Source organism: Gopherus flavomarginatus, chromosome 6 (genome assembly GCF_025201925.1).
Source record: "Gopherus flavomarginatus isolate rGopFla2 chromosome 6, rGopFla2.mat.asm, whole genome shotgun sequence".
In the NCBI taxonomy this organism is placed as follows: Eukaryota; Metazoa; Chordata; order Testudines; family Testudinidae; genus Gopherus; species Gopherus flavomarginatus.
The window spans coordinates 110,879,621-110,991,236 of record NC_066622.1 but is presented as its reverse complement, the minus strand read 5'-3'; the positions used below and the strand labels follow the sequence as shown (position 1 = coordinate 110,991,236).

Genomic DNA, 111,616 nt, shown 5'->3' with positions numbered 1-111,616 from the left:
GGAGGCATCTGTTCACATTCTGGTTTGTTTCACTGCTAGTTTAAAATGGTTCTGTCCTGTATGAGGACCAGTATGTGCATTTTGAATGACAGAAGCTATGTCCTGCTATCCATGGGGACTTGCAGATGTCATAGTAAAGGGTCAACAGCTTCCTTTGCACTCATTATCAGAGTGAGTGTGGCCTGGTGGCTTGGGGTGTACTATGATGTACTCAGAGTTCTTCCAGATTTTCACCTGCATAATTAGACCTTAAATCAACTGTGGAAAACATACTGAGCCTGCTGACCTACTGCTTTATTCCAGTTTGATACTGATGAATTTCATTGAAATTAATACAGTTACAGTGGCATAAAACTGAAGTAACACATTGATGGATCAAGCCCAGTGTGTATTCTGAATTTGGAAAGTATAACATCTAGTTTACAGGGAGGAAACCAATAAATGGTAAATTTGTTTATGCTTCTCTCTGAATGTACAGATGAAATGTACTGTACTGTCTGGGTAATATGGGAGAAGGGAATTTCATAACATTTTAAATGTATTCTTGATATAATTTTCCTTCATTATTATCACATTTGATTTCTAAAAGGCTCCTGAGCAACAACTGAGACTTACTTACCATATTACACATCCCTGAAAACCTCATAAAAATGTAATTACCTCTTGAGCTTAAAAGCTTCTGAGTTTGGTTTGAAAGAATTCTAGGTGGCAGATGTACTTTTCTCTGTAACAAATGGAATGGAAAGTAATTTAAGGAAAAAAGATGACTACAGATATATAGATGAATTAGAAACATTTCAGAAATTATACTTCATCGAGTGGTCACATTTTTCTTCAGAGAAGCTGTGAATTTACACGGTAAAAGTAAAAATGCAGATCTTTGGAAAAAGGCATTGCTTTCTTGATTATCCTAATTTAAACTGCTTTGGTGAACTGAAGCTGTCAAAAAGATGCTTAGAAATTACACAATTATATATATAAAGCACTTTACAAACACAAATTAGTTTTCATGACACCCTTGCTAAGTAGGCAATTATTATTATTGATTATCCTCATTTTAGGAATCAGAAAACTGAAACAGAAAGGTTAAGGGCCTACTTCTGGAAAGTGCTGAGCCCTCTCCCCAAAAAAAAAGATTGATGGGAGGGCCTCATTAATGTCAACGTAACTGAGAGGGGCAGTACTCAGCTCCACACTGGAGGCATTCAGCACCTTTTCCATCAAAGCCAGTATTAGAGCTTACACATTGCATGTATTACAACAATTAGCCCTTTCCTCTTTTTCAGCAGGAAATGAATTGGTTCTTCTGAAGCATAAATCCCCACATATATAATCTAAGGAGAACAACAGATTGTCAACATGTGCAGCATACGCTTTCAGTTCCATACAGGTACTTTTCTGTATCCAGCAAACGGGGAAATTGTTCGTGTAGAAGAAGGAATAGGATGCGTATATAGGAATTCTATTCTGTATAGGTTCAGATACTACAGTGATGAACACGGTGTAAGAACAACTTTCTTTGGGCCTCACTACTAAGGAAACTGTGGACTCTTTCTGATATAACAATTTTTGATTTACTTTCAGAGGCCCCAATTCACCAAAGCATTTCAGCATATGCTTAAGTTTAAGCAATTGACTTCAACGTGAATATTCACATGCTTCAAGTAAAACATGCACTTAAGTTCTTTGCTGAACTGGGGCAAGAATTTTTATGTTGAAAAGCAGGATTACTTGATGTGTTTGGGTGAAAAATCAATAACTTTTGTATTTTAAACCCGAATACTAAAATATGTTAAATCAATAGACTTGCTAGTGGAATTTGTGTAATTACTTATGCACAACACAAGCTTGGCTTCTGTGTGTGTATGATAACTACACTGTAAATCTTGATAATAAATTTGGTAGTCACTTTGCTTTGATTTGATTCAAGCATAAAACTAGGTTAAACAGAAACAGAATAGGGTGCAGATGAGGAGAGTTGATCAAGAAACAATGAGTGGTCAAATGCAAAATGTGTATGAGTGTGGGGAGCATGAAAGCCAATTCCTCTATAATTCAAGTCGTTTATTTAATAGTTTCCAACACTTCCACAATCAATCAGTTTTGATTTTATCTCTTGCTCTTAAGAGGAACCTGGGTAGAATACGTTGTATTTCAATTGTACAATGTACATCAGATGTAAATCAATATTTCCGTTCAGCTAGACCTTCCTCATGTAGTTATGGAAACAAGAAGCACACTGAATGACTTTGAAATGGAAGGCAGGTTTGTTTCATTACTTAGGGCTAAATCCTTTTTCTTTTTTTCCATCTAAGAAAATCTTTAGCTTGATCATAATTTAAAAACACAGTTTTATCATCATATTTAGTCAGTCTAAGACTTATTGAAAAGATAAACAAAAAACAAAACCATAGTGACTAAAGGTCTGCCTGAAGGGCTCAAAATCTTTTTTCTGTGTATCTGAGTGGCCTTATCTTCTTCTGGAAAAATACAAATTCTTATCTTGTAACAGAAGGCTACTTTAAATTCTCATACAAAAGTAATAATCTGTTCACGCCCGAATAAATCTCAAATCCACAACAACAATTCTAGCAGAAACAGTATGGCAAGATACTGGAGTATTTGATAAAGTCTTAACTGGAACATGAAAAAATATTTATGTGGTTCAAATGCATCTGGAGAATCTAACAGAATATAAGCGTTTTCCAAAATTTTCAACCCCATTTCTATTATCAAAAATTTCAATATTGCAGTGTTATTTTTATCACTATTATAATTCAGGATGTCATGACATTTTCCATAGCCTCAATTTTTCTATGTACAAAGATAGAATTAATCAGGATTGCAATGAAAGATTCCATAATTTAATTCTATGATTGTAACTAAAATCTTACACTCTGTTGAAAAATGTGGATTTACTGTTTAATATTAATAGCTTAAAAGCGGGGAAAATTAATTGCAGCTCAAATGTATCAAACCTTCTGCAAAATCCTGTAAGGTCAAATGCACTGGACCTTGAGTCTGCATAGATATTCACTGACTTCAGTGGGTTTCTGCCTGTGCACATAAGCTTGCAGGTTTATATTTAAGAGTTTGTGCTGAATTCACACTGCAGAAAAAATACTTTCTAAAGAAACTGCAAAATGGAAAAGCTGCAATTCTGCTGTATCTGCAGCTGAGCAGAAAGGGGCTTTGGAGAACTGAGATAATATAATAAAATTAATAATAATAATAATACCAGCTAGCTCTTATATAGTACTTTTCATCAGTAGATCTCAAAGTGCTTAAAACACCATGTTCGCTTATAGAGATGAAATTTTCTTCTATTTAATACATTAGTTCTATTGCTATGGACATCACTGCTTTATACCACTATTGTCCAACTGGTGGCAGTATACTATCTTCCTCTGTTCTGCAAACTCCTGTTCTCTCATTACAGCAGATCACTGCTTTGGGCAAACACATTTTAACCCTTTGTTACCCCTACTCACTGTAGTATCACTGCTTGTGACATGATATGTGCAATACTTGGTGAGGATAACACCAATGCCTACCATTGCCATAAACACCAGTGCCAAGACTATTAAGAAAATACTAGAGTTCTCCTTCCATCCTTTGTCTGACTTGTCTATTTAGATTACAAACTCTTTGTGGCAGGGACAATCTCTTACTACGTGTTTATACAGTGCCTAGCACAATGGAGACTTGATCTGATACAAATGTATAATAATAATAATAGTGTAGCAAATATAAGGAGTGAGTGGGTAGTGGGGAGTATCATAATTAGGGCTGATAACTTCACTTACTGAAAATAAAGGCTATTTCCTCAGCCTGCAAGCAAAACACATTCACCAGTAATCTGGTTGATAAAGAAGAATCACTAGACATTGCAGTCATTGAGAAAATCTGAGCACCATATAAATGGATTACAGAATATGTCTCTGATGCCTTTGTTAAAAAACAACAACAAAGGTTGGTGTGTGTGCAGCAGCAGGACAGAGGAACTGGGGATATTGCTACTATTATGAATTCATCCAATGGCTGTGTGCTGATGTGTTTTTAAGATCAGGCTGTTTATAACTTGATTCCTCTTATCTGCAGTACTTGCTGCAAAGAGATTATAGTCAATTTAATTTTCAGGTGATTGCTTACTTTCAGTCTTTAAGTTCATATGTTCACCTATCTATAAGTAGGCATATTCCTTTTGAGTTGCATTTGCATTCGTCCATATGTAATTGGCTTCCTCTACTCCCACAGTCTAGCTCCCTCTATTCTCCCTCCATCTCAAAGTTATGTTATCTTTGAAACGCTGATTGAATAGTATGCTGGTAGTTCATAAAAATGAAAGAGTCCAAGATTTTTGTGTTTGTAACGGCTCTGAGGAAACTGGGTTTCAAATATATATATAGTGTACATATATATAAATATAGTAAAAACTGCTTCATTAAAACCTTATTCAGCTTTAACTGAAATTGTTGCAATTAACCTTTCCCCCCACAGTAACGAAAAGACAGTTTAAAGCTCTAGGGAAAGTGAATTCTGTGGTTTAGATTTTGGTTGATATTCTTGCAAACGTAACTACTAATTATAGGAGCTCCACCACATAGTTAATCTTATTAAGAGGAAACTTCTTTTCTTGAAGGCACTTCTAAGACATTTAAAATTGGGTTCTCTCACAGTGTGTGCTTCCATGAGTTTAGACAGAAAATGAAACATGTTTATTTATACTTATTTATTTTGAACAGGGCTTGAGGCAAAGATAACTTTTTCTGAGGCTCTGTGTAACATACTTATATAAACAGGATACGATACATCAGATATCCAGGATCCCATGCACTCCATTTTCTGCAGCTATGGAAATCATGTCAAAATCCATGCTTAGCCACAGAATTGTGCTCCAGAATGCAAGATTTAATTTAAAAAATTAAGACCATTTCAGCAAGGCGCTAAGCATGAGTGAGTTGTCCTTCTGACATCAATACTACTCATCAGCTTAAAGTTATGTACATGCTGAAGTACATTGCTGAATCAGTGTCTGAAGTTTCTAGCCAGTGTGATTGTGAAGACCTTTCAAATGTGAACTGAGACCTGGTCTACACTACAATTTTAGGTCAAATTTAGCAGCATTACCTAGATTTAACCCTGCACCCATCCACAGGATGAAGCCCTTTTTTTTCCGACTTAAAGGACTCTTTAAATCAATTTCTTTACTCCACCTCCAACGAGGCAATTAGCACTGAAATCAGCCTTGCTTGGTTGAATTTGAGGTAGTGTGGACACAATTCGATGGTATTGGCCTCCAGGAGCTATCCCAGAGTGCTCCATTGTGACCGCTCTGGACAGCACTCTCAACTCAGATGCACTGGCCAGGTAGACAGGAAAAGGCCCATGAACTTTTGAATTTCATTTCCTGTTTGGCCAGCGTGGTGAGCTGATCAGCACAGGTGACCATGCAGAGCTCATCAGCAGAGGTGACCATGGAGTCCCAGAATTGCAAAAGAGCTCCAGCATGGACCGAACAGGAAGTACGGGATCTGATCACTGTATGAGGAGACAAATCCGTGCTAGCTGAACTCCATTCCAGTAAATGAAATGCCAAAACATTTGAAAAAGTCTCCAAGGGCATGAAGGACAGAGGCTATAACAGGGACACGTGGCAGTGCCAAGTGAAAATTAAGGAGCAAAGGCAAGCCTACCAAAAAAACAGAGAGGCAAATGGCAACTTCAGGTCACAACTCCAAACATGCTGCTTCTATGATGAGCTGCATGATATTCTAGGGGGTGCAGCCACCAGTATCCCAACCCTGTGCTTTGACTCCATCAATGGAATAGGACGCAACATGGAAGCAGGTTCTGGGGACGAGGAAGATAGCTCACAGCAAGGAAGCAGAGAAACCAATTTCCCCCACAGCCAGGATCTGTTTCTCACCCTGGACCTGGAGCCAGTAACCCCTGAACCCACCCAAGGCTCCCTGCCAGATCTGCCAGGTGGAGAAGGGACCTCTGGTGAATGTACCTTTGTAAATATTAGATATGGTTTAAAAGCAAGCATGTTTAATGATTAATTTGCCCTGGCATTTGTGGCCAGTACAGCTACTGGAAAAGTCTGTTAATGTGTCCGGGGATGGAGTGGAAATCTTCCAGGGAATCTCCATAAAGCTCTCCTGGATGTACTCCCAAAGCCTTAGCAAAAGGTTTCTGGGGAGGGCAGCCTTATTCCGTCCTCCAAGGTAGGACACTTTACCATGCCAGGCCAGCAGCACGTAGTCTGGAATCATGGCAGAACAAAGCATTAAAGCGTATGGTCCAGGGGTTTGCTGGCATTCAAACAACATCCGTTCTTTTTCTCTCTGTGTTATCCTCAGGAGAGTGATATCATTCATGGTCACTTGGTTGAAATAGGGTGGTTTTATTAAGGGAACATTCAGAGATGCCTGTTCCTGCTAGGCTGTTTGCCTATGGCTGAACAGAAATGTTCCCGGCTGCGGAGGGGTGAAGCCATCAAAATGTGACCTTGTAATGAAAGCACATGTGCTATGTAATGTTAACAGCAAGGTTTACCATGAAAGAGTGTACCCATTGTTCTCTAAAATGTGTCTTTTTAACTACCATGCTCCCTTTTTTTTTCCTCCACCAGCTGCATATGTTTCTCCTTCCTAGAGGCTAGTGAAGATTAGAAGGTGAAAAAAATGCACTCAGGATTAAATGTTCTCTGAGCGCATGCTGTCCTCCCACACTGACAGACCACAGCAGAATTTGTGGAGGCAAACAATGTCAGAGTGTGGGAAAGTACAATGTGAATGCGAGGAGAGGTGGCGGGTTGAAGAGAGTAAGTGGCAGGCTGAAGATGATAGGTGGCATCAGCTTGCTTACAGAAGGCAGGAGTCAATGCTCAGGCTGCTGGAGCATCAAACTCATATGCTCCAGCGTATGGTTGAGCTGCAGGAAAGGCAGCAGGAGCACAGACCACCGCTACAACCCCTGTGTAACCAACCGCCCTCCTCCCCAAGTTCCATAGCCTCCTCACCCAGACGCCCAAGAATGTGACGCCCAAGAAAGTTCCATAGCCTCCTCACCCAGACACCCAAGAATCCACCCCCAGAGGACTGCCCAAGCAACAGAAGGTTGGCATTCAATAAATTTTAAAGATTTTAAGTTTTAAAGTGAAGTGTGGCCTTGTCCTTCCCTTCTCCCCCACCCCTCCCGGGCTACCTTAGCAGTTATCCCCCTATTTGTGTGATAAATTAATGAAGAATGCATGAATGTGAAGCAATAATGACTTTGTTGCCTCTGCAAGTGGTAATTGAAGGGGGGAGCGGAGGGTGGTTATCTTATAGGGAAGCAGAGTGAACCAAGCGAGTGGGTTCATCAAGGAGAAACAAACAGAACTTTCACACTGTAGCCTGACCAGTTATGAAACTGGTTTTCAAAGCTTCTCTGATGCACAGTGCACCTTTCTGTGCTCTTCTAACCACCCTGGTGTTTGGCTGTGTGTAATCAGTGGCCTGGCGATTTGCCTCAATCTCCCAACCCCACCATAAACGTCTCCCCCTTACTCTCACAGATATTGTGGAGTGCACAGCAAAAAGTAATAACAATGGGAATATTGGTTTTGCTGAGGTCTATCCGAGTCAGTAAACTGCACCAGTGTGCTTTTAAACATCCAAATGCACATTCTACCACCATTCTGCACTTGCTCAGCCTATAGTTGAACAGCTCCCGATTACTGTCCAGGCTGCCTGTGTACAGCTTCATGAGCCATGGAATTAAACAGTAGGCTGGATCCCCAAGGATAACAATATGTATTTCAACATCCCGAATGGCTATTTTCTGGTCTGGGAAGAAAGTCCCTTCTTGCAGCTTTTGAAACAGACCAGAGTTCCTGAAGATGAGAGCGTTATGTACCTTTCCCTGCCATCCCACGCTGATGTTGGTGAAATGTCCCTTGTGATCCACCAGTGCTTGCAGCACCATCGAAAAGTACGCCTTTCAGTTTATGTACTCGCTGGCTTGGTGCTCCAGTGCTGAGATAGGGATATGGGTTCTGTCTATCGCCCCACCAGAGTTAGAGAATCTCATTGCAGCAAAGCCATCCACTATGGCCTGCATATTTCCAAGAGTCATTACCCTTGATATCAGCAGCTCTTTGATTGTGTTGGCTACTTGGATCACAGCAGCCCCCACAGTATATTTGCCCACTACAAACTGATGCCCAACTGACCAGTAGCTGTCTGGCATTGCAAGCTTCCAGAAGGTTATTGCCACTCGCTTGTCAACTGTGAGGGCTGCTCTCATCTTGGTATTCTGGCACTTCAGGGCAGGGGAAAGCAAGTCACAAAGTTCCATGAAAGTGCCCTTACACATGCAAAAGTTTCGCAGCCACTGGGAATCGTCCCAGACCTGCAACCATATGCGTTCCCACCAGTTTGTGCTTGTTTCCTGGGCCCAGAATCGGCGTTCCATAGCATGAACCTGCCCCATTAACACCATGATGTGCATATTGCCGGGGCCTGTACTTTGCGAGAAGTCTATGTCCATGTCTATGTCCTCATCACTCTCATCACTGTGCTGTCATTGCCGCCTCACTTGGTTTCGCTTTGGCAGGTTCTGGTTGTGCATATACTGCAGGATAACACATGTGGTGTTTACAGTGCTTATAACTGCTGCAGTGATCTGAGCGGGCTCCATGTTCCCAGTGCTATGGCGTCTGTGCTGAAAAAAGGCGCGACACGATTGTCTGCTGTTGCTCTGATGCAGGGAGAGGCAACTGATGACATGGCTTACAGGGAATTAAAATCAACAAAAAGGGTGGCTTTGATTTCACGGAGGGAGGGAGTGGGGAGCAAATGAATACAAAATAAATCGGGTCTATTTCTTGTTTTGATCCTCTCCATCTATCTTTTACATCTTAGGGTACGTCTACACTACAGGATTATTCCGATTTTACATAAACCGGTTTTGTAAAACAGATTGTATAAAGTCGAGTGCACGCAGCTACACAAAGCACAATAATTCGGCGGTGTGCATCCATATACCGAGGCTAGTGTCAATTTCTGGAGTGTTGCACTGTGGGTAGCTATCCCGTAGCTATCCCATAGTTCCCGCAGTCTCTCCCATCCATTGGAATTCTGGGTTGAGATCCCAATGCATGATGATGCAAAAACAGTGTTGCGGGTGATTCTGGGTAAATGTCGTCACTCATTCCTTCCTCCGTGAAAGCAACGGCAGACAATCATTTCGCGCCCTTTTTCCCTGGATTTCCCTGGCAGACGCCATAGCATGGCAACCATGGAGCCCGTTTTGCCTTTTGTCACTGTCACCGTATGTGTACTGGATGCTGCTGACAGAGGCGGAACTGCAGCGCTACACAGCAGCATTCATTTGTCTTTGCAAGGTAGTAGAGATGGTTACCATCCCTACTGTACCGTCTGCCATGTCATTGTAAATTGGCGATGAGATGACAGTTATCAGTCATTCTGTACCGTCTGCTGTTGTCATGGGTGCTCCTGGCTGGCCTTCGCTGAGGTCGGCCGGGGGCGCAAAGACAAAAATGGGAATGACTCCCTGGGTCATTCCCTCCTTTATGTTTTATCTAAAAATGGAGTCAGTCCTGCCTAGAATATGGGGCAAGTGTACCAGAGAACCAGAGAGCACAGCCGCTCCGTGTCAGATCCCGCAGAAATGATGAGCTGCATGCCATTCTAGGGAGTGCCCCTGCAACAACCCCACCCGTTGCTTCTCTCCTCCCCCAACCCTCCTGGGCTACCATTGCAGTGTCCCTCCATTTGTGTGATGAAGTAATAAAGAATGCAGGAATAAGAAACAATGACATTTTAGTAAGATTAAATGAGTGGGAGGCAGCCTCCAGCTGCTATGATAGTCCAGGCAGGACATTAAACGGTGGCGAGGGAGAGGAGCCCAGCCTCCCGCTGCTATGATAGTCCAGACAGTACAGAATCTTTTCTTTATACATGAAGGGGGGGGGGGGTGATGGAGCTCAGCCCCAGTTGCTATGATGAAGACAGTTACCAGCCGTTCTGTACCATCTATTAGAAATGATCAGGAGTCATTCCTATTTTTACGCAGGCGCCCCCGGCCGACCTCACCGGGGCCAGCCAGGAGCACTCACAGGATGATGAGGACAGCTATCAGTCATTTTGTACTGTACCAGCTGCCACCGGGGAGAGGAGGGGAGAGGATGCTGCTGTTCAGTGCCGCAGCACCGCGTCTACCAGCAGCATGCAGTAGACATACGGTGACGTTGAAAAAAGTCAAGAAACGATTTTTTTCCCTTTTCTTTCACGGAGGGGGGGTGTAAATTGATGAGATATACCCTGAACCACGCTAGACAATGTGTTTGACCCTACAGGCACTGGGAGCTCAGCCAAGAATGCAAATGCTTTTTGGAGACTGCGGGGACTGTGGGATAGCTGGATTCCTCAGTACCTCCTCCCTCCCTCCATGAGCGTCCATTTGATTCTTTGGCTTTCTGTTACGCTTGTCACGCAGCACTGTGTTGAGTCCGTGCTGTGGCCTCTGTCTATCATAGCCAGGAAATTTTTTCAAATACTTTGTCATTTCATCTTCTGTAACTGAGCTGTGATAGAACAGATTTGTCTCCCCATACAGCAATCAGATCCAGTATCTCTCGTACGGTCCATGCTGGAGCTCTTTTTGGATTTGAGACTGCATAGCCACCCGTGCTGATCAGAGCTCCATGCTGGGCAAACAGGAAATGAAATTCAAAAGTTTGCAGGGTTTTTCTTGTCTACCTGGCCAGTGCATCCGAGTTCAGATTGCTTTCCAGAGCGGTCACAATGGTGCACTGAGGGATACCGCGCGGAGGCCAATACCTTTGATTTGCGGCCACACTAACCCTAATCCGACATGACAATACCAATTTCAGCACTACTCCTCTCGTCAGGGAGGAGTACAGAAACTGGTTTAAAGAGCCCTTTATATCGATATAAAGGGCCTCGTTATGTGGACGGGTGCAGGGTTAAATCGGTTTAACGCTGCTAAATTCGGTTTAAACATGTAGTGTAGACCAGGCCTTAGGCTGGCAGCAGATGGTTCAGTGCGACTGCTAGCCATCGTCATCTCCTGGGTGCTCGGCAGAAGATGCCACATTATGATTGCTAGCTATTGTCACCTCCTAGCCGCTCGCCAGAAGACGGTGAAGTACGACTGCTAGCCGTTGTCATCTCCTGGGTGCTCAGCAGAAGATGGGAATGACCTGGCTGAGTCACTCTCATGTCTGCCCAGGTGCCCTGACTGACCTCACTGAGGTCGACTAAAAGAGCACCCAGGAGTACAACGATGACTGATACCAGTCGTAAAGCACCATCTGCTGCCAAAAGGCAATGAGCTGCTGCTGTGTAGCAATGCAGTTCCACATCTGCCAACACCCAGGAGACGTATGGTGATGGTGAGCTGAGCGGGCTCCATGTGTGCCATGGCATGGCATCTGCACAGGTAACCCATGAAAAAAAGGCGTGGAATGATTGTCTGCTGTTGCTTTCACAGAGGGAGGGTGGGGAGGCCTGACGACATGTACTCAGAATCACCCGTGACACTGTTTTTGCCCCATCAGGCATTAGGATCTCAACCCAGAATTCTAATGGGTGGCAGAGACTGCAGGAATGGTGGGATAGCTACCCACAGTGCAATGCTCCAGAAGTTGACGCTAGCCTCAGTACTGTGGACACAGTTCGCCAACTTAATGCACTTTAGAGCATTTTGTGTGGGGACACACACAATCGACTGTATAAAAACGATTTCTAAAAAAAATGACTTCTATAAATTTGACCTTATTTCATAGTGTAGCTGTGTCTACACTGTGGCATAGATGCTTTTTTCACACCATTGACCAACATAGCTATGCCAATATAACTTTCAAGTGTAGACAAATGGTGCACCGGATCCCTGAAGACATTCTTGTTTCAGTTTAAGAGTGGCTCATTTCTGAGTATAATATATTCATAATTGACCTAAACTAAAAAAGTAAGATTGGTTTCAACAGATACAAGAGAAATTAGTAAATTTAACTAAATTTATGATTTTGCACTGATTAAACTGATGCAACTTTCTCATGCACCTTGACTGCTCATCATAACTACAATTATAATACAAAATATTAATTACTCTGTTACAAATAACAAAAAAAACCTTAGAATCATCAACACAGTAAAAATATGTACATATAAAAAAATGTTGGAGCAGCCTATAATTAACTTCCCAAACCTGACTTGAGAACAATTATTGCTATCCATTAAATTACTTTTTTGAAGAAAAACAACCGCCCCCTGCACTGCTAGGTATCTCCCCCCTCAAAGCAAACACCACATCATCCATATCCATTCTCTGACATTACTTGCTGTCTAAAGTGTCTGTGAGCTTGCTCCACAACCTCAGTTGCCCCACAGAGTAGGGCTTTTCCAGGTGGGACCAACTTAACTGGTTTATCAAACCCATGGCCTGGGAACCAGATCAAAGAGTGATTTCACAAAGGCTTCATTTTTTCCACCTTAGGCAACCATCTTATTTATTACATATTACATATGCTTCACATCAGCATAGTTATTTTCTGCTTACACTAGCTAAACAGGGCTCTTTACAGAGCTCAGCTGTTGCTGCTTTTGACAGTCGTGAGGCTAGCCTTTCGCCTCTGGAGCAGATTATGCTGCCTTCACAGCCATCCCAGATGTGATAATAGATAATGTACTCCCAAAGTGTACATAAATTAAGGCTATAATTCCATCTTGGGCTAAAAAACTTGAGTTTCAGATTTGTGCTGTATTGTTTCACTAGAAAATCTTGAGGAAAATATAGCCTTATAATCCACTGTAAGTGGAATATTATTCCCTGCATTTCACAGCTGCATTATTGGAAATTTGCCAATAATTTACCAGCTAGCCTTCAATACATATTTTTAAATGTATTTTTTAAAATTACACCTCTACCCTGATATAACGCCACCTGATATAACACGAATTCGGATATGATGCGGTAAAGGAGCACTCTGGGGTGGGGGGGTGTGGCTGCATGCTCAAGCAGATCAAATCAAGTTTGATATAATGCGGTTTCACCTAGAATGCGATAAAAAATTTTGGCTCCCTAGGACAGTGTTATATTGAGGTGGAGGGAAGGAGACAATAGTTCTGTACTCAGCATTTGTTTCAATGAGGCAAAGTTTGAACTCTTCAGATATCCAAGTTATTTTGTAAACAGTTCAGCACACATTTGAACAGCACTATAACTAACAACACCTCCAGAATAAATAGTTTAATGCACAGGTGATTCACAACAATTTAACTTGTTAAAAACTTTTCTTTGCTTTAAATTGCAATAGCTGTACAATGTGTTGGTAAATGCAATAATCTAGTCAGTCTCCATTATTGGGTTCATTTTTATAATATCATCCCTACAGGACTTGTCTTTGAGTTTGATAAAATACAGTGTTGGTGCTGCTTCAATAATGTGTGAACAGTAGCCATATAAATATCACACTATAAATTCCACATATTCAAGAGACCAGACTTTGTATGATCAGACTGTCATTACACAACTGACAAAATCTTAACTGTTCTATAAGTTTTCAACTGATCACTAAGTTTAAATGACTCTTGCATTCTGAGATTCTTTTTAAATAATAATTTATTAAATCAACCTTTCAAATATTTCATCATGCTGAGTCACCAGTTGAGAAGACCAAAATAATGCAACTAGGCTGCATATGAGCCAGAAGTGTCATATCATGGCTCTGACTACTTCCATTAATTCAAGTTTTAACACTTTTCTACACTAAATATAATAACTAAATTAGAGTTCTCTCCTTAGTCTCTTATTTTAAAAATAAATTGTTGACAAAACTAGGGAAAAGAGGTTAAATTAGTAATGCTATCGTAGGCTAATCTAATGGGCGTCTAAAATTTAGGGTAACACCAGCAGCCATACAGAAAATGTCGCAAATAGGTTGATTTGGAAACTATTACTATGATAACAGTGGAGCTATCCCAGATGATTTGTAGACCACACACTCAGGATCTCATTTTTGGTTTCAGGTGTGAAAGTTTGTGAAATGTTCACAATCAAATTAAAAATGTGATTATTATTAAAAAAGTATTAAATTTTCAGATCCCAAAAATGAGCACAGTGAAATGCAGGAAACACAAACAGTTTTTCACAGATTCAGTTGAAAGAAGAGATATGGGAAGAGAGTAAGAATGGCTGATGATGGTCAAATAATCACTTACTTCAGTCTGCAACCAGGATTCACTTTTGCTCCCAGAGCAGTTCTGTTTCATTGAATCACTTTCCAGACAGTGATAGATATAGTTGGGTTCTAGAATTCTTGAGGGGGAATACAGTGCACCGACACCAAACTACATGAATTAAAGTCTTGTATGGTATTATAACTGTCATTTTGAAGTCCTAGGCCTGGGTTATACCGAAGGACAAGAAAATGTTCCATTCTTCCCTCTTAGATTCTGCAAAACTCATATCCAAAGAAATGTCCCAGAGACCACCTCTCACTTTGCTTCAGAATTCCATAGACTTTTTTAATCTGGCTGCGTTGGCTTGGAAACAGATTCAACATTTCTTATTGTGAATAGTTTTCTATTTAAATTTCAGATAAAATCAATTAAATTTGGACATTATTTCACTTTCTGGTAGCAGGTCTATATCAGGAGTAGCAAATGCAATGTCTTCTGAGTGAATTTCATCCAGTTTCAGTGATGGAGGTTCTTGAAAATATCCAGTCCATAACTTGTGAGATCCAAGAGTAAAAGTCTAATAGAATGTTGAGATCATTATTAATTAGATTTGGAGGGCAATCATCATTCAAACAATTGATTGTCTATAACCTTGTTCAAGAAATATTGACAGCTTACCATTTACAACCTGTTCTAGCATTCCCTTTTAATGAAAATGTTATTCAAAAGGTTGTGGCAAAGTAAATTGGGTGTATCTAGTCTTTGGCCCTCTTACATCTCTCCTTTTAAGCCTGCATGTTATAGAGATTCTACTAGTCTCACGGATCAATGAGCAACTTTTAGTGAGAAAAAAGGGCAAATGTCAATTCTCATTCTTTCAGATGCTTCAGCAGCTTTTGTTACCATTGACCTTAAGGTGCTGTTTACTTCCCTGTGGACACTGGTAGGCACAGACAGAATCATGGTTAAGTGACTCTTTTCTTTCCCCTTTATGAATCCAGGAGAAGGGTAATTTTGGGAGGCTGCACTGGGGTATCTTAACCCTGCTTTGATAAAGCAGGGGTTAACCAATCACTTTGGGCCTAGGGACCCACACCCCCTCACTCCTGCTGCACATACTTTGGGTGGAGGGAACAAATAAAAGGGAACTGGTCTGTTCAGTTGGAGACTGGCTGAAGAGGAGGACAGATGTGTGCTGCAGGCTCCTACTGAGGAATTGTCAGTGCTCCAGACTGCTGAGGAGGGGACGCTGGACTACACGATGGCAGGTCTATTGGTTATGGGGGTTGACAGGGATGCCAAGCCACTGCCTGTGGAGGACAGACCTCAGGAGGGCTCAAGAGTAGGAAGTGACCCAGGGAATGCATTGGAAGCCAACACTTGAATCCTTAATAAGGAGATTTCCAGCTTCACAGAGCCCTGCGTTCGAACCCAGAGGAGTAGGGTGGGCCCAAGTTCCCTACTCCCATCCTGCACTTTCCACTAGACATTACTACCTGGGATCATTGCTGGTGACTGTTTGTTTGCTCTGCCCTGCCCAGAGGGTCTTAGCCCCAGACTGCTAATTCTCAGACACTGTCAGGAAGCTAGGGATATAGACTTTGTTTGCTTCATCCCACCCAGAGGGCTGGAGCCAGTTGTAGTACTACCCAGTGAGAAAGGGTGGCGTTGAAGACTTTTTGCCACAAGATCTGATGATCCTGCAAGAAGAGGAGACTCAGAGGGAGTGTCTGTTACGAGGTCATGACACCAAAGAGGCAAACCCCCTTTACACGCAGCGCCCCATGGCAGAAGCCCACTCCAAGCTCTCTCTCTCTCTTGAATGTGGCAAAACAGAGTTCTAGTCTTTCACTCCTCTTGTGCAGAAGTTAGGAGGCAGACTTCTGGGAATGCAGTTAGGCCATTTCCTCCTCTGTGCAATCAGTATACTGCTTACCCTCAGCTCTGCCAGTATTCCTTATTTTGATCAGACAGAAATGGTGCAATATATTGGATTTCCTGGTACCTGACTTGGGTATGGACTTGTATGAGAATGAGTTGGAGCAAACTGAACCTAGACAGGAAGGAAATTATCATCCAGAGGTACAAGTAAGTATAATATCTACTGTTAGTGAGATTTATCTACCTAAGAATAATGAAATTCAGCAATGGGGATTCTTGCAGATCTTGGTCTTGTGGATTAGCAGCACTAGTCAGGAGTGCTTTTTCCCATTTGTGTCTGCCTAGTAGTAGTTTGTTGTCTTTCTTATCAGATTCATGTATCATCAAAATAATCTATGTATTTTTAACTCCATGTTGAATGACTACAGTGCGCTGTACTTGGGGCTACAGTTTAGGACCACTAGTGGAACTTTAGGCACCTCCAGAGTTAGGCGGCAGCTGAGCATGGGGTTTGAGGATCTCAGCGGTGCCTAAATTTTGGATTTAGACACTTAAAGCGAGAGTTAGGCCCCTAAATCCTTTTGTGGTTCTGGGAATGTTTTTATTTCTTCATATTCACTGTATAATTTAGCTTTATCAGTATTATATAATTTTAAAATCATAGATGACTTTCACTACTGTCATGGTATAATTCCCCACTCTGAACCTTAGCATCCAAAAGATGGGGTACCAGCATGAATTCCTCTAAGCTCATTTACCAGCTTAGTACTTGTAGCGCTGCCACCAACCAGGAATTCCAGTGCCTGATACACTCTGGTCCCCCCAAAGCCTTGCCCGGGGACCCCCAAGACCCAGTCCCTCTGGATCTTAACACAAGAAAAGTAAACCCTTTCCCTCACCGTTGCCTCTCCCAGGCTTCCCCTCCCTGGGTTACCCTGGAAGATTACTGTGATTCAAACTCATTGAATCTTAAAACAGAGAGGTAAATTCACCTTCCCCCCTTCCTTCTCTCTCCCCCCCTAGACTCTCCCTGAGAGAGAAAGTAATCCTAACACAGAGATAAATTAACCTTTCTCTCCCCCTTCCCTCCTTTTTCCCCACCAATTCCCTGGTGGATCCAGACCCAGTCCCCTGGGGTCTCACCAGAATACAAAAAACAATCAGGTTCTTAAACAAGAAAAACTTTTAATTAAAGAAGGAAAAACAGTAAAAGTTATCTTTGTAAATTTAAGATGGAATATGTTACAGGGTCTTTCAGCTATAGACACTGGGAATACCCTCCCAGCCTAAGTATACAAGTACAAATTAAAATCCTTTCAGCAAAATACAAATTTGAACTCCTTCCAGCCAAATACACATTTGCAAATAAAGAAAACAAACATAAGCCTAACTCGCCTTATCTACCTAGTACTTACTATTCTGGACATATAAGAGACTGTATCAGAGAGATTGGAGAGAAACCTGGTTGTACGTCTGGTCCCTCTGAGCCCCCAGAGTGAACAACAACCAAAAACTAACAGCACACACGAAAACTTCCCTCCTTCAAGATTTGAAAGTATCCTGTCCCCTGATTGGTCCTCTGGTCAGGTGACAGCCAGGCTCACTGAACTTGTTAACCCTTTACAGTTAAAAGAGACATGAAGTACTCCTGTTCTATTAACCCTTAACTGTCCGTTTATGATAACTACATATATTTTTTCTTTATGGAAAAAGTCCTCCAAGATAAATTATTATTTTTAAACCTATTTCTGGTTTTTAGACTGCACTAGCTAACATTTTGTTTCTGGGTGTAATTCAAGGTTTTGATTTTAAGTCATAAAACCCTATATCATTTGGATTGTGGCTACCTTAGAAATCATCCCTTACTATGTACTCTCAGAGCAGCTGAATTCAGCTTGGACACTCTGGCAAGGGTTGCCAATTTTGGTTGGATGTATTCCTGGAGGTTCATTATGTGACATAATCTTTAATTAAAGATTAATCTTTAATTCCTGGAGATCCATGACAATCCTGGGGGGTTGGCAGCCGTAACTCTCGCTAGCATCCCCTAGATTTGAACTAGGGTAAGGTTGAGCTCATATCCCTTTTGATTCAGCAAAACAGGAATTTTCTGACCTTCAAGGCACTAGGTGTTCACTCAGGTCCTTCCTGAGTAACTCATGTGAGTAGAATATGTGTTTTTGTAATCTAGACTATTATAGTCCATATTAGCACATTTAGGAACCTCATGCATCAGGGTTTAAACCAATCTCTAACTATTGAAATTAGAGGAGATTTAATGGAGGAGGAGGTGGCAAATTATCCCCCAACTGCTTAATGAAATGCTTCCTCTGAAGCATCTAGTGCTGCCCACTTAACAGAAACAGGATGGACCTGATCCATTATAGCAATTACTATGTTCCTATGTCTGGGGAGTTTGCTTTTTACACTGATTTTGTTTATTTTTCTTATTGTATAATGTTTTAACTTTGTATTGCCTTCATAGAATCATAGGGTTGGAAGGGACCTCAGGAGCAGGACCAAAGCATTGACCAATCCCCAGACAGTTTTTTGCCCCAGATCCCTAACTGGTCCCCTCAAGGACTGAACTCACAACCCTGGGTTTAGCAGGCCAATGCTCAAACCACAGAGATTATTGATGGCTGCATAATTTATAAATAAAAAATAAAAATAGCTTTATAAACAAAATTGCAAATCTTAGTTAGCAATGCACTGGAAGTGTCAGGGAGAATACAATGCATAGGTTAGTGGAAACTGAAGTAGAGAAAAAGAACCGGATATAAAATATAATATAGGATAAAAGAATAGTTTTTGGTGAAAGTAACTATACCCTCATAATGTCCATAAATTGAGGGAGCAATTCCATTTTGGGGCTCTGGAAACATGAAATAATAATTCTAGCTTTTTTTTTTTTTTTAGTATTACACTTACACTACCACCTCTTGCTGGAAGTAGAGCCTTATAAACTGTTGGGGCACATTAATCTTAAAGTAACAATGGTATAAAATGCCAGCACTTTATATCCCAGGCATTGCTCATTTACCAGGCTAGAATACTTTGTTGAGTTCATTAAAATAGACACTGAGGAGAATTCATTCTAGTTCCATCAGTTATTATAAGATCTCAAATCAATGTGGTATTCCAGATCACTGTAGATGTCGATTTGCATTAACTTTTACTGGGAGATTTTTGTAAATTGTGTAAATCTATAATCCAAACCTTTATGCTGCCTTTGGCATTTTTATTTTGAGGATTATTTTTTTCCTTCAAATTTAATATATCTGATATCTCTATTCTTTTGAGTCAAAGCAACTTTAGATGTTTTCTTGAGGAAAATTAAATATGGTTTCAGCATAATTACTAATTTTTAACACAGTCCATTGGCAATTCAAAACTCTTTTGCCTTAGGACTAATATGTTTAATACAATCTTCCAGTTATGACACTACACATTTAGGGCCCAATGCTGCTCCCATTGTAGTCAATGGGAGATTTGCCATTGACTTTAATGGGAACATAAGCAGGCACTTATACAATAAACCGAAGTGCATGTGGATTAAACTGCAACTATATGACAGTAATTTAATGTTTGGTCTGTCACAGCCTGAATAAATCACGGATATTCAAGGTAGGGACAGAAAATTCCACCTGACATTGTACCCTTATTACATTCTTTTATACCCAGTAGCTGCATAATCTAGAATTTTCAAGTTGCTGTGTAGGGATTTAGATACATGCCTTGTATCCTTATGACTGCATCAGCCTTCTGGAATTAAATTTAGTTATACCAGTGGCAAGGATATGAAAATGATAATTTCATGAAGACAAGTTGTCATAAACAGATAGCTAAGGGTTAATGTCTCTTTCACCTGTAAAGGGTTAACAAACAGTGACCTGCAACACCTGACCAGAGGACCAATCAGGAGACAAGATATTTTCAAATCTCGTGTGGAGGGAAGCCTTTGTTTGTGGGTTTTGGGTTTGGCTTTGTTCTGGGTCCTGGACGGGACTAGAGGTGCAACCAGGTTTCTGACAATCTCCCTGCTACAGTCTCTTATCTATTCAGAATTGTGAGTAAGAAAAAAGGTGGTTATAGTCTTTTAATTTGTTTTTCTTATTTGCATATGTGTACTTGCTGGAAGTAGCTTAAATTGTGTTTCTGCTGGAGAAAGCTTCTTTCTATTGTCTATAAGCTAGAAAAACCCTGTATATTTACCATCTTGATTACAGAGATAGTTTTTATGTTTTTCCTTCTTTATTAAAGTTTTCCTCTTTTATTTAGAATCTAATTGATTTTTTTTGGTTATCTTTTGTAAGACTCCAGGGAAGGGAGTCTGTAGTCAGCAGGGAATTGGTTGGAGAAAGGAAAGAGACGAGGGAAGAAAAACCTGCTCTCGGCGTTTATCTGTGTATCTCTCTCCGGGGAAGAAGGGAGGGGAAGTGGTGATTCAAGGATTTGAATCACGGTGGTCTTCTAATGTAACCAAGGAGGAAGAGAGGAGGGGGGAAGGGAAATGGCTTATTCCCCTTTGTTGTGAGACTCAAGGAATCTGGGTCTTCGGGTCCCCAGGGAAGGTTTTGGGGGGACCAGAGGGTATCAGGCCCTAGAAATTCCTGATTGGTGGCAGCGCTACAGAATCTAAGCTGGTAATTAAGCTTAGAGGACTTTATGCTAGTACCCATATCCTGGATGCTAAGGTCCAGATCTGGGAATTATACTATGACACAAGTCATAGCTGAGATGCCTCCATCACTCTATTTCCCCAACCCCGGGGTGGATATGTGCCAGGCTTGTTCCTGCTATGACAAGTTACAGCAGTCTCATGGCGGCTTTGTGTTGCAATGATTGCTTATCTGCCAAAGAGCAATTCAGGCAGCTGGGGATCACCAGACATATCCATCTTGCCCAGCCACACCTCCCACAGTGATTGCAGAGAGGGAATGGCACAAGAGTGGTTCTGTCCCTAGTAAACACCTGTGCAGGGAGGACACTCCTGGGGAGAGGTAAGGCAGTCTAGCTTTTTACCAGCAGAGTAGTACAAAGCTAATGTAACAAATCAAAGGATCTAGGTTAAAGAGTTATTTCTGCATACTCATTCAACTCTTGGTCTCCCCTCCGTCTACCACCAAGAAGAAAGCCAATTAGTACAAAATTATCATACTGTTGCTTTAAAAAAATTGTTTCTGGTGTAAGGAGAGATTTTTTTCTCGGAATGTTCTGAATGACCTACCACCTTAACAGAGGCTTGCAGGAAAACCTTGGAAGGGATTTAAAAACATCATAAAATTCACTTCTCCCAATTGACATTATTAAGGTAGTATCAGGACACTTTGGTTTGCATAAAACAGTAATTAGTTTTAATATTAAGGCTCTAATTAAGTAGAAATTAATGTTAGTTTACATTTGTAGAAAATCCAACATGGAGGATCAAAATGGTGGAAACAGGGATGATAGTCTAAATGTAGGTAGTGGACAGTTCTAGCAAACAAGATGGCATCAGGCTGAGGTGTTTAGGAAGGTCTAGAATCCAAGATGGCATCATGGGGAAGAGCTTAGCTATCTAAAATAGGATGATGTAAGAGGCGAGGATCTAGACAGGAAGAGGAAATATGCTGATACCTGGAAGCTGATTGGCTGAGACAGGTTAATAAATTATGTTAATAAACTGACTTTGAGAAAACAACAAGGATATAAGGCTGGCAACGAGCAGACTTAAGGGTTGGGGCTTTGGGGCTTGTGAAGATCAAAAGCTCAAGAAGTAAACAGAAGAGCTGCAGCTAAAACAACTGCGGCAGCATCCTAAGAAGATTCTGAAAAGGGCTGCAGCAGAGCTCTAAAGGTCACCATAGCAGTAGCTTCTATAGTAACCAAGCAACTACCTACAGGCAGCAATGCCACTACCATAGCTTCTGAGTTAACAGCAGCAGCTACAGTTCAGCACACCAGCTTTATCTTCAGCTTGTGTAACATCTTATTGACATAACAGACGGCCCATCAGACGTAACAGAGGGAATTTAAGAAGAAGAAGTGTAAGCCTCATTTATCTATTACTAAGGAATGATTGAGTCTGTCTGTCAATAAAGCTGGATGGCTGTGTTTGAGTGAGATCTACCCCACCCCATTCTGCAACTAGCTGATCAGTAATATTAAATTGTAACATAATGTAATTACATTGCCATTATTGTTTCCTCTAGATGTGATATAGGAATATTTCATATAATTTGTGTCTTCTATTTTGCAACACCACTTTATTATATAATACTTAAATGTAATTCTGTTGTGTTTTATTAAATCCTATATCGCTTTTCTTGCTTTATTAAACTTGCTGTAACTTTTATTTCTATTAAATAAATAATTCTTTTGTTTTCAAAGAATTTCTGCTTGTGTGTTCATCCTTGAGCAGAAGGCTGTATCCAGGGATCCTTTCAGAGGTTAGCAAAACTAGCCTGCTCTGAGGAGCCCTTTGTGGGTTGGAGACAAAACCCCTGGTAACACCCTGGCAATTGCTTTAGGCCAGGCCACAATCTTGTTACTTTTTAGTTAAATTAGAAGTGCTATTGTAGACTAATTCTAATTGGCATCTAAAGTTTTAGGGTAACACTGGAAGGAAAATGTCCAGCCTCTGGGATTTTGATCTATGTCCAAATGCCTGAAAAAGATGAATTCAAGACCAACAGACATTGCAATCATCTCTGATATTTGCTAAATAAAGTACTGCTCTTGGAAGAACTGCAGAGTTTTAAGGTAATATTCTTGCATTATAGGCTGTTCACAATTTATATATTTTAAAAGTCAGGCATTTATAAATAAAATTTAACATTTAAAATTCATATTTTAAATGACTTTTAAATGCTAAATAATCTCAAGTAATGACTCTCCATGCCTAATTACAAGTGGAAGCATAACAAATACTCATTAGAAGCAGACGTTTTTTCCATTTTTCATAAGGGACTTTTAAAAATTAAACACAGCAAATCACAGCACCTTAGATCTACACAGCTGTGAGACAGACATTGTAAATATAATAAATAAGTTGTCTTCCATGTATATATTGTTTCATTTTAAACAACTTTAAAATGTCCTTTATGCATGAATAATAAACAATAATGAGCCATATGTAAGCTGTACAGCTTTAATTTAATAATAAATATGAAAATAGAAAATGCTACATAATATGTATGGTATCCTGGCCAAATATGTGAGTCATATTTACTTTTATAATCTCTTTAATATATTTTACAAACACTTAGGACTGCACTAATACTAGATTTTCTTTGTAGCTGTTTGTTTTGTGTTTTCCATTTTCCATGGTTTTGTTTAAAATTTGGTGGTGTTTTATTGAGTAGAACTAAAAAGAAAGAAAAAGAAACACTTTGGGCCCACTTGGCTTGAGGAGATTACAAAGGTTCTCGAAACCAAAACTTGTACAAAGGCTCAGCCTACAATTGGGACCACAAGACTGCCTCTACATGGAAGAATGGATGGAAGCAGAACTTTCTAGCCAAGTTTGACCAAGCTTGCCTCATATACGTTATTGTGGCAGATCTGGAGCTATCAAGTCTATAAATTTGACCATACAATACCAGAAAAGGGAGCTGATATACCAATTCTTCATTCAATCTGAAACTCAGGTGGGGTCTGTGGAGTCATATCTAACAGCCATAAAAATGTCTGGTTTAACAAAAAGGTGATATGTTAATTTTCCACATTGGAAAAATTAAATCCACAGATATGGGGGTACCTATAATTTGTTCAGAGCCAGTCTAAGTTCCTTATCTGCTCTCCAAACGAATGTTCTGAAAATAACTTTGATGAATTGAAATAGGGTGATCCCTCTTCAGCTAAATATAGTTTTTAATAAAACTGTTGAGAAATTATTAATAGCTGTGGTGTATATATATAATTTACTGTTGAGAAATTATTAATAGCTGTGGTATATATATAATTTACTGCTATTATTGTGAGTAGCAGCAATCTTATTTGTTAGCCTTTGCTTAAGTCTATATGCCAGCAGTTTGCCAGCTCTCTCACCAGATCCCCAGTAGTTTTGCTTCAAACAGAATAAAGCAAACTCAGCTTTTTGGAGCAGAAGTTTGTTGATTTCATATCTTAGATAGATGAGGGTTCTGCATTTCTCTGGAGTAGGGACTGAAGCATAATCTGTATCCAAGATCTTAATTTCCTTTTCAAGGATATCAATTTTATGTTCTCTTCATTTCTTTTTAAAGGGGGCATAACAGATTATATGGCCTCTGATGAAGGCTTTAAAGGCTTCCCGGAACGTGGCAGCTGATGAAGCAGTAGGGGCATTTGTTTTTTAAAAAATGTTCTAAGTGCTACTGAACAGAGTTAACAAATGTATTAAAACAGAAGAGAGGTATTTAATCTCCACATTTTAGCTGGGGGTGCTACTCGGGAAGTCAAAAAGACATAGGTATTGGAGTATAGTCATATATAACAACAGCACCAATGCCACAATCAGTGACAGAATTGATCAACTCTTGTGACAATAAGAAATAGTCCAATCTTGAATATGTTGAATGAGCTGCACAACCACACAACAAAAAAACCCCCCTATTGTCTCTGGCCAAAGCGTTACCCAATCTCCATGCATCTTGTAACACAAAGTCAACCATGAATATATGAAGTACCTGACAAGTATTAGTGTTTTTATATGGAGATGGAGAAGACTTATCAAGGACTGGGTGTATAGTTTCATTAAAATCTCCAGCTATAACAACAGGATAGTAGCCCATGTCATTTATACTCAGGAAAAAAAAAAAAACTATGAAAAAAATTAGGATAATCCTTGGCCTGTAGAGATTGGCAAAGATGATTGCAGAATTGCCAACTTCAGCCATAAGGATAGTAAATCTGCCCTCACTGTCAGACCTTGTGTTCAGAATATTAACATTCAACTTTTTATGTATTTATAAAGCAACACCCTTTGCTTTAGAATTAAAACAACTAGGTAGGCCTCTCAATTTCTAATGTCTAGTAAGTTTACAATTTTCATATTCTGTCAATTGTGTCTCCTGCAGCATGGAAATGTCAACATTCTCTTTTTTTAAGCGCTGAGTATATATATATTTTCTTTGAATGGGGTTCGTAAAACTGTTTATAATTCAGGAGACACATTTAATTATCAGAGTTGTCATTGTTAAAATATACCAGATAAGAGATAAAGTTGCTTTGTGAATAAGAGGCTAGTGATTTCATTCAATGAATGTTACCCAGGCCATGTATGATCCAGATAAAGAAACCATCTGGTGTGCTGCATCCTGAGGGACAAGGGAAGAGATGTGACAAGAAGGTAGTATTAATCCTCAGGATCTTTGAGCCAGTTTTTTAAAAGTGTATGTTAATCATTTTCCACTTACATAATTTTTGAGATAGTTGCTGAAGAATGTAGTCCTCGAGTCACTGAATATTGTAATAATTCTTTAAATGCAACTAGCCATGCAGTCTATCCTAAGTATAAGTATGTGGATTTTTCATGGATGAACATTCACATTTGAATGTAAACCTTGTTAGGTATTGGAACACTGACTCATCCTCTACTTCTCATGTAATTTATAGTCATAATCAGAAAGATATACTCGTTCTTCCAAATTCTAAAAATACACTATATTTTTTAAAGTGTTTTTTCCTTGTTCCATTCTATTTACTTAGACACTGGACTGCATAGTGAAGTACATTTTAATTAATAATTTAAAATGAATACTATTTAATAAATAAATTTTAAAATTCCTTAACTGTTATTAATAATTACATTATTAAAACTGAATGACTTTTAACTTTATATTTCAGCTGTTATTACAGTTTTTACTTTTTGCCTTTCATTCAGCTTAGCCATGAAAATATACAACAGGGGCAGCAACCTTTCAGAAGTGCTGTGCTGAGTCTTCATTTATTCACTCTAATTTAAGGGTTCACGTGCCAGTAATACATTTTAATGTTTTTAGAAGGCCTCTTTCTATAAGTCTATAATATATAACTAACCTATTGTTGTATGTAAAATAAATAAGGTTTTTAAAATGTTTAAGAAACGTAATTTAAAATTAAATTAAAATACAGAGCCCCCCCGGACCTGGGCCAGGACCCAGGTAGTGTGAGTGCCACTGAAAATCAGCTCGCGTGCCGCCTTCGGCACACGTGCCATAGGTTGCCTACCCCTGATATACAAGTCTCATTTTCAGACGCTTAGTCAGTAGCACATTTCTGCAAGATTTGGATTATAAATACTCAAGTAAATATTTAAATCCATCTCAAAATCTTTGCAGTAATTAAAAAAAAAGATTAAATATATATTATTCATATTAGGTTATATAAAATAAAACAAACAACTACAGTTTAGCCTACAATATGTGAAATTTCCTTTTAAATATTTTATATATTACTATATTGAGTATATTTTAATTGGTAACACACAAATAGCCTTAGAGACTAAAACAGCATATCCACCCTGCCCAGCTCAAAAGAATGTCCATTTACTCACAGCTGAAGATTCACCATGTTTTCCATCAGTCTCAATTTGCCAGCTACTAAAAGTTGTATTCTAGGACAGACATATAGCACTAGTAGTAATCAGCACTGCAGATGTTGTGATATAGACTTTAAAGGTAGTTATTTGTGAAAAAAGTCTTCTCAGAATCAAATTATCCAAGATGGCTTTGAGTGCACTATAAATACTTGAGAAATCTTATGCCTCAAGATATCCTTACACTTCAAGTCATTTCTATTCAGCAAAAAAAAAAAAACTATGTAAACTGATCTTTACAGCAACACATCCACATTTATAGATTCTGTGAAACTACGGTCAGATGAGAGCCATACATTTTTATTTTCCAAGTGCAATAGCTGTTTTGAGTACTAAGCGCATTAGCATCTCTTGACAGCAGGAGCAGCAGAAGTTAAGAACCAACCAATGTGAACTTGAGGTTTAAGTTATATGAGAGGAAAGAGTCAATAGAGCCCATGGTAGTAAATTGGGGACTGAGAAGTCTGGCTTTTTTGATTATTACAAAATTTCATGAGTGATAAAATGAGAAATCCCCCACAGAAGTATTTCTCTTGCTGAAATCAGAAGATGGTTCCTTTTATTTTGAGATAAAATAACAAATTTACTAGAATATTTGTACAAAAGCAAATAAAGAATTCAGAGCCCTCAAGCATAATATATAACTAGTTTTAAATGTGACTTCCTACAAGGGAAGTATTCTGTAACTGTGGAATATATTAATTTTTTTGACATTTTTCCACTTTTATTGGCTGGAAACTGGACAGAAATTTATGGGATGATTTATTCCCCTTCTAATTTAAAATAGTAATTTGATTAATTGCCTTTAACACTGATATTATTAGCATTAATTTCCATTCATGAAAAAACATATCACTTGCATGATAAGAATCAGACATTATATGAAACCTGTTGAAAGTATCATGATTAACTTATCCAGGTACTCTGAGGGTATGTCTACACTATGAAATTAGGTCAAATTAATAGAAGTTGAGTTTTTAGAAATCAATTTGATACAGTCTGTTGTGTGTGTCCCCACTATACACATTAAGTCGGCGGTGTGTGTCCATAGTACCGAGGCTGGCGTAGACTTTCAGAGCGTTGCACTGTGGTAGCTATCCCACAGTTCCCGCAGCCTCCGCCACCCACTGGAATTCTGAGTTGAGCTCCCAATGCCTGATGGTGCAAAAACATTGTTGCAGGTGGTTCTGGGTACATGTCATCAGGCACCACTCCCGGCCCCCATAAAAGCAATGGCAAAAAATCATTTCTCGTCTTTTTTCCTGAGTTACCTGTGCAGATGACATACCACGGCAAGCATGGAGCCCGCTCAGCTCACTGTCAGCTGCCTTTCCCCAGCCCTGCTTCACCTAGGTACCCTGTGTCTAGCTCCCTGCAGCCAGGCCCTTCTCCTTCTACAGCCAAAAGGAGACTCCCTGGGCTTCTGGCCCACTGCCTCTTATAAGGGCCAGCTGGGCCTGATTGGGACCTGGCCCAGCTGCGGCTGCTTCCCCAATCAGCCCAGATTTTAGAGCTTCAGCTTTTAAGCCCTCCCAGGCCACTTTTTAAACCCCTCAAGGCAGGAGCGGGTAACCACCCTGCTACAATAGCAATGGAGGATCAAGTACTCAGAATGGCCCTCGGGTTGTATCCAAACTTTGCAGGCTGCAAATAGTCACAAGGACTTGAAACTGCAGCAGAGGATCAGCATGGTGCAGGCATACCCCAGCAACATACCATTTCCTTGGCTGTATCTCTTTTAACTTGCTACACTGTGAGCAAGGAAAATAAGTGGTAGTTCCTACATCAGCTTCAAATCACCGGAGGATCCCTTTTACACTGTAGTCATTCTCCCTGAGCTGACTAAGGTGACTTTAGTGCCAGATTCCACATCTGATACAGCACAAAACAGTCATGGAGCACTATAGAATCTGATACAGTACATTTAATCCTTGTTTTATAACAAATGTTCTATATGAAAGATTCTCTTTTGCTAGACATTGTTTGAACCAATCCCATCATTTTTTGTCAGCCTGGGGAGGGATTCATCTGATTTTCCCATCCTACAAATTGTTCCACAGATGGTTGAAGCTTTGAACTAGCAATTGACCCTGCCAGTAGCCTCATCAACCACAAAACAATGATTTGAAAGGAAGCATGGGCCTTAGCACCAATTATTCTGTCACTAGCAGAAAATTACTAGGAACATATGGGTCAATAAATTTCCAGTGTCCATCTACATTTTGTATTTCTATAGATTGTGATAAAGGGTTTTTTTCAGCTGAAATATGAATACTAAACATCTATTTTGAAATTATATATAATGCTTATTCATTATCAGGAAATATATAGCAAAGTTGTTGTATAATTATGCTTAAACTGTATAGCCACAAACATATGTTTATAAATTAAAATAAATCTCCTGGATTTAGATTAAGGATAAAAATGAGATTAAACATATGGGAGTAGACAAGAATGTGTCCTAAGAAGCCAGAATAAATAATAACTATGTAGTATCTTACTCCACAAGAAGTCCCATTGACTTAGTTAGACACAACTGAAAATGAATGTGTACTGCAATCAAGCCCAATATCAATAAAATTAAATATACCTTGTTCTAGACAGATTCTGGTCCTACAAAATAATCTCAATGGGAACCGAGGGCACCTTGTAGAGTTGACATGTCTGTGACTTGGAACACAGATGTTAATGGAGAATTTGACCCTATGTGCGCTGCAAGCCCAAATCACAATAAAAATGAATAGCGTTAGAGAGAGGAAGAACTTTTATTTACATTAATCTGTTTTATTGGCAAACTTAATAGCTTAATGTACACTGAGTTTAATTCTAATATTGTTTATTTTATCTGCATGGCTCTGATTGACACTGGCATATTCATTATTGTAAAGATGTCATTTCAGGAAATTCTAATTCAGGCTGACCAAAGGCTACTATCATTCAGTATTGCTATAGTGATATAGGTGCTATAGCTGCCCAAGATGGCTAGTGGCGTTCTGTTATTTTCTTTGTTGGGCTTGTCTTGTAGTAGGTGACTTCTCAGTACCCTTCTGACTCTGTCAATCTGTTTCTTTGTCTCTTCCATTGTCTACAGCCAAGCTCTAAGATACAACCGCATTTGCTCCGATCCCTCAGACAGAGACAAACACCTACAGAATCTCTATCAAGCATTCTTAAAACTGCAATGCTCACCTGGTGAAGTGAAGAAACAGATTGACAGAGCCAGAAGGGTACCGAGAAATCACCTACTACAAGACAGGCCCAACAAAGAATGTAACAGAATGCCACTAGTCGTCACCTACAGCCCCCAGCTAAAACCTTTCCAGTGCATCACCAAGGATCTACAGCCTATCCTGAAGAATAATCCCTCACTCTCACAGACCTTGGGAGTCAGGCCAGTCCTCGCCTACAGACAGCCCCCCCAACCTGAAGCAAATACTCACCAGCAACTACACACCACACAACAAAAACACCAACCCAGGAACCAAACCTGCTACAAACCCCGGTGCCAACTCTGTCCACATATATATATTCAAGGGACACCATCATAGGAACTAACCACATCAGCCACACTATCCAGGGATCATTCACCTGCATATCCACCAATGTGATATATGCCATCATGTGCCAGCAATGTCCCTCTGCCATGTACATTGGCCAAACCGGATAGTCTCTATGCAAAAGAATAAAGGGATACAAATCTGACATCAGGACTCATAACATTCAAAAACCAGTAGGAGAACACTTCAGTCTCTCTGGTCACTCAGTAACAGACCTAAAAGTGGCATTTCTTCAAAAATAAACAAACAAACAAAAAAACCTTCAAAAACAGACTCCAACATGAAACTACAGAACTGGAATTAATTTGCAAACTGGATACCATCAGATTAGGCCTGAATAAAGACTGGGAATGGTTGGGTCATTACGAAACCTAAGCTTAATTTCCCCAATACTAATTTCCCCCTACTGTTACTCACACCTTGTCAACTGTCTGTAAAGGGCCACTCTCTTACCTCTTCAAAAGTTATTTTTCCTTCCTTGCTATCCTGCTGTTAATTGATTTATCTCGTTAGACTTACTTCACACTTGGTAAAGCAACCCCCATCCTTTCAAGTATTTATACCTGCTTCTGTATTTTTCACTTCGTGCATTTGATGAACTGGGTTCTAAGCCCACGAAAACTTATGCCCAAATAAATGTGTTAGTCTCTAAGGTGCCAAAAAGACTCCTTGTTGTTTTTGCTGATACAGACTAACACGACTACCCCCCTGAAACGAATAATAATAAACACTTTAGAAAATCTTGGCCAGATTCTTTTTCACACTAAATTGCTGTGTGACTTACAGTCAGAGGGAAACCAGAAACATTGACAGACCCAGGTAATATGAAATCTCTACAACAATAATCCTTGAAACGAAGTAGGACCTTCAGTGTTTCCCATTAGGTTTCCAAAATCCTACAATAATCTCAGAATAGAAAAGAGAAAAAATGAGCAAACTAACACATTGGTGCTGGCAGCACGCTGGTAATGGTATAATCTCTTAAACTGTTTTCTTAATCTGAACTTTATAAAACACCACATGGGACTGAAATATGTTGTCTCCCTCAGTGGCAGCTGTTCTGTGGTGAAAACAACCAAGGGTTTTGAGTATGTCAGTGTGTTTTAAGGCTTCCTTTCTGCTTGTTTGATGAATGAAAAATAAATGCAGTACATGGAACAGAGCTAGAGAGAGTGTGTCCCAATTATGAAGATAGGAAGGGTACCTCAGTGCAGGCATAGCTCAGCGTATAATCAGATCAAGCTTCAACATTTGCAGTATATGTATAATTTTACATTTCTTTCATTTAAAAACAGCTTTAGGCAATAACAGTCAATAACAGAAAAGCCAGGGGGCAACAAAATCTGCTCCAGTTTTGCTGTTGAGAGCTCTGGAAGTGGGAGCTGTTCTTTCCCTCCTACTTTTAACTTTAATCACTATTGCTGTTGTTGTTCTGTAGCTGGAGAAAAAAAACAAGGAGTCCTGCAGCACCTTAAAGACTAACAGATTTATTTGGGTATAAGCTTTCGGGGGTAAAAACCTCACTTCTTCAGATGCATGGAGTGAAAGTTACAGATGCAGGCATTATACAATGACACATGAAGAGAAGGGAGTACCTCACAAGTGGAGAACCAGTGTTGACAGGGCCAATTCGATCAGGGTGGATGTAGTGCACTCCTAATATTAGATGAGGAGGTGTCAATTCCAGGAGAGTCAAAGCTACTTTTTTAATAAGCCAGCCACTCCCAGTCCCTATTCAAGCCCAAATTAATGGTGTTAAATGTGCAAATGAATTTTAGTTCTGCTGTTTCTCTTTGAAGTCTGTTTCTGAAGTTTTTTTGTTCAAGAATAGTTACTTTTAAATCTGTTATAGAATGTCCAGGGAGATTGAAATATGCAACTACTGGCTTTTGTACGTTACCGTTCCTGATGTTCAATTTGTGTCCATTTATTCTTTTATGTAGGGACTGTCCAGTTTGGCCAATGCACATGGCAAAAGGGCATTGCTAGCACATGATGGCATATAACACATTAGTAGATGTGCAGGTGAATGAGCCCTTGATGGTGTGGCTTATGTGGTTAGGTTCTCTGATGGTATTGTTAGAGTAGATATGGGGAAAGAGTAGACAACGAGGTTTGCTACAGGAATTGGTTCCTGGGTTGGTGTTTCTGGGGTGTGGTGTGTAGTTGCTGGTGAGTATTTGCTTCAGGTTGGGGGGTTGTCTGTAAGCAAGGACTGGCCTGCCTCCCAAGGTCTGTGAGAGTGCGGGATCGTTTTCCAGGATAACTTGTATATCGTTGATAATGCACTGGAGAGGTTTTAGCTGGGGGCTGTAGGTGACGGCTAGTGGTCTGTTACTTTCTTTGTTGGGCCTGTCTTGTAGTAGGTGATTTCTGGGTATCCATTTCGCTCTGTCAATCTGTTTCCTCACTTCCATGCATCTGAAGAAATAAAGTTTTTTACCCATGAAAGTTGTTTTTGTGGATACAGACTAACATGGCTACCCCCGATACTTGTAGCTGGAGAGTTCTTCATGGTATGCACAGTCAGAATCACCCTCATTATCAGAATTTCCTATCGGTAACAACACTGGCAATAACTACCTATCATTTTTTCTACCATAATAAAACATGCTTCCATCTACTCCCTGGGCCACATGTACCAAAATCTAGTGGGTGACAAGGAGCCTCTCAGAATTTGCTTACCTGAACTGTTGTCATCATCTTGGCCCACCAGTAGCAATTTCTGAGAGCTGAGAATGAACAGTGAGGATTTTCTTTCTCACCTTATCTTGTCATCTTGGTTCAAAGGCACTAAATTCTGAGAGGTCAGAATGAGCCCTGTCAAAATATGCTTCCCTAACCTTTCCTTATCCCCTGGACCAACTATAGCACATTCTGATAGATGGTGGAGATCCTGTCAGAAATTGTTTCCCCCATCTTTCCTTAGCCCCAGACAGTTTCTGATAGCTGACTTTAAACCCTGTCAGAAATTGCTTATGCTTTTCTGTCCTTAATCCTGGTCCAGTGGATGAAATTTCTGATGGAAAAAAGAAAAACTCCAGAAACGGTTCCCTGATTTGACTTTTCTTGTTCTGTAGCAAGCAGTGCTCACAGGCAGCAAGCAGTACGCCAATATGTTTGTAAGGGTTATAGAAACATTTTTTTTTGTATTGGCAAAACAACCTTTTCCCCTAATTTAATTCTCAGAAACATTTGAATGATTTTAACTGAAATTTTCCAGAAAACTGTAGCCTGAGGCAGAGAGCATGCATGGAAAGTTTCAGCCCAAGTGGCCCTGGCTTGAAAAAATAGAGCATGACTGAAAATAGGGGCTCTAAACAGAAAACGTTAGGCAAACAATTTTAGGGCCTGCTACTGTTCCCCTCCTATGGTAATACAAGCTTTTGAAATGTATTCCTCTTTGGAAGAAATTCTTTGTGCTTTTCGTGTGAGCAGAACATAATTTCCCTGAAAGCCATGATAAAGGTTACAGCATTGTTGTAGCTGTGTTGGTCCCAGGATATTAGAGACAAAGTGGGTGAGGTAACATCTTTTGGTGGCCCAACTTCTGTTGGTGAAAGAGGCAAGCTTTGGAGTGAAGAAGAGCTCTGTGTCTCTTTCACCAGTAGAAGTTGGGCCAATAAAAGATATTACCTCATTATAAAGTTCAAACAGACATTTATTAATTCAAACTAAAGGAACATTTCTGAAGAAAAATATTCCCACCCCCACCCCCCCAACCTAGATTTCATGGACCACACAGGGTACATGTGGCTAAAGCCATGAACAAGGAATGGTCACTTTGCTCAGATTAACTGAACTCTTATTGATGGCTCTAGCTGTGCATAGATGTGGGACACACACAGAGTGTAAAAGGGGCTGTTGGTCAGGGACGGACTTTGTGCTCAATTGCAGAAACGCCCCCTCCTCCGCCCCCATTCTTCTGCCAGTACTTTCAACTGGACAATTAGGACTCCCCCCAGTCCCAACCCCCGTCCCTGCCACCGGCAGGGAACACCTTTAATCACCACAAGCATGTCTCCGAGTGCTTAGCTGGGCTCAGGGCATAGTGGCAAGTCAATGAATCAAGTCTCCCTCCGGCTGCGGGCAGCAGCTTCACTGGATCACTTCGGCGTTCTCAGAAGGAGGAAGGGAGGACAATCCGACGGGGAGGAGAATCTAGGACTGCAACTTTATCCCGAGCCCGGACTTCCCTTCTCCAGCCATTCACACTGCTCCTCTCCTGTCTCCAACAAATCCAGGCTCCCTCCAAATCCCCCGACTATTCCTGCAGTAGAGATGGGTCGCAGCAGATGGAAGCTGTGTACTCAGACCATGAGCCCCCGCCCCCTCTCCCATGCCTTTCCCGTAGCCATCTCCATCTCCTTCTCTCTCCAAACACGCTCAGTAACGCGCTCGTGAGTCAGGCTCTCCCACACACTAACCCGATGCACTACTCCAGCAAAGAAGAGCATCCATAATCCCTGATCTGATCCTAGGGCTGCAAAGCCGGATTAGAGGTGACCAGCAGGCAGCATTATCTTCTCACCTTCCAACACAAAGGAAGAACTATGTGCAAAATCTTTTTCATATAGGTAAGTTTGGAGCCTTTCTATAAAGGCACAACTTTATTTCCAGAAGCTTTAGAAGATACTCAAGTACCTGGATCCAGAAGTGCCCTGGCTCCTTATCTTTTTCAGATAAATTAAACATGGTTAATATTTCTATTTACTCATCTTTTACGTTAGTTTTTTCCCTGGGGTATTATTATTTATGAAGATATGAAAAAGTCAAATTAGAGGAAGCTCTTTTTAAAAAGTAAAATTTGCTTATGAAAACTGAACTGATAGCATACAGGACACTGCTCCAAGAAAGATATTTAGAAAGCCAACCTCCTATCCCCCCAAAATCTGTCATTTTGAAAATTTACTTTAAACATACATATGTAAATTATCTGTGACTTTGAAAAATATATAATATAATTGGTTAAAATATGCAGCATTCAGTGAGAATATTGGAAGGTATTTATTAAAAGAACTGTTGCACTTTTAGACACTGGAAACTTATGGAAGAAAATGTAAATATCCATATTTTTATTTCACTAGCAATCCTTTTCTGCTTATGCACAGTATATATGTCATTTATTCCTATTTTAAAAGTCAACTCTAACTTTGTATACAAGTTGCTGAGGCTGCCTTTTCCATCATTACAGAACTGTAGCCAATTCTAATGAATCTCCCAAAATGTAAAGATCACAGTCACATTGTTATAAAACTTAAAATACTAAAATCCTGGAACATGCTACCACACTGATCTGAATTAAAGCAAACTAATGTGATCTATAATAATGAAAAAGATGAAATATTCATTTTACTGCATAAAAACAACATGCACTTTCATAGCTCTGTGTTGCAGTCCTCACTCAGACAAAACTCCCAATGATTTTATTAAGAGCTCAATTCTGCATTCCTTAATAATGTGAGTAGCCATTTTGGCTTCAATTGGACTGACTAGTCATGTCAGCTGGAAATGTAAAACTGAGCCCCCGTGCAAAGGTTCTATCTAAACTTTCTTTTTCAGAATGTTCAAGTTTCTATGTCTGAATATATTCAGGAATATGTCTTCAAGAATTGTATCTCAATATGACTTGCTTAAAGTACACTAATGTATATTACTGACTTCTTGGATGCTATACATTACGTGCATTTGTATCTGTAAATTTGTTCAGGATGCAAGAACTGATTTTACAATGAAAGTGACTCTGAGCTCTTTTATTATAGAACCAGTTTATGAACCCTGATTTCACACTTTTTTTAAATGTAAAAGCCTTTGCATTGCTTACAAGGAGCTATTTTATGCTAATTTTTCTGGCTAAAACATAAATTTTAAGAGACCTGTCACTGAGTATGGACTCAGGCAAAACTCTCACTGAAGTGAATAGAAATTTTGGTTGAGCCAGGAATGTAGGCTGGATGCTCAATAAGTTAATTTTGGACAGACAGGAAGTTATTTATTAACACTAAAGTTCCAAGCAGAGTCATGCTTTTGCTGTGCAGACTTAAACTATTGTTTCTCATATATGCTAACTGAAAGAATCTATTGATCCATTTCACAATTAATGATAGATGAAATGATACAAAATCTTTAAAATTCGAAGTAAAATAATTTCTGCCTAAATTAACAAAACAGTTTTATGCTGTGACTCTGGGAAGCACACACCAGAGTACACAACCCAGTGGGAAGAAAGACAGAGGTGACTTTAAACCTTCTCTGCTCGGTATGGACTTTTGGTCAGTTGGTGGGGGTGGGGGGGACTGGTGTGGTCCCTGGCATAAATTATAGCAGCCATGGGGGAGCTCTAATATCTAGCAGCCTCTCAAAACTCATTATGAAGCATGGAGCAGCCTAGAATTTCTATAGCACTGCAGTAAAATAAATAAATACCCTTTATGCCCTGTCTCCATCACTAGCGAGGGCAGCATTGAACTGATTAAACCGACCCTACATTGCTTCTGCAGTAGGGGAATTCTCCCCAGCCACATGCAGTGTCTTTATGGCCCATATATGCTGCTGACTGGCATATGTACTGGCATGTGGAGGAAGACTCTTTCCCCAGGATTATGAACTATACTTCTGTTAATTTCCATGGGAAACAATGGTTGACGCTTGCACCCGAAAGGCATGCTTTTGCTTGTAATAGCAAATCTAATAATTACCCTCTTGTCAGCCTGAACCAGCAAACATTCTGATCATTTTTGCAGGTTGGCCTTTCAACCATTTATTATTTATTATTAATTATTTCTTGTTTGATAGTGCTCAGATGCCCCAGTCAGGATTTTGGCTCTATTGTACTATGTGCTGTAGAAGCATTGAAAGCCACAGTCAACGGCCCAAAGAGATTTCCATCTAAAGGCCAATCCTGCAGTTTGTAAGGGTGGACCCTTCCACCAGCACAGAAGTCAAATAGTGGTCCAACTGTACGGATAGCAGAACTGGGTCTTAAAGAACAACAGGCAGGATGGAGGTTAGGGATATAATTAAAATATGTAAAATATCTATTTATGCCAGTGTGGAAGTATGCATTAAATACATATTTAAATACACTATATTTAAAAACAAACAAAAATAACTAAAAGAAAATCAACTAAATATAAGTGATCCAACCAACCCTTAATGAAATGGATAATTACCAGTAGGCATAATGGGGAAAATGGATCTTGAGGACTATGATTCTATATATTGGACTTTTGGGTGAATAATTAATGTGAATCTATTATGTGAATAACAATCTACCACTGCAGATTATTAGAAAGCAGTTCATTGTGAACTTTTGACATTCACATGTGGAGTTATTCTGAAAGGACCTGTGTCATCTGACATTTTTCTGTCCCTAATTTCATAAGAGTAACTCTTTTTGGGTTTCCATCTCAAGTACTCATGATTACAAATGTGAAATTCACTTTCCATGAATGTCCTAAAATATTTGATTGAAATTTGCTGTTCCAGCAAACATTCTGCCGGTAAACTTATTTCCTGAACTATTCCTGGAAGGTAAACACAAAAGGTGTCTGAATCCATTTAAAATTAAAAATGAATATTTGAGAAAAATATGTACCGTATTCAGCCAGCTCTGATTCTGAATTAAATTTAATGTGTCACCTTCACCTTTATTGATTTTTGGAAGAAGAAAAAAAAAAGAACAATGGAGTGTACAAGGGAAAAATATACAGGGCCAAAATCTATTTTTAGTGTATGCCTATACTGCAATCACATGGTGTCAAGAAGACATAGCTAGATTAAAATTTGGGTATCTCTGGTCTCGGAGAAGTGAAGTTGCAGCACATGCACTCCAACATATAAGTCCCTGGAACTCTCAGAAATTACTTGCAGGGGCTACCTCACACTGAAGCATGTGTTGCTGTGGCTAGTTTAAAACTGGTTAGTTTAAAGTCAGGCATAGGCAACTGCTATTGATTTCCATGGAAGTTGCCTGTGGGCAGAATTTAGCGCACACTATTTAGAATATGACAACACTGAATTACTCCATTTCGCTATTTACAACAATTCTCTCCCTCCCATTATCATGGAAATGAACTGTATACATGCACATAATACAATACAAGTAAGGAGGTTGGAATCCCATGTATTACTTCCTAGAAATATCATCTCTAAGGCTTGTATCCAGAAGATAAATCATTGCATTGGCCAATCAGTTACGGAATATATTAGAGTATTGCAACCTGTCAACTTGCTATGGACCAAATGTGTTGGCTTTGTTTTTACACTTTCAGATAAAGACTCAAAATAGAAAAGCATAATAACAAATACAGGAGAAAATATCCCACAGTATGGGGTAAGATTAATTAATTTTACATATTTTAGGTGTCTCACCTGTTGTGCAGAGAAACAATGTTTTTTAAAAGATATCAGTCAACAATGAAAGGTCAGACTGCCAAGAACAAAAATTGCAAGAGTTTCAAAGACTTCTTATTAAAAACTTATAAAGAGAAACCAGCAAAAACTGAATAGAAAATTCAAAGGTCATTGTGAAATTTCACATTGATAGGCCACCCAATTTTAGAGAAAAAACAGGAATACATCCATCATTTAAAGTCCATTTTATAACACAACCCTAAATATGGTATCACTACCAGGCAACACCATAAAATCTATTTATGTGTATTAAGTTGGAACATTACATATAAGTGCTAAGAATGTGGTATAGGTGTGTGTATATATATATATATATAACTGTGTCCTTAAAATCACCAATTGCATTGAATAAATAAGTATCTGCAGTTAAATACCTCAGTATTTGTAGTATTCAAGGTATTTCCTATGATGTACCCATATATTTTACCTCTACATATGGAGGTCAACATAGTCCCTACATGGGACTTAAGTGGTGCATGGCCCCTTGTGCTGATTTTCCACACTGGGATGAATTTTACCCATAGTGAAGAATATAGGCTGGGCCCAGCGCATCCATGATTCACCAGGTTGCTGAAGAATTCAGGAATCTTGCCACACAGTACATGAGGCCTTCAGTACAGGGCGCTACTAGCAAATACTGCGATAACCTTATCTCACATAAAAATTGCAAGCTTTTAAACACTTTTTGAATGTCCATCTGTGCATTATCATGGGAGAGATGCTGTGAGCTTTAGTTTAACTACATAATGTTTTCTATCCTGATGCCCTGGTTATAGTTGCTCATAACTCTGAAATTTTCATTTTTCAGAATGAAATTTTCCAAGCTTGGAGTCTGTCCAAAGATGAACTTTTTTGCAAAGATTGAGCAGAAATAATTCAGTCATTTTTGCATATAGTGGGAATGGAAAAGAATATACGTTTCTGATTATAAAAACCTCTAGTTATCTGTTTTGAACACTCCTACAGTTGGGATTAGAAATTTGAAAATTAACAAGGAAACAACTGTATTTATGTCTTCAACTGTTTTGGCAAACTTGTTTTTGTTCTGACACTGTGATGATCGCACGGTGCTTATTTTTGCAAACACACAAAGCATGTATTTTAAGAAGGTGAGATAGATATTCATATGTGGCTAATTTAGTGCTCAAGAGAGTACGGATGTGCACTTAGACAGAAGCAGACTCCACTGGGTACTAGGCTTGATCCCTGCAGACCTTTTGAGATAGAAAGGGGTTAGGAAGAGCTACTGTGCACTTTGGAAAATTTCTAGAAAGATGCCATGCCAGAACTTCATCTTAGCTGCATAGTTGGGGAAGAAGTGAAGACTGTATTATAATACATAAGGTTTGTTTGGGTGCAACCTTAATATTGGCATTCCTGCCTTTTGATTTCTTAATCAAGCAGCCTAAATATTTCCTTAACTTAGCTTGGTTGCGTGGCTTTATATTAATATTTAGGGGGTTTTTAAGCTAGCCTAAAAGACTTATATAGCTCTTAACTTTTCTGTTTATTTTAGATATCCTTTAAAGACTATAGACTTTAACATATTAGACTAAATAGTCTCTTGGTGACTTTTGTATATCATGAATGTTAGTTCTGATTATGAACAGAGTGCTTGAATTTGACATGGCTCTGCTTCAGGCTGCAAAGTGTTTGAAACTAAAGAGGCAGTGTTGAGGGGATTGTGGAGTTACGTAATATGAAAGATTTATGAAAAGCAGCTTTTTTTCATTTCCAGGGAGTGAAATGAAATTTCTTCCACAATATGAATAGTCTTGGGCACTAGTATCAACAAATTTTGAAATCCTGTTGGCCCTTTAGGCTTATGTTTTTTAAACATTATGCCAGGCCTGCACAACTCGTAAAGCGGCGAGGGCCACATTACACCAAGAAAACAGCTGAGGGCCGAAACCCCCCAGCCCAGCGGAAACACCCCCCCCCCCGCAGCCCAGCGGAAACACTCCACCCCAGCACCGCCCAGCCCTGCAGAAACAAACCCTCCTTTCCCAGTGCCACCCCACCAAAACAGCTGTGGGCCAAAAAGGAAGGTTGGGGGTGGGGAGGTGATACTTAATTTTAAATCAACCAGGGGCTCCCAGCAGAAGAGCTGGCTGGGAGCCCTCAGGGTCAAATTAAAGGGCCCAGGGCTCCGGCGGCTGTGGGAACCCAGAGCGTTGTGAGGCTGGGGCAGGGATTTAAAGGGCCCAGAGCTCCTGCTGCTGAGGGGAGCCCAAGCCCTTTAAATCCCAGCCCCAGCGCATCCACTGGAGTCACCGCCGGGATTCAAAGGGCTCTGGGCTGCCCATGGCGGCGGGGAGCCCTGAGCCCTTTAAATCTCAGCCATGGCCGAGAATCTGTGCGGGCAGCTCAGAGCCCTTTGAATCCTGGCTGCGGCTGGGATTCAAAGGGCTCTGGGCTCCCCACAGCTGCGGGGAGCCCTGAGCCCTTTGAATCCCGGCTATGGCTGAAATTTAAAGGGCTCTGGGCTGCCCACGGCTGTGGGCAGCCCAGAGCCTTTGAATCCCATCTGCAACTGGCAGGGCCGGCTTTAGGAAGTGCGAGGCCCAATTCGAACATTTTTGGCGGGGCCCCGGTAGGGATAACTGAAAAAAAAACCCAACACGTGTAAAAAAAAAAAAAGCCTTTCATTTCTTAGCAACCGGTTCCCTATAAAAAGTTCTGCCATAGTGTGTATTTTTTGTACCAGTAGGGTTACCATACGTCCGTATTTTCCTCCTGGATGGCGATTTAAGATCCAAAAAGCCTGACATGTCCGGGAAAGTCCAGATGTATGTTAACCCTACCTAAAGTTCTTTTTTAAAAAGATGTGTCTGAACTAGAAATGAGCTCCGCCACTCCCTAAGGATGTGCTAGGGTGCACGTGTGGGTCCCAGCTGCTCCCTGCTCACATCATTGAAGCAAGTGTGCAGGGTTACATCCCTGGGAACTACAGGGAACCAGTGCACATGGGGCTGGCTGGAGGTGGGGGGAGGTGGCTGGAGGTAGGGTCTGGCTGCAGGCTGGGCAAGGGCTGTGGGGCAGGCTGGAGACGGCATGTGGGATGGGCTGGCTGGCTTCAGGCAGGGCCACGGGGGGTGTGGCATGGGTTGGCAGGGCTGGAGACAAAGGAGTGCAGGACTGGCTGGCTTCAGGCAGGGGGGTGCGGCAGGGGTTGGCTGGAGACAAGGAAGGGGGTGCAGGGCTGGCTGGAGACGGGTTGGTGCAGGGCTGAAGGCAAGGCAGGGAGTGAGGGGCTGGCAGGAAACGGGCTGGCTGTGGGCAGCGGGTGCAGGGCTGGCTGCAGACAGGAACTGGTGCAGGCAGGGCAGGAGGTGCAGCAGGGGTTGGCTGCGGGCAACTGGTGCAGGTACAGGGGGTACAGCCCATCCTGTATGGAGAGTGCCCCCTCCTCCTGCCTCCCCCACCAGGGTAGGAGTAGCAGCCCGTGGCTCAGGAGCTATTTAAAGGACCAGGGCAGCAAAGGTATCTGGAGACCCTCCCCCACCGCCCCCGCTACCCCAGTGCTCTGGGGGCTATTTAAAGAGCCTGCGGCTCCCCTGTTTCTACCACCCCAGCCTGTAAATAGCCAAGGGAGCCCTGGGGAAGTGGTGTGGCTTCAGCACTATTTAAGGACCGGGGCAGCAGAGGCAGTCCCCAGAGCCCCCTGCTATCCCAGGGCTCTGGGGGTATTTAAAGGGCCCAGGGCTCCCCTTCTTCTACTGCCCCAGCCCTTTAAATAGCCACGGGAACCCTGGGGAAGTGGTGGGGCTCCGGTGGCTATTTAAAGGGCCGAGGCAGTAGAAGCGACTGGAACCCTGGACTTTTTAAATAGCCCCCAGAGCCCCAGAGCCCTACCCCAGGGCTCCAGCAGTGGTGCTCTGGTGGCAATTTAAAGGGCCTGGGAGCCAAAGGCTTTTAAATTGCCCCCTGGGGAGGCTAGGCCACCCCGCTACAGCGCACTGGCTTTTGTCGGTACACCGTACAGGGGCTTGGGCATGTGGCCCTCTTAGGGGTGGGCTGACTCAGGGGAATTGGATGAATTGGCCTAAAGCCGACCCTGGCGGCTGAGATTCAAAGGGCTCTGGGCTCTCTGCGGCTGCGGGCAGCCCAGAGCCCTTTGAATCCTGGCTGCGGCTGAGATTTAAAGAGCTCTGAGCTCCCCACCATTGCGAGGAGCCCAGAGCCGTTTGAATCGCGGTCGCGGCTGGGGTTTAAAGGACTCTGGGCTCCCCACCGCTGCGGGCAGCTCAGAGCCTTTTGAATCCCGGCTGCAGCTGAGATTTAAAGAGCTCTGAGCTCCCCGCCACTACAGGCAGCTCAGAGCCTTTTGAATCCCGGCCGCGGCTGGGATTTAAAGAGGTCTGAGCTCCCCGCCGCAGCGGGCAGCCCAGAGCCCTATGAATCCCGGCCGCGGCTGAGATTTAAATGGCTCTGGGCTCCTCACCGCTGCGGGCAGCCCAGAGCCTTTTGGATCCCGGCCGCGGCTGAGATTTAAAGGGCTCTGAGCTCCCCGCCACTGCGAGCAGCCCAGAGCCCTTTGAATCGGGGCCGCGGCTGAGATTTAAAGGACTCTGGGCTCCCCGCGGCTGCGGGCAGCTCAGAGCCTTTTGAATCCCCTGCGGGCTGCACAGTGAGCCTCTGCGGCCGCATGCAGCCCGTGGGCCGTATGTTGTGCAGGCCTGCACCAGTGTATCTTGTGTAGATGTGATGTAACATGTAGGGTGTTTTGGGCGGAAAATGGATCTCATTTTTATCTGTTATTCATCATAGCTGAAAGTTTATGCACCAGCAGCTGCTATACTTGTCTGTCAGATGTTATACTACAGAGGTTTGGTGTGCAATACCAGGCATAATCTACCACCCTTGTTTAATTGTTAAAAAAAAAACCTAGCAAATTAATATACAAAAAAAACTTTGCTGTGAAGAAGTTATGGTTGCTAGATACACAACATACCTGACATAATCCCATAAAATCAAGGGCATGAAAAGTTAAGCCACCTACCAGTAGATATCCTCTTCTCCTCCATCCATAGGCACACCACCTAACTGTACAATACACTGCAGATGGCACACCTTGACCTTTCTTCTGGCCCCTAAGTGTCCAGCCTTCCATCACTACCTTTAACAAATCAAACCCTCCTATCCTACCACACCAAATAGCCACAATTAATTTTATTGGGAGAAGTTAGTTTGGTAAATGGTTGTGTGTACAACAGCAGGTTAAGGGGAGCGGAAATAAGGTTGAGATGTCTGGTCTGTGCAATATGGCAGTTGTGATAATGTTAAGGATTATCTGTAGGTAGATGAGCAGAGCATAATGCGGTTTAACCTTTCATTGCCCTGCTTTTGTGAGGTTGTGTTAGGTAAGCTATGCTTATGGCAACCCTAAGTCTGCATCACAGCAAAGCTTTTTAAATATCTAGAATATTTTTGAGGAAAACAGTAGTAAAATATTTACCAGCTGCATAAAAAGGTTTCTACAATTGTGACAGGAAGATGTCTTATGAGAAGAGCATAAAAATATGTATATATAAAAGTAATTTTAAAATAAATTCAAATAGAAAATTTGTAAAATTTGATTGGCGCTTTCGGCAATGTCATACATGCAATGTTAGATTTTTTTTAAATAGAAAAGTGCATCTGAGTGTATGTAGTAATCAGTTGCTTGATTTTGTAAACTAATGCCAGATATTTTAAAGAACAGAACTTACTCAGCTAATGGTATTAGTCTAATTCCTAAAAAATATCACTACCATTGGCACCTTGTTGGCAGTCTCAGTAGAGAGGGTAAACATCAGCTACTTTCTCTGGACTTCGGAGTACTAGTATTTAGCTCTTAAATAGCACTTTCTTGTGTGCCCCAGCAGCCTTTGCATGGCGCATGTCTTTTACAGACAAGAATCACAAATGCTGCCAGTGCTTAGAAGTCGCCTGAGTGACATGCCGAGAACTAACCTGTCAGCCAAATGAAGGAATAAGCTGCGACTCATAACAGAATGCAGACGTGTTTTGGTCCACTTTCATCAATCGCTTGTATTCAGAGACTGAATCAGTCAATCAGACTTGGAGTATAGCTGCCTGCCAGAGTTTCTCCTTTCTTCTCCCCTATTTGCCCCACTCAAAAAAAAAAAATCCTCACAGTGGCAAGAGGATTTGCTGGTTTTCATTCCAGCCCTTCCTATCTGCAGTGTTAGCTGGACTGAGTTCATGGAAAATACATTTAATTATCTGCCCTCCATTTCCCCCCTTTCATCTTCCTTCTGGATCCTAGGGGTTCACAAACAAGTGAAGGAACTGGGGAGGTTGCAGGGAGTCACGTTAGAAGGTAGCTATTTAATTATATTGCATAATTATGTAAAAATGAGTGAAATATACATCAGTGAGTATGGGTTGCATAGAGGTCTAATTTTGTGCAGCTTCATGTGAGACCTTTCTTGATAATGAGCAAAAGTCACTGATTTTTCCCTTCAGGGTCTCCTTGTGCAGTAGCAGTAAGTATAGAGGAGTCAGGAAGCTATCTTTCACACAACTCAGAAGCAAGGGCAACCAGAGGCAGCCCAGGATTCTAGAGAAGCCATTGGGGAGGTTAATGAAGGGAAGCAGGAGCTGCTGGGAGGGGGCTTAGTATGGGAATAGGGATTGGGCAGGAAGGCTGAGAGACTGGAGGATTGTTGGTGGAGGAGTGGAATCCCGGGGATTGCAGGGTTGCTGGAAATATGAGGGAATCTGTTGCAGCCTTCCTTATTCTGCCCCACAGTTCATTAGCCTCCCCACTCCTGACCCTGTTTTTGTCCCCTGCATTCTGCTACTCCTTCACCCTGCCCCCCACCCCCACATTTTTACTACCAGGTGCTGCTGCTGGCACTACTTCCTCCTCCCTGGGTCTGATACCAGCTGCGGGGGAGAGTGAGGAGAGACAGAGATCACTTGATAGCAAAAAACCTGATTCCAGAGCACATCCCATCATCTGGGAAGAGGGACTGCTAATGCCTAGTTGAATGCATGAGATAGCAGCTGAGATACAGACAGGTGCGATAGGACTTGTGACAGTGTGACTGTCACACATAATATCTGATGCTTGGCATCCCTTTGCGCTGTACATTGGGGATTGGGCAGCACAGAAAGGGGTGAAAGCTGGAGAGGAACCCATGCATCTTACTGTACATAGGGCTTCACAAAATGTGGAGCTAGTCATGCTTCCTTGGCTTCTTGGCTGAATTTCTAGCTAATCAAGCCTACTTAGAAAATCTGGATGCAGGAGTCAAATAAATGCAATTGTAATTTTCATAGTAATGCAAGCTCAGTTTATGCCATATACAGAACAGTGAATGTAGTACCCTGTGGGTAACATCACTTGTAGTTTCAGAGATTATTATAATAGCCACTGAAATTGTGGCATATTGATCGCTATTATATGATAGGGATACTGACTTTTGCCTGCTAATTTGCAGTCCCCTTCATGCTCTCACTGGAATTTCTTGTAGGCCTCCAATACAGCTGGTCAAGCCATTTGTAGCAGTGTGGGGGATTTCACCCTCTGATTTCTCTGCATTACCACTTGCTTCTAGAAAAATTCAGAAATGCTGCAACCATCTCCTCCAGTTCTCTGCCTGGTTCCCTTTTATACTCAGGAGTTTGGGAGTTTATCTTACTCCATTTCTGTGAAAGATTCAGTTTTCTTCTGATACCATATAATAAATCAGGAGTGCTGGTAAGATATTGGACTTTATTTCCTGGCCCCTGTCACATGGCAGAGATCAGACTCTATTGACTCCTGTGGAAACCATTACAGAAACCACAATTTACAACTATCTTATGAAATCTTTAAAAACACTGAGACAGGCAAATACAGGAACAATACACCAGCCCAGACTTTAACTCCAGTAGAACTGAAATGGTCAGTCATGTAACGGATATGTTAAATATTTTACAAAGCTCATAGAAAGAGAATTTCCATCAGAATCTGTGAGCAAACTATTAACAAGATTCTGCCGAAGGCATTTTAAATACTATGGCTGGAGTGAAATCTACACTTAAGAGGGAAATCCTCCTATTAGTGTGCAGCACCTGGCAAAGAAGTGCAGGAAGAAGGGAGATGCACATGTGCAGTGGCCATCCTGCTGGCACAGGGTGAAATGGCTCAGGAGAAGCCCCTTACATTAACTTAAAAAAAAAAGAAGAAGCCGTGTGTTGTTCTGGCTAACACACGCTACCGAAAGCCACTTACATTCTGAATGGCTAGCCAATACTATTCCCCACCTGGCAGACTATAGCCCTTTCCAGGTATGGTGCACCAGCCTATTAGTAGCCAGTCCTCGTCACTAGTGCTTAGGACAGAATTATGGCTGGCTGCTTTGTGGGGGGTATGGTATGCTGCCTTCTCCCACTAACACACCTGCCTAGCACAAGGCAGAATTTAACCCTAAATTTTTGCACAGAAAACATGATGAGCTAAATGAGCTCCACGATGGGTGTGACACTTCCCAGGAGTACTCAGGGTTGTGAGGCACCTTGCTATCACTGGCTCTTAGTGTGAGAAATTACCAGACCTGCAGTTCCTAAAGGAACAGTGCTCTGCAGCTTACTAGTTATACCTTAGAACACAGCTCCACTTATTCTTAATACATACATATAATATAAAATTCTAAGTGCTAACTAACTGTTTGTTTCCAGTATTTCTGTTTGCTCTCATATGAATCTCCATTCTTTGTTAAATAAATTTATACTTGATTTCTCCATAAAAAATCAAGTATACATTTATTTAACAAAGAATAGAGATTCATATGAGAGCAAACAGAAATACTGGAAACAAACAGTTACATATAAAATAAAATTCTAATGTGCATTCTAGAGCCTAAACACACATCACAAGATGCTCTCTTGCCTAGTAAGGTACTGCAGCCCTTCCTAGAGAACTTTTTAACCAGGGTGGCTGAGACTCTTCTTTCATGGCATCAAGTCTGATGGTAATTTGTCTCCCTCAGTGAAGGATGCCAAAGCATCTTTCTGAACCCCAAGATATACCAGACCAGTCCTTTGTTCTTCATCTCTAAAACAGGGCCCTACCCCACCTGTTTTACTTCTTAATTTTCCTTCTGAAGTCCCCACAATCTCTTCATTAGAATTTGATTCAGTTTGTAAACAGATCCCCATTGTAAGATACACAATACACAATGGTCAGCCAGGGATATAAATGTATCCCATCTCCTGTATGCTGTAACTTCACTGAAGGCATGCTACCTCTGGATGACCTGCCTTTAACTACGAGGCCCTAGGAACATACATTTCCAATATATACATTTCTCTTTACATATTATATGCACATACATTTCACAAACATTATGGTGATCAGTCTGACACAAGCTTTCAGCAGAAACCATACATAACCCTCTTTAGAGAATTAGAATGTTAATACTAGATCCAGGAGATCCCTGTAATGATTACATATCCCTGTACCCTCTGCCAGTTGACATCAAGAGATCCTTTGGTCACAATAAGTTTAAATTATCTTTTCAACCCTAAAGGTCTATGTTAGAAATTCAGTAATATCTGTAGGTAAAGATGATTGCTTTAGAAAAGATCAGCAACTGATTCAAATGCTAATGGACATGATCCAAGGACAGAAATACAGTCACAGAAATGTCTGCAAACTCCCTTATTCCATTTGCATGTTTCCTAAAACATGTTCACAAGCCCATAGCAACAACACAAAGGCTACATTTAAAAGAAGGCTTGTGAGCCTGTTATAAAGACAATAAACAATTTCCTGGGAACGAAAGATCAAAATAAAAATAAGGGAGGCATTACTTTCATATATAAGGAAAGTGTGTTCAAAGGATGAACCATGGAGAATCAGAAAGCATTCATCCAAAAGAAGACTGAAAAATTTCACCACAACACTGATACTGTGACTTGAAGTAAGAGTGAAACTGAATCAAAGTTCAGAGGGAAATGTTCTGATAACACCATCTGCTCATTTGCACTAAGCCAGATTCCCCTAACACAGGTCATCATAGTGTCTTATTCACATTTTTCCATTGTGGACAATGTGTGGAAGTACATAATTTATCTAGACATCAATATCTCCTACCATATTCAATGACTAAAGTTAATGAATTCTTGAATTGTTTTAAAGGAGATGCTGAAATAGTTTTCCCTTTTCATTGGAGACAGTAATAACCATTACCTTTACTCCTGTCACTTCACTGCTTCTTTAATATGGTAAATGAAGTAACATACCTTTCAGATTCTGGTATTTCAACAAATAACAATACAATCATACTTCTTTAATCACACACACACACACACACACACACACACACACACACACACACACACACACACACACACTTACGATAAAATAAGCTGCTAGTAGTTCACACTCTGCTCAGTTGAAGAATGGGGAAAAACCTGTGCAAAGCCTGAACAAATTCTTTGTTATTACTAAATTTTCCATGAACCTGCAAAATGCAAGAGGCTGTGCTCTTGCAAAATACATGCTGAAAGCTGAAAATCTGGTCAGATATGATATTTTGTTAATAGAATTTAACATGGATTCTGTATTAAAACTCTTTTACCCATCCACATCCAAGATAAAACATTTGTTCAGAATTTTAGTTAATATTTCTCTGGTACATATTTTCTTAATATTTTAAAGCATGTATGCAAAACTATTTCTATCAGGGACTTGATGATCAATGGTTAATTTCAGATCTGTTGTGTGGTTTTGCACAAAATCATTTTGAATGATATACTCTATCTTAAAGTCAGGAAATGGATTATAGATCTTATAAACTGTTTTAAAATTATCATTATGGTTGTGAATCAATCTGACAAAAGCAAGAAAATTCCATATTTAAACTAAAACACCTGCCCTTAACCAGACACATTTTGATGAATGTGAATGTTTTTTTTTTTCAGTTCAAGGATTATTTATAGCTAGACATAGAAAAATAGTTTCATTTTTTTCAACAGCCTTCTAAACTTTTGTCCATTAACAAAAATGTTGCTAGGGATGTGTAACAAATATAGCTACAGCATATATAGCATGAGTTTTATTCTTAGATGGCAATGGGTCCTAAAACTGCTACGTGAGAAAAATACAGTCAAAAGAAATTACAGATTAGTCACCTGTGGGTTGTGGGCATGAGTGTGAGTGTGTGTGTGGTGATACTATAGGCTAAAACTGTCTTGAACTTTTTGTTGTTTATAATTTACCAAAAGTATGCAGTTTTTTAAAAGTATAATGCCACTTTTTCAAAAACTAATAAAATTTAAATGTTAAAACATTAAAAACACAGATCTCCATGCTGATGACTCACGGAACTACCTCTCTATTTCAGACCTGTTTTCCTCTGTCCAAATTACAATCTCAGCCTGTTTCTCTGACATGTTCTTGTGGATGTGTAGCCATCAACTCAAACTAAACATGGGTGAAACAGAGCTCCTAAGTCCTTCCTCACCAAGCCCTCCCAGCTACTTCCTTTCTTGATGACTGTGGACAACACCATTATTTTACCTGCCACTCAGGCCCGTAATCTGGGTGTCATCTTTGACTCAGATCTCTCTCTCTCAGGCATCGCATCCAGGCATATCTCATTATAACATCTCTAAGATACAACCTCTCTTATCCATCCACACAGCTAAAATGCTCATCCAAGCTTTCATCACCTCTTGTCTTGATAAAGGCAACATCCTTTTCTCTGGCCTTGACAAATGCAGTCTTGCCCCACTTATATGCATTCAGAATGCTGCTGCAAATTTTCCTAGCCCATCTGGTGATATTATCCCCCTCTTTGAATCCCTCTCCTAGCTCCCCGTTCTCTATTACATCAAACGTAAGATACTTTTATTCACTTTCAGTTCCCTTTATGGTCAGTCCCACCCTATTTTCCCTATCAAGCTATTGGTGCTCACTTCCGATCACCCCATGATGCCAGCCTCCTGCATTCTTTCTCCATTGCTCCCCACATGCTTCCCAGGAGTATCTGCAAAGCTACCTCATTATCCAACTTCAAATCCCACCTCAAAACTCTTCTTTGCCATGAGACACACAAAGTTAGGCTGCTGGTGTACAGTGACAACAGCCTATCATACTGACCAATATTGTCTCACTATTTCCTTGTACTCTTCTGTAGTCCAATGGGGCAGAGACTGTCATTTCGTTCTGTATTTTTACAGTACCTAGCACAGTGGGGTCCTGGTCCATGACTAGGACTCCTAGGTGCTACAGTAATACAAATAAAATAAATAAATAAACAAACAACAATTAGTCCTCAAAAAGGACACAGCTTGAATTCACTAGAGAGCGAATCTATTACTGAGTTAAATCAAATACTGCTGTCCTTTCAAAACTGTAATTAAAAACAATGTGGGTCTTTTTACTTATTTTAGATATTTTCTAATAAATGTGGCAACACTTGTTCAGGATAAATTAGCATGGCTTTACTGTATACCATTGCCATATAAAAAGCTTCATGTGATTTGAAGTTTGATCTACTATAGCCTTTTTTAGAATAACTATTTATCATTATACTTTACTATTAAACCTTTCCCATGTTTGCTTTTAGGAAATACAAGAACTCTTGAAGCCACCTCTGACAATGTACACTCTTTTCAGGTGTTCCAAAGCCCTGTTTCTATTGAAGTTTTTCAGGTAAGAAAGCTAAGCTGTTGTTATCCCTTCAATATGTGTGCATAATATAGTTGAGTATCATCAAACCGATTCTAGTTAGAACATTATTTTTGCCCAAGTAACAAACATACCTGAGGGTCTGCAAGGAAAAAGTTTAAAGGAACACATGTACCCGCTGAATCTGGCCTCACTATTACAGAAATAAGCCTTCTTCAGCTAAAAGCAGAAATATAGAGCTGAACTCACCCCGGGCGTAACTTCATTGTTTTCAGTGATCCATAATATTTTATACTAAATATACTGTTGATCAGTCAAACTTGTCCAGAAATAAAGTGGACATGAACTTTGCCAAGTAATATTATTTGATTACTATTATTATTTATGGAGAGCAAACACTGTGCTAGGTGCTATACGAATATGAAATATATATGGCCACATGGTCCCTGCCTGAAGCATATTACAGTTTATTTCAGACAGAGCAGCTCAGCCACACATAATACAACAGGTGATAGTACAAACTTAAGGTACGATTAGAAGTACTGGGTGCAGGCGGGTCTAGGCCTGTCCATGACTAAAGGCCATCCCACTCAACTAAGGGAGCACTAAGTGCAGGTTCCATTTTATTACAGGAAACAAAGGAGAACACAGGCACAGGAGTGAGGACAAAAGAGTCAGTGGACATTGCCCAGAGGAACTCTGCCTGGAGTTTTGAGTGGAGAAGGGACCAAAAATAGCTCCCAGAGTTGCAGAGCACCCCCTCAAGTTTCCTCCTCCTGGTGTGATGGGTGACCATCTTGGCCAGTGCCAGGAAGAGAGATTGAGGAGGTACCGTGACCTTAGGGGACCATGGATGGGGTGTGCACAGATCATCTTGATCTGATCATCACTGAAAGGCTTTAGGGAAGGGAAGGGAAGGAGTGGTTTGAAAACATTTCTTTCTGGGTTAGAATATGTTTGTGAAATCCAGTTCTCTCTGTAACTCCCTTAACTAATGGGCCAAATTCTGACCTTTTAAACATGAATGTAGTTCTGCTGAAATCAATAGGGTTGCAGGGATGTAACTTTTTAAAAACAAAGACAAAAAGCACACTTTAAAGAACAAAATAATTTTGAAGAGGTCTGTGACAGGTTACCCCCCCCTTTGGGGTGCCACCTGATGTACTTAGCTCACCTGGGTTTCCTTACCTGTCTTGCTAAGCCACGCCCTCAAACCACCTCTAGCACACACACAGGTAGGGACACATCCAGCTGCAGAAAGACACAGTAAATAAACAAAAACTGCAAACTGAGCTTAACACACTAGATAGGTAGGATATAAATTAGCAAATTCCCACTTTGAATGATAAACGGGCTGGCAGACTCTTAAGGCACAAGTTGCTTTGGCTTTCCCAGGTTTTCATGCCACAGGCTAAAGATCCTTCTAGCCTGGGACCATCACTTCCCACTCTTCAGTCCTGCGTCAAACAGTTCCCATTATGCAGTGCTATATCTGAGAGGTGTTTATTGTACACAATTCCTGTGGTAATCCTTGTGCTTGTGGGCATTTCCTCAATAAGCCATTAACATTGTTTGGCCTTTTTACTGTTGTACCTGAAAGGCTGCTTGTGGGTTCTTTTTAACCTCACAACATGTTTCAGTAACACATACATAGCCAAACTTCATAACGTCACATTCGACAACAACATGTACAATTCAACAAGATGTTAATGTCTAACAGATCAAGACCTTTGGAATGATACCTCACAAGACATACTTTGTACAAAACATATCCTAATTACATAACAGTGGTAAATATTGGGGGCTCAGGGTGTCACAAAGTCTATGCAACATATCTTTCCCTTATGAAAAGATAAAATAGGAGGGAAAAGTTTACATATGTTGTGACAAGATGTCTAGACCCCACACTGATGAGGAAGGGGCAGAGATGCATGGGTGGAAGGCCTAGCCCCACCCCTCTGGCCCTATCAATCATGCATTATAGGGAGGAGGCCTTTAAAAGGAAGGAAACCGCAGCCAGTCATGGGAGTATGCATGCACCAACCACCACTAGGGTTGCTCTAAGCAGCAGACTGCAGGAGCAAGTTGTGAAGGGCACTCCTAGGCAAGGGACCTTCACCCTGGCCCTGAGGAGAGTACAGCAGGCTCCCAGTCCCAGCTAACACAGGCAGGTTGAGTCTGACCCAGCCACAGCATTAAACCCATTATGCTGGGACTGGATTCTTGACAGCACTAGACTTGCCACTCCCATATCCCCCTTTTGCTGAAACTCCAGGGAGAGAATATCCCTGAAGGCATGACAATTTGTGAATTTCATTTTTATCACCCAGCCAGAGAACCATAAGGAGGCCCCAAAAGGGAAGAACTGCCCCCACTCTTCACACAGTAGGAAAGTGGGGCTGATGTTGCTACCACCAGTGGAGATAATTGGGTGTGATCAGGCTCCCCCCATCCCCTGGGGGAGGAACCACCAAGGACTCTGTTACATACATTTCTCCAAACTATTTAAAATAAATGAATTGTTACTTAAGATTTCCTGACCTGTTTGGAAACCTGCCCTTTGTTAATCTTCCAAAACCCTGTCTGCCTCCTTAGCAGAAACGTGTGTGGCAACAGTCACTTTCAACTCACTTTAATTTATAAAAAATAAATTTGGAGTGTTGAGAAAATCCCAATTTATCTTTGATAATATAAATTTGGTTTAAAGTAGCCAAAAGGGCTACAGATTGCTGCTGAAATAGGAGTTTAGCAATCTGGTAGAAAAGGAGAGTTTAAAACTCTCAGGTTTTCTCCTTCAGCCCTTCACACATACAGCTCCCCCAAACACATCCCTGTCGGTATCACATCTCACTTTTCCTTTTGGAGGGAATCAAGTAGAGGAAGAGTGAAGGAGATGTTGTCTATAGGAAGGAATCCAGTTAGTCCTTTCTGGGACAGAGGAATCCACGGGGAATGACCTGGACTGTGGGTAAGGCCCGAGCGGGTGGGTGGTCAGGGGGCTTTGGGGACTGTTTCTGGGGCCAGCAAGCATAGTCAGCAGGCCACTAAGTGAACCTCACTGTACAGAATCTTGATTATTTTGGAGTCAGTTGCATGGAAAATTTTACCCATACTGTTTAATTGCTTAATTATGCCTACTATTTTATTATCAAATATTTTATCTGAGATTAATATGTTGTGGAGCTTAATCAAAAACTCCTTTCTATTTGCCTTTTTGTTTCATAATACCATGAATTTATGGATGAGATCTCTCTAAGAAATTGCAAGATGAACTGATTATCCTGATAGACTCCTACTCTTACGCTCTTTTGCAAATGGATAGGGTATAAATCTGAGAATAAATTGGCCATTGAGTTTATTCTGTTGATTGTTGGCTCAAAGTATCTTACAATAAATAGATCTGGCTTCTGAGAGGATAGACTAGCAACAACCTCTTCATCCTACCATGTATATTCTCTGAATTGTGTTTTCTTCACTTATTTACTTGCAAATGTTGGACCTGGATAACTGGTGAAGAGTTATTTTCAATATATCCTATTTCAATATCTACAAATGACATTTCTCATTTCATTTCTGGGACTTGGCATTATTTTATATTACAGTCACAACACAAAGCATAGCTTACTCACATTGAAATCAATGGACAACCTGTATAGCCAGTTTCAAGGAAGCAATTTTTTGTAAAGAAAAATCAAATAAAACATTGAATAAAAGTATTCAGTACCAAAGTTATAGGCGTATAGTGGAGTATTTGTAACCATTAACTTTAGAAGTAATACAGGGTCAATAGAATATGCAGCAAAATGACAAAATCCATTGACATTTTACCTTACAGTTCTTCATGTTAAATTTAATTATTGTATAATTTTCCAATGGAATAAAATATATAGAAAATGGTTTAAAGTATGTATCATGTATGTAGGAATCAGATTAGATAGATATACTGGGCCTGATCATGTGGGTTTTGTTCAGGAAATATCCCATCGATTTCAATGAGAGTTTTATAAGATTAAGAAAGGATTGTTGGATTGGGTTTTCAGGGATTGATCCTGAGAGTTCCATCCACCTTCTGTGAAATGTTAACAGCCTTCACCTGGATTTGAGGGCATTTACCATATTTCATCATTGGGTTTTTAATAAGGAAAGAATTAAATTCTTGATAGACTGAAGTGACTATCAGAGAGTTTCATTTCAATTGCTGATGTATTTCAAAGTATTATTGTTTTGCTGTGTAGAAGCCGCTGTAGTTTGTTAAATATAGAATGTGTTAAAACATGCATTATACACCTGACAGACCAGAACAAATAGGCATTCCAGTCTATTGGATAAATACATATTCATAATTTTTCTAAAACACATTCTCTAGACAGTAGCCTGGGACAGCTGTTTCAAAGTAATTTTGTATTAGGATGAGTGCTAATGCATTTTCGATAAATTCCATAAGAAAATTTAGGAACAAAACTTACTTTAGGAGTGTAGATGTGTTTAAAAATTAAGTACCAAGGCAAAAGAAGCTCTGGTACATACATGGCAGAGATGCGTAAGGGAAAAGGAAAAGTTCTTGGCTTTTTTCAATTCCCTTTGTTACAACTGTACAAAATACCCTATTGCAGTAGTTATCCCTGCTCCTTTTGAGGTAGGGTAAAGAAGGGAGTACACAGCATCCCAATTACAGAATAGGACTACTTGGTATGCTCAGATTTTTGGTCCCAAAGGTAACATGATACTTAAGCAAGGAGTCTAATTTTAAACTCATAAGTTGGACGGTTAGCTAAATGCTTAAATATCTTGCTGAATCAGGGTCTTATTTAACTTGTGTTTTGGAAACTCAAGAGTTAGTGCTACTCTGCTTATGGAAGAGGTGTAATGTACCCTTCTTCAGCCACCTGAATACAATGGGCTGTCCTAATGCCCAAATGATTATGAGGTCTTGTGGACAGAATGTGACCCTTAGTTATAATTTAATCAAGAACAAGAGGAATGAGGCTGCACATTAGACGCTCATTACATAAATCCAGAATTATCTTGGAATAGCATGGAGTGGGTGATAATTAAAGTGATTGAAAGAAATTGTTTCCAAACACCAATTACTTAATGGACATACCCACCATGCAACAGCTTATGTAAATTATAACAAAGTTGACACTCCAGACCAATGGAATACAAGCTATAATCATATATTGATCAGAAAAACAATGTTGTGTGATGTGATGAAAAAGAATGTTGTCTGGCAATTTTCCCTGTGTTTTTTAGAACGACATGAAATATATTCATCCACAGTCCATTAAAACTATGTGGTTAAATTCATGCAACTCACTGACTGTTTAGCTGTAATTATGTGTTACTGGGTGAGAGACAGAAGAACTGCAGCAAGTATGGCCTCCATGTAACAGATTAAAAGGTGATACTTACCCAGCAATTAATTATACCTACATTTCATTAATATTTAAAATATATACTTGATTTAAAGGTTCTTTCTTCTTTAGAAGATCATAAATCTTATAGTGAACAGATTAATTGTGGCCAAGTATTGTTAAAAGAGCATACTTAAAAGAAAATTGAGTAAATCAATGAAATACCTCCACCTAATAAATCAATTTCCAGAGACAGGAGAATTCATATAGTCTATGTGATTCTAGAAGAAAGAACTTTACAACTGACAATGAAATACAGCTACCTCCCAGCAAAGATTATGAGAGGAAACACACTTGCCCAGTGTCACACAGTAGCAGAGGGGGGAATAAAACAATCCTGATTTCCAGTCCTGTATCCTATCCACAGAACTCCTACCTCCATCTCTACATAAACCTCTACTATTAGGTCACTGGAATAATCTTGTTATACCACTAGTTTTATTTGTTTTACTTTCCTATATTGTACTCATAGCAAGTTTGTGTACATAGGAGATGTCCACAGTAATTCTACTTGATTTACCCAACATGTTTATTTCTCTCTTTTAAAATGTGGTGCAGTAAAAGCAGGATTTTGAGAGATTTAATGTATAAAAATATTCCTTTTTTTTTAAACTGTCTTTTTTTCCCTGGGGACTTTAAGTGGATTTCACTGTATAAAAACAAGCATTATTATAAATGAGGAAACAAAAAACAAACAAACCAGAAGAGATATATGGTACCGTATGTTTTACACATTCAATGCTAGGGAAATCTGAGTTGTTTCCACAAGCTGTTCAGTTATTAGAACAGTTAAAAAAATATTTAAGGCTAAAAATGGTAGTTTCTGCAAATTAGGGATTGAAGAAGCTTCATGAAATCTGACATTCTTTAGGATACTATTTTTCTATAGATGTGTGCTTCATGAAATACAAAAGCACAGACATTTCACTTTATGTAAATCTAATGGCAAGCAGTCGTTTGTGGCCCTGACACATGTACCAGTTTCAGGAAACTCAATTTTGTCTCTATAAAACTCTTCCTCCATGTTCTTCTTTTCCTTTAGGTTAATGAAAATGTCCACAGCTGAAGGAAAAGGTGAAATTCTTCCTCCAACTATACAGAAGATAATGAAGGGATACAACAAGTACCTACGTCCATTTTTTGATAGTAAGTATATAAGTTGCTTTGGACAAGTTTACACCATAACTTGGGCGCTGACTTTTGTTTTTGCTGGTGGGTGATTTTGAAGACGTGTGTGTGTTTGGGGGCGGGGGAGGAGAGGCTCTGCCAGTTTTGGGGGGAGGCTATTTTTAGCATATGTATACACTTCTTTCATATTCTAGTTATTGAATACGTTTCTATAATTGGTATCTTTACTATTTTAATAATGATTTAATTTTTATGAACTACTAATTAATTGATAATTACATTATCATGGATAATATATTAACATACTATATAAATAGTATACTAACAGCGTTGCAATCACCTACAAGCTGTCTTCACTAACGTCCCAGGTTAAAGACATTAGGTATCTCACTGTAGCTTTCGGGATAACTGTCAGCAATCTTATTTACATCTAGTTCCCTGGTATGGTCTTGATGCACATTAAGGACAGCTACATTATTCAGTTGCATCTGTCCCACTGATGACTGGAGATGATTTTTAAGTGTTCTGAAACTGGAGAATGAGTGTTCCGCAGTTCAGGATGGTACAAGCACGGTGAGAAAGATGTATAAATTTGCAGTATTCTGAAAGCATAGTGCTTTCAGAATACTGCAAATGACTCCAAGATCTCTTTCTTGATGGGTAACAGCTAATTTAGACACCATCATTTCGTATAGTTAATTGGGATTATATTTTGGCAATAGCATTACTTTGCATTTAACATTGAATTTCATCTCCCATTCTGTTGCCAAGTTACCCAGTTTTGTGAGATCCCTTTGTAACATTTTGCAGTTAGCTTTGGACTTACCTTTGTTGAGTAAATTTGTATCATCTGTAAATTTTGCCACCTCACTGTTTACCCCAGTACAGGTCCCTGCATGGATCAGCATATTGTATAAAATCTGTCTTCCTTGAATAACATGCAGACTCTGAAAATGAAGTTCTCTAGTTTTAAATTTTAAAACATATGCAGGTCATGTATGGCACTGTAAAATAAATTAATCAAAGGGAAAGAAGGCAATCATTCTAAAGTTAGGAGTTCAGAAGCTTAATTCTTTCTGACAAAATTATTTCCTTTTATGAAATCACTTAAGAGTCATTGGCTAAGGAGGTTCTTAGATCATGCAGTTATGTTTGAACACATGCGGTGAGACTAGTCATCAGTTTACCAGCCAGAGCACGTCACATCACATGTAATTTTTAGAGCAATTTTATAAAATATGAATAGCCATTACTATATTGTATTTAAAAGTGCATAATATATCTACATCCGTTTATCTCTTTTTTTAAGTGTTCCAACTGCTGACACAGCTGCTTTTGTTTATGTAGTATGTTGTTAGCAAATAACAAACAATGTTAGGCTATGGCTATACTTTCAGATGTAGAGAGCCAGAAGTTAAACCAGCCCTTGGAGACAGCAGCAGGTAAAGTGCTGCCATGTTTTCACACTGTCAGCTGCAAGCACAATGGCGTGGCCACACTGGCAGCTCTTGCAATGCCACAGAGAGCAGTGCATTGTGGTAGCTATCTCAGTGTGCAAGTGGCTGCAGCATGCTTTTCAAATGGTGAGAGTGGAGTGTGACAGGGAGTGTGTTGTGTGTATGTGGGGGGAGAGACTGTTTTGGGGAGCAGAGAGTGGGTCAGCACGCTGTCTTGTAAGTTCAGACAGCAGCAGGGTGAAGGGGGAAACCCCGACATAAGCCCCACCCCTTGCCTCTCTCTCTCTCTCACACTCACACACATGCACAAATGCCTGTCTCTGCAGCAGCAGCATTCCACAGCGATGGTTTGCTTTGCATCCCGGAGCACATAAGCATGCTGGCTGTCAGAAATGGAGCTTTGAAAGGGGATATCCACATGCCCTCAGTCGAGTTCAAAACAATGACCAGAGTGGCCACTTGACATCAAGGGATTATGGGACATTTCCAGAGGCCAATCACAGCACAATAATGCAACACGACATCCACACTGACACCCCGGTATTTCAGCCAGGGTGCAGCAAGCTCTATGTTTCTCATGGAGGTGGATTACCAGGAGCACTCCAGCTTGCAGAGTCCAGGTGCTCTAAGTGCCTTGCCAGTGTGGACACCTCAGGAGTTAGGGCACCCAGGGCTGATGTAATGTGCTCTAACTTGCAAGCGTAGCCAAGACCTTAGTAAATATGGAGTGCTAAGTACATTCCATCTAATTCAGGACAATACACAATGAGACAGTAGTTACCATTAGGATTTCCGTTTTTTAGGTATAAGAATTGCTGGGGCCACTACATACATATGTGGCTGGATCAGCGGAAAATGAGTTTAGTTCTAGTCTGCTACTAGTATACATTTGTTAATGTGCCTTGGTTGAGTGAGACTCAGTACAGAGACAGACACAGAGCAGTAGCAAAGCACATCTGTTGAGGTCCAGTACTAAAGCACCTCAGCAAAATCACTTTAGTTAAGACCCAACACATGAGCACATTTTAGCAATGGCTCTCAGCTTCTGGAGTTTGGCCAGAGCTTCTTACCTCTCAGTTGTGTTATAGTAAGTCTGCTGAAGAGGTGGGGTGAGACCACAGGAAATGCATTTTACAGGTAGCAATTTTTACAACAGGATTATTAATCATGATGGGAGAGAGAAGAAATTTAACAGGGAGTAATGTAGGTGACTGTGGCATTAATGTTTTAGCACCATGTAAATGTTTATGAATGTTTGTGAGAATAACCTATGGGCATCAGTAGCACCTAATGATGATTTTTAGTAAGGAAGTTATTGAAGAAGCATAGCTTTCTAATGTAGACACAGCCTACAGTGACAAAGACATTTTTTTCTGTAAATGCAGGAATACCACTTCCCTGAATAACATTAGCTATTTCAACAGAAGCCCTCTTCCATTGACATAGGTGCATCTACATGGGTTTTTTTCCCAGCATAGCTTAGTGGGTTTTGTTATTGTTGTTTTTCCCCACACTCATGACCAATGTACCTTTGCTGACTTACCTTTTAAGTATAGACCAAGCTAAAGTATAGCAGACTTTATTCAGAGCTGCAACTACGTCCACAACTCCTAAATGCAGGGTTAAACCACTGGATCAGTGTAGTCACATAAACCTCTTCTAGAGTCTTATTATTATGGGTACCTCAACTTTTTTTTTCTTGTTTAGTTGTTTAATAATTGTATACAGAAAATGACAAAGGGTTGACCAAATGCAGGTGGATATTTTGCTGTAAATGGATGTAGCTTCACTGAAGTCAATGAAGCTATGTTGATTTATACCACCTGAGGATCTGGTCCTGAGTACAATATATAGACCAACATGCATATGCATATAAGCATATATGTACACTGGCATGAGTCCAAAGTGTGCCTGTACAATCCCTGAAGCACAAGCAAGTATTTGTACATATGTATGTTGGATACACATAAAAGTGTGCTTGCGAATTTGAAAATCTGGGCCATAATGGTGCTTACATTACTCAGGAGACTCTGCAAATTGTATAATCCATTTTATCAAGGAGTTCATAGATTTGATAAAATCATCTCCTAACTGTTTTCATTAATTTTCTTGTACAAACAGACATTGGAATGCAACACACTCAGATTTCAGTGTGCATATTCTTGATTGTATCTGCTCTCCATTTGATCTGCTATTAATTATCAGTAAGGATGATTACAGAAAAAAATATGCTCCCAAAAGGGAATTAGTTTGTCATATGACTAGATCTTGTTTAGATGAGCTGATTGCTGGCATCAACAATGATTAGAGTTTAGTATTAACTAGGTATAAAGGGATCTAGTAATATGATTTAATCTAGTGAAAAATGGAACAGATTTTATCCTGAATTTTGAAACCCAATAGCTTGGAGGTGTTCATATTTGAGGTTTTGCTTCAGGCAGGACATGAAGTTACTTAGTGTGATCCTTGCATACTAGTATCACTCTATGAAAAAAAATTGACACTAAATTCTCTTTAATATTTAGCAAATGGATTTCTAACCCTAAAAAGAGAACATCATTCATTAATAGATTGGCATCAGACAATGTGGATTCCCCATTGCTGTTGCCAAGAGGGAGAGACAAGTACCATTGTCATTAATTAATGATACATTTTAAGGAGGCATATTCTTTTCCTTTTAGGAAAACCTCCATCTTGCCAGTTCCTTTTCATGTGTCATTTATTCTGAGGTAGACAGATGATTGGAAATTATTTTCAATTAAAAAAATCAAGCTAGAATCACCATTGAAAAGACTATGAAGATATTTATTCTTGTGAATACAGTGAACCTGGATACATTCTTCTATAGCAATAGAAAAATGGTAATTTATCCCTCTTGTATAGTGCAGTGTCCATGTAGTTAATAGAGTCTAATCTCTCAGCTTTTTGCAGATGTAAAATTGATGAAGGGGTTTTAGGTTTGTCTGTATCTGTTTAAGTACATATCCACTCCTCTCATTTACTAGAGGTTTCTAGAGTACTTAACACAACAGGGCACCAACCTTGTTGCTAAAAGGTGTGTAATGGCCCCTTGCTATCCCGCTCAGAGGGAGGCTGCTCAGGCTGGTCCTGTCTGGCCAGGACCAGAGTCCTCAGGACAGCCAAGAGCCCACAGTAGGGCTGGGCAATCAATAGTCACTGTCAGGCTTTAGCCTGGGTTTGGGTGGTTCAAACTGTCAGCCCTTAAACATGGTCTATCAGGGCTGGCTGTGGCCTGGGCGGAGCTTAGGCAGCCAGCAAACAACTATTTTATCAGTGGGCTGAGGCCTGGGCTTGAAGAGGCTCAGGTAGCCAGCAACAAAACAGTCTTTAGGGGAACAGGGTCCTGGGCTTGAAGAGGCTCAGGCTGCCAGCAAGCAACAGTCTTTTGGCTGGCTTTAGCCTGGGTGAGGCTCAGGCAGCCAGCAAACAGCTATCTGTGGGTGAGTTGGTAAAGAGGCTCCTTCCTCAGGGCTAGAGCTTCCCTGCATAGTGTAGGGAGTCAGCCACCCAGGGTGGGGTGGCAGGGGGATGCAGGCCCACCCTACTCCACTGCATCCCAGCCCAGTGCCCTGGCGGGGGCAGGATTGGCTGCCCCTGCATCAGTGGGGATCCAGCTGCAACTCGCCAACTGAGCCACGCCTGGCTCTGCAGCCGGCTGCTCCGTGGCTGCCCCTGGGCCACTTCCTGCCTCCCCGGGGTTTGGTACCTGTAGCCTCCAGGCTTCCTCTGGCTCCTCAGAGTACACGGTGGCAGGCACTCTGGGCCGGTCCTTGTCAGCATCTGGGGATCAGGAACAGCCAGGAATAGGTTTCCCTATGGGCCGCAGCAGAATGGGAGGAGCGTCCTTCTCCTCCGCAGGCTCTGCCCCAACTGTGCTGCAGGGCCTGCCTTTTATATTTCCAGACACGCCCTGGTGCTTTTGGCAAGAGGAGCAGGGCGATCTAGGCTCCGCCCTCCGAGGCCATTCAGCCTCACTACAAGGTGCTACTGTAATATTTTTTAAAATTATTAACCACAACAATGTTCACATTCCTAATAATGCTTCTGCAATATCTTTCTTTTGCATCAGTTCATCAGTCAAGTCAGCATGAATTCAAAGGATGGGAATGAGGTGATAATATTACAGAAAAATCAAATTCCCTAACGTAGAGTGATTCCTCTGTGTATCTTACTTTTCATGATTAATGGCTGTGAATTCTCCTCTCCTTCCCCCGCTCACTTCTGAGTTAATTTCTGTATGTTTGTCTAGTTGGTTTATATTGAAAACTTGTCAGGGCAGGGACCTTGTCTCTTAACTTGTTTAATGTACATTGATTTCCCGGTATACAAATAAAAGCATACGTACAATATATTTTCTTGAAGATTAGCCAATCAATTAGTTCACCTTTTCCCCAACAGGGTGGCATTAGCATGTATTCAAGTGACTGATCAAGACTTAAGTAGACTAGCTAACAGATGGCATCATGATGCAATCAAAAAGGGAGGCTGCCACCTACATCAGGGCATTCTTGCTGGACTATTTGGTGATAAACTGACTTCTTGCCAACCCTTGTATTTATATTCACAACATCCCTGTGAGGTATTGAAGTATTCTCTCCATTTTACAGATGAGGAACTGAGAAACAGAGTGACTTGCCTGAGGTCCAACAGCATGTCTATGAAATAGTAGGGAATTAAACTAGGGTCTCCTAAGTTCTAGGCTCATGCTCTAACAACTAGTTTATCCTTCCCCAAGAACCTGATGGCTACCTCCAGATGGGAAAGAAAAAGCCCATGTTGAAAGGCCACTCTCAACCTTAAAACCATTTTTTTGGTGAAATGATAATTTTCTTTAGCTTTGTAACTAACTAGTAGACACTTTACTAAAGTCTGTGTCAGCTGGTGCACATGCTCCAACAAAGCAACTTTGGGTAAAAAGCCCTAAGTGATTTAGAAGCCTAAGTTCCATTAAGTCTTAATGAGACACACTCCTAATAGGGGGATTTCCAAAAATACCTACCTCCTATTAAAAGTCAATAGGAGCTAGGCACCTAACCTTCTTAGGCACTTTTGAAAGTCCTGTGCTAAGTGCTTTTGAAAATGGGCCTTAGGCTCCCAAATCACATTGGGGCTTTTGAGAATTTTAACCTTTGATACCCATCTGCATGGTTTTTCTTGTAGTTCTTAAAGGAACTGGACACCAAAAAGTCAAATTAGTATGTTTCCCAGACCTTAAGAAAAGCTCGAAAGCTTGCCTCTCTCACCAACAGAAGTCAGTCCAATAAAACATATTACCTCACCCACCTTGTCTTTCTAATAGCCTGGGACCAACATGGTTACAACAACACTTCAAATTACCACTATGTTTCGTGTGAATCTGAATATTCTTTTTTTCTAATTATTTGGGCTCTCAGGCGATTAAAACAATTAATTGTGATTAATCCCACCATTAATAAAAATTAATGACAAATTTACAAATTTAGAATTATGTACAAAAATAGCTGCATTCAAAAATAAAACAATATAAAACTTTAGAGCCTAGAAAGTCATAGACTATCAGGGTTGGGAGGGACCTCAAGAGGTCATATAATCCAACCCACTGCTCAAAGCAATCCCCAGACAGATTTTTGCCCCAGATTCCTAAATGGCCCCCCTCAAGGATTGAACTCACAATGTTGGGTTTAGCAGGCCAATGCTCAAATCACTGAGCTATCCCTTCCATACTTCTCATACAGCCAGTCGCTCAGACAAACAAGTTTGTTTACATTTGCAGGATTTAATACTGCCCATTTCGTGTTTCCAGTTTCAACTCAAAGTGAAAACAGGCATTCATATGGCACTGTAATAGCTGGCGTCGTAACATATTTATGTGCCAGATGCGCTGAAGATTCATATGTCCCTTCATGCTTCAACCACCATTCCAGAGGACTTGCATCCATGCTGATGATGGCTTCTGCTAGATAATGATCCAAAGCAGTGCAGACTGATGCATGTTCCTTTTCATCATCTGAGTCAGATGCCACCAGCAGAAGGTTGATTTTCTTTTTTGGTGGTTTGGGTTCTGTAGTTTCTGCATCAGAGTGTTGTGTTTTTAAGATTTCTGAAAGCAGTCTCCATGCCTCATCACACTCAGATTTTGGAAGGCACATCAGATTTTTAAACCTTGGGTCAAGTGCTGTAGCTATCTTTACCGGCATTGGTACCTTCGTTGTATATTGTCAAATCTGCAGTGAAAGTTTTCTTAAAACAAACAACATGTGCTGGGTCATCATCCGGGTCTGCTATGACATGATATATATGGCAGAATGTGGGTAAATCAGCAGGAAACACAATTCTCCCCCCAAGGAGTTCAGTCATAAATTTAATTAATGCATTATTTTTTTAACGAGTCTTGTTAGCATGGAAGCATGCCTTCTAGTATCTGGCATGTAAATACCTTGCAATGCCAGCTACAAAAGTGCCATGCAAATGCCTGTTCTCACTTTCAGGTGACATTGTAAATAAGAAGCAGACAGCATTATCTCCCATAAAATGTAAACAAACTTATTTCTCTTAGCTATTGGCTGAACAAGAAGTAGGACTAAGTGGACATGTAGGCTCTAAAGTTTTACATTGTTTTGTTTTTTAATGCAGTTAAGTAACAAAAAAAAATCTACATTTGTAAGTTGCACTTTCACAATAAAAAGATTGCACTAGAGTACTTTTATAAGGTGAATAGAAAGATACTATTTCTTTTATCATTTTTACAGTGCAAATATTTGTAATAAAAATAATAATATAAAGTGAGCACTGTACACCTTATATTGTATTGTAATTGAAATAAATATATTTGAAAATGTAGAAAAATATCAAAAATATTTAATACATTTCATTAGGTATTCTATTGTTTAACAGTGGAATTAAAACTGCGATTAATCATGATTATTTTTTTAATTGTGATTCATTTTTTCGAGTTAATCACATGAATTAACTGTGATTAATTGACAGCCCTACTAATTAGGTTAATTTGAGTGCTAATACAATTATTTTTAAAAAAATACTGCATTTCCTATTTAACGTGTTTAACAATTTTACACTAAATTCAGCCTCTTACATCCCTCTTCTCTTCCAGTTACCAGTATTCCAGACAGGCAGACAGCCCAAAACCCCATGCCCACTCTCCAATTCAACTTGATACAGACCTGTGTGTCCCCCAAACCCTCAAGTCTGGGGTAAAAGTTGGGACTCCAAAATCTCTGTGTTGAAGTTAGCCACATTCTAAACTAGGATGAGTATTTTATCCACTCTTCCTACAAAGAGATATGTTTTAAAAATATTTTTAGGCAGAGATAGTCTCACAATCAAAATTTTTCATAAATCTATCCAAAGTGAGGGGAGTCTCAAAACTTTCTGTTTAGTTCATTATCTGATTTATTTCCACTTCCTCTTGTCTGTCTTCTTTCCAAAGGAAAGCCAAATATGCAACTGATTTACATTATTATAAAGTAGATATAAAAAACTTAAGACAGCCACTCCCTCAGAATTGTTTGTGTTTGTCACCACAATCCAATTAGCCTTCTTGGGCTAGAGAGCAAGACTATCTACATGCAGATTTCAACAACATGTAATGTTCCTCAATTAGAAACTCTTTAGATATAATTCTAATTTCTCTAATATACACTATCCTGAAACTTTCAAAGTGCTTATTCACTCTGCCTTTGGCTAGTAAAAGTTTTATACATGAGAAATAACTATTGTTTCCTTGTGGACAGTTATTTTTATTGCAGAAGTCCATCCTCTGTTCAAAGTAAGAATGGCTAATCACAGTAATAATCAGTTTACATTTATATTTCTGGATCATGCATTTTATGCAAAAATGTAGCTGTCATGGTATAAATCCCCACTCTGAACCTTAGCGTCCAAAAGATGGGGTACCAGCATGAATCCCCCTAAGCTTAATTACCAGCTTAGATCTTGTAGTGCTGCCACCAACCAGGACTTGCAGTCCCTGGTACACTCTGGTCCCCCCAAAACCTTCTCAGAGGACCCCAAGACCCAGACCCCCTGGAACTTACACAAGGAAAGTAAACCCTTTCCCCCACCATTGCCTCTCCCAAGCTTTCCCTCCCTGGGTTACCCTGGAAGATTACTGTGATTCAAACTCCTTGAATCTAAAAACAGAGAGAGATGCACCTTGCCCCCTCCTCTTTCCCCCTCCCCAAGAGGTAATACAGATTCAAGCTCCGTGAATCTAAAACAAAGAGATTCCACCTTTCCCCCCTCCCTTCTCTCTCCCTGTCTCCCACCAATTCTCTGGTGAGTACAGATTCAATTCCCTTGAGCCTCAACAAGGGGAAAAAATCAATCAGGTCTTAAAAAGCAAAACTTTTAATAAAAAGAAAGAAAAAAAGTAAAAGTTGTCTCTGTAATTTAGATGGTAAATATTACAGGGTCTTTCAGCTTATAGACACTAGAGAGGAGCCTTCCCCCCAGCACAAATACACATTAAAATAATTCCAGCAAAATACACATTTGCAAATAAAGAAAACAATCAAAAAGACTAAACCGCCTTTGAACTTATACTCACTATTTGAACAGAAAATTAGAGAGCCTGTAGGTACGTCTGGTTACTCTCAGAACCCAGAGAGAACAACAGACAAAAGAAAAACACACAAAGACTTCCCTCCACCGAGATTTGAAAGTATCTTGTCTCCTGATTGGTCCTCTGGTCAGGTGTTCCAGGTTCACTGTTTGTAACCCTTTACAGGTAAAAGAGACATTAACCCTTAAATATCTGTTTATGACAGTAGCAAAAGTAATGATTGTTAATGAGAAATCTGGCTTTATTAGTGTAGCGTGGCTGAGAGAGAGAAAGCATGAAGTGCTAAGAGCCAAAAAGCATTCCTTGAGCCATCCTGCTTGCACAGTGCAACAATGTACTCTGCAGTGCTCCTTGCTGCTCCGCAAGGATCAGTGTGCGTTTCCTCATAATGCAATGACAATAGCAGGAAGAGGATAGGGGGCCCAGAGGCCTGCTCCTTTATGTCCATGGGACATTGAGTGCACCATTAGCCAAGAACACCCCCCACACTCCTAGCTTTCAAGAGAGCACGAGGTTCATATTCTGTGCTGGTTATGTACATGTGCCTTGGGAATCGGGAGAAGCACCAAGTGCCCTCATCTTTTCCCCCAACAAACAAACCTATGAAAATCAGGGCAGAATTTTGCCCTAAAAATTAGATGAGGTTAAAATGTATCTCCTATCGGCAAATATAGAATTACATCAGGCTAAATGCAATCTCACTAAACAAGATGCCTGTATTGCTGAAGCATGGTGTGTGCACTATATCATTATAACATCATGGCTGGATGTATCAGCTGAAACACTGACCATAATTAGAACTTTTACAGAAGTGTCCTGAGGGATAAATTTTTAACAGTTATTGAAAGTTAGATGCAAAAATAACAATGCATGTTAACTAGATTTGTGCACAAATCACCACAGTTAGGACACTCACTCTGTGGCATTTTTTTGCTATATTTACCACATTTTATCCAGGGGCTATGAATAGATTCCCGGCAATAGCTATTGCAGTAATGAAGAATAGAATATGTGACTTTACTAATGTAAATTATTTTGAGCTGGGGTTGTACACATACAGTAACTCTTCACTTAAAGTCATCCCACTCAGTGTTGTTTCCTTGTTACGTTGCTGATCAATTAGGGAACATACTCATTTAAAGTTGTGCAATGCTCCACTCTCATGTTGTTTGGCTGCTTACTTTCTCCACAGCTGGCAGCCTCCCTTCACCCCCCCACCCGCCCAGGACCTCCTGCTCGCCAGCAGACCCCACGGATCAGTGCCTTCCCCCTCCTCCCCCCACAGCAATCAGCTGGCTTGCAGCATTTTGGAGGCAGGAGGGAGGGGGGAGGAGTGAGGAGTAGGTGTGCCGGCTCCCTCTCCCTCTCCTCCCAAACACTGCAGCTTAGCTGATTGCCCCGGGCAGGAGGCGGTGGGGGAGCGGGAGAGGGAACCTTCGCCAAGTCCTCGCTCCTTCCCCATCCCTCCTGCCTCCTAAAGGCTGCAAGCCAGCTGATTGCCCCGGGCAGGAGGGAGGAGCGAGGACTTGGTGCGCCTACCCCCTCCCTCCTGAACATGGCAATCAGCTGGCTTGTGGCGTTTAGAAGGGAGGGAAGGGAGGGGGGAGGAGCCAGGATGCAGCATGCGAAGTAAAGGGGGAGGAGGTGAGGGGGAGAAGAGGCAGGTCAAAGGTGGGGCCTTGGGGGAAGGGGAGGAGTGGGCAGGCTGCAGGTTTAGCCTCCTGTCCCTGGTGCTTGCAGAGTAGGGGAAGCTGCCCTGGAACCTAACCTCCACTATTTACATTAATTATTATGGGGAAATTGGATTCGCTTAACATTGTTTCACTTAAAGTCACATTTTTAGGCACATAACTACAACATTAAGTGAGTTACTGTATTTGCTAATGCTGCTTGCAAAGCACATAGGAATCTGCCATATCAGATCAGTCCAACATTCCATTTAATCCAGTGTCCTGTCTCAGATAGAGCTAATAAAAGATGCTTCAGAAGAACGTTAGAGGAACTCTTTAGTGCATATTTATGGAATAACTTTCTTGTAGAAATTTTGTCCTAACCTCTGTCAGTTATTTTCTAAGGACTGATGATTTATAGCCTCCCTCCCCAAACACACAACATTCTATATGCAACTGTGAATATTCTCATCAATATAAATATTCATTCCTGTTTTTAATCCTGTAAAGCTCTTAATCTCAGTGATACCTTGGAGCAATGAGTCTCACACATAAATTATATTTTCTATAAAAATATCTGCTTATATCAGTTGGAAATTTGCTGTCAATATAATTGAATTATTCCTGTGTGTCCTTTCTCATAAGCGAAAACAAGGAATGCATAATTTATCCTCTTTATACCATTCATTATTTTGTATAATTCTAACATGTCCCCTCTTATTCATCCTGTTTCTAAATGAAACAGTATTATTCTTTTCAATTTCTCTTTATTTATGGAAATATTTCCATGCCTCTGTTCATTTTCACTCTACCTGCTCTGAACCCCCACTATTTCTGATCTATCTTTTTTGAGAAAGACAGACCAGAATTTAATACCACATTCCAGTTGAAGTTATAGGATTGATTTATATAATAGCATTGTATTATTTCCAGTATTATCATCTATCCCATTCCTTATTCATCATAGCAATTTTGTTGCTGTTGTTGTGTTAGTATACCACTACACATTGAACAGGAATTCCTTTGGGCATCACTTGTGTTTGTCAACACTGAATTTAATTTGCTATCATTCTGCCCATTCACTCATTTTTGTTAAATCCCTTGAAAGGTCTGATTTTTTGAGTCTTGACTAATCTGAATAATTGTGTGTAATCTGCAAATTTACTATCTCACTTTTAATCCTTTCCCAAATCATTACAAATATAATGAACAGTGGTCCTAACGGAACCTTGACACATGCCACAGTTAATCTTTTGCAATGCTGAAAACGGACAACTTATTTGGCAACTTATTCATCTTTTTGAAAATCCAAATTATGTCAAACATTCATCTTCGTCCATTCTTTTGTTGACATTCTCAGAGAACTTTAAAAATTTAGAGAGTCACAGTTCTCTTCTACAGAAGCTGTGCTGGTTTGTCCCAATCATGTTATTCACCTAGCTGTTTTATAATCCTGTTTTTAATTTGTTCAGCCAATTCACCTGCTACTAGAGTAAATCTTACTGGTCTGTAATTTCCAGGATCATCCTAGCACCTTTTAAAAATAGGTTTAACATTTTCTGCAATCTTGGACAATAGACAATTTTAACTAGAAATAGCATATTTTTACAGAAGACTCAGCCCTTTCATTCTTAAGTTCCTTCACAACTGTTGGATGTGTACCATCCTATCATAGTAGCTTGAGTTGTTTTAATTTATCAGTTTGTTCCATTACTTTTTTTTTTTTTTTATGTCTCAGAGTCTGTTAGTACCTCAATTACCAGAAAACAGTAGATCCACAGTAAGTATCCTACTAATATCCTCTATGGTATACACTGAGGCAAGCAAATCAATTAACTTTTTCTGCAATATCCATACCTATGTTAATGGCTTCCTTTACATCCTGGTAGCAAACAGACCTACAGATTCTCTTGCAGGTTTCCCACTTCTGATATATTTAAAAAAGTACTTGTTTGTTTTATATCTTAAGGCTAATACTCTTCAAAATTCCTCTTCATGCACCTCATTTTCATTTTATATTTTACCCGCATAGTTTATATTCTTTCGGTTGGCATCATTGGTCTTCACTTGCCATGATGATGTCAACTTATGGCACCTGCAAACACAGACAGTGCAAGATAGCTTATCCTATTCTAGATGTGTTAGTATACATTTATCCAGAGGGTACCAAAGGGATTACATTTGAACTGTTTCAGCTAACTCTATGATCATTAACAAATTTATGTTCTTTCACAATATGATATAAGATTGAAACTAGGGATGGGAAAACTTAATTATGTCATTAAATAAGAATAAATTATATTTTAAAGTATCCTTCATGATTGTGTTACATATAAAAATAATAAATTATTAAAACAAAACATTACTTTGAGGGATTGGAGGTTTTTAAGAATTGGTTAGATAAATATCTGCCAGGGATGGTCTCAATATACTTACTCCTGCCACAGCAAGGGGGATGGAATAAATTAACTCTTGAGGCCCCTTCCAACCATATATTTCTATGATATTAAAAGCCTTTCAAGACAGACAAAGTGCTTTATATCATAAGGGTCTGATGTACAAAACAGCTGTTAAAAGACAAGTCTTTATATCCTGTCCTTTTCACCATTGAAGAGGAAGTGGTCTGTGCTGTAGATTACAAACTTGTGGATTCAAACCTAGCTATTAACCCATGTAGGGATGGATCCTGGAGAAACTCTAGATTGCAAACCATAGCATTTATGAGTGAATTTGGATGTTGTGCTAGTATTGTTTTTACTATTGCATTTTTAGTGTTTGTAGTTGGGTTTATCGGCACAGCCCTTTAAGAACAGGATGTGACTGACAGAGTCTGTTTGAGTTGGAGTGTTTGTCCTCACTGCAGTTAGCTCAAGTGATGTATACTTGAATTAACTTCTGTTGAGTTAGCTTGATCACACCGAAAAGCACTTAAACTGCGGAGTGATTGGATCAGCAGCACAGGGTAGCTGTGTCCTACTGTATTACTAGCTTAAGCATCAGCATTGCTTGAGTTTCAACCCATACCCCCTGATGAGCCAGCTAGCTCAAATTTAAATAATCACTTGAGCTAGAGATTTGGTTGTGCGGATGGGAGTGAGGTTAGGGGGAATACTTGAGTTATACATTGAGCTAACACTGCAATTAAGACAAGCCCTTCATGCCAGGTGTGGAAGATTCTGCCTGTGTAAACTAAAACAACCCACCCACCCATATACTAATCATTCCAGAAAATCAACCTAGTTCTCAAATGTGTAACACTAGCCTTTATCGGGACTGGCTGTTTCAGGAATTTGCTAATAAGCTATAAAGCCTTTCACCTGTAGGTCGCTCAATTGAATCCTGTTTAGCTCTGTAGGGATTAGATGTTGTTTTGTATAATGGAAGTTTGATGACTCGGACTCCTATGAGATAAGTTTGGTAAGCCTCAGTTCTAGCTCTCACATTACACACTCACACCTATGCTTTGCATTAAATTGTAAGCTCTTCAGGACACTGACTTGTGTTTGTACAGTGCCTAGCACAATGGTGCGCCAAACTCATTTGGGGCCTCGAGTGAGAGATCCAGCTGCAAGGAGGGAGCAAAATCACCATATTCATTCTAAATTTGTGAAAGCTGGCAACACTGTTAAATTGTCACACACACATTGGGATGCAGGCAGGGATTCAGAAAGCAGAAGAGAGATCAAAAAAGCATGATTTAATCATTTTTTTTTTAAATCATGATTTGCAAGGTCTGATTCATGATTTTTTAACCTTTGAGGTTGACAGTACTGTAACTGCCATATTGCTCTGTCACATGAATGGTCAGTGTCCGCTAATGTCTGTAGGCCCTGTTGCATCCTGGATGGAAAGGAATTGAATTTCATGAAAGTCCAGGTTTTGAAGCAGCAGCAAAGACAACTCAGTTGCCAGATCCCAGAACTAGACCTTGCAGATTCTGGTTTGTATAAATTACCATGCAGGGTTTGTTCAATGTTAATAATGAAATCCATTTTCACAACAATTTACAGGAGAAAAGAATGGGAAATGGTATAAACATGAGCAATTCTTGTGGCAAATTTTACGTAGTAAAAACTTAGCCTCTTTCTGGTTTGTCATGAGCTGAAGATGATGGAAATTAATATAGAAACCAGGAAGATAAGACATCAGTGATGTATCTGAGAAATTTTCAATCAAGTAATTTAGTTCCAAAATTTGCTTGGATCCTCAAAAGTTTAGTCTGAGTAATGGAACAATTCCTCTATCTCTAAATATAGTGTACAACGTACAGGGAAACAATGTTACACTGATAGACCAGTGTGCTACTTTAAACTGGAGCATTGTATTAAAAATTTTGACAGAATCCCAAGCTAACCACTGCTGGAGTGTCTTCCAGGAGTATCAATCTTGGCCATGATCATACCCTGTTCAACAGAGCTATGTCTCCTCTCACCTCTTCAGCAGAGTTCCAGCTCTTCAAAGTACAGGATGCTGGAAAATAGAACCCTGCCATTCCATCCAGATCTTACTCCAAGAAAACATTTACAATTGTAGTAACATATATTGTAACTTTAAGTGCTACACAAAAAGATTTGATACTCTGTGGGACCGCTTCCGGACCCTATATGTCACTCTGGTAGCATATACGAGATATTAATGCACTGCAAAGAGCTGAAGGAGCATCATAGGGCCACTGTAAACTAGATACATTTTATCTAAACCTTCCCTTATTGCTGGATGAAATATACTCAACTTCTCATAATTACTTAAAATAAGTTGTGCATATATTCAATGTTGGTTTCCTAGTAGATGCTCTCTTTTTTAATCATTATGCACACATTCAGCCAGGACAGTTGTGTACTGTGCTGTCATGGCAGCCCTTCATCATTCTGAATACTTCAGTTCACAACTGGTCACCCTCTCTCCACACTATGTAAATCTCTGCTCCTTTGGGGCATCAGAAGCCTAGCTCTACAAACATCACTATGAAACAATGACAACACTGTATATCTGTCTAACTAATATATTTCTAAGGTGCTTAATCACATTGTTATATAAGAGTTCTTGATATACAGGCTCTCACTAAGGCTATAGTATTTTTAGGGGAAGAATGGAATGACCAACTAGCTTTCTACCATAATTATACACAACTATGCAAATGATTCATTGCTAATAATCAAAAAGCAATTAGTGATGTCAAGATACAGTGACACAGAATAGACAGTAATTTCTTAAATAGACACTATATAAGGTAGATCATATAGCATCTGCAGATTAATCATGTGACAGACCCAGAAGCAACTCCATAGCTCACTAACATCTGAGGAACCAGCTGCTGTAACTGGAAGAATTATTTCCATGGCTGTGCATCTGGAAGCAAATGCAGTGGGAATAGTATCCTCAGCACCTTATTGCATCACGTATTCCCTACAGCTTTCACTGAAATGTAAAAAGTATAATATTTTATAAAGCTTTGGAAATAAAGATCTAAAGAACAAAAGTTGTGATCTAAATATATTAAATCATTGTATCATTAAATAATTAAAATATAGATCTAAGTTACTATACTTTTGTAGTCTATTGTAAATGATGAAAACTGAATATTTAAATACAATTACTTTAAACAATGTTCTGATTTTCAATTTTTTTCAGACGGTCCTGTCTCAGTAGGAATGAGTATGGATATAGCAAGCATTGATACAATATCAGAAATAAACATGGTATAGTAGCTTTGTAATATTTTTTATCTTATTTAAGTTAATGCCTGTTGTTTTACAGACCGCAGTAGTTTAGTTTTGAGATGGATTTCCTTCTTGTTCAACCAACACCATGCCTTGGATATTAGGAAATGGAGCCTTATATTTAAAGGACATGAAGTAGTTACCTTATGATAAGATTGTGCCTTCTGTAAGTACAAGTGCAAATCAGGTCCCCCATAGATCAACAGCAGTTAGATGTGTACTTTACACAATATTCTGCCATTCCAATGAATGACATACATAACAACAGTTATCTCCTGAATGAGACATTTCAGTCTCTGTGCATTTGAGAAAAATAGCCATATGTGACCATTAGAAACCAGTTTCCTTCTATTTAACCATAGCAGAAATCATACTATTATTCTTACCATGTATCTCAAACAACATTCTCATTCTAGCTATATTTCATTATAAAAAAACCCACGAACTTTGAAAAAAAGGAGACAAGTAGAGTATACCTTTTTACTTTATATATTTATTAAAGGTCTAATCCTGCTCCCATTGAAGTAAATGGCAAAACTCTAATTTCAAAAGCAGTTAGTCTGGGTCCAAAGTTAGGATCTTACTAGTTTTTTCAATATCAGAATTAAAATTAAATATACCTTTTAAACTAAATTTTTATTGCTGTGTATTATCACTTAACCATTAGAGATTTGAATCTGTCTACAAAAAATAAATATCAGCCCTTTCTGTATTACTACATACTTCCTTACATGTATCAGTATGTCAAAAGAGTTAGAAACAATGCAAGATAATGTAATATAATGGCAAAAGCATTCACTTTGTTAAAATCTAGCATTGATTTTAAAAGTGGCTTATGAATGGCATGACTGATATACAAAATAAAATGTCGTCTTTGAATCAGGGCAAAAGGCAAGCTGAGCATTTGATGAAATGCAAAGCCTTGATGTCTTTGGCATTATTAAGTTACCCTTGTCATTCTGAAGGTGTAAATTGTGCTATTGATTGGTTGAGTTCCCTTGATTTCCAATTACTCTTTCTTCCTTGACCCTTATACATTTGAATGTGCACAACTATATTAAAATGAATGTCTTTAGTAGTTTACATGAGCAAACAGATGTTTGTAGTATTTACATAAATTACCCTGAAGGTCATAGATTTACAAAGCCAGCTATGTCTGCGGAGAGTTTGGCTGACAGTGTTTGCTATTAGAGTCTGTTCAGTCATAAGGAACTAAATCCATTAGAGACAACACTTATTCATTGTCAGCCTCACATCAAATGACAAGAATTCTCAAATGCTAGAAAATTTAACAGCAAGCAAGCTAGTAAAACTGCTTACTTTAATGCCAATAGTTAAGAATTAGAATTGCAGAGTCACAGTCTGTTATGAGTGACCCACAGCTCTATTTCCATGTATTGAGGAGAGGAGAAAAAAGGACAAAATTTCTCTCAAATTACTTATGAAAAACCGAAGAATAATGGTTTATTCATTGTGGCATTTTCTGTATCTCCTTTCACGATTACACAGCTACCATATTTCTTAGGCAACGATGGACTGATGAACGACTTTGTTTTGAGGGTAATAAGAGTTTAAGTTTAGATGGTCGTCTTGTAGAAATGCTTTGGGTACCAGACACCTTCATAGTAGACTCAGAGAAATCTTTTCTTCATGATATCACTGTTGAAAATCATCTAATAAGAATATATCCCAATGGAACAGTCCTTTATGCCATACGGTATGTATACTTCATAAGACATATTTACACATAACTTCTATTTACATTTTAAATTATTCAGATTAGCACTATTTGCTCTTAATCTGGTCCCAGTTTAGAAATTTTTCTGCTTGTAGATATCTACTATATATATATATTTTTGCAGTTCTCTATAAATGCAGGTATTATCTGGCTATACCGAAAGAAGGACAGGAGACATTTGACATGGGTTTAATCAGGCTGCAACTTTATTATTAGATGTCTGGGACTACCTGGCAGATAAAAGTGTACAGTGCAGGTAACATGTTTATTCTATGTAATTACCCAGGGGGCTTTTACCAGCTCCCTCTCTTTTTCCATCCAGGTCAGGAGTCATTAGGGGTCACCAAATGAAATTAATAGGCAGCAGGTTTAAAGCAAACAAAAGGAAGTATTTTTTCACATAACACACAGTCAATCTGTGGAACTCCTTGCCAGAGGATGTTGTGAAGACCAAGACTATAACAGGGTTCAAAAAAGAACTAGATAAATTCATGGAGGATAGGTCCATCAATGGCTATTAGCCAGGATGGGCAGGGATGGTGCCCCTAGCCTCTGTTTGCCAGAAGCTGGGAATGGGCGACGGGATGGATCACTTGATGATTACCTGTTCTGTTCATTTCCTCCGGCGAATTGGCCACTATCGGAAGACAGGATATTGAGCTAGATGGACCTTTGGTCTAACCCAGTATGGCCATTCTTATGTCCCTCCAGCAAATCCATTGCTGGGACCTGACCATACCCAGGGGGGCTTCCACCAGCTCCCCCTCTTTTTCCATCCAGGTCCCTCCAGCAAATCCAGTGCCTGGGACCTTACTATCTACCCCACTCATAGGAGGGTTAAGGTAGGCTATAAGAATGGGGAATTGGCTCCCTGCCTTACCAAGCATAGGAGTCCCTAGCAACCCCCCATTCGTTCCTTTAATGAACACCTCTTTTTATGTCCTTTTCCTAGCCCTTTATCCAGTCACTGTATTCCTTCCCCATGGAGTACCTGCACTGGACATCCGCCACAAGGAGGAGCCAGCAATTAGTTTGGCTGCCTCCCGCCCAAATCCAGTCAGATTCCCAGACATCTTTCACTGCTCTCTTTTATTTCAGCCAAAACAAATGGTCTCTAAAGCTTTAGAGAGAAACCCCATCCTCTCTGAATAATTTGCTGCCCCACTATGCACAAATTGCTGAGCCTTTTATGACCCCAAGGGATTAGGCCTTCCCCCCTGTTAGCATCTGTCGTGCCTTGTCCACCCAGGTGACATTCCACGGCTCCCAGCCAAACCCTGTGTTAATGCATGTCTTGCAACACAGATGTGCATCAAGTCCCTTCTTGTTCTGGGCTATAATTGAACCCCTTTACACATTCCCAAATAGTGTTTTCCAAGGTGTGCCACATCATGTCGGTGACTGCTGACTGGCCTCTATGGTACACAGCAGTGGCATCAGCTGGTCCAATAACATGCTTCTCCTTCCATGTCAATGCAGGTTCACCCCATCACTAGACCCCAGTTGCCAACCAGCCTGTGCTATGTAAAAGGGAAGCTTCGGGCACAGAGCTACCCCTTTTAAAACCTGCATTCCCATGGGATGAGTCAGCAACCATGCTGATCCTTTTATAGAAGTTTTCATCTCTCTCCACCAACCATAAAACGCTGTTCCCTTCATTTGGCCAATCAGCCAAATATTCCTCCCCCCTCCCCTGCAGCATAAAGGTGCAGGGCGGTCATTGGTACTAGCCGCTTGTAGATATTAATATCAATATTAATTCTTTGACATTGCAGGGGCCTTGAGCTTTGGTGCACCTTGGTCCCTCCTGTTCTTTGCCAGTGGTGCACAGTAGCTTAGTCTCCTGTGCATTATAGTACTTTGGTCTAATTGCAGTTGATGGAGTTAGTGAAAGGATGGCTCAGTGATGTTGGTGATCTGTGTCATACAGGAGATCAGCCTATATTATCTGATGGTCACTTCTGGCCTCTGATTCTATGAAAATAAAAACCAATGCAATTAACATATTAACTAATTGATTTCTAAGTAGATCAGTTTGCTTAGATGTAGAGACTAAATTCAGCAATTAACCTTAGGCAACTCCAATCATTGCACATTACAAATGATCACAGGAAATGGCCCATTACTATTACTTGTTGTTATTTTGCTATAGATACTTAGAAAGCAGAGATTTACATAACAAGTGCAAGATATTTTATTTATAATTTGAACCTAAACTCAATTGTTCCTTGTTTCCATAAAGCATCAGTTACCTTTTTGTAGGCATATATATTTGCCCACAAATATTAGTTGAAGAAGTAGGAAAACCCATTTCTAATTATAGGACATGCAATATTATGTATAGTTAATAACCATCTACTTTCGGTTTTTAAAGGATAACTGCAACTGTTGCATGTAGTATGGATTTGACCAAATACCCTATGGACAAGCAGACATGTACCTTGCAACTGGAAAGCTGTAAGAGACTTTATTACTGCTACTTTTATGTAGTTAGGACAATATTTGTGATCTATTTTAAGGGCTTCTCGATAATGTATAACATTATCAAAGAGGGCTGGTATTTACAAAGACTAGTGAGAATTGGGTGACCAACTGCTACTGAATTTCAATGGGATTTGGGTGCCTCTCTATTTTAGGATAATTTGAAAATCCATCCCCAGAACACTGAAACACTAAGGGCTTGTCTTCACTATGAGCTAAATCAGCACTGCTGTGATCAATGCAGAGGTGTCGATTTAGATAGTCTGGTGAAGATGTGATAAATCGATGGGAGAGAGTCTCTTCTCAATAAAGCATGGTTTGGACACCACTGTAAATCGAGCTAAGCTGTGTCAATTTAAGTTACATAATTTATGTAACCTAGCTATCATAATTTAGATTGAATTACCTTCTCAGTTTAGACAAGGTCTAAGAATAAAGAGAAACATAAAAGACTATGAGCCTGATCCTCCATTCCACCACATGCAGAACTCCATAGACTTAGGTCTGCAAGCAGATGATCTTTTTAGTAGAGCTGAGCAAAGGATCTGCAGTCACTATTTCATCAGTTTAGTTGCTTCTTTTTTTCTTTGCTACAGCCATCCTATAGTTCCCACATCAAATTTATCTGTGTGAAGTGATCATGAGTAGTTTGTTGCAACTATTCAAGAATTGATATTCCAAACTCAGGGCTTGGCTACACTAGAGAGTTGCAGCGCTGGTGAGGGGGTTACAGCGCTGCAACTTAGGATGTGGCCACACTTGCAAAGCATGGCCAGCGCTGCAACTCCCTGGTTGCAGCACTGGCTGTACACCCGGTCGAGCCTCGGGTGTAGGGATTCCAGCGCTGGTGATCCAGCGCTGGTCAGCAAGTGTGGACGCCCACCAGCGCTTTTATTGACCTCCGGGGTATAAGGAGGTATCCCAGCATACCTTAGAAGCCTCTCTGGTAATCATGCACACTCCACTGCCCTGGGCTCAGCTGACCCCTCCTTTAAATGCCCTGGGAATTTTAAAAATCCCCTTCCTGTTTGCTCAGCCAGGTGTGGAGTGCAATCAATCATTCAATCAATCAGCGACCATGCCTCCACGCCCCAAACGAACCCCAGCATGGAACAATTCCAAGCTGCAGGACCTCATCAGTGTTTGGGGTGAGGAAGCTGTACAAGCACAGCTGCACTCCAGAAGGAGAAATGATGATACCTATGGGCAGATATTGCAGTCCTTGCTGAGAAGGGGCCATGAACGGGACACGCTGCAGTGCAGGGTCAAAATAAAAGAGCTGAGGAGTGCTTACTGCAAAGGAGGGAAATCGCCGCTCAGGAGCTGCCCCCACAACCTGCTGTTTTTACAAGGAGCTGGATGCAATACTTGGGTGTGACCCCACTGCCAATCCGAGGACCACGATGGAGAGTTCAGAGCAGGGAGAAGTGGGGGAGGGTGTAGAGGAAGCTGACAGTGAGGCTACTGGCGTGGAGGGAGACACCCCGGAGTCCCAGGAGGCATGCAGCCAGGAGCTCTTCTCAAGCCAGGAGGAGGCTAGCCAGTCGCAGCAGCTGGAAGTTGCTGTGGAGGAAGAAACTGAGGAGCGTGCTCGGGGTAAGCAGATTTTTATGTTTTGGGAGAGGAGGGTTTGGGTTATGGCTGCATGCATGCCTAAACGTGGAATAGCCCATTGATTTGCTCTATTACGTCTCTGTAATCTGCCTCGGTAATCTCTTGAAAAGTTGCAGCCAGAGCGTGCGCAATGTGCTTTCTCAAGTTTATCGGGAGAGCCACCGTGGTCCTTGTCTTGGTCAGGCTAACTCGTCCGATCCACTGTGCAGCGAGAGGTGGGGGGACCATGGCTGCACACAGGCAAGCTGCATAGGGGCCAGGGCGGAATCCACATTGCTGTAGAAGACCCTTCCTCTCTTCCCAGGTAACACGCAGCAGTGATATATCTGGCAGTAGGAAACCCTGTTGAGAATTTAGGGATACTTGAGTGCAGGGCGCCAGGTTCGCGTTCCTCCCCCAGCCCCGCGGTGTGTTCCGGTCTCCACACCCCCTTCCCAGCAGGCAGCCAGCCCCGCGGTGCGCTCCGGTCTTCCCCCCCGCCCAGCAGGCAGCCAGCCCCGCGGTGCGCTCCGGTCTCCCCACCCCCTTCCCAGCAGGCAGCCAGCCCCGCGGCGCGCTCTGGTCTTCCCCCCCCCCCCTTCCCAGCACGTAGCTAGCCCCGCGGTGCGCTCCGGTCTTCCCCCCCCCCAGCAGGCATCCAGCCCCGCGGTGCGCTCCGGTCTCCCCCCCCCCTCCCAGCAGGCATCCAGCCCCGCGGTGCGCTCCGGTCTTCCCCCCCCCCCAGCAGGCAGCCAGCCCCGCGGTGCATTCCGGTCTTCCCCCACCCTTCCCAGCAGGCAGCCAGCCCCGCGGTGCCCTCCGGTTTTTCCCCACCCTTCCCAGCAGGCAGCCAGCACAGCTGTGCGTTTCCCGCCCCCTCACCAGCAGGCCGGCAGTTACACGGACCGCCTCCCCCCCCCCCCGCCAGCAGCTCGCCACCTTCCTGTTCACTACTGTCCCCTGTGCAGGACACCAGCTACCTCCTGTACCCAGTGCAGATAAACCCCAGTGACCCATCGGTCAATTCCCCCTCCCAGGTGCACTCGGGGCAGAAACACTCACCCCATTGCTCGCCATGCCTTAGCTTCCCTGGCCTCTCTGTGTTATGTGAGGTATGTGGGAAGGATGCTACAAAAAGTCTAAAAACTCCTTCACTGTGTGATAATAAACAATGTAGCCTCTGTGTATTACATGTTTCTATCTATGTTTTTTTTAGTGACCTTGACTAATGCAGCCGGATCACTGGCCTCACGTCGGTTGCAGAACTTGAGAAAAAATCCCCAAAAATCAAAAGAAGAATTCATCAAAGCAGTTATGATTCACTACAACAGAGAAAGTAGGAAGACGCAGGAATGGAGAGAGAAAATGTATGAATGGAGAGAGAAAATGTATGAGTGGAGGCAAACAGAAAGCAGGAGAAAGGAATTGGCTATCAAAAAAACCTCAAAGCAGATGATAAGCCTCCTGGCTCGCCAAACTGAGTCTTTCGAGTCTCTCGTAGCCATGCAGGCAGATCTGTACCGTGGTAACCCACACCCCTCCCAAAGCTCTCTTTCTTGTTCCCCAGTATTTGCACAAAACACCTTTCTCCAGCAGCCAGTTTCTTATTACCCCCAGCTGCCCCCAACATCTGTACGATCACCTACCAGCCCTGATAACTATAATTCTTACCCTGTGCACTCCACCCCCATTACCCTGCAGCATAGTAATCCTGAAGTGCAGCAGACATTGAACAGTAATCAAAACAGGACATATTCAAACCTCTGAATGTACAGTCCACCACCCTAACCCCCCTGGCCTTTTATGTACTGTACTTTGAATAAAGGATTTTATGGCTTTTACAATACGTTTTATTATTGCAGGAAGTGGTAAATATTGTACCCCAACGTAGAACAAAGCACAACAAAGGCACCAAACATTACTGTTGGCTCTCAGCATCAAATTGCTCCCTTAAAGCATCCCTAATCCTTGAAGCCCTTTCCTGGGCCTCCCTAGTAGCCCTGCTCTCTGGCTGTGCAAATTCATCCTCTAGGCGTCGAACCTCGGAGGTCCATTCCTCACTGAATCTTTCACCCTTCCCTTCACAAATATTATGGAGGGTACAGCACGCGGATATAACAGCGGAGATGCTGCTTTCCCCCAAATCTAGCTTCCCATAAAGACACCTCCAGCGGGCTTTCAGATGTCCAAAAGCACACTCCACAGTCATTCTGCACCGGCTCAGCCTGTAGTTGAACCGATCCTTGCTCCTGTCAAGCTTCCCTGTATACGGTTTCATGAGCCATGGCATTAAGGGGTGAGCGGGGTCTCCAAGGATCACAGTGGGCATTTCGACATCACCTACTGTGATCTTGCGGTCTGGGAAAAAAGTTCTGGCCCTCAGCCTCCTGAACAGGGAACTGTTCCTAAAGATGCGTGCATCGTGCACCTTTCCAGGCCATCCTGAGTAAATGTCAGTGAAACGCCCATGGTGATCCACAAGCGCTTGCAGAACCACGGAGAAATACCCCTTGCGATTAACGTACTCTGATGCCAGGTGGGGTGGTGACAGAATAAGAATATGCGTCCCATCTATTGCCCCTCCACAGTTAGGGAAACCCATTTCTGCAAAGCCATCCACAATGTCCTGCACGTTCCCCAGAGTCACAGTTCTTCTTAGCAGGGTGCGATTAATGGCTGTGCAAACTTGCATCAGCACCATTCCAACGGTGGACTTTCCCACTCCAAACTGGTTCGCCACCGATCGGTAGCTGTCTGGAGTTGCCAGCTTCCAGATTGCAATAGCCACCCGCTTCTCCACTGGCAGGGCAGCTCTCAATCTCGTGTCTCTGCGCCGCAGGGTAGGGGCGAGCTCAGCACACAGTGCCATGAAAGTGGCTTTTCTCATCCGAAAGTTCTGCAGCCACTGCTCGTCATCCCAGGCTTGCAGGACGATGTGATCCCACCACTGAGTGCTGGTTTCCCGAGCCCAAAAGCGCCGTTCCACGGTGCTGAGCACGTCTGTTACTGCCACAAGCAATTGAGTGTCTTTAGCATCAGGCGTTTCAATATCATCGTCTGACTCCTCACTGTCACTTTGCAGCTGAAGGAATAGCTCCACTGCCATGCGTGATGTGCTGGCAACATTCCATCAGCAAGGTCCTCAGCAGCTCAGGCTCCATTTGTAACAGAAATCTCAGAAATCGCGCTGCAGACTCACAATGCCGCCAAACTACTCGGAATGTGTAGCAAAGCACCACGGGGCGTTGGAACAGGAAGCGGAAAGACCCGCACACTTCCTTCCCCTTCCCACAAGCCACAGTGCCAAAATGGGACGAGGTGCTCTGTGGGATAGCTGCCCACAATGCACCACTCCCAACAGCGCTGCAAGTGCTGTAAATGTGGCCACACTGCAGCGCTGGTAGCTGTCAGTGTGGCCACGCTGCAGCGCTGGCCCTACACAGCTGTACGAACACAGCTGTAACTACCAGCGCTGCAAAACTGTAAGTGTAGCCATACCCTCAATCTGTTTTGATTAGCTCAGATTGGTCACATATGTAACATGCTATTATTTCCGTTCCCTGATCAGATGAGTGTAACTCTGGTAATCAGAAAGATGATTTGAAACCTCTGAGAGTCTTGAATTTCTCAGGGAGAAGTAGCAGATAATCAGTCAGGGAATTTTAAATATTTATGCATACAAGACATCCCTGAAGCATTACTCATAGAAAAAAATAGGTTAGTATTAAACTTATTGGCCAGGACAGAGTTCAAATTTGATTTTCTCTCTCACATTAAAGCAAAGTAATTGCATCTACAGTTCTATCAGTAAAGGCTGTGGACAGATCCTTGTGTGACTTCTTTAATGGTCTCCATGCCAGAGCCATGGGGATGGAGAGAGAGTCATCAATGGAAAGACTAAGATCTAAATGTTCAATGCTTTGTATGAAGCAGTGTCCTATCCTACATTAAAATATACCACTTTACATGTGAGTACTTGCACAAGTGCAATATGTAATATCCATGAGTACTTGACTATGCAAGATTAAAACTAGTTTTCTACTACTATTCATGCAAGTAAAACTCAATTGAACAATTATTCATTGAAAGTGAACGCAAAAAGGGGCAAGAGCACAATTGAATCAAAGACTTCCAAATTTGAGGAAATACTTGTGGAATTTTTTTGCAGTATTTTCACATTTTTACTACTTCTTTTCTGCAAAACAACAGCACACCCCGTATTCATTTTTCAAATTATTCTACAGGTAATTTCCATCAAGAAGATGCTGTCAAATTTAATATTATATTGCCATTAAGGGTTTTATCCTGCAAAGCGTACTCACACAAGACTCCCACTAAGGTCATTGGCAGTATTATGGAGGCCACAATCAGAATTACTAGTTAGCAGAGATATTTTTTCTAAAAAAATTAAAAATAAAATAAAAAAAAGAGAGAGAAAACATATTGTTAAGTCAAAAACAGAATGATGTACTTACATCAATGCCATTGGCTAATGAGTCGTTCAGCAGTTTCTGTAGTTCCCTCAGGAACTTAAAATGTATTTGACAAGGGGGAAAATAGAGGAATTCCCTGTCTAATTGAAAACTCAGATTTTTAGAATGATTCCATCTGTTCTATTAGACAACCCACAAGTATCTCCTGACTAAAGGGAAAACACGGTAATATAATCTAAACTGCTCCCATGGCATTCTTCTTTAGTTTCTAGAAAAATAGCCAAGAACACAGATTGCAGAATGAAAAAGATTATTAACAGCCTTTAACAGTGGCAGTCACTTTTTTGTTAAAAGCACTTTAAAATTTTTTTGGGGGGGCGCTATAGTTCAATAGTGTTAGTTTTCCTATTGGATAAGCAACACTGACTTGAAGAATAATATTTTACTTCTCTAGATATTGTTCACTTGTAAATATGGTTGCTGGGTATTATACACATATATAACATTTATAGTATAAAGCAAATATTTGAACTAAAATAAAATGTTAGGAATTTTGGTTAAACTATTATGAATATAAACACTTAAATAACATTACAAGATAATGATTATATGAGGACATTGCTATAGCGGCTTATGTAATGAAACACCTTATCTTCATTTGTAATGTTGTTATTTAATTATAGGAGCCAATTGAAAAATGGTAACAAAAATATCAGCAAGAACTGTTTGGTTTTTTTTGTGGGTAGAAATCATAAATACTTTGAACCACTTTTAATAATTCCACAATGAGAAATTTTCAGTCACTTATCTCCCAGAAAATCAAGTTTCAATTGACTATGAAATTATTAATTATTATTAATATTACTGCAGCATCAACCCCAATTGAGGCCTTGTTGTGCTACACATTGTACAGACACATAGTAAGAGATAGACCTTGCCCCAAAGAGTTTACAATTTCAATCCTTATCGACACTGCAAGTATCCAATCACATTACTATGTTTTCACACAGGCATCTATCTCACTTGCAAATAGTTATTCATCTTTTAGGCCTACCTTTGAACAGTTATTCCCTTTTGGAATTTGCTCTTCAACTTCTGTTCAGTGAAGGTCCTTCACTTATTCTTGAGAATCAGGGAAAAAACAGACTCTGAGGAGAAAGGAAATCTACTTATGAGATTCTGAAAACCTTTAGGCCAGGAAAAGTTCCTGCAAAGACCTACTCATGTGATTAACTTTATGCATTGTGAGTATCCTATTAACTTTTTTGGGACTACTTATAGCGCATAAAGAACATGAGAAGTCTGCAGGATTGAGGTATTAATATGGATGTAAAAGTTAGCTCCTCCCACTCAATGTCATTTAAAGAGACTAGAGAATTAAAGAAAAATAATATGGTTTTGTTCCTATCAGTTTCAAAGCTTTTGTCAATACAAACTTTCTCTAACATGTTGTGATATACATAACTCGTGCCCCTACCCTAAGAATAACGTTAGAGTGGGGAAACAATGTAATATTTATATGCAAAATGTAATTTGCCTGATACTCATGAAGCCCCCCCGAAGTTCTTTATAAGTGGTAATAGTTAAGATTAGTATTTTGAATATATTTTGATACTAAAATATGCTCTAAATCTGTAAATTGCTCAGATAGAACTATTTGCCTTTCCAAAAAATGGGGACTATTAAAGAAAATAAAAGCCTCCTTTCTGTAGTGTGCTTGCTCACAACTTTCTCAGGCTTCAAGAATTGTTTTTATCCACTGGTAGTTCATAAAGTTAGATGAAACCTGGAATTATGAACATCTGCATTTTTTGAAGTGACTCAAAGCTATTTTGGACATCCGTGTGAACATCACTTTACAGTGAACTCAATATGCACTTTGAGTTGCAGTATTCCATGGGGCAGCAGAGTGAGCAACAATGAGACTGAGGGTCAGGCAAATGCAAAGATGATTGATCTATGTAATCAAAAATAGATATTCAAATGCTTACTCTTAATACCTAGGTGTACATCAATATATTCTCAACTGGACCATATATATGAATGTATAAACTGGCCACTCTCTAATTTAATGTAAAATACACTTCAAAAGTGTTTTATCGATGTATAAGCCATGTACTGATTAATGTATACATAGCACAGTTGAGGTCTGTTATATGATACTTCTCCCACCTTGGGTGCCAATCATCTATGCCAGTTAAGAGAAGCCTTCCCTAAAGAATGCACAACCGGTAGCCTGCAAACAAGTCTCCGTGTTATAGCATATGTAGTTTATAAGCTCTGCTTTTCCAAGCTCCAGCAATTTTCCCTCTTCCTGTCGGACTTGATGGACTTTGCCTTTGAATATCCTATACAACTCATCCTTTTATTTGTCAGTTTACTCCAGCTTTTATTTTTCTACACCACCTATAGTATTTCTTTTGAGACCGGGCACTCAAATTAAATTTTCAAATTTTGTCATACAATCACATTATTTATAATCCAATTTCACTTTTTTTACAAATGGCAAAGGATCATAGACAAACATGTTCTACATAAACTATTTATTAAATTTAACAAAAACATTCACTGGTTGGTTTGTCTATAATTACAGGGGGCTATAATATCAATGATGTCCAGTTTTACTGGACCAGAGGAAATGATTCAGTTCGAGGCTTGAAGACACTCCGGTTGGCACAATATGCAGTAGAAGATCATTTTACTTCAGTATCTGAAGCAGTCTATGAAACAGGTAGGAACTCCCTTTGAGAACTTTCCACTTGAAGTTCAGAATGTGGAGATGAAAGCAGAATGGTGTGAACGAACTAACCAATTTGCCTTTCTTTTAGTATTTGCAAAAATGAAAAATCTCATCCAATTTCATTCATGTAAGCTATATGGCTTGTATGATATTCTTTAGGGAATTTGTAGCCTCTTAGAAAATGCACTCAACTGTTCAAATGTTTACAGTTATTGGACTTCTGCGGTAACATCTCGGAAAGTCACATACAATTTGAAGAAGCTGATTTCAGGCAAAGTTCTGCTCATGCAGCTATTAGCTGAAGCTTATGTTGTATGCTATATGCAATATGGGGAAGAGAGAGGAGGAGGAAAATTGTTTAATGTAACAATGAGGTTGTAAAGTGAAATATTCACATGACAGGGAATTCTAAAAGATATGCATCTAAATTTTCAAAAGTAACTAGTGATTTTGGCCTCTGAAAATCAGATATCTTTCAGGTTTCCTTAACTGGGCAAGTGAAAAATCACTAGTCACTTCTGAAAACAAACCAATATTTATCTCACAATGTTAAAGTCTTGTACAACTTACAAGAAATGCAGACTTTGCCACTAGGGCTTGTAAGTTAAACAACAGCTATTTGGTTTTGGCAGTTTCAGTCAAACTTTGATAAGTAGAGCCCTGAATAAGCAAAACTGTGAATTACTCTACCTAAAATATCTAAGGTACTATAATTATCATTTAAGAAGTTCCATAGGCAGGGCCGGTGCAACCATTTAGGCTACCTAGGCAGTCGCCTAGGGCACTAGGATTTGGGGGGTGTCATTTTCTTTGGCTGCCCCTGTTGCCACCAGCATTTAGGCGGGGGAGCTGGGGCAGGGGAGCGCGGGGAGGGCTGCCTGCAGCAAGTAAGGGGGGAGCAGCATGCAGGGGAACTCCCCGCGCCAGCTCACCCCTGCCCCGCCTCCTCCCAAAGCATGCTGTGGCTGCTTCACTTCTCCCGCCTCCCAAGCTTGCGGCACCAATCAGCTTGGGCGTCGCAAGCCTGGGAGGTGGGAGAAGTGAAGCAGGCATGCTGTGCTCGGGGTGCTCGTGCGCGGATCAGGGGTGAGCTGGGGCGGGGGGGTTGCCTCAGGGCAGAGGGTGGGGAGCTGCCGCAAGGGGAGCGCCTCAGGGTGGACGGGGGAACTACCGCGGGGGGGCATCTCAGGGCAGGGGTGCAGGGTGGCGGGGTGTGCAAGGTGGAAGTTTCATCTAGGGCGCGAAACATCCTTGCACTGGCCTTGTCCATAGGACTTCTGCAACTCTGATTCATCATAGAACAAAGCTGTGGAAAATATTTCTTTAGCTATACAGACTTTTTGGCTGTATCAGTTATGGTGGCTGTTCTGGAGATGCCAAAGGATCTTTCAAAGGGAAGAAGAGCTATCAAACATGCTTTATCCTCCTTGAGTTATTCGTTGACTCTTCTTTGTTCCTGTTTTATGATACATATTAAATACTATTTGTCTTATGCACAACCTACCATGCCAACCATAAGGATTTTCTTTATGTAATGACTCCTAGTGCACCCATTTACATTGTAATTTGGGACTCTGGCGTATGCTTTCCTAACCCTCATTTGCACACAAATTGCAACTTCTTTCCTCTACTGCATTGTTTGGATTTTATTCTTGAACAACACAGCACAAAAGGAAACACCATGATCTAACCTGAAATATTAACTCGGGTTAAAGCATCAAAGTCCTCCAAATGGATATCAAAATATAGATGAAACACAGAATAGCAGGCTTCATGATCACAAAGAGTCTTGCTACTTATATAACTGGCATCTGTTTCCTTTCCTCTCTTCCACAGCCCCTAGCTAAATCGCGTCAGGCTCAGTCAAAGGAGAATAATCCTTTAGTGCTGTTCTGCCCAGAAGCGAAGCAGGACCTGCTCACCATTCCAAAAAAAATAAATCTGTTTAATACTTACCACCTTCCCCTATCACATGTAGGGAGGGTCCAAACTGTAGCAGAAGCACAAAATGGATTCCATTGTTTTTCCGCAAATGGAATAAGGGCAGTTTCCCATTTAAGTGAAATGCAAATAGAGGCACAGTCACATGGACAGACATATTCTTTTCCCTAAGTATCTCTTGTGGACCCTCTCCCCCTGGTTTCAGTGTTAGCTGTGGAACATTAAACACATTGCAAAGTCAAAGTCTATTTTACTGTACTTTAACAAATACAGCTTATATTTATTAGAATTTCTCATACCTAATTGTACTTCGGATTCTTCTGTTTAAGAACACAGCAATATGAAGTGCTATGCAGTACATTTCTAACAGCAAAGCTTCTGAAATAATACCATAACCCTCTTAATTCTCTTTTAAACCTTTATGAATATGGTGTTAAATACAGAGGCTGTTCAGTTTTCCTACAATGTTTCATGGAAGCATTGCAATGCATTCTCTATCCTCTGTTATAAAAATTAGAGGCAAAAAGAATGATTGTAGATGCATATATACAGTATTAATAAAAAAAGCATACAGAAACCAAAGGTAATAATTATTTTGCTTTTTACAAACATATATTTGAAAGTATCTTATAAATATTATTTGTGCCTTAAAGGCTTCTGTGAGGCTAGGCAAAAAGCAGTGTATAATTCTTCTTACAAATGATAAACTGAGACAGTCGTTGGCAAAGCTGAGATTAGAATCTTGCAGTTAAGGAGATCAATCTATAAGCCTGTCACACAAAAAGCTTTCCCCAAGAGCAGGAAAAAGGGTGGCAAAATATGAAGTGTCGGAAAACAATTTGTAAATCAAGCAACAAAAGCAAATTACATAAACCAGTCCAAGAGCACATTAATAGCATTGCCACTTACTTTTCATTTTTGTCTGAGTAGAGTGTAGCTTAATTTTGGAAATAGGAAAATTCTGAGCTACAGTCACTTATTAGATTTTTGGTCAATACTTCTTAGCTAAAGTCCCAAATCTGCAAACACGCACATGCTTACCTTTCAGGATGTAAATAGGCTCACTGAGTTCTGTGAGCATCGTCATGTGACTAAAGTTATGCACATGTGAAATGTTTGCCAGATCAAACCTGAAGGGTGGATTTATATTTTTAGCCTTTTTTACATAATCTGGTTTTATTATTCTAATTTAGATAGTATATTCTTTTAATTGACTAGAGACATCTCTTACATTCACAGAACAACAAACAAGGGCATAGAAGAGAATGCTTGTTTGATGCCTACTGTATCCATTTACCAGCTGTCCTTCCTCATCTAGAAGACACAAGGAATGAAGTTGTAAAATGTAAAATTGTTTAAAACTAGAGTAGAAATCATTGAAGCTGGTGAAGAAATCCAATTCTGATTTAAAATGTTAAAGATAAGTACATTTGAAATTTCACACGAGTACCATGTTCAGCTATCATTAGCTGGTTGGGTGGGGAGATGTTGAGGGTTAGGACGAACAAGCACATGTTTAATAAAATATTCACACAGATCTAAATCAGTTACGGACTACAGCTGGTTGCACCTACAGAATCAGCCCCGGAGTCTTGTACCTGGCCCTGCAATCCTAACATCCAATGCCCCACATATAAACAGGGCAGAAGGCAAAGCTGAGGCATTGCTGGCCACAGGGGAAGCAATAGTTATTAGGTCTCTCCACTGAATGAGCTAGACGTGTGCTTTCTCCCATTGCTCTGTGGCTGTTTTCCTTTTGACTAACCACTGAAAGAGTGGATGCTCTTGTTGCTCTATTGGAGATACAGGCCCACATCACTGCTGTGAAGAGGATGATGTCTTTCAGCTGGCAGCACAGGGGTCTCGGGTTGCCCAGGACGAGAAAGTCAACGTGGGGAAAGTCAGGCTCTTTTTAACCTTGACCTTAGTGTTTCCACACCATACTGCTTCTTATGATCCAGTAGACTGGCTACTAAAAAAAGAACTTCATAAAAGATCCATGCAGATCTCAACAACAGCACAGTTAACTAAGTGTGAAAGCATGTTGCAGCCATACCTCAACATAGCCAAACTACATGTGTAATGATGCGTGGGGGGAAAGTCAAAGGCCTCCACTTTCCATTGTCCATTAACTTAGGGTGGCTTCAACATGGAGTGCTCGGCCTGAGATACATAGGGCCTAACTTTACAGATGGGCTGACCACCTACAATTCCAATGGGCTTCAATAGGAAATATAGATGCTGAGCACCTCTGAAAAGCAGGCCCTGTGTGTCTCAGACATCCAAAGTGAGTGGACATGGTTGAAAATATAGGCCACAGTGTATTCAGTATTCTTCTTAAAACAGAACTCCAAAGTAACAACGTCTAGATAAACAGGAGCTGTATTTCTCTACAATTACGTTCTTTGGTTTGGAATGAAGATCATCATTGATTGTACTTGGGGTAGAGAGGCAGTGCAAAACTTTTGGTAGGTTCTATTTAAGGCCAGAGAGGGTCTCTGGGGAACCATGGATAGAGTGGCAGTGGACGGCATAGGCGGAGGGAAGTCTCTGGACTTATTACATGCCTTGCATGGGGAAAGTACAACAAACACACACTCACTATTAAATGAGAGGCTCGAGAGCAGATCCATGTATTATGCACATCAAAAGGACCAGAAACTCTGCATAGGAGATACAGAGCAGTAGTGATAGCTATTCTGGACCAAAGCTGGAACAACAGCCATAGAGAAGCTGCACTGCAGTCCCACAACCCAATAGCCAGCAAGAGGAATGGAGAAACTACTCCTTCTCCAATTTCATTTATTCAAGAAGGGTGATCTTCATCCTAAACAGCAATAGCACATTTTGGTCACATACTGCAAGGTATAATTTTCTGTAGTCAGCTATGTTTGAGGCACCCTTTCAAATGTTATTTAACTCTTCTCCTTGTGCCCTCATTTAAGCAAAAAGCACCACCTTATAAGGCACAAGAGGAGAAGCAAGGGATGCACGGCTAAACCATATTCATGCCTTTGTGCAGGATGTACACCATACATCTTAACTGGCACCCAAGGGGTTTGTATACATATTTCATGAGGGAGAGCAGATTGTGCTCTTTGTGCCTGAATGCACACTTCTTTGTGGAATTGCATGGGATAACAAAAGTGCATCTTTAGATAAAGTGCTACACAGAGCTCTTTATATGAGTAAATTTCACTAGAAAGAAGACAGGAAATAGCCATGGGCCAGATGCTCCCCTCCACTTACACTGAGCAGAAATGAGAAAGGGAATGCAGAAAGCTGAAAGCAGCATCCCTGCAGAATGGTTCCCTCTACAAGCTTCTCCCACTGCCAGTGATTGTTGGGGGCAGAGATGAGGACATGCACATTGAACAACTTCTCCCACATCAGCCAGAAGTACGCACAGTAAGGATTTCAGTTATAGACCAGAACTTTATTATACAATTGGATATACGGGATGATTATCAACTGCCAAAGAGAAATGTTATAGCTTGAGAAGGAAACCTGTTTATTTAATCTTAGGTATATTTTCTCATGTGGTGCAGTGACATTCCATACTGATCAAACCATGGTTATGATAGTGATGTCTCTTTGAAGAATCAGAATCACTGCTGAAGACTAGTGTATGGCTTTGGACTCCAAAAGCCAAATTCAGAGACAAATTATAAAATGGGGGTAAGCCGGATCTCTTTGTACTCAGACTTCCTTAGACTTTACACCTGCTTTACCATTGCATAGGGGAGTCTATATTGGTATATGCCACTGAGCCAGAAAAGGGATATGCTATGTTGAGTGAGAACCATTTCTACTTACACCTTCTGCTCCTCACTGTGTATGTTACACCCGTTTATTTTCATGTAACAATATTATGAATGTAAGTATATGCAAGGTATCTAAATAAGTATGGAGAATTCAAACAATGTGAGGTTGAGTGATTCATACTTGAATTACTCCTCTTGAGTTAGCCTGGCTTGAGTGAGAGCCACTGTAAAATAACACTTGATTTGCACAGAGTGATTGCCATCAGCTGACAAATTGTGCTACCTTAAGCTTTAGCTACTATCCCCTCTCAGGCCAGACAATTCAAGTTAAAAGTACCACAACCCTCGAGTTATGGGTTTGTGGGTATGGACAGAACTCAAGTTAGGGACAACACTCAGATAGCTCAAGTTAACTCTGCTGTGAAAACAGCACTGCCACTGTATCTCATATCTCCTCCTTTCAGTTACACAGGAGAGCAGTTTTATTAGATTGCCCAATACTGTACTTTCCATTATAGAAGATTCTTCTGACCCTTTTTGTAAAGCTGTGTCACCTCCATTGTTTCCTTGTATGCAGCAGGTCTTTGAAATTTGACAGGGAAAAAGCCCTCACACTAGAAGAGTGCCTTTTCTTGGTGCCATGAAATTCCATGCAGGTTAACTGAGGGTATGTCTACATAGTGAGTGGCAGTGAGTCTCAGAGCCCAGGGTGACAGACTCAGGCTTGTTCTGCAGCACTAAAAATAGCCATGTAGACATGCAGCTCTGGCTGGAGCTTGCGTTCTGAAGCCCAGGGATGGGGTGGGTCTTCAGAGCCTGAACTCCAGCCTGAGCCACAATTGTCTACCCAGCTATTTTTAGTGCTGCAGCAGAAGCCTAAGTCTGTTGACCTGGGTAGTGAGGCTTGCTATGTAGACTATTTTGAGTTATAAACTGTTGAAAAACTCTCCACTTTCCCTTTAAAAAAAAACAACAAAAAACAGAATGTGTGTTTAGCTTTTTCCTTTTAAAAAAACCTAGGAAATTGCATACAAAACACTGCTTAGACGAATGTTATATAGGTTGCAAAATCAAGTTAGAAAATGCCAAATTTACAGTTACCTGCACAACTGTAATGTTTTATGTTACAGTCTGTCATTACATGATCACACAGCAATTTTCCCCCAGCACCTTTGCCTTGTTTAATGCACAACATGGATGAAGAAAGGGGGCAGAATTAGTGTTGCACAGGAAACTGTAAATTTGACATTTTTAAAGGCTTGACTTCGCCCTGATCTACACTGGAATAACTCGTTTGGTAAAGGAAGTGTTTTTTAAAGATATGTAGTTATATTGGCAAAAACCCTAGTATAAGTGCAGTTATATTGGTATAAAGAAGATTTATGTCAGTATAATTTTCTTTTCCCTGTGAGAATAGCTACTACCTGTATAAATCTCCAATTGTACTATATAGCTGACCCCAATAAGGAGGCTGAACTCTCAACTATCCCGGCATAGTTAAAGCGTTACAACTTTCTAATGGAGCCAAGCTCTTTGTAACCTTAATAACTTTCTTTAGACTAGTTTTATGTATGTAATTTTAAAAATATTGTAAACATTTAAATGTAAGCAGCCATATTCTAGTCTGGTAGCAATAAGACAGACCTGTGTGTGCATTCGTAGGCTGTTGTTGCACTTCACGCTGTTAAAAAGTCCTCTCAACCTCATACCTCACAATGCACCTGAGAGATGCACAAATAGCCTATTAATGCAGATACTGCTGTTGTGGCTTACCGCTAAAGTGCATCCATATTTATAAAGCACAGTCATGACTCATGGCACACAGTATTAGAAACAAGCATACAACTTCACTTAGTCAAATAAAAATAGCTCAAGCCAACTGACTACAGTGAATACCTGAATTTCACCCTTACAGAGTTTGGAAAAATGTGAATTTTTAAAAAAGTTAGAGATCATCATTTTGTAACCTTCAAAATAAAGTATGTACTGAACATTAATTGTAGATCCAGCTATGTTAATAAAAATCAGATTGTTTCTTTATTTTCATGCATTATAGCCTAGCAGGAACATAAGGTAAAAGGAAATTCACATCCTAAACTTTAATTGCACAGACATACAAAAGCTCACTTAGGAATCTGGGACTATGAAGAACGAAATTCAGACTTAGCATAAGGGTGTGTAATTCCACTACTTTTACCAAGTGTTCATTTGGCTTCAAGGTTCAGATCCTTGTGCAAGTCATAGAAACATAGGACTGGAAGGGACCTCAAGAGCTCTTCTAGTGCAGTCCCCTGCACTCCTCAGTGCAGGACTAAGCATTATCTAGACCAGCCCTGACAGGTGTTTGTCTAACCTGCTCTTAAAAATCTTCAATGATGGAGATTCCACAACCTCCCTAAGCAATTTATCCCAGTGCTTAACCACCCTGACAGGAAGTTTTTCCTAATGCCTTTGCTGCAATTTTGCCCATTACTTCTTGTCCTATTTTCAGAGGTTAAAGAGAACACTTTTTCTCTCTCCTTGTAACAACCTTTTATATACTTCAAAACTGTTATCGTGTCCCCCCTCATTCTTCTCTTCTCCAGATTAGACAAATCCAATTTTTTCAATGTTCCTTCACGGGTCATGTTTTCTAGATCTTTAATAATTTTTGTTGCTCTTCTCTGTACTTTCTCCAATTTGCCCACATCTTTCCTGAAATGTGGCACCCAGAACGAGACACAATACTCCAGTTGAGGCCTAATCAGCGCAGAGTAGAACTAAGGAATTATTTCGTGTCTTGCTTACAACACTCCTGCTAATACATCCCAGAATGATGTTTGCTTTTTTTGCAACAGTGTTACACTGCTGACTCATATTTAAATTGTGATCCATTATAACCCCCAGATCTCTTTCCACAGTACTCTTTCGTAGGCAGTCTTTTCCCAGTTTGTATGCACGCAACTGATTGTTCCTTCCTAAGTGGAATATTTCATCATATTTACTTCAGACCATTTCTCTCCACTTTGTTCAGATCATTCTGAATTTTAATCTTATTCTCCAAAGCACTTGCAATTCCTCCCATCTTGGGGGGTTTATGAGTGTACTTTGTATGCCATTGTCTAAATCATTGATGAAGATATTGAACAGAACTGGACCCAGAACTGATCTCTGTGGGCCTTCTCTTGATATATGCCCTTCCAGCTTGACCATGAACCACTGATAACTACTCTCTGGGAATGGTTTTCCAACGAGTAATGCACCCACCTTATAGTTGCTCCATCTAGGTTGTATTTCCCTAGTTCGTTTATGAGAAGGTCATGCAAGACAGTATCAAAAGCCTTACTAAAGTTGAGATATACCACATCTTCTACTCCACTTCCCCATCCACAAGACTTGTTACTCTGTCAAAAAAAGTTATTAGGTTGGTTTGACATGATTTATTCTTGACAAATACATGCTGACTGTTATTTATCACCTTATTATCTTCCAGATGTCTGGAAATGGATTGCTTCATTATTTACTCCATTATCTTTTCAGGTACTGAAGTTCAGCTGACTGGTCTGTAATTCCCTGGGTTGTCCTTATTCAACTTTTTATAGATGGTCACTATATTTACCCTTTTCTAGTCCCCTGGAATTTTACCATCTTTCATGACTTTTCAAAATAATCGCTAATGGCTCAGATATCTCCTCAGTCTCAGGGTACATCTACACTACGGGATTATTCCGATTTTACATAAACTGGTTTTATAAAACAGATTGTATAAAGTCGAGTGCACGCGGCCACACTAAGCACATTAATTCGGTGGTGTGCCTCCATGGTCCAAGGCTAGCGTCGATTTCCGGAGCGTTGCACTGTGGGTATCTATTCCATAGCTATCCCATAGTTCCCGCAGTCTCCCCCGCCCCTTAGAATTCTGGGTTGAGAGCCCAGTGGCTGATGGGGCAAAAATCATTGTCGCAGGTGGTTCTGGGTAAATGTTGTCAGTCATTCCTTCCTCCGGGAAAGCAACGGCAGACAATCATTTCATGCCCTTTTCCCCTGGATTGCCCTGGCAGACACCATAGCACGGCAACCATGGAGCCTGTTCAGCATTTTTTTTTTTTTTTTACAGTCACCGTATGTGTACTGGATGCCACGGACAGAGGCGATACTCCAGCACTACACAGCAGCATTCATTTGCTTTTGCATGATAGCAGAGATGGTTACCAGTCGTTCTGTACCATCTGCTGCCAGTGTAATTTGGCAATGAGATGACGATTATCTGTCCTTCTGTGCTGTCTGCTGCTATCATGGGTGCCCCTGGCTGAGATCGGCTGGGGGCGCAAAAGCAAAACTGGGAATGACTCCCCGAGTCAATCCCTCCTTTATGGTTTCTAAAAATAGAGTCAGTCCTGCCTAGAATATGGGGCAAATGTACTAGAGAAGCAGTGTATCAGAGAGTACAGCTGCTCCGTGTCAGATCCTGCAGAAATGATGAGCTACATGCCATTCACGGGGGGTGACCCTGCAACAACCCCACCCATTGCTTCCCTCCTCCCCCAACCTTCCTGGGCTACCGTGGCAGTGTCCCCCTCATTTGTGTCATGAAGTAATAAAGAATGCAGGAATAAGAAACACTGAGTTTAGTGACATAAAATGAGGGGGAGGCAGCCTCCCAGAACCATGATAGTCCAGGCAGGACATTAAGCAGTGTGGGGGAGAGGAGCCCAGCATCCCACTGCTATGATAGTCCAGGCAGTACAGAATCTTTTCTTTTCACATGAAAGGGAGGAGGCTGATGGGGGCTGGGAGCTGAGCTTCAAGTTGCTATGATGAAGACGGTTACCAGCCATTCTGTACCATCTACTGGGAACGACCGGGAGTCATTCCTATTTTCACCCAGGCGCCCCTGGCCAGCCTCACCTGAAACCAGCCAGGAGCACTCACGGGTTGATAACAAGGACGGTTACCAGTCCTACTGCACCGTCTGCCACCGGGGAGGGGAGAGGAGCGGATACTTCTCTTCACTGCTGCAGCATCGCCTCTACCAGCAGCATTCAGTAGACATAGGGTGACATTGAAAGAAGTCAAGAAATGATTTCTTTCCCTTTTCTTTCACGTGTGTGTGTGTGGGGGGGAGTAAATTGACGAGCTATTCCCTGAACCATGCCGGATGATGTGTTTGAACCTACAGGCATTGGGAGCTCAGCCAAGAATGCAAATACTTTTCAGAGACTGCTGTGGACTGTGGGATAGCTGGAGTTCTCAGTACCCCCTCTTTCCCTCCATGAGCGTCCATTTCATTCTTTGGCTTCCCGTTACGTTTGTCACGCAGCACTGTGTAGCCTGGAGATTTTTTTTTCAAAAGCTTTGGCATTTCGTCTTCTGTAACGGAGCTTTGATAGAACAGATTTGTCTCCCCATACAGCAATCAGATCCAGTATCTCCCGTACAGTCCATACTGGAGCTCTTTTTGGATTTGGGACTGCATTGCCACCCGTGCTGATCAGAGCTCTATGCTGGGCAAACAGGAAATGAAAATCAAAATTTCGCGGGGCTTTTCCTGTTTAACTGGCCACTGCATCCGAGCTGAGATTGCTGTCCAGAGCGGTCACAGTGGTGCACTGTGGGATACCGCCTGGAGGCCAATACCGTCGATTTGCTGCCACACTAACCCTAATCAGATATGGTAATACCAATTTTAGTGCTACTCCTCTTGTGGGGGAGGAGTACAGAAACTGATTTAAAGAGCCCTTTATATCAATATAAAGGGCCTCATAGTGTGGACGGGTACAGCGTTAAATTGATTTAACGCTGCTAAAATCGGTTTAAACGCGTAGTGTAGACCAGGCCTCATAGACTCAGACTTAAGGTCAGAAGGGACCATTATGGTCATCTAGTCTGACCTCCTGCTCAATGCAGGCCACAGAATCTAACCAACCCACTCATGTAACAAACCTCTAACCTATGTCTGAGTTATTGAGTCCTCAAATCATAGTTTAAAGACCTCAAAGTGCAGAGAATCGTCCAGTAAGTGACCCATGCCCCACGCTGCAGAGGAAGGCGAAAAACCTCCAGGGCCTCTGCCAATCTTCCCTGGAGGAAAATTCCTTCCTGACCCCAAATATGGTGATCAGTTAAACCCTGAGCATGTGGGCAAGACTCACCAGAAGCACCCAGGAAAGAATTCTCTGTAGTCACTCAGATCCTACCCCATCTAACATCCCATCACAGATCTGTGCATATTTACCTCCTAATAATCAAAGATCAATTAATTGGCAAAATTAGGCTATCCCATCATACCATCCCCTCCATGAACTTATCAAGCTTAGTCTTGAAGCCACATATGTCTTTTGCCCCCACTACTCCCCTTGGAAGGCTGTTCCAGAACTTCACTCCTCTAATGGTTAGAAACCTTCATCTACTTTCAAGTCTAAATTCCTAGTGTCCAGTTTATACCCATTTGTTCTTGTGTCCACATTGGTACTAAGCTTAAATAATTCCTCTCCCTCCCTGATATTTATCCCTCTGATATATTTATAAAGAGCAATCATATCTCCCCTCAGCCTTCTTTTGGTTAGGCTAAACAAGCCAAGCTCTTTCAGTCTCCTTTCATAAGACAGGTTTTCCATTCCTCAGATCATCCTAGTAGCCCTTCTCTGTACCTGTTCCAGTTTGAATTCATCCTTCTTAAACATGGGAGACCAGAACTGCACACAGTATTCCAGATGAGGTCTCAGCCGTGCCTTGTATAACAGTACTAACGCCTCCTTATCTCTACTGGAAATACCTTGCCTGATGCATCCTAAAATTGCATTAGCTTTTTTAAAGGCCATATTACATTGGCGGCTCATAGTCATCTTGTGATCAACCACTACTCCTCCTCCTCCTCCTCCTCTGTTACTTCCAACTGATGCGTCCCCAATTTATAACTAAAATTCTTGTTATTAATCCTTAAATGCATGAGCTTGCACCTTTCACTATTAAATTTCATCTTATTACTATTACTCCAGTTTACAAGGTCATCCAGATCTTCCTGTATGATATCCCGGTCCTCCTCTGTATTAGCAATACCTCCCAGCTTTGTTTCATCCGCAAACTTTATTAGCACATTCCCACTTCTTGTGCCAATGTCAGTAATAAAAAGATTAAATAAGATTGGTCCCAAAACTGATCCCTGAGAGATTCCGCTAGTAACCTCCTTCCAGCCTGATAGTTCACCTTTCAGTGTGACCCGTTGTAGTCTCCTCTTTAACCAGTTCCTTATCCATCTTTCAATTTTCATATTGATCCCCATCTTTTCCAATTTAACTAATAATTCCCCTTGTGGAACCGTATCAATGCCTTACTGAAATCGAGGTAAATTAGATCCACTGCATTTCCTTTGTCTAAAAAAATCTGTTACCTTCTCAAAGAAGAAGGAGATCAGATTGGTTTGGCATGATCTACCTTTTCTAAAACCATGTTGTATTTTGTCCCAATTACCATTGACCTCAATGTCCTTAACTACTTTCTCCTTCAAAATTTTTTCCAAGACCTTGCGTACTACAGATGTCAAACTGACAGGTCCATAGTTACTCGGATCACTTTTTTTCCCTTTCTTAAAAATAGGAACTATGTTAATAATTCTCCAGTCATACAGTACAGATTCATTAAAAATTCTTGCAACCCGGAAGATTAAAAGTCTCTCCTCCCTATCAACTGAGGAGGGGTGACTACAGGTCAATCAGGTTCAGCTGAGAAGGGGTTACCAGAGATCAATTAGGATCAGCTGAGAGAGAGTTACCCGAGATCAGTTAGGATCAGCTGATTCCAACTAAGGGCTGCCTGAGACCTTTTAAAACCCTCCCCTGTTTGGGGAAGAGAGAGAGAGAGAAAGAAAAATTCATGATGCCAGTAGGCTAGGAGCAGCAAGACAGCAAGACTTACCAGGAGGGGAGGCTGCATTCCCTTCCGTAAGGGAGAAAAACAAGCCCAAAAGACTGAGAGAAGGAACGGACTGCCCCTATGCAGTCAAGAAGAACAGTTTTTACCCAAGCCCATCTCAGCAAGGCCAAAAACAGCTAAGGCTGGTGAGACCGAGAAGGTGCCTTGCCACACTACATTTAAATATGTTTCCAAAAGTCAAATTCTTAAGGTTGCCTTGTGATAAAGTAGATTGATTTAGTCAGAGGTGAAAGTAAGCTGAAACGGCATACCAGCCGTGCTGGACTGGACCAGCTTTTCTGGCGGTGATTTAAAGGCTGTTGTGGGGAGCCCTGGGCCCCTTAAATCATCGCCAGAGCCCTGCCGCCGCTACCCCGCAGCAGCCAGAGCCCAGGCCCTTTAAATCACTGTTGGAGCCCTGCCCCTTGGGGTAGCAGCGGCAGGGCTCCCCCGGTGATTTAAAGGGCCCGGAGCTCCGTGGCAGCTGGAACCCTGGGCCCTTTAATTCACCCCTGAGCCACAGGGCTCCCAGCTGCCTCTGCAGCTAGCAGCTCCGGGGTGATTTAAAGGCTCTGGGGCTCCCAGCCACAGCCGGAGCCCCAGGGCCTTTAAATCTTGAAAGGCCCCGCCTCTTCTGGTTGAGGTCACGCCTCTTCTGGTTGAGACCATGCCCCCACTCAGGACTCCAGTGTACTGGTAAATCCTTTAAGTTACTTTCACCCCTGGATTTAGTTAATTGGTTTCCTCATAGATTAGGAGTTTTGTTCCCTCCTCCTACTCCACTTACCCCAACTGAATACCTGGCACAAAACCTATTTGCTCAGGTTTAGTGTACAGAATGGGTGAATCTCACATATATTGAGTATAGGTTTACTTGAAGAAAGGCTCTCCTCTCTACACTGGAATTTTGGCAAAACAAAGTTGACAAAAATTACAATATTTGTTTACCAATTTGGACCTAATTAGAGCTTTTACTTCCAAAGTATCAGAAATGGAAAGTTAACAGATTTGTTGGGAAGTGTGCAAGACAAACTTAGAAAAAACGTTTTTAATGTTTAAAAATTGACCTTTACAATAAATTGTGGTAAGAGGCACCATCTAACATTACCTTATACCAAGTAATCATTTGTTTCAAAAGGTTGTTTGCTCCTCTTTTCACAGGACGCTATCCAAAGTTAGTATTCCATTTTGAGCTCATGAGGAACATCTTGGATTTCATACTAGAGACATATGTGCCATCCATCTTGCTAGTTGTACTCTCCTGGGTATCATTCTGGATAAGCCAATCATCAGTTCCAGCCAGAATCTGCATAGGTGAGTAATTGAAAAAACGAAACAGAGGTTGAAACAATAAAAGGTGTTCTTTGTTGCACGGACGTAGCATTCACTTCCAGAAGTCGCAAAGACTTCTGTATTTTAGGCAATTACTTCTTCGGTTTGCCATACATCATGTAGATTCCCCTTGGATTTTTATTTCTGTGTATTATCTAACAAGGAAAGTGTCCTGGGAAGTCATCGGGAGTCTAAATGGCAGAAAAGCACAAAGAACATTCAGTTATTCCTTAACTCACTTCAAAGCATTCAAGTACAATGTGTTGTACACAAGAAAGAATTATGAGGTATTTGTGAGGATGAAAAATACATACTAATTAACACAAGAATTAAGGAAGAGAAAGTATTGTAAGAGATTAAAATAACTCATTTTAAATGAGAGAGAGAGATGTGGAGCTGGGAAGAAGAAGAAACAGCTGCCACAAGACTGAAATGTTCGGAGCAGAAGAGAAACATTACAAGATATATAGCTTCATGCTTCTGGATTTGTAAAAAGGAAAGGTGTCCATACAGAGTGAACACAGTTGAATAGAGTGGTGTTGGCACTGTGTGTGTAAATTCATAGAAATGCTCATTGTACCTACTTTCATGTGAATGCTACGCAGCAGAGATGCAAGATAATTACATTGTGGTTATAAAAAAAAATCATTGTGAACCATCTTTGTAGTCAGGGAATATCCAGACCATTTGCATAGTACCGTAATAATCACAAGTGTACAGCATGAGTCATTTAAGTTCCGCTCATTTTAGTTTACAGACTCTCTGGATTATTAACCTTGTTTCTATTTTTTTTAAACAAGTGGATTCAAAATCTTAAATATATTTAAAAGTCTTATTTCCAGAACATCCAGCAGTAAATGTGGAAATGTGGTTGCACACACTGAACAGCTCAGATTAACCATAAAGCTCAGAAAACACTATTTTGCAGCTATTACAAATGCTGCATAAAATGCCATAACTAACACCACTTTTTACTTCATTCCTTGTGTTCCGCAGGTGTCACAACAGTGCTTACCATGACAACTCTCATGATGGGAGCCAGGATTTCACTTCCTAATGCTAACTGCTTCATAAAGGCAATTGATGTATACCTTGGTATTTGTTTTAGTTTCATCTTTGGGGCTTTGTTGGAGTATGCTGTGGCTCATTTCTGCACTCTTCATCGTTCCAATTTGAGGGTACTCACAAAGGTATTTAAAGTTTTAAATATTTGAGTAGAACGAATACCTAGGGAACTCCTTGTCAGGAGAGTACATTACCTGTATTAGCATTAATGGGAATTGTATGGACATTTAATGGAAATATTTCTTACAATAAGGACACTAAAAGGCACTATGGGTATGACAAAAACTAAGGAATTAAGCACCCTGGAACTCCAGCTCTGAATTTTGCAGCTCGGGCCCTCTTTACTAGAGGATACTTTATGTCTCTCAATTATATCCACACAAAGTAACAAAGAATAGTTCATGAATCACTGAAGTCTTTGGCACTATTATTGTGGCATTTATGTTGCAGCAGGCATTCTCCTCCTGTCTAGCCCAGGAGGAGAAAAGGCAGAGTTTGAGGCTGTTCCATGCACACGAGGGGGTAAGCAATCTGCCATATCCATTAAGAAGGAGAAAATTACTTCCCCAGATGAATACTCCTTGCTCTTCAGAGTGGCATGGAGTGAGTGGGGCAGGGCCATAGCTCTGACTCCGCCTTACCCTATTTAAATGCAGGGACTGCTACTTCAGGAGGCCCTTACATAACTACACAAGAGTTGGGCAATCATCTGAGCTATCTGTACAAAGGCTACTCGCAATCTGACTCTTGCCATGACCATAACTCTCAGTGCTGTTTATATGTAACTGAGGGCAGCATATTTGGGTCAGAACCATTTACTAGCATTTCCTCTAAATAGGGCTTTGTGCACAAATCTGATTTTGAGTATAGAAATTGTGCATACAAAATTGCAGAATTAAAAGACTACAAAATGAGTTCAATTTTGTCATTGTAGCCTTAAACAGTGAGTAAGAATGATCTGTGTTGCACTCTGTTTTAGTATTTAAATAAGATCCAGCATTGGTTAAATTGGCACATTTTAGTCCTTTGGATGTGCTGGGGATTTACGGCTTAGAATATGAACTGTGAAATAGCTAGCCATATACAGACACCTGCAGTAGCAAGCTCCATGTGAGCCATGATCAGCACAGACAACATCAAAGTCAATGACAAAAACTGATGAATCACCTGCTGTATGGAAATTCAAGCATGATGTCCCATTCATTTCAATACAGTTAGCCCACTGCATAACAGTCTGAATAAACCAACAGGTTACCTTTCAAAGGCCTTACACCTTGCTTTCTTCTGTATGAAGGACAGAAGCTACCTTTATGACTAAAGAAACCCTTCTGACTCTTTCCCCTGTATAAAAGAAAGGGTTCCTCATCTAGCCTTATTTTTTTTTTAATTGACCTTTGGATAGAAACAAGCCTGGAAACTTTCATCCTGAAAGAGGAAAGTGCCACAAATTGAAAATTGGATAATAGTGGAAACAGACATATCTACTGGTCACATCTGCTGCAGCTACAATGCACAGCATCATGTTGCCTTTACAAACATTTTAAATTGGCTTGGCAAAGGAATCTCCAGGTACACCAGATACCATGACACTCTTGGATGAAACACTTAAACTTGAAAATCTATAATATTCAGCAGAAGTGACATCTTTCCTCCTGTCAGCTGTTGGATGTCAAACACTTCAGTTAATATAAACAGCAACAGCAGATAACATATACAGTACTTTTCAGCAGCAAAGAATCCTGTGGCACCTTATAGACTAACAGACGTTTTGGAGCATGAGCTTTCGTGGGTGAATACCCACTTCCTCAGATGCATGGCATCTGGCATCTGGCGTCATGCATCTGAGGAAGTGGGTATTCACCCACGAAAGCTCATGCTCCAAAACGTCTGTTAGTCTATAAGGTGCCACAGGATTCTTTGCTGCTTTTACAGATCCAGACTAACACGGCTACCCTCTGATACTTGAGTACTTTTCAGCTCTCATACAGTACCTTTTCACGGATGCTGCTGATTTTTGTATTCAAACAAATCTCTTCATAGTACCATCTGCTATTCTCTCATTAAGAGCTGGGAGTGAGAGAAGAGTAAATGGTATCACATTTAAAAAATACAGCTGAAGTTGAACTCTCTCTTGAAATGCAAGGTTTCCATAATGTAAAACAGCATAATAATTCTTCTCACACAGTACCCCAAAGCGCCTCTTTTTCAGCAGTCCCCCAACATCCCTGATTTGTAAGGCAGATACCTATTTGTGGTTCTGTTGTAGAGTCTCTTCTTTTCGCAGGTGCAATATGATAATCAACCTGGTGCTGTAAATGCATCTTTTTATGTTCTGTGTAAAAAGAGTTTTGGAACCAGCAACAGGAGTGAGACATGCACCACGCCATAGGCAGCATTTTCCACTCAAGTTTTAAGGGCTTCGTAGGGAAAAGAAATAAGTTAAGAATAGCCTACTAAAGCAAAAGCCACCTGTGAATCGTTCACGTGCAGCTGTGTGAAAAGAAAAATGGCACATGGGCAGTGTCCTTTCCTGCTGTGCAATAAAACTATAATTCTGTACAAGTTTTATTTGACTTTACCTGGGTGAGAAATCAAACTTTAAACTGAACAATGCATTAACTCCCACCATTTAAAAAACCCAGATGTTGTTCTGCTCCTTTTCTCTTTCTAATAAATGAGAACCTGGGAACAGTCAGGTTTCTTCTGAGAGGTTTCTTGATTTTAACAACTTTTGAAGTGCCAGTTACAATCATTATGACTCAGCCTTAGTGCTTTGTTTAAAGTGTCAGAGACACTGCTGGGAAGGATTTTCTCTGGCATCATGAGAACGATGTTGTGCTGAGTACAGTTTTTAAAGTAGAATAGCTAAGAAATTGAAATGTGTAGTAAAAAGAGGTTCAAAGTAAAACTCCATATCTAGCATTTCCTCAGGCAGTATTTAAAATCCAGACTGGAATTTTATGGCTTAATCTTATCTGTGGTTTATAAACATATTTTTAATCTCAGTTTTTTATTTCAAATTACTGACATTGCTGCATGAAGCTATACTGCAGATGAAAGGAATATTTGCCATCAGGTGCATTTTCTGGGAAAACCCACTGTGTTGTGCATGGTTTATCTCTGTCAGATGGAAGATACTAGATTTTTCTGGCAAACTGAAAAACAAAAATGATACTGATGATAATTTTTCCAGTTCCTTCTATTCTGTTTCACTGACTCATTGCATTTTACTTCTAAATCTGAGATAGAATCCTGACCCCACTGAAGTCAACAACAGAACTCCCATAGATTTCAAAGAGTCAGGGCTTCAGCCACGAACTTTCTGGCTCAATGCTCTCTCCAATCAAAGCAAAGGAAAACCCCTTGAAATATTTGTGTAGGGCTCAACAAAGTGCTGCCCTGTTTCAGCAAAGCTCTTAAGCACGTGCTTAACTTTAACCCACTGAACTTTAAGCATGAGTTTCAAGTGCTTTGCTGAATCAGAAACTGAAATAAGGGATTATGAAATATTCATTTACTTGTGAGGTTCATTCCTCTTCCTTATCCTTGTCAGTGCTTTATTATTTTTTAAAATAGATCAACTTGCATCATGAGCCTAAGAGGCTGAAGAATAATCAGCCTACTGTGCAAAGAGTAAGATTCTCTCAAATTCTGAGGTGCTTGAACTAGCTAGCTAGATCTAAGGGTAGCTGCAGCTCCACTGATCTTCTGCTAAAATAATGATATACTCCTAAACAATTCCTAGCTGCTGACAGTTAACTTGATCTTTCCAACAAAAAGATTGTTTATCCCCTTTGATACATTCAACAGATTTCATGCTCACTTTAATATTTGATGGAACATTTTTGTACAAATCTAGTTTTCCTTTACGCTCAGATTTGAACTTTTGCCAAAAGCTGCCATGTAAGTCATTGTATTGTCCCTGTACTTGGAGACTGAAAACTGACAGTAGCTGCTTCCATGTATGTGTATACCCACTAAAATCAGGTGTGCACTACAAAAAGAGAGTCATAGGGAAACCTAATCATTCAGTTCAGTGTAAATGTAAATATATGTGATGAAACGTATGCTTAAGTGCCTCTATCCTGCTGTTTTATTTCCTGTCAGGATGAGGAAGAAGAGGTTGAAGAAGAGCTTAATGGAGTACTGGCAACAATTGCAAACAGTTGTAATGTCTCTGACAAGATTAACAAGGTTGATTCAAAGAAAAACATCAATACCAGCAATAACAGAAAAGACGAGAAAAGTAAACACAGTGGGTGTAGTTCACCAATGACAGTGATGAAAAGACTCTTCTGTATCTCTGACTGTTTCTATGTTAAAAACCCATACCACATAGACAACTATGCCAGACTCTCTTTCCCATTATCATTTGTCATAATAAATATATTTTACTGGGTGTTTTATTTGTATTTCTAAGTATTTTAAGCTATAAAACTGTCATGTAAATTAAGGTAAGACATAATGAATACAGTTGGGAAAGTTGCACTGGTTTTGTCAGAGTAACATTTTTATTAGACAATGCAGTACAGCTAGGGCCCTACCAAATTCATGGCTGTGAAAAATGCATCACAGGCCATGAACTCTGATCTCCATGAAATCTGGCTATTGTAGGAGAGGAGCAGAGCTGAGGGCACCCCAAGTTGGGGGCTCCTACCATGTGCTGGGCTCCAGCTGCTAGTCCTGGCCTAGGCTGGGGAGGGACGGGACTGGACTTCTTCCCCTGTCAGGGGCTGCTCCTGGAGGCAAGTTACATCCATCTCTGGCAATGTCCCCCAGCTGCAGGAAGCTCCATAGCTGCTGGCTGTGAGCCTAGCTCCGAAGGCAGTGCAGAAGGGAGAATGGCTCTCAGCCCCTGACCCGGGCGGAGAGGCTGCGGCCCCAGCTGTCAGCCCCAGACCTGGGCAGAGAAGCTGCTAGGAAAACCCAAACATATAGTAACCAACTCTCCATATCCTGCAACCCTCACTTCTGCGCTGCTGTTGGTGGCCGCATTGGCTTTAGAGCTGGGCACCTGGCCAGCAGCTGAAGCTCTCTGGCTACCCAGCTCTGGTGGGTAAGCAGTAAGGGTGGCAATCCAACAACCGCCCTACGATAGCCTTGTGACTCCTTCATGACCGCCTTTTGGGTCAGGACCCCCATGGTTACAACACTGTGAAATTTCAGATGTAAACATTTGAAACCCTGAAATTGACTATTTTAAAAAATTCTATGACTGTGAAATTGACCAAAATGGACGGTGCATTTGGTAGGGCCCTGATTATGGTAAAAACTTGCCATTTTATCAAGTATTACTTCTGTTGAGTTTCAGGTTAAATTACTGTTCATCTGTTAAATTACTGTAGTATCAGATCAGTTACTGTAAGTTACTATAGTCCAAAACTGACCTAATTTAGCATGCCTATCCTTCTGTGTACTATTTATCAAAAGCCAACAAGTTCTGTTTTTAAAATGTTACATTTTGTAAAATGAGAGAGTTATATAACACTAATTTCTGCACTGCAATGAATATATTTAAAAATAAGATCAGTAAAGTTATTTTTCTGTTATGTTTCCATCATTGTGTTCCCTCTGGCTTTGTCAATACTGCATACATCTCCAAGAATATTCTGTAACAACACTTATCACTGGAGATTAAATTTTTTTTGCTTAACAGCAAATAAGTGGTTTGAGGGATTGAACTATTAACACAAGCCAAAACCACATGTAAGACTTTAATTAGCAACACTGACCCATTAAGACACATAGAACTCCCAACGCCAAAGAGCTTGGATCCAGATCTGTACTCTTCCCAACTGAAGAGATGTTTAGATGTAGTGTTTAGGGGTGGGCCAGTCTCTAATCGAACATGGCCATTTACACCCTCTCAGATAACCATTATGCCAGGGCTAAACCTGCTGTGCTTCCTTTAAAGGGACAACTTCCCTTTCAATCAATCTCCGTTGACTATTTCACCTTTATTTAGCATAACGCAAAAATTCTAACCAATCTTAGTTTTCACATGCAGTAATTTTCCAGTTGCAAACTGATAGTCTTACACAGCTAAAATTGTGACCTGGCTAACAGAATAGTTTATGATAAATCTTATAAATCATTTTAAATAGTAATTCACAGCAGTGGTAATATTATGGAAATTATTGGGTATATGACCCATTTTTATATTTGCTACACAAAAGTTCAGAAATACTGTCTCTCGTCACCTACCTAGAATTCACTGAGCAGCTCACGTGTGTGTATACTGTATATCATGGAAAGTGCAGTGATCTGACAAGTATTTTATATTATAATGCACACATGTATGTACTTGTGCAGAATATTTACACCAATGGGTTCATATCCACCCATCAGTTTTCTGCTTGTGAGGGAAGACATCACTACATGTTATGGAGGAAAATTCCATGTTCTTAATATCGCACTGGTTTTCTGCACCCCATTAAGTCAATGAGACTGATACCATCAGTTCAATAGAAGCAGGTGTAAGCCATTATTTAGAACATATTTGATATAGTTCCATATATAACAGTTGAGTGTTTTTTAAAAACAAACCAATGAAAAAGACAATTAGCTGGGCCCCTAAGTACCTTTGAGGATCTTAGCCTTAGTGCCTGATTTCTAAGGCCTCACAGGCTATTGTGTCAGCAGGTACTGCAGAAGGGTAACTCCAGATTCTCCTCCTATAACCCTTTTGAAGGAATAGGGAGAGACTACCTCTGGTCTGAGGGTGTCTGAGTTCAGCATGACCTCTCCTGCCATTCATATAAAAGAATGTGGAAATGATAAACCAAGGTAAGAGCACTTGTATGAGGAACAAGAAAAATACGACCTCTAATTCATATTCTGGGATGTCTATCAGTAGAATAGTCTCAATAATTGTATATTATAACGATGTCAAAGGGAACAATTTTTCATTTAACATACTGAATTTATGGACCTGACCCTCCGGTCTTTAGTCATGCAATGGATTCCAAGAGAGCTGCACTTGAGCATAAGCTGTGGGACTAGATCCACTTCCAGGTTTGTTTCCCTTCTGTTATTTCAGCAGAAAGTATAAAATAAAGCTCTGTATTTGGATTTCCAAATCTTTAGCTTAAATTCAACTTATATCTTTTTGAATAGCCATTTGTATTTGGCAAATTGGTTACATTAACATAGTAAATTGGGGGAGGAGATTATTTTTGCTAGAAGCACAAGGTTACCCCTTTGGGTAATATAACTTTAAATTAATTTAGAGACAATTCGCAGTAAATGTACTTTTTGAAAACTGTCTTCAGGTCAAAGTGACTTTATTTGAAGTGCAAAATCCTATAATGGAATCTGCTCTCACACTGATGTGCTAATAGTAACAAGAGTTAGACGTGGAAATTTTCCATGCATTCATGAAAGAATAAACTGAAAAGCCATCTTATGTATAATTATAATTTACATAATT

At 40.7% G+C, this 111,616-nt stretch overlaps 1 protein-coding gene across 1 annotated transcript; it reads left to right on the top strand.

Moving 5' to 3' along the window:
* The first annotated feature begins 51,211 nt into the window (after positions 1–51,211).
* Positions 51,212–108,606, top strand: LOC127053999 (gamma-aminobutyric acid receptor subunit pi-like). The gene is made up of 9 exons (XM_050959594.1): positions 51,212–51,264; positions 57,697–57,800; positions 75,122–75,189; positions 76,710–76,927; positions 79,323–79,405; positions 88,049–88,186; positions 102,952–103,104; positions 104,119–104,312; positions 108,295–108,606. Exons 1-9 carry the CDS (start codon positions 51,212–51,214, stop codon positions 108,604–108,606), a joined length of 1,323 nt encoding a protein of 440 aa, XP_050815551.1.
* Positions 108,607–111,616: the final 3,010 nt, after the last annotated feature.

Coding starts and splice junctions, on each gene's coding strand:
- LOC127053999 (XM_050959594.1), top strand. CDS start 51,212: ATGTACACTCTTTTCAGGTGTTCCAAAGCCCTGTTTCTATTGAAGTTT. Junction 75,190..76,709: donor CAATATCAGAAATAAACATG/GTATAGTAGCTT, acceptor ATCTCCTTTCAC/GATTACACAGCTACCATATT. Junction 103,105..104,118: donor TCCAGCCAGAATCTGCATAG/GTGAGTAATTGA, acceptor TGTGTTCCGCAG/GTGTCACAACAGTGCTTACC.